We start from the raw sequence: 134,878 nt of genomic DNA, 5'->3' as shown, positions 1-134,878 counted from the left end.
CTGTGGCGGCCGGGAGTGCAAGTTGCCGTGCATAGCACTCTACCGGAGGCACTGATCGTTGCTGTTTCAGAGGCCTCTTAAGTGTCATGTGAAGATGCATCCCATGCAGTGAGCTGTAGCTCGCGAAAGCTTAGGCTCAAATAAATGTGTTAGTCTCCGAGGTGCCGCAAGTCCTCCTTTTCTTTTTGCGAATACAGACTAACGCGGCTGCTTCTCTGAAAGGTGAAGAAGTCGTGTATCTAATAATGTGTTGTCTTATCATCTAGCTGAACAGTATGTGCTCTGGAGTAGGTGCCTGTAGAAGGCCAATGTTGTATTTAATTAATATAAACTTACTGGCTTGCAGCTTTGGGTTTTATCTTGTTTCTGCAAAGCATTGCTGTCCATCTAGGAGATAGGCAGTGAGATGTACACTGTGTTCAACTCCCTTTTATTATGTATTTCTTTGAAGAAGACTACGGATGCAATCTACCCTCTAGGAATTTTTTTCCTGATACAGATAGATTATATATAAAAATGAAAAGCAGTGCCATAATCACAAAGGGCTGTTATCTGACAAGCATCATTTTATAGCTGCTATTTAGAATAATCTACCTTGTCCATCTTTTCTGACAGAACGAATATGCCTTGATGGACTGATATTTGGTAGCAAAGCCGGAGTAGACTCATCCTCTTGCTTTCAGCTTCCCTCTGGAGTACAGATAGCACAGGGTCACCAGGGGATCTTAGGCACCTAACTGCCACTTCTCGGGAGCAGGGGAAATGGAACGTGGGTCTCCCAGCAAAGTGCCCTACTCCTTGAGCTATAGCCTCAGCTTCACTTGCTCTGGCCCCCTGAATATTTAATTGTTTATACACAGTGGAACAGGAGAGACCTGTCCCAGAGCTAGGGCCCTCCTGGGAGACCCTACAAATCCCTTCTCCACATCAGTTGGGGGAAATTGATCACAGGTTTCCCACATCTTGGGTGGGTGCCCTAACTGCTGGGCTAAAAAAAAAGAGAGAATGATGGCACCACTTCCTCCTTCACCATTCATTAACAAGGACTGAATTGGTTTAGGTGCCTAGGGCCAGAAGGTTTGTGGTGGTGGTAAAACTAGAGAGCAGATATGCCACACCCTTTCATACTAACTAATTTGGGTGGGTCTCAACTCAGTGTGCTGCCTTTTATGAATTCAATTCTTACACATCTAACTCTTCCCCTGCATTGTATGGGGAGCTGACACATCACTGAATTCTGCGAGGCAGTAAAGGACCTAAAAGTTAGGTGCCGCGATGCTGAGCATTGCAGCACTTAAGGGTGAGATTTACAAAGGGACTTAAGACTCATTTTCTCTTTTTGAGCCAGGGTGGGATTTGATTTAAATCATGATTTAAATCACTAGTCAGGAAGACTCGATTTAATCCTGGATTTCTACATAAAAGTGAATTCTTGTTGGTTGCTATAACCTTAATACATATTCTTCACAACGCAGAGATAGATGTAGGTTTCACTTTTAGAAGGTACACACTATACATTTTTAAAGTGATTTATTTTGAAAACTTTTCAGATTAGTTTTACAGCTGTATCAGAAAATGAGTGATTGTTTGGTTATTTAATTTACCAAAGGTAGTTGAATCAGATATTTATGAAGTCATTGGGTAATGAGCTATCTCCAATTCAACAGGTTAATCATTAATATTTGGAGGATTTTCTTGCCATGCTGTACTAGGAAGAGAACATCACCAGACAGACATTTAAATTGTTTTTTTAATTAAATAAAACAATGCTATGTATTCTGGATTTTTTTCTTCAACAGCAAACATATTTTAACAAAACAAGCATATGAATTTTTGAATGTAATTAAACATTCAAGTTTTTTAAAATCAGGTTTGTTTTAGCTAAAATTGTTTTTAACTAAAATTAAATATTTTTTTAAAAACAAATAAATCAAATCAACTATGTCAGCCAGATCAATGTGAGAATCTTAAAATATTGGCTTCTGCAGCTAACTCAGTCATCTTCACCTTCATTTTCCTGTTTGTTCATAATCTGGAAAGGAAAAACAAGCTTTCCTGATTTTTCAGGTCCCAAATGATTTCTCAGTTTGGAATGAATTAGTCCAAAGGAAGAAAATATTCTTTCTACACCAGCAGACGAAGCTACTGCTGTTAAAAGTGAGATTATCACTTCAATAGTCTGAATCCAAGTGCTTAAGTGACTTTCTTTAAATCATCAGCAGCAAACATATTTCTTGAATGGTTCGCCCTTAGCTCTGAAGTTTATTATAGTTGGCATTATGGAGGGATGATTGCTGGATGTCCATATCATAGCCAACTCGTCTTCTTCAGCAGTTAAGGTTTGACCCCGGTACTGAGTTTTGAGAATATTTGCAAGAAAATGAGCTGGAGATATCCCCCATTTTTTTAATGCTTGTAATTTAACCCTGTCGTTGCGTATTTCTCTTTTTAAGATCTCACTCAGTTCCTTCCAAATTTCAACAGCTTCAGCAATCAAACAGCTATTTCCCTGCATTTTGTTCAAGGCTACAGAAATAGGCTTCAGGGTACTCAGCATGTGTTCAACATTTCTCTTAAGCCCAATGTTGAGGACTTTTGGCTCTGACAGTGCCATCTATTTTTTCACGACTTTGTTCACAAATTATCAGATTAGGCCAGTTCTTGATATAGTGCTCAAAACAGTCCAGTACTGAATTCCGTCGCACGTCTTGTGGGAGAGTTAGCCTGGTTCCTCCCACTTTTTCTTAGAGCAGCTGCTGCAAAGTGATTGTTATGGAAGTATTTTGCAGTTTCAACAACATTAGCCTTTATTTCTGGAACACCTAAGTCTTTGGCTAGGAGATGCACCAAATGCAACCATATGTTATTAGCTTGGGACTCTCTTCTAAATTTCTTCGCATCTTAGATACATCCACCCATCAAGACTCAGGTTAACAATTTCACCCTCTGCTCAATTTCTCTTTCATACACTTTATCCAGCAAATTGCCTGTGACATCTGCTCTGTTGGGTGGACTTTATCCTGGTTTTAATGACTGAACCATGTTAATGAAGTGTGAGTTATCCATCATACGGAAAGGAGAGTTTGTTGCATAAACAAACGGGGCAATTTTTTCATCGGTTATCTCTTTTTGTAATCTGCTGATTCTTATCACAAATTTATCTATGGTTGTTTCTGGATGATGGAGATTTTTTTTTTCTTTTTTGTGACAGGTGATATACTGTGGCTATGTGATATACATGATGTGACTGAAACACTATCATTGGCAGATAACTCTGAAACTATAGAAAATGATGGTGGATAGTCTTCAGAATCCTATATGTTGAGGATGAATTCTCCTAAACAAAATAAGTCAATGCAGTTATTTAATTATTATTAGCATACTGCTCATTTAGTGTTACTCATTGCATTCAGAAAAGGAGTACTTGTGGCACCTTAGAGACTAACAAATTTATTAGAGCATAAGCTTTCGTGAGCTACAGCTCACTTCATTGGATGCATTTGGTGGAAAAAACCTGTTTTTTTCCACCAAATGCATCCGATGAAGTGAGCTGTAGCTCACGAAAGCTTATGCTCTAAAAAATTTGTTAGTCTCTAAGGTGCCACAAGTACTCCTTTTTCTTTTTGTGAATACAGATTAACACGGCTGCTACTCTGAAACCTGTCATTACATTCACTGACACTCAGTACTACTTTAAAGGTAATTAAATTTTAAAAGGAAGGTCTGCCTATTTCAGCTATTTATTTTTTATCACAACTGCATCTAAAATGATAGTACCATAGAGTAACAACTATATTTTTTGCTCAAACATGAGAATTCAAAAATAGTCTAGAAGGAAGACAGGCAGTCCTTAAGAAAGAAGTACGAAATAAAAAAGTTTACCAACCTGAAGATCCTGCATGTTCAGACATGTTCCTTTCATCATCTTCAACACAGCTTCCTCCTGAGACGGAACACTTCTCATGATATTGTTTCATTCGGGCAATGAGGCTTTGCATTTCTTTGTTGCACTGTATGCATTTTGCACGCATGTCTGTCTTACCCACAGGTAAAGGACTTCATTAAAATATTCCCAAATTGGGTCTCATTTACAACCTGCTGCCTTTATAGGTTTTCCGTTCTAGTGAGAGAATGGTATGGTAGATCTCAAATCAATGAAGGCTACACTCAGAAAGACCTCAAGACTTCTGGAACTGCTCAAACAGTTTCACTTTTGTTTCTAGTGCCTGTCCCTCCCTTCTCACATTTATCTCCAGACTTCTTCTCCTTGTCCAGATCTATTCTGCCCCCAACAATCTTCTATTCATTGAACTTTTTGAAACTTTCACTTTTAGAGAGAGGTAAGGGTTTGACTCTGTGTACACAAATCTCCAGAGGGACAATAGGGTTGAGGTCTGTTATTTCTCACCTCTATATATTATTTAAAAACATTTTTTCTCTTAACAAGCTTGTTATCTCTGGAGACACAAATCCACAGTTTGAGAACTGCAAAACTAAGTATCTCGTATGGTATCTACTAGACTGAGCACTGAGTCCCATTGGGTAGATAGAAAGATTAACCTAAATAATCTATACAGAAGACCCTGGAACCCCATAAGATTGGGTCCCTAATCTATGAACTATTGGAACTCATTTACAAAAAGTTTCTTAAACATTATATGAATATATTGTCTCATACTATAGAATTAGAATTTATAATCTCTATTCCATGATGAGATATCTTTGAACTATAATGTATCTTAATTAAAACGATCTTTAGATCGTTTTTTTCTTCAAAAAGCATTTCATCAAAATGTTTTGATTTTTTTTTAAATCACTGATTTTTATCCACCCTGGTTTGAACACTTTTTAATAATATTGAATTGATACTTTAAAACAACGTACATCCAATACGATAGTAAATAAATGAAGAGTCTAACCTAACTCTTTGTTCAAAATTGTCAATTCTTTTCCTTAAATCCTGGTCTATTATACAGTGCTGTTCATCCATAGAACTCAAAGATCTTAACTATTGACTTAGCATGAGAAATATCTTGCTGAAAGATGAATTCCTTTGCAAGCTGCAACAAATTAATCCATCACCATCAAGTCTGCCAATCAAGATATTGGACCGGATCCTCAGAATATCTACTTTGATGACTATTTAAATTCAAAGATTCTTATAGGAATAAGTTTAAAAGACTATTTTGAGGACTGAAAACTTTTATATTGACACGAAGATTTTTAAAATAATTGGAAACAGAATTTTAATTCTAATTAAATCCTGATGGAACTGAAGGAATCTCTTAGGAAAATGCCTAAGTAGAAGAAAGAGTTAAAACACTAACTGTAAAGATGTTTTAAGAATTTCCCACTCCAGAGAACAGAAACAGTAAAAAGTGTATGGGCTGCATATGCATTAAACAGACATATTCTTGACATGATGATGTTACTGAGGCCAACCCAGGAAGGCATTAAGCCAATGAAAGGATGACAGAGGCAAAGTGTGAGTCTCGCCACATCCCCGAAAGATTTTTCCTCCTTCCATGAAGTTACAGGAAAGAGAAGGGTATAAAGTCTCTGAACTGAGACAGCAAGTCAGCACCATTCTGCTCCCATCCCTCAATTTACAGCATGTATAACAGACAAACCTGCTCATTTCAGCTTTGCAACTAGAGCAGCTTCTAAACTAATAAGTCAGCTAAGAAGAAAACTGCCACCTAGCAGCATCTGCAAGAAGCAACCTTCCAGTTCAGATAGCATCATCAGGACTTCAGCATGGATTGTGAGATGGAAGTTTGCTAAAGCACTACCAAACAATTAAAGTGTAAACTTTTGTGTAGTAATTTTAATGGAATATTGAAATACTATTATAACTTAAGATAGTTTCTCCAGTTAAACACCAGATTGCTTATACTATGTGTTCCTGGAAAGGAGACTTAGGGGTAATATTAGTAACAGAGAGAAATAGTAAGATTTACTTTGGATTTAAGAATGATTCATTAATTTGACTCTCTCAAGACAGCTACTTGAATGGCTTCTTTTAAGTAACTAATTTAAATACATGTTGTTTCACAGGACTAAATTAAGGTTACTCACTTCCCCCCCACCCTATTTATAAACGATTTAGGTTATCCACAAGAAACCAAACAGGACTTACCTGCCCTTTTAGGAAATAATTTTGCCTAACTGTGATATACTGAGACAGGACTCACTAGTTTGGGAGAATAAAATTCTTTGGTCTTCATTTACCAAGGGAAGAGTGCCACCACCAGACGCAGGCACACTCTGAAAGGTATACTCTCTGGACTCATCTATACTTGAAAATTAGATCAACCCAGCTACATCACTCTGGGGTATAAAAAAAAAATCCACACCCCCTGAGTGATGTAGCTAAGCTGCCCTAAGTCCCTGTGTAGACAGAGCTAGGACAGAGATCTAGGTACCACATCTCGGGGAGGTAGATTTACTACAGCAATGGGAGAATAGCTTCTATTAAAAGCTCCCAAAGATTGTAACTGAAGTCCCTATTGTTTGCTTGTGTTCTGTTTAATATTTTATTTTACTTAATAAAAAAAGAAAGTTAATTGTGATTATTTTGCTTATTTTTAGTTGTGGTGTCCCTTAAGGCATGGCAAAGAACCCCAGAAGACAAAAATAATCGGAGCCATGTCCTTGAATTAGCATTAACAAGAGACAGTTGTTGAGATTTGGCCCTACCAATGACCATTTATTGTTTTTTCTAGACTACACGATTTTAGTATAAAATTACATGGTACCCCCCTTGACATTTTATTGACCCTTAAAGAAGCTTTTATACTTAAAACATTCCCTTTCCCCTCTTCCTTTTAGAGGCAAATTCCTCCTCTTCCTCTGCAGTGTGGAGAGTCTTTCATACATCAGAACCAATGCAGTTCTGCTGTGCAAAGGCAGCAGACCAGAGAGGGGCAATGCAGGGAAGCAGACTACCTTATCACATCAAGCCTTGTTCTATAGGATGCCACGAGCAGCCACACACAAGAGGTTTTAGGACCATAGCAAAAAGAGAGGATGCAATGTGAGAACCAGTCATTATGAGGATCCTCCTGCAATTGTCCTCCAGAGATATGTGGGGCAAAGGCAGCGGCGGGGGGTTCTTTGCAACTGTCGTAACAGTAACTATGCAGTTGGGTGAAAAAATTTCTCTTAGCGGTGCAAAGCCTTCCACTCAAACAGAGTGCCAGTTCCCACGATCGCAGGTGTAAGGCTTTTTTTTTTTTAGTGTTTTGCACAAATGTCACTAGTGATATTTGGAACTCAAATGTCAAACATTCAGGCCAAGCACTGTTCCTTTCCCTCTCCTGCAGGACCATAACAGGATCCTCCTGCCCTTCCCGCAGCCCCCATTGGCCTGGAGCGGCGAACCGCAGCCAGTGGGAGCTGCAATCGGCCGAACCTGCGGAAGCAGCAGGTAAATAAACTGGCCCAGCCTGCCAGGGGCTTTCCCTGAACAAGCAGTGCCTCTAGTTTGGGGAACACTGGTCTAAGGGAACTTCTGGGTAAACAGTAAGGTATTATAGAAGCTGTTTTGTGCTGGCTTGGTAAATCTACCTATTGGAATATCCACCAGCTTTGTGGATTGTCTGCGCAATTCTTTGCAGTTTGCTCTAATTGAGTAGCCTCAGTATGGCTCCCCTGGGACTCTGCTTACAGAGGTATATAAAGTGAGTTATTGATCCTTTACCCACTTTTTCCCTTTTATAAAAAAAAAGTCAAAGGATATGCTGCAGGCCAAATTAGAGAGCCATACCCAAAAAGGTTTTTTGTTTGTTTTTTTTTTGTTTTTTTACAAATCCCCATCAAAGACTTTCCTTGGTGTTTCTGATATTAGCACAGCCCCTCCCCAGAGAGGGCTGATGCAAAGCCTCTCTTTTCAATGTATGTTCTGTAGTTAGCATGGTTCTCCCACTCATACTCACTCAGAGGTCCATCTCAGTCCTTTCCTACAGGGAAAGGAACTAGACAACAGTGTGTGGGGGCTGTTTGCTATTTTTTTGCAGGAGAGGTTTCTCAGTTCCTGCAGCTTCCCCCTACCTCTTTGGGAGGGGTGACAGAATTTATACAGTCCCTTCTGTCAGGATGCCTTGCCTACCTTGGGACTGCACCTGGCTGCCAGAGCACTACTGTTACCAGCAACTCCATCACACTGAAGGAAGTGGAAGAGAGTTACAGCTCATCTTACATTGTGATTGAAGTCTACAGGGCCTTAACCGTCAGCCTGCATATCTCCTGCAAATCTTCAATTACCACCTCAAAAACCTCTTGTACTAATGAAGCCCAGGTCCTACAGATGCATCTTTTCCAGAAAACCCTGAAATGGGATAGTGCTGGCCCCAGAGGCTTCCCTCACTAGCCGTGAAGGATTGAGGCACCCCATTACACAGTAATAAAGCACAGGAGGAGGGGGAAATAATAAGCTTGTGGAAAACAGAGTTATAAAGTGGCGTCATCAGTTCACCAACAGCATTGTCGAAAGAACAGAAAACATCTCATGATGACAAGCTACTTTAAAACCTACACAACACCCAAGTGCTAGAAAGATTCTTCTAGCAGGTGGCAAATTTTGTCATGTTTGGCAGAAGTCAATAGGTCTGTTTTGTCTGCGGGTGTGTGAATCATTCCTCATGCACCTTCAGCAGCAATCATAGTGGCTTTATAGAAGACAGAAATCATTCTTCTCCCCTTCCACACCCCTTCAGTTTCTTCTCCACATGAGAGAAAAACATTTTGAATGTTATTAATATTATGGTCCTATGAAATCACTGGCTGGCTCCAAGTCCCTGAAAGTCTAGAATTGTGGCTGAATTTTGTCCACAGCCAGTTACGTACTTGATCTAGTTTATTACAGAAATGTTACAACTTAGTATGTATTTATTTTTGGATATTTTATTAGTAATGCTACTTGGAGTTAAAGTCATGTCTGTTCTCCCAGTTTACAAATAGCTTTCCCTGTGTGATACCTGAAAATAAGACAAACTCGTTTTAAAGTATATATTAATTGTTGCATCTTAAGACTTATATGGGCCAGAAGAAGTGCAATAAGAGCTGAAACTACCAACTATGTTTTTTTAACAACAAGGCAAATAAAGAGTAATGGTCTGATATAATGGAAAGTTTAAAAAATCCTTCTTCAGTCCAAAAGGAAAAATAAATGTTTTTCAAAAAATATTTCATTCAGGTGCTGACATTTTTAGCCAATTTCTCCATAAGCCTGCAAAACACATTATGGCCTGTATTAAAGAAACGGAAAGCATTTATTTGGCAAAAAAACTAAAAATAGTGCCAATATGATTTCAAAGGCACAGCAAACAGAACGCAGCATTAGAAGACACAGCATATTTGTATGCCTCAGTAACCAAGAATTAGAGGCTCAATGGTACATATCAAATACGTATTTGATATTTCAGTCCTAACAGTAAATTATGTGCTAAACATCTCATTTTAAAGGAGTCAGTTTAACTACTGCCATAATTGTACTCCGGTTTCTGAATATAATTTCTTTGATTACCTCCCTTCAATTTTATCTTTAACCTCAATCAGAATTTCTCCTAATTGTTGCCAGACATGATCCTGACAGGTGCTGAGCATCTCCCAAGAGGTGTTGAGCATCCTCATCCGCTACTGAAGTCAAGTCTCATTGAAGGTGGAGGTCCGTGGGAACTGACAGGATCTGGATCTCAGTGTACTTCTTGGACTACATTTATAGCTTCTCTGCAAACCTCCTTATAAGTATTTACTTTCTTTCTCATCGTTATTTGTAATCATAGTTATAACATCCAGTCTTTAGGAACAAAAGATTGATGGTGTTGGCAAGCAATACCAGGATATAATCAGCTATATTAGCCATAATTACTCAAAAGAATGGCTTCCAAAATTACAAGGAGAAAGGATTTTCCCTTACTCCACAGGCTCCAGAATGGAGTAAGATGTTGGTGGCTGTAAGCGTAATGTTAGGTTTTCCTTGATGGTCCTCCCCTGGGTATGACACACATGTCTCTCATCTATAGCCCCAGACCTGCAACACTGAAGTCATAGGAAAGGTTTGCCAGTAACGTCAAAGAGTGAAGGATCAAGCCTGAAAAGGACAAATTCTATTGATCACAGTGCTGTTTTGGCCTGAAGTCAGAACCCCTTACCTCTTTCCTAAGCTAAATCGAGATCCAAATAACCTTCCTTACCCACATCTGTTCAACACAAAAGCCTGAGCACCTTGTTTTGTGCCCATAAGAAACATTCATGCTATTGGCATTTACACATGTGTAGACAGCTGATAATTAAACTGGGGGGGGGGCCTGCTCCTGGAAAGTGCTGAATACCTTCAACTCCACTGTGCTGTAAGAGGTTTTGAGATTCTCAAATACAAGGTATTAAAGCAGATTATTATTAATTCAAAGCTTTTCCTCTGCATAATTTAGGGATGGCAGAAAGGAGTATAGTGGAAAATGAGCAGATTCAGAGAAGAGGATTAAAAACCCAGGTTTCCTGGACTCTTACTGGGGAATTAATAGGAGTTTGTGGGCAAAGCTGTTTACCTAGCAGTCTGAAACTAGGAGTCTGTTTGGTTTTGTATGTCTGTCAATAAATCATCCTAACAAAAAATATTCCTCTGACATAAGTGCATGTTACTAAGCAAACAGAGATGTCACATATATTTAACCAATGGAGAGGAGTGGGTAAATGCAGGGCCACCCGGGGGATGGGTGGGTGGGAGGGGGCAAGTGGGGCAATTTGCCCCAGGTCCCTGGGCCCCGCAGAATACTATAATATTGCACTTTTTTTTTAATGGAAGGGGCCCCTGAAACTGCTTTGCCCCAGGCCCCCTGAATCCTCTGGGCAACATTGGGTAAATGTGATTGTACAGCTGTTCAAGCTCAAGCAAGAGATAATGCCTACTTCTTAGCCATGCCAGAAAGCTGGCAGAGTTGGAGGAAAACCACTGAGAATAGGGAACCTTCCTCCCATAGGCCTTGCCCCAGGACAAGGCATCCTCTTTCACATTCTCTAGCCTTGGAATGTCATGGGCTCCCAGACTAAATTTCTTTTCCTGCCCCAGCTCTAAAATTTTTATAGCCAGATTGCTCATCCATGATGACTTCATTCCCTCCAGTTTATTTAGACAAAACACATCTGAGCTGCTGTCTGACAATTAGGGAATGTGCTAGCTGGTTCTTGCTAGAGCATGAGAAGCTCTAACTTGTTCACAGTGAGGGGGAACTCACACCAGTCCCACTGCCTATTTACACAGTTACCTAAAGAGGCATCCCAGTTTGCCTTTGAACCATCTGTTTCCAGCATTAATGGAGCAAGTAAACCTAGACAAAAGTGAGACACTGTAAGAAGGTTTCTTTTCTACCACACCAAGTCCAGCAAGGCAATTTGAATACACTTTTCTCCAGGCCTCCAGCAAGCATTTTGGATCTCTGTAATAGAAGATGACCATGGAAAAGTTGAGGAAGAGAGACAAGAGCCACTAGTAGTCTAGTTTGATGCCTGTGTGACAGGGTAGAGTCCTGCTCCTGTCTTTTCAAGTTACAAATAGCTCAAAGACTATTTTCTGGTAAGCACCTCATGTGGTTTATTTCACATTGTCCTTCCCCACACACCTTTACAGGCTCGTGCAACTCCTTATTTACACTAGCACACAATCCTTAGCTCCCTTAGCCAATGAGGGGAAGGGGAAAGGGAAAGGGAAGGGAGCTTTCCCCTGGGGGATCTCTGTAAGGTTAGGCTCTGACTCTGAACTTTTGCATTTCTTTCCTGTGTCTTTTCTACCTTCTGCCTGATGGTCTAATTAGCCCCTTACAGTGGGAATGGGCTGAGGAGAGCTATCAGGTAGGCACAGCTCTTCTGAACCAGGTCTACTCTAATTAAAGTTGCAGTGACAAGAGTGCTGGATCAACTACTGTTGCTCAGCACTCTGTCACAGGCTCTGACCCAGGGGGCCAATATTACATCCTGACCAGCCTGTTTTTCCACAAGGAAGTGTTTACAGTGTGGAATTTGGCATCCAAAGCCAATCACAGGGAGTCTAAACTAGGGAGGGAAATGGAGTTAAAATAGATTTTTTAATTATGTTTGCTCAAGGCAATATGAATCTTAGTAAAGGGAACCATGACTGAGATTCAGTCAGCGGTTTTTATGATTGAATCAGTCAGAGAACATGTTTTACCCTTAGGGACTTTAGGAGTTGAACTGCTCCTTTTGTTACCATGGTAAAAAACATACATGAAGCAAACACCACTAGGTTACTATCATGGGGAGAGAACTTTAAAAAAGGTATTATTTTTCACTTGGGCATATGTGAATGCTCAGAACTATAGATCCATTTTAGGTAGGAAGTCTCCTTTGCAAACCAGCCCTCTTAGATCATGTAAATCAATAGTACAGGAGCACTGAAGCCAGTGGAGAAACTTCAGTGTAGGAGTGGGATGAGAGCAGAATCAAGCCTCATAACTTTTACATCTTTGATACCAACCATGTGATATAGCCTGGACAGGGAGTTCTAAACCATTGTAATGGTTTTAGATTTCAGATAGGGCAGTAGCCTCAGCACATCTGGAGACTGTGCAAGTGGAGTTTGTTCACATATCCTGAATGTTTCTTTTCAGTCCCACTTCTAAAGCAGGTGAATAAAAAAATATGAAAAACATTTCCTCCTTCAGGACCAGGTAGGTAGCTTGAACTCTGCTTATTTGGGAGGGGGTACAGATGGTGCAGGGTTTGAACAGAAACCTAGTTCCAATCATGCTGATGCCCACCTAAGTCAGGACAGGAAGGGAGCATTTTAGTGCTTCCCAGACAGTAACTGAGCTTGCCAGCTGCTGCAGTACGTGAGGGGGAAGATTGAGAACTGCAACGAATGCCTGCAAAGTGGCTGCTTTCAGAGGGTTGGAACAGTTGGAGGTGTTGTTTTTTTTGTTTGTTTGTTTTTAAAAAGTCACCCAGCATCAAAGTTTGCTTTACCTTTGCCAGGACACCAAAGCAGGGAAGTAGGCAAGATGAGAGATCAATAACTACGCAGACAGTAGGAATCTGCTTTTCAGCTTGAAATTGAAGGTCTCAGCCACAGACTTCAGGAATCTGCACCCTCTTTCACTTCACCTTTTCAGGAAGGGGAGGTCTCCTGGGTAGATAACTCGGATTGGCTTGTCCAGTTCTGCCAACTGAAGTGCTTAGGCCATTTTAGCAGCATGCCCATTACTGGTGACCTTTCAGCTCACATTCCAAAGCCCTTTTGTCTAGATATCAGAGGGAGCGTGCCAAACAATAATTGCTTGGTGCTATCCCAGACAGCCCAACACTGAGAAAAGTAAGCCAAAGTTGTCAGACACCGGAATTCTGTCACATTGTCCAGGCTTGAAGTGAACCCCTTCCTTTAGATTTCTACTTATATCAAATTCAACAAAAACATCTTCTGGACTGGAGGTATGTAGTCAGGGATCCTCACTACCCCTCTGAGATCTTTCTCATGATGCTCTATTTTAAGATTATGAAGCATAGGAAACAGGAGTTTAAGACGGAGATAGCAGCCTTCCCATTATGTTATATTGGCTCATAACCAATATAGATCTGTAATCAAGGAGACTGTGTAATTTTAGAAGCTCTTTCTCTTCCATTCTCTTAGCGGAAAGCTTTGTGCTCACATTCAGAACCTATCAAATATAGATATGCAATTTCCTTGGGTTTCTTATTAAATAAATTAGAAGATTAAATAAAGGGGTGGGGGAAAGGGCTGGTTTCTGTCACCTGTCATAGCAAATTTCAGCTCTAAGCCTCATTCAGTGGGATAAGTCATCATGAGTATTACCAGTCTCATGAGATTGTTTCAATGAACCTATTAGGATTTGAAAATCAACCTGAGATTTAAAAATATGTATTGATCCCAAGCTCCCTGGATCTGACTTTTTATTTTAGAACTCTGAGCAGAAGTGTTTGCTGACTCCCATTTGCATATGTGAGCATTTCAGGTTGAAAAGACAGAGACAGACAGATATTTCTATCTCCTAACCCTGTTTGTGATAGCCTTTCCTCATCTTCTCCAGCAGTCTCATGATCCTTTTCCCTAGCACAGAAAATAGAGGATTTTACAAACAAGAAGCCCTTATGCTTTCACCCACGTTCAGACTAGTGTTAGCTCTTAAGTCACATTCCTTTCCCCTTCTCCCCCAACAACAGGCTCAAGACCCTGTTCTCAGTCCTCCCACCAAGCAATCTTCTGTAGCTGGATGGGGGAGGAGATATCTCTTTCCCTTGCTCCCTTATTTCCTAAGGTCCTACTTGGATAGCCTCTCTTCTCACACTCTCCTCCTTTCAGGGGAATTGAAATCATTGTTGCCAGGCTCTGTAGGGGATGGGGAGGGGATCCTTGGCATTCTCCCTTCATGGTGCTTTTTCCAAGACTCTCCCAAGCTGCAATTACTGGTGGCACACAGGAACTGCAGGGCAGCAATCAGCTCCAGTAGAGAGAAGAGTAGACCATAGTGGAATTGCAGCCAACCCATCCAGAATTCCCAAGCCACAAGCAAGTACTTGTGAGATCAAAAGCAGACTGAAGTACATGGCCAAAATTATGGCATTCGTGGTACTCCAGTGTTGGTAAACTTGTGTCACAGGGTGGAAGTTGCATGGTATTTCTCCTGTTCCCCTGATTTTTTCAGTTTCTTATGTGGTCAAGAGGATATACTCAGGATGGGGATACTCAAAGTCATTTACATTTTGTTTCTCAGAATAAACAAGTATGCCTAGTGACCACTTTATGCCAACTAGGCTGGCACAAAAGGATCCTCACATAAGCATCCCTGGAGAATAAACCTAGAGTAAGGGTCCCTACTATTGGCCAATTGAAGCAGAGGAAAAATTTGTTAGAGGCAGGAGAAGGCATTACTGGGCAATTTTGTGCCTCAGTGGTGGGCAAATTAAGGTAGCCCCCTGGCCTGTGCATAATTGTTCCCTGTAGCCAAGGAATAAAGACACCATCCACATACCTCAGTACCTGAGCCAACATAAGGATTAATCTTGCCCTGAACAGTGTTATGACTTGGTTAAACCTCATTAAAGACGGTGGGTATAACAGCTGCCCTTCACACAAGATAATTGGTATTTACATTTAAGTTCCTTTATGGAACCAGGTAGCTGGTAGTAGCTTCACCCAAAACACAGGTACATGTCATGGTCCAAAAAAGGCACATGAGAGGCTGCTCAGGAATCTGAACTTATCAGTTAGTGAAAACCCTTTGCCTGCAGACTGATGGAGCTGTGTGTCTGTTGGGTGTCAGAAACAGCAGAAACACCACAGAAGGACTGAGAGAAATGGCAGAAAGCCAAGAACATAACCAGAACAAGCACAAGGAAAATGGCCCTTAGGAAAAAGCCTACAGAGGGAGCTTTTAGGCTAAGTACTGGCTGGAAAGGGGCTTGGAAGTTGGAACTCTGAGCAAAGAAATTGTCTTCTTCTGCGGTGTTCAGGGAAAGAGAACTTTGTACATTCTTTGTAAATAAACTGGACTGTGTCAAAGAAATACCTGACTCCAATATCAGTTTCTCCTCCTAACCAAAACAACCTTCCAGACCAGGGGTGGGCAAACTTTTTGACCTGAGGGCCACATCAGGGTTCTGAAACTGTATGGAGGGCCGGGTAGGGAAGGCTGTGCATCCCCAAACAGCCTGGCCCCCACCCCCATCCGCCCTCTCCCACTTCCCGCCCCCTGACTGCCCCCCTCAGAACCACCGACCCATCCAACCTCCATTGCTCCTTGTCCCCTGACCACCCCCCTCCTGGGACTCCCCGCCCGTAACCGCTGCCCTGGGACCCCACCCTCTCTCCAACCCCTCCTGCTCCCTGACTGTCCTGCCCCCTATCCATATCCCTGCCCACTGACAGGCCCTCCAGGACTCCCACACTTATCCAACCCACCCATTCACCAACCCCTGACTGCCCATCCCCCAGAACCCACGCCCCATCCAACCACCCTCTGCTCCCTGTCTCCTGACTGCCCCCTGGGATGCCCTGCCCCTTATCCAACCCCCCTGCTTCCCGCCCCCTAACCAGCCACGCTGCCCGGCCGAAGCCAGCCACACCGCCACCGCACAGTCTAGAGCGCCGGAGCAAGCAGGCAGCTCTTGCACTTCCCAGAGCACTGGTGGTACAGCAAGCTGAGGCTGCAGGGGTGGGGGGACAACAGGGGAGGGGCTGGGAGCTCAAGGGCCAGGCCAGATGTGGCCTGCAGGCAACTTAATTTTCCCACCTCTATTCTAGACACCTAATTCTGGCCACCTGTTTTGGTAAAAAGGGGTAACACTACACCAGCATTACATTTTAATGGAGTTCTCCAATATACATGGAAATAAGTTAAGGGGAAATTCTTTAGCTCTTATCTGACTCTGGCATGCAGTGGCTTAGTACATCATCACTTCTGTAAATCCCTCAATTATGGGAAAGTCTCTTTATTACATTGTTTCACAGTAAGAAGTTATATCCTAATTTTAAAGGACAATATCCTTGAAATCAGAATTCTTTTGCTGTATTTGAAAGTGTATTCCACTGTGTATTCATGGCAGCGACCAATATGGTAATTCTTCTCCATTTAGAAGGAAATGTAATTTTTTGTGCTATAATTTTGGCTCCCAAAGTGGAAGTTACATATCCCAGGTTAAGGGGGAAAAGTTCCCTGAGACTAGAGCAAGGATAAATATGTATGTTGTATATTGGTCCTCTACTAGTGCTTAAAAAGGTTACTTAGTCCTTAAAACATTTCCTCTAAAGTATTTCTAGCCCTGATAGGTCATGGGACCGCCAACCTTAAAAATGAAAGACAAAAATCAGTTAAGTCTTGAATTATACTCTTGCTATTTTCCCCGATTCTCCCTTCGGTTTTAAGATAATTTTGAAAGCTTGTTATTTCATGAACCACTAGAATAGGGTCCCAATCCTGCAAAGCAGCTAATCACTTAAATACTTTAATGCTTAATTAAATTTACATACAAGGCAATTGAACATACTTAGACATATGTTTAAATGCATTGTCGGATCCAGACCCTTGAGATTAATGCCTACTGAAAGATTTCAAGCCTTCAGATAAGATAAGAGTAATGGTTTCCAGTTCTAGAAATTGTGGCCACTAAAGCCATTTTGGACTCGTAATATGTGGGAGAGACAAGGAAATACCACAGACATCAACACTTCCTAGTCCCAAACCACAACTCTCTAACCTTGTTGTGCAAAACACCATGTAGCACATCAATAATAGTAGTATATATTTAATTCATCATGCACACCACCATGGTATGAGATCCTAAAAATAGATATAGAAAGTAAAATGATAATCTGAATTATGAAATTCTAATGTAAGATATAGTCTGAGCTACCAGGGATCCCAGAATTACAGTGATATAAAGCAGTCATAAAATATTGGAACTTAAATTTGTCACAGGTCACTGATTATAGCAATGACATTTTAGCAGCAATTCAGTAGTCAATGGAGTTCCAAAAGGCCAACCTATACCTCAGTGTCCTGTGCTCTAGAGTAAAGCATCCTGAACTGCAAATATTCTACCCCTTTCTGTCTGTGTGAAGAGACAGCTTTAAATCTGTACTCCCTAATAAGGCCAGTTCCTACTCCTGTTGTCAACAACCCTTCCCTATTTTGCCATCTCAAGGCAGGAATTTGAAAGGAGTGAAACCAATAGACCCAAAGTTACAACACAACAGAACCCCCTAACGGCATGGCACCCACCTCTCACAAACACCCCTTTCTGGTCAGGTGTGTCTGTATTCTTTAAACCCGCCCTGCTATTCAGCCATACCCCCACAGCTTCCTCCCTGGAGGGAATGGTTTCACATTCTTAGTCTGTTCTGACCCCAGCTCTCCAGCTGGACCTCCTGATAGTTCAGTCCCCTTCTAGGGGTGGAGGGTTTACTGTTTTCCAGCTGTAGGCCGTTCCCCAGTGGCCTATGGTGGGTGGGACCCGGAACCCCAAGAAAAGCAGACATGAACTGCTGTGTCCACTTAGAAAAACTGCCTTCAGTTCCCTGGTCCACTTCCCCACAGCTCCAACCTTCACTGATACCTTACCCTTAGCTCAGGGCTCTTCTAAGATGAGGCCCAGCAGCCAGTTAGGAGCTTCTCCTCACTCCCCCAATCCTTACTAGCACTGACCTGCCCCATTATACTGTAATTCCCTTCAGCCAGCCAAGAACACCAGCTGCACTCTTTTAACTCCAACAATGAACTGCCTGTCTCTGGCTTTGCAACTCCTTTTTATAGGCCATCTCCTGGGCCCTGATTGGCTGCTCCCTACAGTCTCTCTGATTGGCTGCTTCCCTTGTAGCCACTCTAGCCTCATTGAGGACCTCATTGCTCCTTTCTTGGGAGAGTGTGGCAGGGGCCTTTGGGACTAGTCCACTCCTCACAAACCCCTAATTGGGCTATGACTCAAGTAATTATGAAATCCAGTCTCAGCACAGTTTTGTGATTTCCAGAGGAAGATAATAATCCCTCTGAAGACAAAACCAATCTACCATAGGAGAAAGTTCTGTCCTGAATCCTAAATATGATGATCAAACGATCCCTGTGCAACCAAACAAAAGTCATACACAATCCAAGCCAACACTCCACAAATGCCGAACCACAGCCTATGGGCCCATTTCATGTCCAGGTGGCAAACCCAAAACTTGTTGATGGGTGATCTTACAAGTTAGGGTGGGAGAATGGGAAGATTCTTATTGGTCTAACAAGGTGAAAGTGATAAGTGCTACTCTTCATTCTTTCATCTCCTTTCCTCATGCCAATCCCATTACATGGTCTTCAAACTATCCAATGGTGGAACCACTTGCATTGCAGTGTACCAAAATAAGCCCATTCTGTTGAGCAATTAGGGGAGGTCCTCCTGTCTTCTTTGGCACCAGGATGGAAGACGTGGTAAATCACATGCCTATGGCAAGTAAGGAGGCAGGATTTTTTGTGGCTAATCAGAATAAGTAAATAAATAAATCAGTCCAGCCAACTAGAAAAATAAATTACAAATACAAAGAACGAGATGTTGATCTTCCAATGTTGTAGGGTTAGACATTTGTCTGTAGAGTTGAATATAAAATTACCATAAACAAATGCTATTCATCTGAACCCTACTGCATGTAGGCCATCCAGACACTTTTTTCCATTTCAACTGCTTCCCCCTGCAGCCAGTTGGGGTTGTCATTCTGGACCAGACTCAGCTTTACATTACTTACATTTTCAGGATCAGAGTGATGAAAAAACTGATGGTTAAGAAGCAAACTTATTTTCAGCCAGGATTCCAGGTATCTCAAAAGGGCATGTTCATTTTTTAAAAAAGAATCTGTACTTCTTGTTTAGCCTTCTGAGTAGGATTCTTTTTAAAATAAGAATGTGCCTTCTCTTCATCTCTTGAAGAGAGTGAACTTTTTGCTACCCTAGTAATTTTATTGGTTCTCTTTAGCAGATTGCTTTTGATGTGGTGTAAGCATGACTTTGCTTTACAATTACCTTTCAAGTTGTTTTTCCTTTTTTCTTTTAGCCCCAGAGAAACCCAAGCTTTGTCCTGTGGAATTTCTTTAGAGAAGGGTCACATGAAACACTTATTGCCCAGTCACTTTCAGGGAAGACAGATTCTGATTTTGTTTATATTTCTAGTAAGCCTTTAGAGTCAGCATATGCCTGGATGACTACATTGGATCATCCCTTCCCTGTTTTTCCCCACCAAGTGGATGAAGCCCCATGTGAATTGTCAGTTTGTTGTTAATAGGAGGGGGATTGAGTGTAGGTCAATCGCCCTCCCTCCAGCTCCACACAAGCCGCAGTCTGTGATATCCAGAGGTTTGGAATGCCATGGCTGGGTAAGAAAGAGGGCTTTGGTACATGGGTGATAAGCAGCTTTGAAACAACTAATGTTGGTAATATAAAGATGAATGGGTAGATAATAATTAGATGGATGCAAGGGTGGGGACAGAGGCTGGGGATGGCCATTTCCCATGGCATCCTCCTCCTCCAAACCCAGAGGGGAATACTTGTTGGAATCAGTGCTGACCCTGCCAACATTAATAAGCTCGGACTGCTCCTCCATATATGCAAACACTCACTGAAGTGGGAGCTTGTGACGCGCCACTTGGTGGAAAAGCCATGCTGGCATAGAGGGCTCTGGAAGTCTTATGAAGGCAACAACTTCTGCACAACTATCCTGGCCTTCAGCAGATGATGGATATTGGGACTTCCATTGGTTAGGAGGGCTACCTTTTGACCACTCCATAGTTGACAGGGTAAGTATATTCTGCCTTTGATGGATGATTCCAAGAAACATTTGGAGTTTCCTTGCCCTTCCACAGGCTTTTTCTAGTTTGAGGCATATGATTTGGCTCTTCCATTGCATACTCCTCAATTCTGAAAAGTGATAGTGCCCCATATCCCCATGGATGCATCCGATGAAGTGAGCTATAGCTCACGAAAGCTTATGCTCAAATAAATTTGTTAGTCTCTAAGGTGCCACAAGTACTCCTTTTCTTTTTTGCCCCATATGTACACTGATCTGTAAACTAGAGAAAGTCTTTTGTTGTTCTTGATATTTGTCTGTTTTCTGACAGTTGCTAACAGAAGCTCATCAAAACCAACATTAGCTTCAGCTTCACACAAACAGGAATCTCCATGAGAACAAAATTTCTATTTTAAATTAATAAAATACCTCAGTTAATTCAGGTATGTTGTTTATATATTGTATGATAAATCAAGAAAAGGAAAAAAACACTTTCACAGATAAAGCTCTAAAAGTTTTTGATTTTATACAATTTAACATCTTCATAACTTGTTTTTTTCCCTTCCGTTTCCTTAGCTTAAATTATCCTCTAAAACATAATGTGCCAATGAATTTTGACCAGTGTGTTAGATAATCAATAAAACGTAACAAAGGATATGGTTATGACACATATCCATATGCCTTGGGGGCATTGTGAGATATATGATCCCCAATGCAGGTTGCCTGCAACCATGTCAGAAGCATGAATATCATGTAATTCAAACTTGCAAAACTCTACTCACCTGGGACAAGTAATTTTTTTTAAATGGGCAAGTTAATTTTAAATTATCATTATGGTGGAAGAGGGACCGGTAGATTTTGTGCCAAAGATGTTAAATTTATGCAAATTTTGCAAAACTGGTGTAATCGGATTGCTTTTGTGATGTACATTTTAACCCTTCTTATCTTGATGCCTAACATACTTGGTTTTAAAAATAAGGGCATACCCATATATATATGAAATTGGTACCTGAGACTTTAGCAGGTAAGACCCAATTCTGTGAGGTGTTGAATGCCACCTGCAAGGTGCTAAGTCTTAATGGTGCTCAAGCACCATTCTGCATCTTACAGGAGGTGCTCAGCCCATTGCAGAATTGGGTCTACAATAAGAGTGTTCATTCATTCCTCCCTCTCCTTCCCCCATCCCCGCTGCAAACAACAGTTTTCCTGGGAACAGGGTTCAGAACAAAAACATTGTTTTAAAAGCCTTCATCCAATTCCCCTTGACTTCAGTGGGCTCTGGATCAGACTCTTAAAGTCAATTATATATTTCATAAACCTTAACTTTATTTTCACCTTTCTGACAGAGCTAGACAAATAATTTTAGTGAAAGATTTGACCAGTTTACCTATTTTTGGTTTGAAACTTGTCCATTAACAAATTATTATTTTTCTCAACTCTACTTGGTATTCAAAATCATTGGTGAATAAACTTATTTTTTAAATAGTTACTGCGTTGTAGGTTCCTGTGCAAGTAGCTTGTTGGAAGAATTAGATATTAACAATTGATTAATTTTGATTGCTCACTTTGGTTACATGGCATTGTTCTGCTCTTGGAGTGAAACATCATAACTCTTATAAGCACATTACTGAGTGAATATGTACATTTATGGTTTCAAAATTTGCTTTTCATTATTTTTCTCCAATATTTGCTTATTGTGTAAACATTCCTCTGTTAAACTTATTGATAAGTATATAATTGGAAGGTGAATGCTAAAATGGAGCACATACAGTACAAACAAATTTAGTGGATTTATGTCAAGGAATATTCTCTCTCTCCACTCACCTCCCGCCCCTTCCAAAAAAATTAACTATTTGATCAACTCATCTCTTCATGGAAAAATAAAAAAACAGAAATCTAAAAGGTGGGCTCTTGTTTATTTCAGCTGCTGGATTCCAGTTCCAGTACTTATACATTTTTATGTTAGTTCTCCACTGCTCTCTGTCTTTCTACAGGTTGTTTACTGGAAAAGGAGGATTGGACACAGTGAGCCCTTGTCTGTGTTCAAAAACTTTGCTAGACTTGCTTTCCCGCATCCCCTCTTCTCTGGTTTGGCAGTCTGCAGAATATGAACATAAACACAATGATTGTAGGCTGAGATTCAGTCTACTGTAAGGCCCACACTTCCATGTATCCACTAATCCTGGATGCTGAAGAGTGAATACTTCTTGGTGAAGCAGGAAAATGTTGCATCTTACTTATTACATAGCATTACTGTGTTTATTACAATAAGAGAAAGGCAATGAGGTAAAGTCTTCCCTGTTATTCTTGTACAACTCCATTTATAATCAGTTCTTAGAAATGGAGCTGGTTGCATGCGTTAACAGAGGCAGAGCTGACTTTAGCTATTAGCTTGCAGTTCTGTTGTGAACTTTCATCAAATTTATAGCATTTAGAATTCACTTTGTTCAAACTCTATAGGGAAAATGCTGCTATTATCTACGCTGGTGTAAATCCAGAATACCCCAGTTGAAATAAATTAGCTATTCCAGATTTACACAAGTGTCACTGATGCCAGAGTTTGACCCAAAAAACTGAGATAAATGAAGTGGAAACAGAGTACAGATTCTGAGCTGAAATCTGTCGTATTGAAGTCAACAGCATTTCAGTGGGACTGTGATTTGTCACAGATAACTGAAGAAAATACAAAAAGATGTCTAGAAAGTGGGCCAGTTTCAGTAGTGATATAGTCAGTATGCAGTTTTCATATTTGGGCATAAATGAGGCAGAAAATAGGCTGGATTCATAAGTAGTAGTGCAAGGTAATACAAGTTTTAAGGCATATAAAAGGTTGGTACACCATTCAAACTGTAAATAGTCACTATATGCAATGTTGCTGTAGCCATGTTGGTCCCAGGATATGAAGGAGACAGGGTGGGTGAGGTATTATCTTTGTTGGTCCAATAAAAGATATTACAGTTCCCAACTTCTCTTTCTCTAAATAATCATGGCTATATAGTGCAGCAGTGTACATCAGAGGTTGAATTGCAATCTGCTGTCTACATGATACACAGATATATATACCCTCATGATACCAGTAAAATACTGATGTAGGGCCATGCCTTAGGACCCTAAAGTAGTTAGTCTCTGCCAATGGCACCAGCGGGTCAGATTATATTTAGGTCATTTAAATTTGTGCACTGCTTTGTTTTTTTCCTAGTTCTCAAGGACAGTTTTAATTGTAGCTTTAAACCATAAACCTCAGCTTCTATAGTTTGTTTGGGAGTTTCCATGTACAGCATTTACCACCCACTGCTTGCTACAGTCCTGTAATGAACATTTGCATGGATGTTATAGCTTTTGTGCATAACATCCTCTCATTTTTATACACCGTGCTATGGCAGTTTAATAGCATTTGCCCACTTACCTATGAAATATGCCTTTTTTGTTGCCCCTTACCCTATGTCTCTGCCCTACAGCCTTCCTGGACAAAGAATAAGGGGGTACAGGGCAATCATCTAGTGACTAGTGGAATGCAGTGGCTCCTGAATTATGAAGTTTTTACATGTTGAAGTAAACTATGATAACACTGCCCCCTATTGTACATTGAATGTACAGACACAGTTTGACTTCAAATGAATGAAATGTTGCCTATGTTGCTTTATAGACACTATCATTATTAGTCACTAATTGCTTTGGTCTCTCTTCCCATTATGGTTTACCCTTGTTTCTGTGCATTTCTCTTTGTTTTAGTATACAATGCTGGAAGAAAAGTAAGTGTAATTGGGATAAAAGTCACCTGTCGAACAAAGACCAAGGCTTTCAAACAGTTAAGCCATGTTTTGGGGCTATATGTATTTGGGGGAGAAGGGTGGCAGAAGACAGCTGTAAAAATGTGACCTCTGTATTGCCTACATGACAGGAAAGAGCTTCTCATACCAACCTCAGCAATCCAGGACAGGAACAAGCCCTGGAAAGGTCATGGGATCTTCATTTACATATATCCAGTAGCCCTAGCCCATGTACAAGTGATACAAAGGCGCCTCAATTGTTTTTGCAGCCCAAAGACTGAAATTATTGATATCAGGTAGGGGAACTGTGCTGCAGAGATATGCCCCAGCTCTGCGTTGGGTGGATGGATTTCCCCATCTCCAATCCTCTCCTCTGTACTGCACCCACATAAAACCTAGGTATTTAGGCTATATGCAAATGAAGTGAAATTCTCCCTCTAATCCAGACAGCCTAAATAAGTGCATCACTGAAGGTTTTTATGAAGGATTTTAGTGGTATTCTAAGGTACCCTGGTGCAGGCCCTCTGCACTGGGATGGATTTCATACTTAGAGTCATTTAGAAGTTAGTTAAAGGTTAACGACAAAATAATCTTCAAACAAAAGAAGACCTCAGTGCATACTATTGTTAAATGTTTTTCCTAAAACTCCACTAATTTATTATTTTTTCTGGTTGTATCTCTTCCAAACAACCTTTTTTATTACATCATAATGAGTTGTGGTAAGTATTAGTTTCATCTCATCACTAGGTCGTGCAGAACCCGTTTGAAGTTAATAGTAGCATAACAAACTCAGAGCATCCACTATCATTTACACTGTCAAAGCAAAAGGAAAAAATAAATGGTGACATTATAGCACCTGCTGCTTTGATGACTGGGAGAAGGTTTTGTATGCAAGTTGTATCTTATATTGATTTGGGGAGACAAAAGCCAAATGCAAAAAAACTGATCAAATACCATTAATGGGAATTTTATTTTCTCATAATGTATTTTATAATTGTATTAATGTGTCTTAGTTGTTCTAAAAAGTGAAGATTAAAAAGACAAGTAACTTATCTCATGATTCTGTAAAAATAAGGGCATTTAGACCTTAATCTGTAATACTTTTGTCCTAAAATAGAATCTGCCTGGATGTAGCTTTTAACAGAGCTTTCGCTACAGTCTGGCCTTTTCTTAGTTATACTAGAACATCAGCACTGTAAGACTGGAATAGCCCAATGCTCTGTCTGTTCCGGTATCTTGTGCCTGATAATGGAATCATATAAAAATCGAGATCCACCAGTGTAGCATTACACAGCTTGGTGTAAGAATTTTTTCTTCATCGCTGCTGGTGGGCAGTTTATGTACGGAAACACGAGAACTGATCACACTGGAAATTTTATCCTGCCAGTATATGTGTAGATGCTAGTCTTGTTTATAAAAATGCCTAGTCACTTCCAAATCTTATTAGTGTATTTGCTTTAGTATCTTCAAGCAGCAAATCATACAGTCTTTCAATATGGTATATTAAAATATATTTAACTTTACCTCTCATACGTTTGTTGTCTAATGTCATTAAGTGCTCTCTGTTAAATATTTCCATTACATTAGTGCCTGTGAGTACCAGTGAGGCTGTGATTCCATAGTATTAGGTGCTGTACAAAGATAGATAATAGTCCCTGCTGTGGTCATTTTACAATTAAGATCTCAATCCTGCAAACACTTACACTCTTACTCAGCTTTAACCACACAAGTAGTCCCATTGAGCTGAGCACCTGAATAAGTTTTTGCAGAATTGGGGACAAAAAGACAAAACACAGACAAAAGGTTGTGAAGACAGCTGGGGAGCAAATGAGTTTCCTGTCCCACAAAACTACGTAAGACTCTGAAAATTTTCCTGTTCTGCATTGGTACGAAACAGACACCTTTTAATTTTTTTAAACTAGGGAGAAAAAGACCCACCCCAGAACAGCTAATTGGTTAGAACACTCACTTGGGAGACCCAGGTTCAAGTCCCTACTCTGCCATTCTCCCAGGTGAATGCCCCAACCACCAGGCAATTGGCTATGCTGGGCTGGGTCTCTCAAGCTTGCCTGTTGAAGCTGTTCCACTTGTAAAATTAAACATTCATTGGAGCAGGAACTTCAGCCTGGGCCTCGGCCTGCCAGGTGAGTGCCCTAACCAGTGGGATATAAAGTGAGTCTCTCTCTGGCCCAGTGCATAGTTAATTATTTTTACAGTGTAACAGCTCCAACAGGCCAACTTAAGGTAAAATCTGACTCAATAGCCTGGTAGGTAGAACACACAGCTAGGAAAGCAAGGTTCAAGTCCCTGCTATGCCCAATTCAGAGCAGAGACCTGAAATTGTGTCTCCCACAGCCCTGCTGAGTATCTTGACCAGTAGGTATTCTGCAGTCCCTCTCTCCTCTTTCCAAGCCCCCCTGTTCCTTTCTTGAGCTGAGGGAACCTTTCCTGACAAGAGTTTTGTTGAAACTGGCACATTCCCAAAAAAGTTTTGGTGTCAATGAATTGGCATTTTCTGACAAGTTTTGTAAAAAACTTCCCAGCTAGGGAACAGAGAATAACATGCAAATCAATGAACCTGGTGACTGGCGTTATGCTATTAGTTATGTGTTTTGTTGTTGTTTTTAAACTGGGGTTAGAGGCAGGGGGAAGCTTCTATAAGGCAAAGGGTATTTCCAGGAGCAGTTAGCCTTCTCAACTGCACCTGTCATTGTTTTAGATCTTTTACGACAAAATTAAGTGGTGGGAGGCAGGGTTTCTCCCCTCCACTGCCGCTGGCTGGGGGAGAATTCCCCATGTGCAGGCATGATGTAGGAACGCTACACCATCCAAGGTTGCCAGGTGAACGCCAAGTCAAAAGGGAAGCTGGCAGCGTCCGATGCCAGAAGTCGGGTTACGTGCAGTAGCCAGTCCTTGCCACTAGGGGGCGGGAAAGAGCAGCTGCTAGAGCCTGGAGAAACGGCTCTGCTTAGCAGCTGCTGCTCTTCCCGCCCCACAGCCTGGCTGAGACCCGGCTGGTTCCCGGACCCGGCTCCGGTTGCGTGCACCCTACCTGCCCCGCGCCGCCCCGCTATACCCTGATTTTCTCCAGCCCCTAGCTCCAAGGACCGACATCCCCCCCCCACCCAACCGCGCTGTACCCCCGTTTCCCCACCTAGCCCTCGCTCTGGGGACCATATTAGTCTTTCTTAGTAGAGCCAGATTTATGTGCAACTTTATGATCTTTAGACGCCTCCAGAAAAACAGAACAAAACCATATCTTTTTTTCCATTCTGGAGAAGGGATCTTTAGAAAATATTTAGGGGAGCAAGTATATTAGGAAATTAAATTGCTGAGCAAAAACCATTTAAAGTTTTGCCCTTTTACATAGACTGAGATTTAAATTTTTCCATCTTCCACTATTAACTCATATCGGTCTAACAGGGATCCAATTGCCTCCAAGTTTGCTGTTTAAACCTGCATTTTACTATATATGAACCACATCCTGGAAGATACTGAGAACCAACAGTTCCCCTTGAGGGCTTGATCCTGCAAAAGCTACTGGCATTAGAGTTTACTACTGTGACTAGTCCATAGAAGTCAACTGTGCTACTTTGTGGTACTAGTTCTACATGCACTGTGAACATTTTGAATTTCTGCCATACAGATAAGGGTATGTATATTAAATTTAGTGCTGGGGTTTACAGGTGTGCATTTTACATGCAAGTGCTCTTGTTGTATATGTTCAAAATTTGAGGATCTTATTCTATGTATATGCCATTAAATTCAATTGGAATTTTGTCTGAGTTAAAGATTGGTTACAAATTAAGTAAGGAACTCAGATTTGACTCTCTATATTGTGCATATTATACTAAGGGTGTAGGGGAGGGGCTTTACTTTTGCAATTGGTGCTCATTCGGATCCTTCCTCTCCTCATCTTAACAGAGAAAAGCTTCAAGTCTGATGCGGGGGTTGAAGGTGTCAGACCATTTCCTCCCCTTTTGTGCAGCCAGGCCCCCACAAATCATACCAGTCCTAGCCTCAGGGTAGCCTTCTTTAAGAGGCCTTCCCTCATATTCAGAGTTGCTGTGTACCAATCACTCCCCTTGAAATCAATGGGAGTTTCAGGCGCTCAATCTATTTGAAAATCTGGCCTTTATTGTTTAGGGATCAAACCTCATTTGTCAGAATCCTGAACTTCACAGTCACCTTCAGCTTTTCAGTTGGCTAATCAAAAGAAAACAGAAATAAGTTCAGTTTTCCAAACCCAAGCAATCAAAAATAATGAGACACCTCCCCCCCCCATCATGATTGGCTTAAAAATAGTGTCGGTTTTTTTAAGATTCATTTTGGGTTCTGTGGTATATTTACCACTTGGGTTTTGCACCTTTAGGTCACACACAGGTCACATTTTGAAGTTTTTCTTCATACTTTTAAAATTTGAGAGTTGAGATACTCATAATTCCAAGAGCTGAGGCTTTAAGAAACACACCCATTGTTACAGTAGTCACAATAAAATCACAAGCATTGGCAACACTGCATGTTCTAGATATTTGTCTACCACTGACAGCGGGATTCTTCTCTCAGACACTTCCTCTCCCCTTGGGCTGAGCATTCATTTCTTGATATCTCTAATGTTTACCAATGACTTGTAGCTGTCTTAAGTGAGTCAGCCTTCACTGGGATCTAGCTGCTTCCTTTCCACTTTCCTAGCCTGACAGAGCAGTTTCTCTGGGTCCACGTTTTCCTTAGATTAGTTTTAATTCTCCAGCTTCTGCTATGACATGATCAGCTTTGGTGAAACTTTCTCTTACTAGGGACATAGAGATAGTGAGTGTCATGGCTACAAGGGTTCCCTCTTGGGGCTAAAAAAAGGGCCTTAGCAGTACGTTTCAAAATTCTCTCACAAGAACTGACATGTTCTTGCTCTTAATAGCTGCCCTCCTGTAATGTACACTACCTAAAAAAGTACCCTTTCCTTCATGCCACCAATCAATTAGCAATAAAGCTGATCTTGCTCAAGCCAAAAAATTAAGGAGGTTTGACCTATTTCCTTATAATGCATTGATTTCTGGAGGGGAAAAATCACATCAGATATGTCTTTCCATGTACTTTACAGAGACTGTGGTTCCATTAAATGATTGTATTTTGGCCTATACAGCTGGAGATAAAAGTTTACACTCATGATACAGCTGGAGAGGTCATTAAAAGCTCTAGAGAAATCCATCTGTGACTCTCACTCTATAAAGATTTTATGTAACAGTTTTATCTACCAAAGATGGAACTGAATAACACATTGCAAGCTGAAAATTTTATAATGCTTTCCAAAGCTTGGATTTATGAACAGGGAAATAAAATGGATTGCTTTATGGTCTGGCTGATAAGAAAGAGAAGAGCTCTTGATTTGCTGGTGATATATTAAAGCTGGATGTGGTTAAGGGTTTTCTCCCCAAATGAAGTTTGCACAGCATGATAATGTGATACCTGGGATGAATTTGACCTATTACTTTCACTGGAGTTATGTCAAAGATGAATTTGGCCCTTTTTGCTACCAAAAGGTTCTGGAAGAATTTAAGGAATGAGTATATTTTAACAAAATTATTGGAAACCAAAGGGTGATTAAGAAATAAGCATTGTAGAGAACTGTTATTTCTGCTTCTGAGAGTCTTCACACAGGGAAAACCCAAATACTGATTTGTCATTTGGCTAAAGAACTGTTCTTTGTCTATTTGCGATATACAGGAAATAAGTAGAGACTCATTTCTTAGGTAATTTAGTAGTCTCTTAGAAAAGCTTTGATTATGCCACTTGCGGTTACACATAGGCTTCAAAGCCATGGCTACTATAATCCAGTTGAAGTCAAGAGAGTTACATCAGAGATAACTTTTACCTCTGATATCTTCCAAGAATGTTGGGGAGTAATAAATGTATCAGTCATTTGTATTATAATGGTATGCATAAATGTATTCCTGTCCATATATTTATGAGTTCAATAAACGTTCTTGATATTATACATATATATAATATAGATACAACAATCTAGCTAAGAACTTGGATATTTGGGCCCTTTATTCTCCTTATATGGAAAAGCCATTGCCTACCTTCTATGTGAGAGGATATTCTGCTGCCAGCTGCATCCCGCATTAGAATAAGGAATATTCTGACAACATAAGCACCCTGAGCAAGTGTTTCTCAGAAGTAGGAGGGCTGCAGAATAGGGTCCTTAGTTTGCTGTTACTTAGGGTCTGATTGTAATGCCCTTATTTATATGGAGTAGCACTTCACTCCAGAAGTACTCCAGTAGGGCTAGTTATGAGGTAAGGTGTTACCCTTACTTGTGTTGACTCTCACAGTCTGATCCTTAGCAAACTGTTATTTAGCAATGTTCTAGCAGGCATAAACAGAGAGAATTCAGGTGAATGGAACTAAGAATATAGTAGCAGAACAAAGTTAGAAGACAGTAAAGGATTTAATTAGATAATGGAGGGGATTTTCAAAGGAGCCTAAGGGAGTTAGGTACCAACCCTTGGTTCCTCTGAAAATCCTAGACCTTGACTACTTTCTTGGGCTATAAAAGGAACTGAAGCAGTTGGATGTGAGCGTCTGTGGGATGTATTTAGCTCATGAATCCCCATAAGTCTGTATGTACATTTCCTTGTTCAGGCTGTCATAGGGATTATGCCTACTTCCACTGAAGCAAGTGGAATTTTTGCCATTAATTTAAATGCAAACAAGATTGAACCTTTAATGTCCTTTTAATTTCCTGTTGCCAATTCATGTAATGCTTACAAAATATAACATCCCCTAAAACCCGTAACTTACAACAGAGTCAAAATTAACCTCCCACAATATTATGTACAGATAAAACTACAGTGTTATAGTACCACACCTGAATTTTCCTCCTACCAAAAAAGTAACTAACTTTAGAAGATATACTTCTCGGGATTTAAAGTTCAAGCTACACAAGATACTCAGCGAGAGACACTTGCCCATAAAATGAGACCCTACGTTTTCATGGTAGTGCATAGGGAGTATGTGTAACTCAGTAACTTTCGCTAATAGTCGTATCACTACATCTCTGTGCATTGCTTTGAAAATGTAACCTATTATAAAATTCAACATCACATCCTTTGTGCCATAATGTTACTTTATCAAAATAGAAGATTTTGTTATTTTATCACCATCTTGGGGTAGATAGCTCACAGCATCCGGTGACTGCAGAGGATAGCTGTATTATTACCAGTCTCAAGAATGTTAAAAAAAACATCATGTCCTAGAAGGAAACATACATTAGAAAGATGCCATTAAATGTGTTTAGATATACACTATAGGTCCTTTCCCTGAACAGTTATATTATCATTTTAGCCATTGCCACATGTTGCTACTCCCAGTTTGATTGGCCATTGTTGGTATGTGTATTTGTAGTGATCATGTTTATTACATAATGTTTGTACTGCTATTAGCCACCATAAGTAAGTGGCAGTGGCATTATGAACTCTCATGCAGGGCACAATTTTGCACATGTTTGTGATTGCAACACAGGCTAGTGGAGATACTAAAGTGTTTGATCCTACATTCAGATACTTTACACCATGGAGGGCAATATATGTCTCAAGATTGGAAAGGCAGAACCAACATAGCATCTGAAATCTTTATTAAATGACTGAGTTCAGATTGTAAGATTTTTGGGGCAGGGACTGCCTTCTGTGATGTTTGTATAGTTCCTAGCATATGGTGCCCCGATGCACAACTGGCATTCTGAGACATTACCACTATATAAATAAATAATAATGGGAGATAATTATTAGGGTGAATTTTCTGATGTAATGGAGTCACTTGCATTGCACTGACAACATAAACCAGCCCTTCCACCAGCTTAACCAACCCAGGGACAATCACCCCACTGTAAGAGCCAACACAGAGCTTCATATACCTCTCAATTTTGCTACTACTAGCATACCAGGAAAAGAGGAGAAAGGCTGGCACTCCCTGTGCTAAACTGAAACTCATTGGCGTTTTGGTTCCTGTGGCTCTTGCAGCCAGCATAAAGTGATGTAGTGGACAGGGCCAGGCAATGCAAAGGTAAGCTTAAAGCCACTTTTGCATACACAACCCATGGCCCTCTATGCAGCTTAGACACACTTCAGCATCGAGCTTTGGTGTTTTGTGTGTGTATGTGTGGGGGGGACGTTCCTTTCTGGTGTTGTCTGGACCGGTGATTGTTGGGTCGCCCTCAAAGTTATACAAGTATGATAGAATTATAATTATGTAGTAGTAGAAATAAAGATAGACAAAAGAGTATATAGGTATTGTAAAAAGGTATGAACACCAGTTCCATGCTGTTGAATTTCACTCTGTAACAAATGCAAGGCCAAAGTGCTAATTATTTCAGGCCGGTATAGGACAAAGAGTCTGTACTGGAAAGTGATAAGAACTTTGAGGAAACAAAGCTGTTCTTTAAAACAACACCCGCCGGGGCCCCTTGTCATGCCTATGTAAATCTTGGTATCCAAAGAGGGAAAAATAGATAGTGGGATAAAACTTGTTAAATGAATCAAGAGTCATAGATTGTGTTGTTAAGTAAAAAAATGAATGATGACTGCATGGAATTGAGAGCCTGAAGCAGGGAAATAATTGGTTAGTAAATGGTGCCAGCCTAATCCTAAGAATTTCAACCTTGATATCGATGGGCCAAAGAATATGCAAAGTGAAGATAACTGGATGACCCCCGGAGGGTGAACCGGAATCCACCCAAAACACATCAAGGAAGAACAAGAAGATAACACCTAGCCATCATGGAGCCGTCATGGATGTATCACCTGCTGACTGAGCTGATGTATGGTGTCAAGGTTCCTTCCCCACTCTGAACTCTAGGGTACAGATGTGGGGACCTGCATGAAAACCTCGTAAGCTTACTTTTACCAGCTTAGGTTAAAACTTCCCCAAGGTACAAACTATTTTACTTTTTGCCCTTGGACTTCCACTGCCACCACCAAACGTCCGGGTTTATTTTTGAGAAAGCGTTGTTTGGAAACATCTTTCCCCCCAAAATCCTCACCAAAACCTTGCACCCCCCCCCACCTGAGGAATGCTTGATAAAAATCCTCACCAATTTGCATAGGTGACCACAGACCCAAACCCCTGGATCTTAAGAACAATGAAAAAAGCATTCAATTTCTTACAAGAAGAATTTTAATACAAGAAAAGGTAAAAAGAATCACCTCTGTAAAATCAGGATGGTAAATACCTTACATGGTAATTAGATTCAAAACATAGAGAATCCCTCTAGGCAAAACCTTAAGTTACAAAAAAGACACAAAGAAAAGAATATCCATTCTATTCAGCACAGCTTAATTTTCTCAGCCATTTAAAAAAATCATAATCCAATGTATATCTAGCTAGATTACTTACTATGTTCTAAGACTCCATTCCTGTTCTGTCCCCGGCAAAAGCATCACACAGACAGACCCAGACCCTTTGTTTCTCCCCCCTCCAGCTTTGAAAGTATCTTGTCTCCTCATTGGTCATTGTGGTCAGGTGCCAGCAAGGTTATCTTAGCTTCTTAACCCTTTACAGGTGAAAGGGTTTTTCCTCTGGCCAGGAGGGATTTTAAAGGTGTTTACCCTTCCCTTTATTTTTATGACACACACCCCAAATCACAGGTAGGGTGAAACACTGGCTGGGATTTCCTCCTGGGGCTCTAGGAAAAAACAGAGTTAATAAGAAACATGCATCTCTAAATATGCTACCAAGTATATAAAGACTAACAATATTTTCCACATCTCAAGGACGATTTTAATCCAGTTGATTCTGGGAAACTTTCACAGGAGAGTGCATCAGCCACTTTGTTAGAAGCTCCGGAGATGTGTTGGATGTCGAAATCAAAATCTTGGAGAGTTAAACTCCACCGAATAAGTTTTTTGTTATTTCCCGTGGCGGTATGAAGCCACCATAGTGCAGCACGGTCAGTTTGCAGGTGGAAACGCCGTCCCCAAACATATGGCGTAGCTTTTCCAGACAATGGTGTAACATTCTTTTTCACTGACTGACCAGTTGCTTTCCCTCTCAGACAGTTTTTTGCTGAGAAACACTACAGAGTGAAATTCTTGATCCGGTCCTTCCTGCATTAAAACTGCTCCCACACCATGCTCGGACGCATCTGTGGTTACTAGGAACGGTTTGTCAAAGTCTAGGGCTCTTAGTACAGGGTCAGACATGAGTGTCGCTTTAAGCTGGTTAAAGGCCTTCTGACACTCTCCGGTCCACTGAATGGCATTTGGCTGTTTCTTTTTGGTTAGGTCTGTCAGTGGGGCGGCGATTTGGCTGTATTGCGGTACAAATCGTCTGTAATAACCGGCCAAGCCTAAGAAGGATTGAACCTGTTTCTTTGACTTTGGGACAGGCCACTTTTGGATAGCATCCACTTTGGCCCGTAGGGGGTTGATAGTTCCTTGGCCCCCCGGTGTCTAAAGTAAATCACTCCGTTTAGGCCTATTTGACACTTCTTAGCCTTAACAGTTAGTCCTGACTCCCTTATGCGCTCGAAGACTTTTTGTAGATGTTCCAGGTGTTCTGCCCAGGAATCCGAAAATATGCCCTCATCGTCAAGGTAGGTGACTTCATATTCTCCTAATCCCGCTAGGAGACCATCTACAAGTCTTTGGAAGGTGGCGGGTGCATTCCGCAGCCCGAAAGGGAGTACATTAAATTCAAACAGCCCGACGTGTGGTGAAGGCTGACCTTTCCTTGGCGGATTCATCTAGCGGTACCTGCCAGTACCCCTTGGTTAAGTCCAAGGTAGAGATGAACTGGGCCCGTTCCAGTTTCTCTAATAGTTCATCTGTGTGTGGCATTGGATAGTTGTCTGGGCGAGTTACAGCATTTAGCTTACAGTAGTCCACGCAAAAACGTATCTCCCCATCTGGTTTGGGAACTAGAACCACTGGAGATGCCCATGCACTGCCAGAGCGGCGGATTACACCCATCTGTAACATATCCTCGATCTCCTGTTCTATAGCAGTTTTAGCTTGAGGAGATACCCGGTAAGGTTGGACTTTAATTGGGTGAGCATTACCTGTGTCAATGGAGTGGTATGCCCATTCAGACAGTCCTGGGGTGGCTGAGAAAGTCAGCGCATAGCTAGTGCACAGCTCCTGGATCTGCTGTCACTGCATACGCCCGAGGGTCATGGAGAGGTTCACCTCTTCCATGCCACCAGCACTTTTCCCTTCGTAGTAGACACCTTCAGGCCACTCAGCATCATCTCCTCCCTGGGCTGTAAACTGGCAAACTTTTAATTCTCTGGAATAAAAGGGCTTTAGAGAATTAATATGGTATACCTTAGGCTTTCAGTTGGACGTGGGGAATGCTATGAGGTAATTAACAGCTCCCAGGTGCTCCTGGACCGTGAATGGCCCTTCCCACGATGCTTCCATTTTATGGGCCTGGAGCGCCTTTAAGACCATAACCTGTCTCCTACTTTGAAGGAACGCTCTCTGGCATGTTTATCATACCAGGCTTTTTGCTCTTTTTGAGCATCCTGTAGGTTTTCTTTAGCAAGGGCTAGAGAGGTTCGGAGGGTGTTTTGTAGGTTGGTTACAAAGTCCAGAATGTTAGTTCCTGGAGAAGGTGTAAATCCCTCCCATTGCTGCTTCACCAACTGTAACGGCCCCTTAACCTCGCGGCCATATACAAGTTGAAATGATGAAAACCCTAAACTAGGATGTGGTGCAGCTCTGTAGGCAAAGAGCAACTGCTGCAACACTAGGTCCCAATCATTGGAGTGCTCATTTACGAATTTACGTATCATGGTCCCCAAAGTTCCATTAAACTTCTCCACCATGCCATTTGTTTGATGGTGGTAAGGAGTGGCAATCAAGTGATTTATCCCATGAGCTTCCGAAAGGTTTTCCATAGTTCCTGCCAGGAAATTAGTTCCTGCATCTGTGAGGATGTTGGAGGGCCAACCTACCCTGGCAAAAATGTCTGCTGGTAGTGCCTGGCACACACTTTTAGCCCTGGTGTTGCTTAGAGCTACTGCTTCTGGCCATCGGGTGGCAAAATCCATGAAAGTCAGTATGTACTGCTTTCCTCTGGGTGTCTTTTTCAGAAAAGGACCCAGAATATCCACAGCTACTTGCTGAAATGGAACTTCAATGATGGGGAGTGGCTGGAGAGGGGCTTTGACCTGGTCTTGGGGTTTTCCCACTCTTTGGCATACTTCACAAGACCGGACATAGGTAGAAACATCCTTGCCCATTCCCTCCCAGTGGAATGACCTCCCCAACCGGTCTTTGATCCTGTTCACCCCAGCATGGCCACTAGGATGATCGTGGGCTAAGCTCAAGAGCTTGACCCGGTACTTAGTTGGAACTACCAACTGTCTCCGAGGATGCCAGTCTTTCTGGTGTCCACCAGAAAGAGTTTCCTTGTATAAAAGTCCTCTTTCTACAACAATCTTGGATCGATTAGAAGAGCTGAGAGGCAGTGGATTGCTCCGTGCTACCGTCCAAGCTCTCTGGAGGCTTTCGTCTACTTCCTGTTCAGTCTGGAACTGTTCCCTTGATGCTGGAGACATCAGTTCCTCATTGGATTGTGGACCTATGCTTGGTCCCTCTGGAAGCGATGTAGGGGTTGGGGCTGTTTCCGTTGACTGTGAACCGCTCTCTGCTGGTGCACTATGTTGGGGTTCAGGCTCCGGCTGAGCCTCGTGTGTAGGGTTATCGGCTGCTGCCGGTTCAGGTTTGGTGGGGTCCTCTGGGGTTGGGGTTGCAAGCACTGGATTCAGTGCTGGCAATGGGTCTGGAGCTGGTTGTTCTGCCGGTTCCGGTTCTGGGACTGGCTCTGTCTGGGTCTCTGGGACTGGATCCACTACTGCTGTTGCAGACATTGGCCTGGTGTCCGGGTCATCACCTCTGACTGGGTCCTGGTAGAAGTTTCCGGAACAGAGCTGGGCATGACAGTTCGTTTAGCCTGGCTGTGGGTGACCATTCCCACCCTCTTGGCTGACTTCACATGATTGGCCAAGTCTTCCCCCAACAGCATGGGGATGGGATAATCATCATAGACTGCAAAAGTCCACGTTCCTGACCAGCCCTTGTAGTGGACAGGCAACTTGGCTGTAGGCAAATTGAAAGAGTTGGACTTGAAGGGTTGAATCATCACTTGGATCTCTGGGTTGATTAAATTGGGGTCCACTAAGGAAGCATGGATAGCCGACACCTGTGCTCCGGTGTCCCTCCACGCGATGACCTTCTTCCCACCCACACTCACAGTTTCCCTCCACTCCAAGGGTATCTGGGAGGTATCTGGCCTGAGGACCTCTGGTGTGATTCCTGTGCAATGAACTGTAATCTGTTGGGGTTCTTGGGGCAGTTGGCCTTTACATGCCCCTAGCTCGTTTAAAACATCGTCCAGCTGACGAGTCACTGGGACGAGGTGGGTTGCTGGAGAACGGTGTGACGGGATGATAAGATGGCTGGAGGGTTCCTTGGGGGGTAGATGGGGCCTTGGGTGGCTCCCGGTAGTAGGGGGTGGTCTGAGGTTGTCCCTTCTGGTATCCGCTCCAACTGCGACCAGTTTTTTTCTTTTCTGCCACCTCCACCCATTTGGCTCCAATCTCCCCCGCCTCGATTACAGTTTTGGGCTTCCCATCTAGGATGTATCTTTCTATTTCCTCAGGACTACCCTCTAAGAACTGTTCCATTTGCATTAGGAAGGGCAAATCTGCTGGAGATTTAACACTTGCTCCTGATATCCAGGCATCCCAATGTTTCACAATGTGGTAGGCATGTCGGGTAAATGACACGTCTGGTTTCCACCTTAGGGCTCTGAATCGCCGATGGGAATGCTCAAGTGTTAGCCCCATTCTGACTCTTGCCTTGGTTTTAAACAGTTCATACTGTTTCATGTGTTCCTTAGGCATTTCAGCCACCACCTCAGCTAAGGGTCCACTGAGCTGTGGCCTCAGCTCTACTATGTATTGGTCTGTAGAGATGCTGTAGCCAAGGCAGGTCCTTTCGAAGTTTTCTAAGAAGGATTCGGTATCATCGCCTGCCTTGTAAGTGGGGAACCTTCTGGGATGGGAAGTGGTACCTGGAGAAGGATTGCTAGGGTTTGTTGGTATATTCTTCTGAACCTTTGCCTTCTCTCTTTTTTCTTCTCCTCCTCCACATGCTTCCTCTCTTTTTCCTTCTCCTCCAGTTCTTTGGCCCTTGCCTCCATTTCTTTGTCCTTGGCCTCCATTGCTCTCCTGTGGGCAGTCGCTTGGTGTTGTTCTGCCTCTTTCGCTGCCTCTCTTTCTTTGTCCTTGGCCTCCATTTCTCTCCTCTGAGCAGCCTCTCAGTGTTGTTCTGCCTCTTTCACTGCCTCCATTTCTTTGTCCTTTGCCTCCATTTCTCTCCTGTGGGCAGCTTCTAGGGCTTTTTCTGCCTCTTTCGCTGCCTCCATTCTGGCCAACTCCAACTTGTGTTGTGTCTTGGTTTCTGTCATCTTTACCTCTCTGTTTTTTACTAACTTTACACCTGAGGGTTAGAAATAAAACAAACAAAACTTGGCTTGTAAAATTTTGCTGTGCTGTAATAGGATACCTATATTCTCTGATATTGATTGTCAGCCTACAGAAAAATCCAAAAAAAAAAATCCCTAACACCTTTGGCTCCAGGCAAATAGGCAGAAAACCCCTCTAGTTGCTCTTAGGAAAAAAAAAAACAACTTCAGGTCTGTGAAGACTGATGAATTTCCCTGCAGGAGGTTAACTATCCTGCCTTTAGGTAGAGAAAACTCCAGCTCACAAAAGACAATTCCCTTTTGTCTCTGCTCTGGCCCCAAAGCAGAGAGAGAGACTCCAACTACTTCCAGTTGGAAACCTGCTTTCCAGCAGGCCAAAGGAAAAAAAAATCCCTTTTAAAATCTGTTTCTGGTTCAAAAAATCTCAAATTTATTTCAAAATGATTTCAAGTTAATCCCACCGCTCTGCCACCATGTCAAGGTTCATTCTTCACTCTGAACTCTAGGGTACAGATGTGGGGACCTACATGAAAACCTCCTAAGCTTACTTTTACCAGCTTAGGTTGAAACTTCCCCAAGGTACAAACTATTTTACTTTTTGCCCTTGGACTTCCACTGCCACCACCAAACGTCCGGGTTTATTTTTGAGAAAGCGTTGTTTGGAAACGTTTCCCCCCAAAATCCTCACCAAAACCATGCACCCCCCTGCCTGGGGAAGGCTTGATAAAAATCCTCACCAATTTGCATAGGTGACCACAGACCCAAACCCTTGGATTTTAAGAACAATGAAAAAAGCATTCAATTTCTTACAAGAAGAATTTTAATATAAGAAAAGGTAAAAAGAATCACCTCTGTAAAATCAGGATAGTAAATACCTTACAGGATAATTAGATTCAAAACATAGAGAATCCCTCTAGGCAAAACCTTAAGTTACAAAAAAGACACAAAGAAAGAAATATCCATTCTATTCAGCACAGCTTAATTTTCTCAGCCATATAAAGAAATCGTAATCTAACGCATATCTAGCTAGTTACTTACTAAATTCTAAGACTCCATTCCTGTTCTGTCCCCGGCAAAAGCATCACACAGACAGACACAGACCCTTTGTTTCTCCCTCCCTCCAGCTTTGAAAGTATCTTGTCTCCTCATTGGTCATTGTGGTCAGGTGCCAGCAAGGTTATCCTAGCTTCTTAACCCTTTACAGGTGAAAGGTTTTTCCTCTGGCCAGGAGGGATTTTAAAGGTGTTTACCCTTCCCTTTATTTTTATGACAGATGGTCATCTCAATTGTAAATTCAGCATGATGAAGCAACTTCCATAGACTTGTATTGAACCAGAGACCTATAAAAATTGGGTCCAGGGACTGTGTTCTTTGAGTCTGGTTCTATGACCACATTCCAGGAGCATCAGATGCGCATCTGACAATGACTTGGCTCCACTCTTGTGTCCAGGCCACTTGGCCAGTGACTTGGCACGAGCAACATCTAGGCTGGTAACTATAACAACCTTTATGTAGAACCTGTGTGTGAATGTCTGTGTGTGTGTAAATGGATCTATATAGAAATTGCATATAGGAATATTTTGTTGTATTTACAATAAACGTGGCAATTTGCCTTGTCCCTCTTACAAGATCCTGTTGGTATCATTTTTATTAGTGTAACATGATCTGCGAGGCCACTCCAATCCTTGACTCTGGGAGCCAGACTTACCCTGCTCTGCTGCGAGAACCCCTACTCCTGGGCTGTTCACGCACAGCCTCTGGCATGTAAGCTGCTCCCAGCTACTTGCAAGCGAATGACAGTAGCCAATATCTACGGTCCCAGAAACAACCCTACGAACCTCCATCTTTCAATGTCCAGTTATGCATACTGGATGCTGCAAGATTATATAAATTCGTCAATTTAACAAAGAAATAGATATGTACCAGGCTTGTTCTCCCAAGGGGAGTCTCTGACACGCTGCAAACCAAATGCACTGCTTCAGGTAAAATAAACAAACAGATTTATTAACTATAAAGGTAGATTTAAGTGATTATAAGTCAAAGCATAACAAGTCAGATTTGGTCAAATGAAATAAGAGCAAAACACATTCTAAGCTGATCTTAACACTTTAAATGTCCTTACAAACTTAGATGCTTCTCACCAGAGGCTGGCTCTTCAGCCAGGCTCTCTCCTTTGATTAGTGGTTCAGTCGCTTGGTGGTAGTAAAAAGAAAAAGAGTACTTGTGGCACCTTAGAGACTAACAAATTTATTAGAGCATAAGCTTTCGTGAGCTACAGCTCACTTCATCGGATGCATTTGGTGGTAGTAGTGTCTGTAGGTGTAGGTGAAAGAGAGAGAGCATGGCAAAATGTCTCTCCCTTTTATCATGTCCTTTCTTTCCTCTTGGCTTTGCCCCCACCCCCACCCTTCAGAGTCAGGTGAGCATTACCTCATCACAGTCCCAAACTGCCCAAAGGAAGGGGGTGACTCTCTGGAAGGTCTAACAGATTCTTTTGTTGCTGCCTAAGCCAGTGTCCTTTGTTCCTGTGAGGCTGGGCTGGGTTTGTCCTATCCATGCTCTGACGAGGTGTGAATTGCCTCTCTGTTCTTGGAGAGTTTTTGCATGGGCTTGCTGTAAGCCATGAGGATACATTTTCAGCCTCATAATTATATACATGAAATTATAACCTATAACCTTACTATAACATTACTGTAACAATTACTATAACAACTATGCTCAGTGCCTTCCAAAGACACCCAACATGACAAACTTTGCGTTGGATACCACACAATCATTTTATAAAGATGAACATGGAGGTGTAGGGTGTTCCCCTGAGGTACAGAGCATCATGGGGGGGGGTTGTTTCCTTTTTTTTTTTTTAAAGTTTAAAGCCAAACAGAAATAGAAAAGTTGGAAATCATGAAAGGGTTATTTAAAAGGGACTAACACTGCTAAAGTAAAAAAAAACCTGAAGCATAAAGGTTGTAAAATCAAGTCAATTATATTGGGATGACAGCTGGCAGAGCTCAATAAAGATGTAATTCAGATTGAAATTGAAAACAATTAACTGGAGTTTGACTTTCATTTAACATAAAACAAATATTTATGAATATGATGATAAAATTGTAAAATTATTTGCTTTGGAGGTGCACTCAACTGGTGCTTCTCCACTTTATTTTATGGGAGAAAGTATCATACCCTTAGTTAAATAAAAAGGAAATAAATACCCTGTTAATTCAGAGAACAAGTGGAGGGAAAACAATACTGCATTCAGTAAGCATTCTTTTCAATATTATAGATAATAGAAGTCATAATCAAGAGAAATAAATACTGCAGTTAACAGAAGAATGTAACAAAAATGGATGAGCTACAGAAGAATATTATGAATAGTCCTACTAGTGAACATGCAATAAAGGCATGATTACAGAACTATCACACTGTAAAACCACCTTTCAGGGCTTGCCAAATAGCTAGTTAATTTTTAAAAAGATATTTAAAAGAAAATTTGCCACACTGATACTGGCACTAAATCAGAGATACATTAGGTTTTTTTCCAGTTTGTTTTCCTCTCTCCCTCCTTCTCCTGAGATAAGCAAAATCATCATTTTTTCTAAAAGCAGGAGAAATCCAGCAGGATCTAAATCCTGTTGCCCATGTCTGTTACTACTGAATAATGAATAAGAACAATTGTAAATAATACAAGCCAGGAACCTGGATCTTGCCTCTATATCCTCTGTGGATGGAGAGTTACATTTCAAGGACAGCTGGGGATGCTTTGATGTAGAGAAAATTCCCAAGTGATGTTGTCAGGGTTCCCTCCCCACTCTGAACTCTGGGGTACAGATGTGGGGACCCGCATGAAAGATCCCCTAAGCTTATTTCTACCAGCTTTGGTTAAAACTTCCCCAAGGCACAAATCCCTTCTTGTCCTTGGACGGTATTTGCTGCCACCACCAAGTGAGTTAGACAAAGATTCAAGGAAAAGAACCAATTGGAGTTTCTGTTCCCCAAAATATTCCCCCCAAACCCCTTCACCCCCTTTCCTGGGGAGGCTTGAGAATAATATCCTCACCAGTTGGTACAGGTGAGCACAGACCAAATCCCTGGGTTTTTAGGACACTAAAACCAATCAGATTCTTAAAAAAAACCCCAGAACTTTATTATAAAGAAAAAAAAGTAAAAGAAGCACCTCTGTAAAATCAGGATGGAAGGTAATTTTACAGGGTAATCAGATTCAAAACACAGAGGAGTCCCCTCTAGGCAAAACTTTAAAGTTACAAAAAACCAGGGATAAACCTCCCTCTAAGCATAAGGATAATTCACAAGCTAAAACAAGAGATACTCTAACGCATTTCCTTGCTATTACTTACTATTCCTGTAATTTTAGATGCATCATTCAGTAGAAGCTGGATTACTTGCTTGATCTCTCTCTTTGTCTCGGAGACAACACACAGAGGACAAAAACAAAGCTTTGCCCCCAGCCCCAGATTTGAAACTATCTTCTTTCCCCATTAGTCCTTCTGGTCAGGTGCCAACTAAGTTAATTGAACTGATTAACCCCTTACAGGTAAGGAGATTCTGTACCTCTGGCCAAGGGGGATTTTATATTACTGCATACATAAAGGTTGTTACCCTTCCTTTTATATTTATGACAGATGTAAAGTTGGTGGTTCCTTCACTCTTGGGAAGAAATGAACTGAGATTCAAAGCAGTGCACTCAGGCAATCCTCACACAGCAGAATGATCCCTAGGGGAACACTCCATATGGAGTGATTTAGAACAGCCCTTAGGCTGCTAAAAATTATGAAGGGGAACATTTTGTCCTCCAGCTAACTCCAGAATTGAGAAAGCTTAAAGCCACATTTTCCCCAAACCTCTGTGGGTTGGCTGGACCCAAGTATCTGGTCCTATGATTTAAGCATCAGAATATATTACCTTGGATAATATAGCAGTCATGCTTTGTTTTGGCAACATCAACAGCAATGCTGAAAGAGGATATTACACGTTTTTAATGTGATGATGTTTGAAGTGATGCTTGTGGAGCATCTTCACGCAAAGAGGAAAAGGCACTAGGGCAAGTTAGGTGTGGCTACCTGTTGGCTGTGTTAATCAGTAATGATTGCAGGGAATATTTTTATAAGTATGCACTCTGGCTCTCATGAAGGAGTTAAAACAAATGTACACTCATCAGATGTAAACATCTGCAAAACTACTTCAAATCTCTTTATCCTACTTCAAAATCCTTCTTGAAACTCTTATCATGAAGCCTACAAAGAATGACTAGGTTATGGATGTGCTGAGATCACAACCTATCATGCTGACAAGCACATTCTCATGGTTTTCTTGTGCTCCCACCTCAGTCTGTCTGCATCCTCTGTGCCTTGTCTTATATGTAGATTGTCAGCTCTTTGGGGTAGGGACTGTCTTTTTGTTTTCTGTTTGTATAGGACCCAGCACACTGGCATCCTGGTCCATGACTGGGACTCCAAGGCACAATGGTAATACAAATAGTAAAAAATAATATGGGCATTATGCAGAGGAGTCCTATGGCTCATCGGCCTTTTGTTATTTCAGCGGAGTCATTGGCACATTTAAAAAGGTTGGATAACTAAACAAAAGGAATGTATTTTGAGAAAAGTGAACAAGTAATTAGAATAGACTTGTCAACAATATCACATAGGAGGCACTCACACAAAAAGGCCACCCTTAGCATGTAATAAATATCTGGGACCGAGAAGCAAGTGTGTGCTTGTGAGAATAGGGGCTGAGAACTGACAAATGTATTCATTTGTTTACCCAGTTCAAATAAAAATGCTTATAATCCATAATCAAAAGGAGAAGACAAAACAGTTGAAAACTGATTATATAAAAATAGCATCATGGGGTCTTATGTCTGTTTCTCCCTATTTCCATACTAATTTGCTAAGTTTACAAATAAATTAACTTACCAAGTCTTCTTATACCTTTGATAGCTAGTGCCTAGACCAGTGGTTGGGAAGAGGAGTGATGATATTGTCAGAGCAAAAAGAGAGGGAAATCATTAACTGTTCTGACTTTTTTCTTTTCTCTCTAAATATGTTTACCTAACTGCCTTGGTTCTACGATCAACTGTAATTATTGAGCAAGTGAAAGAGGATTCACTCTAAGGTACAAGCCGCCATACAGTTATGTTTCCATCATACTACAATCAAAAGTTCATCAAAATAAGATGAGTTAAAGGCCACTATATGATCCAGCTTTTAAAAGAGTTAAAAAGTGGCCTATTAATAATTGTAACAAATTTTAACTCAGAACACCAAAATCTCCCTCATGTTCTAGGTAAGTGGGAAAAGTCTATTTTTAAAAAGGGTTTAGGTATGCTTTAATCTTGCTTGGGTAAACTGTTAATTTTGAAAGACTACCAGCTGTATACAATGTCTTTAGGAATCACTTTTGCCAGTGTCAGTTAGCACATAGTGAATTACAGTGAGGCACTCTACTTCTGTTGGGCAAATTTGCATCTGGATTGTGAGATGAAGAAATAGAGCTTTCATTTACACTTCTGCTCTCATATAATATTTTATTTTTATATATATATATATATATATATATATATATATATATATATATATATAGTTGAAATAGATTATAAACATCAAAATATGAATGCTGATATCTATTTTATCATAATTAAACAAAATATAGGATTACACTGTTTAATATACAATATATAGATATTACAGAGAACTGAATTATATTTAAAATTTTAATTATATTTAAAAATAAAACATTGACAAAGTATTAAAAAAATCTGCCCTTGTTGTAGGATCAACTGTAGTTTTGTGCAAGTGACAGAGGATTACTCCCAGTCTTTCAGTACTATAAAAGATCTTCTACAAAGTGCTCACAAGAATAAAGAAATAATTTTTGCAGTTCAAATTCTAGTCAGGGAAGATTCACAAACATTTCACATTATTTATACAGATCTAATCTATATTTATATCAGAGGTATAGAATTGTATTTACAATATCAAAACCATAAAATAGGGCAATAGAAACCCTAAGTTACAAAAGAAATTAGCAATAAGCAAAAGATCCAGACATGTTCTATATATAGTGGATTTTTGTAATGTATGTTAGAAAAAGAGCACAAAGCCATGTGAAACTTCTCTGTAAGCACGTTTTAAGCCCAACAATAGATTCTACTGCCATATTCCTGTGCGCTGGTTCTTATTCCCAGTTTGCTCAAAGAACATGAAATCCTAAACAGCAAAGAAAATGAACACAGAATTAGATAGTTCTAAGAGGCCATGTATATAGATCAGAGTCATCTTAATGCTTTTAGAGATTATTCTGAGAACTAAAACTTCATGGGGGTTTTAAATTCTATTTTGCAGAAAATACAAAATAATGCTTCTTCCCCATGGGTCATCTGATACAACCTTCAAAGTTTACTTTCTTAAGAACACATGCTGTGTCAGTGATAAAAGTACTAATAAGGATTTCTGAACCAACATAGTTGCTGTGTGCCAAATAAAAGTAGCCAAATATAAAAAAGTTTATTTTTAGTTTACCATTTAAAAAGTGAAATTTGACCATTTTTTGTACTAAGAATAGGAAAAATGATTTGAGCTTACCTGAAAAGTGTACTTTTTTTTTAGGTAATGTCCATATATCTGTTATTTACATACTCCAACCTGCTTGCAGGTTGGGAACAGAGCCAGACCTGTCAGTCATTAGTGGAGGTGGGGAGGGGAATGCCCTACCTCTTAATTTCTTTCTTGTTGAGACAACTGTGTGGTGATGGTGAGTTTCTCCTTGTAACAAGGTGTGTGGAGAGCAGGCAGCCTAGTTGTTGGAGTGCCTGATGTCCGGCCCCTTATTTCCCTGGTTAAGGTGCCTCAGTCTTTCAGGCAGTGGGGATAGGAGGACCTGGGCACCCCCACTCCACCAAGTCCCAGCCCAGGGCCCTGTGTGAGCAGACCACCGAACAGGGGGTTCTTTGAGGAGGTATTCTAAATCCACTGCTCTGGGTTACTTCCTACCAGAATCCATTTAGTTTGGGGCATGGCCCCTATAGTCCAATACGCTAGGGTGGCTTGCCTCCCAGGTCGCTCTCTTGTGGATCTTGGGTGGTGCCTTACTGCAGCTCCAAGCTCTTTCGAGAGGGGCAGCCATCAATTTGGTACTGCCAAACTCCACAATGTCTCTGGGTTGCAGTCAGACAGATACTTCAGTTGTCATTACAGTTACTTCAAAGGCTCCTAGGTCTCCTCCGCTGTCTCTCTTGGCTGGGAGACAGAACATGCTCCCTGTTGGCTGCCTTGGCCGGCAGGCTACTGCTCCTTCCTGTCTTCGCCAGTCAGCCCTGAACTAGGCTAGACTCTCTCCTTTTTTACCCCCTCCAGGCCTGGCATTAGCTGCAGGTATAATAGGGCAGGGCTAGCAGGGCTCAGAGGTTCTCCTTAACTCCTGCTGTGCTGCAAGGCAGTTTCTCTGCATGGTCACATTCCCCCATCCCCATAACCCCATTTGGAATCTGACCTCCCCCATCTGGTCTCCTCCTTGTGAAAAGAAGTCAGCGTTCAGGTGTGCTCTGCCAGCCTGGTGTTGGATGTGGCAAGAAAAGGGCTGGAGGGAGAGGTACTAATGCATAATTCAGGGATAATATCCTTCATAGCCTGTAGTCACTGGAGAGGGGAAAGGTCAGCGACTAGCATGATGGGAGCACCCCGAAGGTAGTAGCAGAGCGAGTTGATAGCCCATTTTATTGCTAATGCTTCCTTTCTGATCATGGAGTAAGCCCTCTCTCTTGAGAACTGCTTCCAGCAGATATATAGGATGGGGTGCTCATCACCTTCCACTACTTGGGATAAAATGGTCCCTATGCCCACATCCAAAGCATTGGTCTGCAGCAGGAACACCTTGGTGAAGTCGAGGCTGTACAAGATGGGTTTTCAGCAGAGCTGGGCTTTCAGGGTTTGAAAAGCCTCCTCACAACCTTTGGTTCTTCTTTGGACTGCCATTCTTGAGAAGATTGGTAAGAGGGGCCACAATGGTTGAGAATTCAGGAATAAAATCAATGGTATCAGCCAGTCCTAAAAGACGGCACACCTGTTTCCTCGAGGAAGGCATAGGGCATGTCTGGAGGGCTTGGATCTTATTGACCAGGGGTTGCACTTTGCCTTTTCCTAAAGTGTATGAAAGGTAGGTTGTCTCATCCTTGCCCAAGTGACATTTCCTTCTCTACCACAATCCAAGAACAATCTAAAGCAAAAGGGAAGGAGGGTGGGTAGTGAAATATATATAGGGATCTCACATCGTGAAGAACCTCTCTTTGTCTTTGAGCGTTGGTCCCTATGTGTACTCCACTGTGGGTGACAGACAAGCAGTACTCACGTAGGAGGAGGGTGCAAGGTTGCAGGTGGCAGAGCTGTCTGAATCCCCAACATCCCAAAGGATGCATCAGTGGAGGAGTCCTGTACTAAAGCATATCACCTCACAAATGTGTGGCTGGAACTCCAAGTAGCTGCTCTGCAAATGTGACACAGAGGTACTTCTAGAAGCAACAGCACCGATGTTACTTGTGCTCTTGTAGAATAAGCCCACACCCCATGAGAAGGATGAATATTAGACAGCTTATAGCAGGGTAAGAAATAGACCAAGATCCATTTAAAGATCCTCTGAGAAGACATAGCTTGACCTTGAACTCTTTCTTCTACAGCAATAAACAAACAATCTGGGAGATATTCTGATTGGTTTTGTCTCTTGTAGGTAAAAGGACAAGGGCTGGTCTACACTGAGACTTTACATCAGCATAACTACTTCTCTCAGGGGTGTAAAAAATTCACACCCTTAAGAGACACAGCTATACCAACCTAACCCCCGGCATAGACAGTGCTAGGTTGACAGAAGAATTCTTCTGTCAATCTAGCTACTGCTTCTCGGGGAGGTGGATCAACTACAGCAATGGGTGAACCCCTCCTGTTGCTCTAGTGAGTGTCTACGCTGAAGTGCTACATAGGTGCAGCTGCATCACTGTAGCATTTTAAGCCTACACATACCCTAAGGCTCATCACGTATCGAGGGAATGAAGTCTCCTCTTTTCTTCAGAGGCATGTGGTTTTTGGGAAAAAACCAACCACAGGTAAGCGAACTGACTAGTTCAGGTGAAACTCTGAAACTACTCTGGGGGTGAACTTGGGATGTAAATGCAATGGGACTTTGTGGGAATATAGTGTAAGGCAGATCTGCCAGCAGTGCTCTGAGCTCAGCCACCCTCCTGGCTGAAGTGTTGGCTACCACAAATGCAATCTTCTTCTATCCATGAGACATGGAACACATATCTAGTGGTTCAAAGGGATAGCAAGCACTGAAAGAACAAGATTTAAAGTCCATTGAGGAGTAAGTTTCCTTACTGGCAGAAAGACTCTGAGTAGACCCTTCCAAAAACTGGTAGTCAATGCGTGAGCAAAAATTGAGTAACCATGTGAAGGTGGGTGGTACACACTGATTGCTGCCAGGTGGTTCGTAAAAAGTTGATGAAAAGACCCACTGTTTTGAAGAGGGGGATGGGGGGAGTCCAAAATAAGGGAATACCTGCAATCTCTGGGGATATACGTTTTTGTTGCTCCCACAAGAGAAATGCTTCCATTTGTCAGTGTAGCATTTTCTAGTGCAATCTTTTTGACTGGTAATAAGAATGCTTTGCATAGCTTCAGAACACAAATGCTGCATTATTTACACCGATCCAAAAACCAAGTCCTGAGATGGAGTGCTTGGGAGATGGGATGCTTGATGTTGCCTTTCCCCGGGTCAGGAGATTGGAAGAAGACTGAATGTTGATCAGCGACAGAGACAACATGCATCAGAGACTTGGGAACCAAAACAGTCTGGGTCACTGGAGACTGATGATGATGACGACTTGTGCCTTGTCTTGACAAAATATTCCATAAGACCTGAGGTATGAGTGGTAAGCGAAGGAAGGCTTGACCATGGAAAGAGGAGAATGTTGCCCTGAGAGAAGAAGACTATGGCTTCTCTGGAGCAGTATGTTGCAATTTTTGTTCATTTGAGAGGCGAACAGGTCCCTTGCAGGGGTTCCCCACAGAGCAAAAATACTGTCTACCATGGAGTCATGTAACTCTCATTTGTGGTTGATAGCAAAGTGTCTGTTGAGGGAGTCCATCGGCGCATCCTGATCCCCTGGAAGGTAAATTGCCAACAGGGTGATTTGATTGCTGATTTCAGAGTAGCAGCCGTGTTAGTCTGTATTCGCAAAAAGAAAAGGAGTACTTGTGGCACCTTTAAGGTGCCACAAGTACTCCTTTTGATTGCTGATGCGATATTTCCATAGGGTGACTGCTTCTGCACACAGGGGAATGGATCTCACTTGTCCTTTCTTGTTGATTGAAAAATCAGTTGTCATATTGTCCAACATGATGAGGATATGGATATCTTGAATGAATGGGAAAAAGGCTTTGCAAGCTTCCTGGACTCTCACTTTCAGATTCTGATGTGAATCCTCGTCTCTTGTGAAGCCCTGCGCTGCAAGCCCCACAGCCTAAAAGAGATGCATCCATAATGATATCCCATCAAGAGAGGGGGAAAGAAATGGCATACTCATGCATACCTGCTGGGGATTCCTCCATCATAGCAGAGATGATGTTACCTTGGTGGACTCAGTTATATGACATTCATGGACTGTTTGTTTGGTGAGTACAGTTTGAAGCCACGCTTGCAAGAGGGATTCTACTTCTTGTTTGAGAATCTCCTTATGAAAATGGCCCCTGAAAAGGGGTGGGGATGGGGGGTTTGGAGGAGGCAGGGAGGTAAATTCGATAGTATAGCCAGAATGGATAATGTTTAGTACCCACTTGCCTGTTGTTTTTGCAATCCAGATGTGTAAAGAGTCCTAGAAAATTCCCACAGTGTGTGAGGGAATTGGCAGGTGTTGGCATCACTGGTTTGCAGCTCTTAAACTCCCATCAAAAATATTGTTTCAATGGAAGCTGGCATTGGACTGATGTTGTTGCCACAGAAGGTCTAGTGAGATGGGATTTCTGAACCTTTTGCTTTTTACAGGTTGGTTCATAAGATTGTTGGTTGCAAAACTGTTGCGCTATTGGTCTAGGCTTGTATGACTGCCTGAGCAACTCTATGGCCTTAAAGTTGAGGCCAGGGAGGCTAGAAATAAGTTAACAGTGGGCCAAGAGGACCCTTACTGCCTGTTTGTTTGTTCACATCTGGACTGTTCTTTCTTTTGTCACTCCACCAACAGCCACAGGGGAAGCGGAAATGGCAGCAGTGGTAGGGTATGGTAACTCAGTGATTGTTGGGAATGACAGCTCAACACTTTCCTAAACTTCTAGGTGTGGCTGAAAGCACTTCTCACATTCTTATGATATCGTCCCAGGAAGTACAAGAAGAGAGAGACAGCTATAATTTGTTTAGAGTAGCCACAGACCTCCTGAGCAGTTTCACAGCACCGTTCCTCAAAGACTGTTAGGATTATTTAACATATATGTTTTGTTACTTTGATCATTTATAGTGTGTATAGAGGAATCTGCTCAGGTCTGCGGCTTGATCTTTATTGGGTTTAATCTGCCATTCTGTACTCCTAAGGTAAGCAGGGGTACCAGATGTAGATTTTATTTATTTCCCCTTTGGAAGATTGTCCCTATGATTCTGCTTCCAAAGGAAGAGTGAAATTGTGCTAAGATAGATTTCAGATTGTCCCAAAAACATTTCACATAATTAGGGCTCTTCCTACCATCAAAGGGAGACACTGTAGCCCTTGAGCACTAGGGCACTTTCTCAGTCTCTCAAAGGAGGGAGTGAGATTTGAGAACGGATTCCCCAGAAGTCAGAAATTTCACCCTTCTCTTCTGCAAAGCAGTCAGAAGAGTCTGCATTCCTCTTGAAGGTGCCAGCTTAGGATATCCACTGGAAAATCTTCAGAGGCTTGTTATAGAGCTGGTAACAAGGGAAGAGGTCTAGGTTTGAAGTCCCCTTACCACAATCCAGCATCAGCAGCATCTATGTTGTGTACAGAGCCCTCCATTTGTGGTCCACGGAGAGGTGGAGTGGGAGAAAGTGGCTGAACTCCACAGACAGGGGTGTGGCTGCTGGTGCAAGTTCTAGAGATCATCCCTTTTATTTGTCTTGGGCCTGCTGATTTGTCCAACCCCTGATACATTGAGTTCTAAAGCGGAAGGGAGGGGCAGCTGCAGCTCTAAAGTACTACTCTGGGTATCCACAGGCCAGAGCTTTTTTGTACCTTTGTCAACTTTTTCAATCTTGCCTCTCTCTTTAGCCTGGGGGATAGAAGCAGAGGGGTCTTCAGCCAGAGTGGGCAGTTGAGACCAGTGCCTTCATTATGTCCAGCATAACCAGGTTCCCTAACCAGGCTCCTCTCCTGCCCAGGTAAATTGCACTGTGACCCCACATATAATGGGGCTAAGGGGAAAATTCACTTCTAGCCACAGATGTGGCTAAACTTCCCAAAGAGAAACTTGATTAAGGAGCACTGGGAGAGAAGAGACTGTGGGTTAAAGCAGGAGACTGACTTTTTTCTTTTTCTTTTTTGCCTTTAAGTTTCCTTAGCCTAGTTTTCTCTCTGGAGCCTGCAGGGGCACCAATCAATATAGCATCTCAGAAGGGGAAGTGAAGCTGAGAGGGAAAATTCACCAAAAGATAGAACAGTCCTAGGACATAGCTTGGAATTTAACTGAATTGTTAAGCAGAAATTTGAAATAAAATGTTGTTGCCATTTTCTCCAGGAAGGAAATCTAGTTAATCTTGCCTGTCACTGAGGAGATAGAGAAAACTGGAGGAACTACAGGGACAGGACATCACAGCTGTCATTTTGCCCGCAAACTAAAGTGCCCACAATGAAGAAAAACAGCTTTTTTTATTGGAGGGGGAAGGTCAGTCTCTGTGTTGGAGGGGAATTTAGTAGCTAAACAATAGCTGAGCAACAACTCTAAGAAGCATATGGCTGAGGTATTGGAGTGGGCACTTCCTTAACTTTCCCTCACTTCACAGAAATCTGAAACCTCGTTCTTTGACGTGGCCTGGAATTTAAACATTGATTCCCATTCTGTAACTTCCACCAACCTTTTTTTTTCCCCACCCACAATCAGAGAAATCAACTAGCTACACACATGCAAAACATAAAAACCCAACAAAAACAAAAACGAAAGATGCAGCAAACACACACACACACACACAAAATTTGTTTGTGCTTTATAATGCCTTGTGCACTTTGGGCCCCATTCAGCAAAACACATAAGCATATGATTAATTCCATCCCTGTACCAATCATTTGCTTAAGTTCCATTGAAATCAATGGGACTTAAAATAATACACGCTTGCGTGCTTTGTCAAATTGTTGTCTCTAAGCAGGGCTGTTTCCAGTATTTTTATCTGCATGACAAAGTCACACGAAACAACATAGCCAAGTAAGAAAAGGCTCTGGTTAATCAATAATGGTCTGAAAAAGATTGCTGCTACAGAGCAAGGTGGATTGTTGACATTTCCATCCCTGAGCTGATGCATATGCCTCTCTCCTTCCTTCTAGTTTTCTTACCCATTTTCAGAAAACTCAAGCTTGACAGTAAACATCTAGCAGAAATGAGAACTTGTCATGGTTACAGTAGTTTTCAAGGGAAGGGACAAGTTGCTCTGCTCTTTGTTTAGTAAATGTCAGCTAATTAATGGAATGGCTCCTACAGCAGCCTCAAAGAAGCCATGCAGTGATAACTGGTACTGTGTCCTTATGGCATAGAAACAGTGTGAAACTTTACAAGAGCGGGCATATCAGCAATAAATAAGTGTATTCCTAAATGTAATTTTATACTTCTAATTGGACCAAATGTAATTCCATTATCTGAAATAATTCATTTGTCATGCCTCCTTGGAACCTGATCCTGCACCCTCAAAGTCAATGGGAGTTTTGTTGTTAACTTCAATAAGCCCAGGATCAAGTCATATCCCAGTACAATTTTAACATACAGATGAACAGAAATGAGCATATATTCATTGTTTAAAATGAGTGGATTGGCAGACTCACGATGAGGAAGCAGGCACCAATCATGACAGCTTTCATCTTAACATCAAGATCCAGTGGAAACTGGATTCCAAAATTATCAGCATCTGTAAATGCCTCTCTCACAAATCCACTCCACTGCTTAGAAATTCTTCCGACTACAGAACTTTCATCCATCGACTTCACCTATTTGAAATAAAACAAAGGAAGTCTGCCACTCATAATTAAAAAGATTTTGTGTGATCATTTTAAATGCTCATTCAAAAACTTCAGGATATTCACATTTATATTGGTTGTTATATGTACTACAGCATGTGGTATTCAATTTTGTGGTAATCTCCACTCTACAAAAGTAAATCATGGGTGCAAGTCCTAGGCTAGAACTTGGGCTCATATCAATGCTAACTACACAGTGCAGCACAGTAATGGAGAAGGTTGCAGGGCTATACTATTAGAATTGCTGTAAATCAAGGTTCCTTCACCCAGTGTCAGGTGTCTACATGGATATTAAAAGATTATATGATAATTTTCCAAAGTAGGGGAGAAGACATATGTCAACATTATGTCTTTTGAAAACTGGTTTCAGTGTTCAAAGCCATGTAAAATGGCTATTCCCAAGAACATAATGGCTACAAAGCTTGCTTAGAATGATCTTGCAAACCTTTGCTTATGATTACTATACATTGTTTTAGAATAAACTAGTATCTGGAATATGAAAATAGGATTAATTAACTCTTCATTAGTTTAAGAATTAATTAATTACAGAATTAAATAATGTACAATAAAATTACACGATCCACTTATGCTGATCCATTTTGATCATTTACATCAAGTACTGAACAATTAAGTCAGTGGCTCTAGAAAGTTGTCATTTAATTAATAATACTTAAATATACAGTACTAAGGGGAAAATTATGTACTGAATCTATTCAAAAGTGTATACTGAATCTATTTTTACTACCTAAAGTAAGATAATGTAATGATATTTTCCACTGTTAATTCAATAAACATTAAAGAGATTTCAACACCACAACAGTGAAACAACTGCAATATATTCAAGATACACTCTAACTGGCGCTAAAAGCTTCACTCCAACAGGAAGAAAGGGAAAAAAAAAGGATGAAATATTATCTAAACAGTCAATATCTCATGGTTTGGTAATCTGAAAGTTGATTTATTATGACAGTGGTTGAAACCTGGGTTATTTACTAAGATAATTGTTTTCAAAGATTTTCATATGCAAACAGTTGGACTATCTAAACACCAAATGTTATTACTGAATGCATTACAACTTAGTTTTGTGGGAAATGGTCCATTAGTAACAATAAGACCAGTTACAGATATTAAACTATTAGGAAAACCAACTAATTAAAAATAGAAGAAAGGAATACAAACACTTTAAACAATGTTACCTACCTCAAAATTAATATCCTCACAACAGCTGCATACAAAGCATGGGCCAATGATTTTAAATACATCCATTTTTGCTTCATTTTGAACAGTAAGTTTAGGCAGACAGGGATGCCAGTTTTGTTTTATGTAGCCAACTGGTGTGCCTGGAGGAGCCTGAACTTCAAGCTTCAAAGGAAAAAAAAACACAACACAGAAGTGGGATAAAAGTTAAGTATCTGCATAATTATTCCAATTTGTTTTAAATGCTTTTAAAATAATCTTCAGCATAGAGAAATACTGTAATGCAGAGAACGGGTTATATATCCTACAGGAACTGTAGTACTTTAAGATGTCAACACAGATTACATTCTTGGTGTGCACGCGCCCCCATGCTCACAAAATCAAATTCTTTTGAATAGCAGTGTCCATTGTGGCAGATAGATTCCAAGTTGGCAAAATCGTAACACTGTTCCTATAAATTTTATGCTCTATCTCAGAGTCAGTGTTGCTTTGTCCTTGTTGATCATGAGTAAGGCTATAATTTAGCCAGAGGTATTTTTAGTAAAAGTCATGGGCTGCCTGAGCAACAGCCAGTGTGGCTGGCCCCAGGGACTGGCTGAGCAGCGGCTGGTACGATTGGCTGCAGGGCCACCCCACTGGCTGGCTGCAGAGCTGCTCCAGCAACAGAGCTGCTCCAACAGCGGCCAGTATGGCTGTCTCCAGGACCACTTGAGCTGCTGTCTCTGGAGCCAGCTGCTTGAGAGGCCCTTGGGTCAGCAACACTGGCTGCTGCGAAGTCATAAAGCTCAAGGAAAGTCATGGAATCCGTGACTCTCATGACCTCCATGACAAACATAGAGCCCTAATCATGAGGCAGAGGGAGGTGAAGTGGTTTAAGGTGTTCTGCCTAGAGTTTCTGACTTGTGGAGAAGAGCCCCGTATCAGCCATATTATCCAAATACAGATACACCAGGACTTCTTGTCTCCTTAGATATATTGTCACCACTACAGTGAGGACTTAGTAAAGCCTTGTGGCTGTGGACAAACCAAAGGATAGGATGTTTCTATTATAAACACCATTAATTTTCTGTATGCTGGGAGTATTGAGATATGGAAGCAAGCATTGTGTAAGTTGAAAGCCATGCACCAGTTCATGGGATCAAATACAGGGATGATGAAAGCTAGGATGACCACCCTGATCTTCTTTGGGATCAAGTAGTAATGGGAGTAGAAGCCCCGCTCTGAATTTGAGGAACCTCCTCTATCACTCCCAATTGCAGCAGGGAGTTGACTTCTTGTTGTAGAAGTATCCTGTGAGAAGGGTACCTGAAGAGGAGTGGGAAGGGAATTAGAACAGCCCCAAACCTTCCTTATGGTCTCAAGGACCCATCAGAGGTGATCCCAGCCCAAGTTTATTTAAAATAATAAAGGTGGTTGTCAAACAGAAAAGTGGATTGATTCAGAGATGGTCCAGGTGGGCTCTTGACTGTCCTGTCAAAGCTACTTCCTTCACACTTGTCCCTCCTGTGGGGACAGCCAGAGTGAGGTTGATGAGCACCACTGGTGGAACTGTAGGCCTTTCCTCAGTGATTCTGATGGACACAGTGGGAACTGTTGCTGGGATCTGTCGCAGGATGAGGATAGAGGCCTCAATTTCTAATGCTGTTTGTGCCTGGGCTCTATCTGTTTTTTTAATCAGTGCAATGCCTTGTTGGTACCAGTGCTGAACATGTCTTTCCACTGAAATGGAAGATATTCAGTGGTCACTTGGACTTCTCGGGGAATGCCTGACATCTGCAGACAGGAGAGTGTCTTATTGTGACCATGGACACCATAGTTCTTGCTACTGTGTCTTACATATCCAGTGCAGCCTGGCGTTCTCACAATGAGCCACCCTTCAGCCAAGGCAGATGTTAGTTTTTCCTGATATATGTTGGGAAGCGTATCCATCAATTAACAGAATCAGTCCCAAAAAGAGAGAATTGTATTTAGAGAGGAGCATCTGGTAGTTCACAACTCTACGTTGTAAATTCACAGATAAATACACTTTGCATCTGCGGAGATCCAGTTTGTTTGGATCCTTTTCTCTCAGAGGGCCACATCGGGGTTGCAAAACTATATAGAGGGCTGGTACGGAAGGCTGTGTTTCCCCAAACAGTCTGGCCCCCACCCCCTATCCGCCCCCTCCCACTTCCCGCCCCCTGACTGCCCCCCTCAGAACCACCGACCCATCCAACCCCCCCTGCTCCTTGTCCCCTGACTGCCCCGCCCCCAGACAGGCCCCCCCAGGACTCCCATGCCTATCCGGCCCCCCCCCATTCCTCATTCCCTGATTGCCCCCTCAGAACCTCTGCCTCATCCAACAGCCCCCTGCTCCCTGTCCCTTGACTGCCCCCTGGATCCCCCACTCACCGCTCCCTTATCATGCCGAAGCCAGCCACGCTGCCATGCTGCCCGGGAGGAGCAGCGGGCCAGAGTGCTGGCAGCTCAGCGTACTGAGGCTGCAGGGGGAGAGGACAGCCAGGGAGGGGCCTGGGGCTAGCCTTCCCAGCCGGGAGCTCAGGGGCCAGGCAGGATGGTCCAGCAGGCCGGATGGGGCCCACAGGCCGTAGTTTGCCCACCTCTGCTTTAGACTCTGTTCTTGTGCAGCTCGGATGATCAAAGATCCCAGAGTGGGATGTTGAAAAGAATACCCTAAAACCCCTTTGTTATTATCTGATACTTTCTGTCCACATGCTAGCCGGTGACAGTGAGCCAAATGATCTCAGCAGGCTCTAGAAATAAGTTATCCTTTCATTAATGGGCAATTTGCCCGACTGAGAGGGCTAAAGAATGCCTGGGAGCTTGTGCTGCTTCTCCTGGATGTTTTTGAGGAGTCTGTCAAGAGCACCTGCCAGCTGCCTCATCAGGTCCTGAAAGACCCTGAGCTCACCTGCGGAGGGAATGGATGGAGAGGTTGATTGCTTCATCTGGAGGCAATGAAGATATGGCCAATAGTTGCTCTCTGAGGAGAGTTCCTCCCTGCTGAACTTTTCCTTTTCCTTTGCTACAGACAGTTGGGGAGTCTATACTGGAGTTATTGTACATGCTGCCTCAGAGATGATTTGAAACTGTCTGGGCAGCTGGCTTTCTGTCATATGGGATGACTCCAAGGGGGCCAATATGTGCAAGGCTTAGATAGGACCATTTCCCCCGGCAAGGAAGATCTAAGTTTTCCCTAGTCCGTGGTATGAGTGTCCTTGTGGACTTTGTCTCACACCAAAGTTGAAGGAGCAAAGGAACAGGATATGTAAGAGAGTGTCCCCAGAGCTCAGGTTGGCACAGCAGTTTACAGGAACACTTGAGGAAAAAGATTGACTGGTGGGAGGTGGCCTCTTAGCTGGCTTGCCTGGGTTGGATAACACACTGAAGTCTCCAAAAGATTCAACTTCAGTCGGCCCTCTTTAGATTTTGTGTGTACTTTGAAAAAGCCTTGCACTCTGAGCAATGCTTAGGCATACGCCCCTCACCTAACCAAAGGAGGCATCTAGCATGACCATTAATGATGGACATTGCCAAGTCTCAGAAAGAACAGATCTTGACTCTTGGAGCTTTGCCTTCAACCAGGTTGGTCTTGTGTACAGAGGGAGAAGTGGGGGGCATTGGGTCCTAGATAAGGAGGTTGGGAGGAAGAAACTATCAATGCCTTGTTTCCACTGGGAAATTACCCCCCGCCCCAAAAAACCAAAAAAAAACCAAACCAAAGTGTATGCTAACATGTTGAAGAGACTTGCAAACCACATAGTCCAGCCTGAAGGAACTGTGATGTGGCTGAGACCACCTTGCCTCTCATACTTTAAGCTACAGTAATTGCAAGGCATCTCGCAACAGACACTGCTATTCAAAAGAATCTAATCGCATGTTCATGCGCACCAAGAGTGGAATCAGTGTGGAAAAAAATCACTTGAAGACTACAACTGTTTCTTAAACGATTCAAGGAGATTTGTCTGAACATTCTGTGAGAACTGTCACAGATGCTATCATAGTTTAATAAGAAAAAAAAACATGTTCCCATCCCCCCAAACCGCCAACCCCCAAAGTTGCTGGACCCATAATACTACAAAAAGCAATGAGTTAAGTTAAGCCAGAGTAAGCGTTAACTGTGTCCTAGTAAGAGATTTAATAGTGTTTTAATTATAGTAATTTCAATATTGTTTTTATCTATCTGAACGTATTAAACGTATTTTGCTTAATATAAAATAATTTTACATTCCAAACTCATCTAGAGTTTAACTGTATTTCACTTTATTTGCATATATAACAATTTGTAGCAGAAATGGAGGGCAGATTGTGATTCTAAACAGAAGACACCATCCTACTGTGTAGCCCATAGAGCTAGCTTAGCTTTTTATTTTACTCATCAGTAACACAAGGAACCTACAGGCCTGTATTCTATAAGACACTGGCTTAAGCAAGTTAGCATAAGTAAAGTAGGCCTTGTGATTCTGTGTATAAGAAAGGTAACCATTTATATCACTGTTACCACTATTACAGAATTTCCATAAGTCTTGTACAAAGTATGTCATGTAAGATACCAAGAGAAAAGTTATGAATTGCTAAGTATGATTATCTTGTTTATATATATGTATCATCTGTGTAGCTGAAGTTCTGAATATTGGGTGAGTACTTATATCTTACACGTGTTGTATTTGTGGGTGACACCCCGCAGATAGATTTGCATCAGACAGCTAGACTAGACAGCTATGTGTTGATGGCCCATTAAGGACACTCAACTCACAATGGGCCATTGAAAAAATTCATCCCATCCAGTAAGCTTTTCTTGTGGACACCTCAGAAAGCATATAAGCAATGTCTGCCCTTGTGAGTCAGCAAAGCATGTAAGGACTTGTGATAAGGACATGTGACCCTGGACTCCATCTTGGGCCAGTAATTTTCCATGAACCTGGACTGTGGCTTTGTTTGGGACAGTAAATTTCCATGCACATGGCAAAAGATATAAAAGACCTCTGAGACACCTCCATTTTGCTTCTTTCCTACTCTAATTCACTGGACTGTGGATTTACAACAAAAGGGAGCATCTTGAACTACGGACTGAGGATCTTCCAATCTTTTGGAAGTTACCAGACTTTACAAGCAAGCAGTCTATTCATTCACTGCTACAGACCTGATATAAGGACTTTGCAATCATTTGTATGCATATGATCTACTAACCATTTATAATTCTCTTTTTTGTTATTATTAAATCTTTAGTTAGTTTACTAAGGATTGACTGACAGCGTGATATTTGGGCAAGATCTGAGATACATATTGACTTGGGGTATGTGTCTGATTCTTTGGGATTAGAAAGAACCTCACATATGGTAAAATGAATTTTTGATAACCTCTCACTATATTAGATTGGGTTGTCTGGATGGGAGCCAAGTGCTGGAATGCCTAAAGGGGACTGTGTTTGGCTTTTGGTTAACCAGTGTGGTACTGGCAGAAGCTCTTGTTACTGGTTTGGTGAATTTGATTACAGACTAAACCAGCAGTTTTGGGGGACTATCTGTCCTATTTCTTGCTGTCTGCCCTGAGTGTGGCATTCTCAGTGTGGTCTATCCCAGGCACCTGATCACAAGTCCATGACCCTTAGTATAGATAAAATGGCCCAACAGTTACCCTAGATTTTTGGGAATTGGAAATAGCTTGCTCAAGAGAAGGAGTTGGTACATAATGATACCAGGTAACCACAGGAACACTGAACAGATACTGGGATTGGGTATTTTAGGACAGAATCATTGGTAGATGTTTAACCACAAACCTGCTTTAGCAATAGGTGACATATATGATAATGAGTTAGAAGGCATTAATATGTTAACCGATATGATAAGGGCACTACAATATTAGGAGGGTAAGGAAGTTAGATTTGGATATGGAAGACTGGGCATCTGAATGAATATTCATGATAGTGCCCAGAGGATATAATAACTAAGCCATCATGTAGCTGGGGTAAGCATTCCATCACTGATAACAGCAAGGAGCTGAAGGGTCAACCACCAACCTTTGGGGTTCTGGACCATCAGATTCATTTGGCATGCCAGGGACAGGGCTGATCCTTTGTCTCTCACCACAAGGTTCTCAAGGAAGGATGAGAATATATATGAAGGATGTACATGAGCAAGTGCAGGGAATGATACCAAAGATATCCCTAATAATGTGTTACTATTACTTGTGTATGTGATTTGGAGCTTTCTTGTCTTTACGGATTGTTTTAATAAAAGTGGCTAAGGCTTTGCCTTGCCTTCATTGTGCTTTGCCATACATCCTGGGGTTCCCTACAAGATACTGAACTTGTTAGTTTTAATTCTGTGGAGCCTAATTGTGGGATGAGAACCCTATGATCTCCAGCTCATTAAATCAGCATCAATTGGCAATCAATACAATTGTTATTAATCATTAAAAAGGATCAGGCCACAACTATACATCTTTCAATTAGTAGTGTCAGATTCCTACAATGAGGGTCAGGTCAAAGGTTCATGAACCTGGTAACTTTTTGTTACCTTTACTTATTACTTTACTTTTTTATTTCCTTTACTTATTATCAATATTCAGAAAGCTAAATTCACTTATAATAATCAAAATTTTGAATTAAGTTGGTTCCTCATTAGGGTCCAGTCCTAAAAAAGTGTTGAACACCCACTTTTCAGGGAAGCCACTGATGTCTTCAGAAATTTAGGTCACTTCCCAAAAGGAAGGATGCACAGCATTAAGTGCATAGCAAAATATCAAGAAATTCCATCAAACAGGAGACAAAAGTCATGAGAGAAATTTTTAAAAACCCTCAAAGAACAAAAATGAAAAAACGAAAAAAATCACAGATCCCCACAAAATTACAGATGAAGTTAACCTTGTTCCACCTGACCTCTTGACACAAAAGAAAATCTCTGAAAACTTTTAAAGGTGCAGGAAAGAGAAAGGAATATCTCACCTCTTGCAAGCAGCAAGGACAACAACAAGCAGAGCATCTGAGAGGTCTCTGCAGTGTTATCACTTCTTGACCCATATTGTCAACGATCCTAATGGTGAAAGGTCGTGATGGTCCACAACAATTTCGAGTACAACAGTTATTTTCCTCTGCTGCAAAATATACTCTTTGCCCCAAGCTGTTTTTGATTTCATATTTGTTGTTAGTTTCAAAACCAGTAAGAACTGAAAATTAACAACATTAAAAAGCTATTCAGTTGATACACCAAATAAAAATATTAATAGAAATAGCAGAGGCTCCAATCAGGGTCAGGAATCCACTATATTAATCCCTACATAAACACATAGGAAAACATGGCCCTTTCCCTGAAGATCTTACAATCTAATAAGATTACTAACATATTGGGTGTGGGGGGGAATCATACAAGAGATACATACGTATTTGCAATGTATTATTTTATTGTATTATTTTTTCATTATGAATAAGTTGCTAACTATTCCCATTTGCCCTTAAACCTAATTAATGTGAACGGTGAGTTCTTTTAGATATTATGGCACAGGTGAGACTTACGGTATCTCAGGATGGAGAAGGCCTTATGATCATTCAGAAAGAGTGTTCCACGGGTGAGATGCAACGGAGGTGTTTGTGTGAGAAGTGACAAATGAGCAGACAAGACAGGCACCACTGTCACAGTGGATGTGGCAGCGGGGAGGAATGCAATAAAAAACAAAAGTAGACAGCTAGGGAGGGATAAAGAAAAAGAAGCTTTAAGTTGATGTGAAACAGTTGGAGCCAGCAGAGGGATCTGGAAAGTAGCAAGATACTGTCAGAGGTGTAAACCAGCAAGATTATTTTAGCAGATGTGATTTGAATGGACTGGAGGGGGAAAATGTGTGTGGAAGGGAGGCCAGTGAGTAGGCGGTTACAATAATTGAGAAAGAAAATGATGAGGGCCTGAACAAAAAACAACAACAACAACAGATGGATCTTAGAAATGTTATGGGATTAAAAAGCAGCAAGATTTGGGTGTAGCCTAGTTTAGAGGGTAAGAGAGAAGGTGTCAACAACATCATCAATATTAAGGGCCTGAGTAACATCAGGATCATGATGTTGCCAAACATGGCAAAGAACAAGCAGAGTGGAAGGGATTTGGGAGAAAAGATCAGTTAGCTAGCAGCGAGACTTCCAGGAAGAGATGTCAGAGAGATAGGCTGAGATATAGGATTAGATTGAATTAGACAGGTCAGAATTAGAGAAGGAGATCTGTAAAAATAATAGTTTGAAATCACATGAATGAGTGAGATTAGATGTAAAAATTACATTTTTAAATTAGAAATTGTCACTTTTTTAATATTTCAATTTGTATTTTTTTAAAAGTTCAAATAAATTATATTTTAAGTTTGAGATATTGAAAGTAACCAATATTTTAAGAATCAGTGCCATGCCGTCTCTCCTCCCCAAAATGTACTATGGTAGACAATTAATTAAAGATATAAAAGACAAAAAACAAATCAGTAAAGACCCCATCTTTAAAAGGCAATGAATAAATGAAGAATTTCTATCATTAAATAAGACTAGTGTTTAACAGTCATGTATAATTACTCGATATAGGACCGAAGTCATTTAAAATATCTCCAGCATAATGATCTTCCATTTAGCAGTATAGCAAGGTACATACCTTCCAAAAGCTCAATCTGCTGATGAACTAATATCTGGTCAATCTGTTACAGTGGTTAAAAAACAGTTTAGAATAGAAGTTAATAAATGAAAGTTATAATTAAATTTAAAAATAAAATCTACAAGTATGTCGGTTTTTATTTTTCAAAAATTAGATTTCAGGATACAAAATTATGGATCAATTAATAATTTTAACATTAGATCATCTACATTAATTGTGCTTTAGTAATGGTCTCTCTCTCACACATATAGATGATCAAAAAGATCATTCAGACACTAACATTCCAATTTTGCAAGCTGCTCTGTTGTGCACTACATCTATTTGAAGATACTTAGAGATGGAGAAGGGGAATGAAAACTAGTGCTCAGAAAAAGTACCACATTGAAAGTCATGACGTCTGATGTGCTACTATTGACCATACTGTCATATAAGCTTTTGCCACACCATACTAGCCTTACCTAGGATCACTATTTCTGATACAACAATCTACAATAGAACAATACCCATTCTCATTTAATCTTAAATTCTTGGCTAAAATTGCCAAATTGGGTTTCAATTAATGGTGGACACTTGTCTGCTAAAACTGGAACTATGCGGTGTTGTTGCAGCCGTGTCGGTCCCAGGATATTAGAGAGACAAGATGGGTGAGGTAATGCTTGTCTCTCTACCCAACAGAAGCTGGTCCAATAAAAGACATTATCTCAGCCACCTTGCCTCTGTAAAACTGGGACTGACAGTACTTTTTCAAAATGGGCCGCTGAGCAGCCATAAAATGGTAATATGCTTCAATTATGATGGTCCTGAGATAGATTTTTAACCTCTAACCTAAATGTAAATGGCTCTGTATCCCAAATACCAATCATGTAAGCCACTTGATTTCCTAAAGAAGATAAAAAGGTACTTAAATGCACAGGTATCTATTAGCTTTGTATTTTCATGGGAGTTTAAAACGGAGAAGAATATAGGTACCTGACTTAGGTATTCTAATCCGGGTGAACAGTTGAGAGCAGGCGGAGGTGCTGGAATCCAAGCTGCCCCACTGGGCCCAGAAGGCTGATTTTGGACTGGAAGGACCCCAGGTCCATATGGAGCTCCTGCTGGGTAACCCTGGAAGGCATAATTATCTTGTCGTGGAGCATCTAGTTTGTGGGAAGAAAAACAAAACACACACAATTCTGAAATTAGATATTAAAAACATAGTTTCAACACATCAACAAATACACTTCTGAAGTTCTAGTATTTTTAACTATTGAGAGCCTCATACTGCAACTACATTACATAATTAGGCTTGGCAGAAATTAACTTATTTTATAATTTCAACAATATTGACATTTATTTTAAGCATTTTTCAATTATTAATAATTTACATTTTCACAGTTGTGCAAAATTATGGGTTGTAAGCTTTTTTTAATTTTTATCTATTTAAATTTTTGGCAGTTGTGGAAAGTTATGGGGAGGTTAGATACTTACTTAAATGACAGTAATTGTTGAGATTCAAAAGTTAAAGCTTTATAACCATTAAAACATAAATTGAAAAACTCGTGTCAAAATATACAGAATAAATATCCTTAAATCAAACTCCAATTAAGTTCTCAAGGAGCATTTTTCTTATTCTGCCTATCTGCGCATTTCTATTATTATAGATGGAAATATTTTGTCATAAGTTTGTGTGCATAGGGTGAAATTGATGTTTTATAATAAAAATCTAATTCTTCCAAGCTCACCCATAATTCAGTTCAGTGATCCTCAACCTCTGAAAGCTGGAGAGCCATTACAACAGCAAACTGAGTAGCCAGGAATCACAAAGCTGCAAACTGATGCCGTCACTCTGTTGTAACTTTCACATCATGATAATGAATCACATCAACAGGTCATTATTTACCACTGCAACTCCAGGGCTCAAACTTCACAGTAATGTCGAAGACATTGCTTAACTATTTTTTTGTGGCTCTTTGACTGACACAGTAGCTCCCCTCTCCCTAACTTCCTTCTGGCTGTTTGCAGCATAGATAGGTCACTATTCTCTCTCCTTTCTAAAAATCTGCTTCTCTCACTCCCTGTCTTCCAGCACAGCAACAACCTGTATCGGTATAACTACATCTGTACAAGGATCATTGGATGGCTTCAACTATATTGGTATACTTAAAGCAATATACCTTACGTGTAAACAAGGTCATATAGTAAACAGGACTTTCAGGGAAGCCACCAGAGGATAGAACACTGACAGGGACTCAACAGACCTAGCTTCTATTCCCAGCTCTGCCACTGGCCTGCCTGGGTGACCTTAGACAAGTCACTTCACCTCCCTGTGCCTTAGTTTCCCCATCATTAAAATGGGGATGATACTGACCGTCTTTGTAAAACACTTTGACATCTACTGACGTAAAGTGCTACACAAGAGCTAGATATTTTTATTATAATAAGACAAAATATCTGGAACCAGATATTTTACACCCTTCACACTAATATGAAAAGAAACCCCTCTCCCACATATACAAATTTCATATAGTAAGACATGTATAAATAATCTACAAATTAAATGTAATAAAAATGAAACTGCTCATTTGATCTCATCATTACAATTTAAAAGTAATATAGAGCAAATGAAAATAGAGTATATTTGAACGTGGAAAAGTATTTGATAAATGACTAAGACTGCCATGTTGTGAAGAGCAATTTGAGAACTTTTAGAAAAAGATTTTCAATAGTTACTTATTTTCACTTATTTTAGAGATGGTGTGTCTCTAGAAAAGTCAGTCTGCAGCTTTCAAGCACGTACTATACTCCTATATATTTAATTAATTTTGTCTAAATAAAGAGTGTCAAAAAGTTTGTCATACTGTAAATGCATACACAGAAATAATTAAATAACTGCATATTAATTTTAGCTATATTAAATGAACAATCTCCCATTTATTTTATTTGCCCACACAGAACTCAGTATAAAATCAGATTCAAGTCATACCGTTTAACACTTAACATTGTGATAGGCCCACTAGATGGCGCACACAGTATATATTTATGTTCATGGATTAAGATCTCTCTAAAAAAAAGGAGGACTTGTGGCACTTTAGAGACCAACAAATTTATTTGAGCATAAGCTTTCGTGAGCTACAGCTCACTTCATAGGATGCATTCAGTGTATTTTCCACTTTTGCGGATACAGACTAACACAGCTGCTACTCTGAAACCTAAGAAGTGAGCTGTAGCTCACGAAAGCTTATGCTCTAATAAATTTGTTAGTCTCTAAGGTGCCACAAGTACTCCTTTTCTTTCTAAGATCTCTCTGTATCTGTAATATAAATTCTACACTACCAGAGGAATGTGTTATCTATAGCAGTGCTGGTAGTATATACAATTTATTTATAAAGATAAAATTGAACAAATGTGTACAATGTTCATGAAAGTTATATGTAAGAACTAAACAAGATTCAAATTTAGCATGAATTCAACACCAAGCTGGTACAAGTTTCTCCATCTACAGAAAGTAAAAAGTTTAAGCTTCCTCCTCTACAATGAAGCAAGCATTATACTGAAACTATAAAGGATGTTCATGCAGAGTTATTCATGCATTCTAGCATTTGCAAGAGATATTACCACAAACACAGCCTTAGTAATGGCTGGTCCACCCAAATGTTTTGCACAGCTTTTTATAGGACTTGAAAAGGGCACCTTTTCCAGTGAAACTGGATTACACTACAGCGAATAGCAAATAATTACAGTCTATAGAGAAGATTCTTAGCTGTTGTGACTATGACAACGTGTGTTTGTACTTAATATCAGGCTCAAACAGTGAAAGTGCAAACTACTTTGATCTCAAAATTTAATCTTTCTTGTTCTGAAAAGAACAAGCTTTTTTCATTCTCCACAATGCATAATCATTATTATTTGCCAAGTACTGACAGTGTTTACAGAATGTGAGAGTAGGGTTGCTCTGCCACAAAGTGCATAAAATCCAAAAGACAAGCAGGACAGGCCAATTCAGAACAAACATAACTCAATACTTAAGACATACAAGATATCACTGAGTGTGAAGGTTCAAGTCAGAGGCTTTCTTACATTTAAAAAAGCTAAATAAAAATGTCAAACATTCATATTTCAGCCAATTATTACTTAAAGGGTTATTTGAAGTGGTGTGTTCTGGAGGAAAGGCCTGAATGTAGAGAGGGAGGTCACTCAGCAAAGAGGGAGAGATAACAAGTTTTAAGTTTCTGTGACAGTGTGGAAGAAGGGGCAACAAAGTGGGAAAAATCATGAGGCTATTTAGATAGGAGGCAGGTAAGACAGAAACAGTAACAGAGATGGAGAATATACCTTCTCCAGTTTTAACTCCAGTTCTAAATTGCTACAGAAAATTAGTAAAATATTTTTATTTTAAAAGAGACTATTGACTGAGATGAAGAGTTCAAAAGCAAAGAGCTGCCATGCATGAGCTACTTCTGCAACTGCACCATCTTCCTTGTCATCGCCCCTACAACAGGGTTTTCCTGCAGACAGGAGATTTTCTGACTATTTAATTTTTCTCTATAGGTAGCATGTTACCACAGTAATACCAAATAAAGGAAAGAACAACCAGTCTTTCCTACAAGAAAAAGTCTAAACATTTCATCCTGGAAAATTAATAGCTGGGGAATTAGTTCACAGGTGGCTTCCATCTTGGAACCCAAACTATTTTTTCGGGGGACAAAACAGATCAGTTAATTTGTATGTCATATCATAATCAAATAACTTACTTTGGAAAATTTGAGGTGCGTACTGAGGATATCCATAAGGAACTTGATTTCCTGCATAACCTGGAGGGTCAGTGGGATTTGGAAATTCAGCTGCTTTATTTGCTGGAAGAAAGAAACAAATATTCATTTTTTTTGTTTTGTCAAATTAAAAAACAAATCTATAAAATGAACTTATTTCATTGTAGACAAGATCTATATGAAAATTAGACATTATGATAAGTTTGCTGTATTTAAACAATATGAAATGCCCTTAAAAACAGAAGGCTTGTTTTAAAAAATGCTAATGGGAAATTTTACATTATGAAAGAATCAGAACAATTTAGATGCATTCAAATCCCAAAAGTGCTGAAAGTAAACAGGTACTGTAAACTGTATCTAATTAGGAGGTTAGTTCATTCTTATTCCACACCAGCACCTTCCTTATCTATTTCTCTTGTAATACTCAAAATAGAAAGTTCTTGGTACCATTCTAATTCAAATAATTACTTGTCAACACAAGTCAACATTCTCCTCCACAGAGAAGGAGAATTAAATGATTCTCCTAATTAATTTTGGTATAATTTTTTCTCACTTAATTAACAAGCAGCTTTACAGGTTCAAGATCCTTGAGATATTTTTTAAATAGTTCCTGCTCCTACATTGTATCATTTCACTCACAAGGGACCAATTCTCTGCATTTAAATCCCTATTAGCTCATCCAGATAATTTAGGCCTGGTTACTACTTATACTGATCAATGCAGTTGACATGTGGTGACATGTCAAAAGGATATTAAGAGGGATTTAAACATCTGTGTTGAAGCACATTTATTCTAAGAAGCCCTCCCACTACTGTAGCAATACATATTACTAATTTAGCTGTTTAGTTTAGACTCCTGAAAATGATCCACATATTAGAAGACATTTAACCAATGTTAATGAAATATTTTACTCACGTATTTCCATGGTCCCGTTTACAAGTGTGTCTGCAAAATAAAACATTTGTTTCATGCTTTGAAAACAAAAAAAGCCCTCCCTTACACAAAACTCACATTTATGGTTTTCTATTTATAAGTAATTAGTCAAGAATACCTTAAGACAATGTACTGAAAGAGAAAGGATAAAATTTTTTCCATTTTCTTAGCTTAATCGATTTAAGTATTAAGAGGGCTTTTCAATCATGTTAAGACACAGACTGCATGGCTGAAGCAGTGATAGCTGGCTATTTTGTAGCAAGAAGTCAGCCTAAGTTACAACACAGCCAGCTAGCGTGGCTTCAAATGTGTTACCCTGAATCTTATGCGATGCCTTCACTCAAGTTACCCTTGCGACACTGCAAAATAACAGCTCAAGACAGCACAACTTGTCAACTGCAGCCCACATCCGTCGACAGGCCAACCAACTTGAGTTAAAAACACCATCACGCTTGACTGAAGGATGTGGGGGGAGGGAGCAGGACTCAAACTAGGAGCAACACTCAATTTATACTTTGGATTAACCCTGCAGTGAAGGCAAGCCCTTAAAAAGGTATGTTTTCACCAGAATTAGCTGAGCCTAGCCAAGTATAGCCCCTAAACCTTTCTCCATTCACATGGAAAGACCTCTAACCTGGGCTCGAGGATGCTTGACGCTCAAACTAGCAGGCACAGATGAAGTAGAGGCTTGAGGTCATGTTTGCTTTAGCCTGGGCTGGCAACCCACACTTCCCACACTTCGCAGTGAGAACGCATCCTAATCAAACCCAGGCACTGCTAGTTCTCCAGTGCTATCCCACAATTCCACCCTGGGCTGTATTTTCTTGTTATCTTTGGACTTTTCTCATTATAGCTGATCCCTATAGAACCTTAGGGAATGTCTACCCTACACTCTAAACCCAGCTCTGTGGGACCCACACTTGTGGACTGTGTGTGTCCAAGCTCACACTTGAGCACTCACGCTGCATTGTAAACCTGGGTTTACAATTGCTAGAGTTCAATCACACAACCATGATAAAACATCCACACTGAACTATGCAAACCTTCTGACTCAGGACTAGGTTGAGCTGTGTCCACACTGCAAAGTAACAGGGTTTGGACCTGAATTTCAGCAGGACCCAGATTGGTCCTATGACCCAGTCCTGAGTGCTTGCTGACCCAAGTTAGATTGGGGGGGAGGGAAGGGGAGGGTAAGGGTCTGGGCTCAAATCTGAGTCTGAGCCTGTGTTTACAGAGCAGTGTAGGCATACCCTGAGAGGGTGGAGGCAGAAATATCATTAATGTAAGGTTGGTATTTGACTGATCCAAAAATAAGTGGTCAATTGATGAGTCAAATATTGTCAAATAATGTAAAAAATGGTCAAATATATTAAAGCACTAACGTATTAGAACAGTAAGAAAAAAAGAGTAAGGCTATATTGTCTCCATAAAGGCTTATCCTTAGATAGGTATTTATACTCAACCAGAAAAACCAAGTTACTTAACTGAGTTAAAATAACTCAGAAAAATGTGAAACACAAGGAAATGAAGTGCTAAAAAAAAATGAAAGAATGGCACCATGAGCCAATCAAAAAAGTAGGCTGCCACTTACATCAGGGAATTCTTGCTGGAATATTTGACTGTAGTCAAATAATAGGCAGTCAACTGAATGGTCAATTGGTCAGCTGGACAACCCCAGTTTAATCTTCATGGGTTTAGCTGGTGGAGAAGCATGTAAAGTGCAAGCGCACACACTCCTCATCCACCTTCCTGAATCTGATACAGTGTTTTGAGAGGTGACTTAGCATTGTAAGATGCACAGTGTAGAAAAACTAAAAATAAATAAATAAATAAATACATAAATAAATAAAAAGCAACTAACTGGGATGTGTCCATTTTACAGAGTTTGACTGCCACTCACTCCTAGAATATGAACAGAGTGATACCACTAAAAGGAGCAGAGGTAGGCTCCCTTTGTTTTGATACAAAGTGAAACACAAACAAGTACAAGTTCTGAGGGATTGGGGTGGAGGAAGAAAAAAGCAGAGAGTGAAGAAAGAAAGAAAGAAAGATGAAATCCAGACATCTGTATCACCCTGCTGCTCCTATGACCAAATTTCAATAAAATTGCTAATGAGGAGGAGAGACTGGGAAATGAAGTATGTTTGAAGTATGAATAAAATGGGAAAAACCCCATTTATATTTGGTCCTGCCTCAGCATAGTGGGATGGACTAGTTGACCTCTCAAGGTCCCTTCCAGCCCTATATTTCTATGATTCTGTCTTTTTCAGATAATATACTATAAAGGAGGAAATTCCTGCCTGGTTGAATCCACAGTTAAAGAATCCATTCTAGAAAAAAGGGTGGAGACTTGCAGGTAATTTGTAAAACCCTTCTACTATTAGATAAGATATTACTGAATTTAATGATAGTCCCTTTCATAAGTATAGGGAATACATACTCAAACAGGCAATAATTTACCTTCCTGTGAAGGACAATGAAAACTTTAATTACACCCACTGTAACTTGAAAGGGAGATAAATATTATTTTTTGTAAAAAAGGAATTCCTTCAACAGAATTAATATAACAAAAAAGTTTCAGCAAATAGGATTCCACTAGTATGAATGAACCTGGCCCCCACAAACACTTCACAATTTGTAATAGTACTGATACTAATCTTTCTATTACATAAGCCACTTCATGAACTTTGGACTTGTGATGTAAACTGTAATAGTGACTTTATTCCAGTATTCATATGTCTCTTATCATTTTAGTTTCCAAAATCCTAAGAGTAAATAGCATTATATAATCTTGATATCTTGGCACTGAAGTTTCCCAGGTAAGTGGAGGCTGGTGGAGCAGGGTGGGTATTAGAATATAGATATTCAGATCTGCCTGTTAAGGTCTATACTTTAAGAACGTAGGTGTATTTTTATCACTTAGCTAGTTACCGGGTGTAGCAGGGTGCTGTGCAAAAGCACCTAATTAGCCCCTGCCCAGTCAGCTCTATCAGGGGAAGCCGATTGATGGAAAAGACCTGTTGCTCCTGGCCTGACAGGGAGGGAGGGAGCCAGAAGGCTGGGGGGAAGCCAGGGAGAAGTCAAGTCAGGGAGGGAACTAGCTGAAGGCTGACTCTGCTTGTAAAGGAGGTGACTAATCCCATCAAGCTTGTATATAGATAGACACTGGTGGTGGGATAACCTTAAGTAAATAAAGGCATGGGTGTTGCACAACCCTGAAGCCTCTCTGAGCCTTATCGGAAGAGGGGCAGATCGTGAACCCTGTTACACGTGGGGGCTTGTCCAGGATACATTGCCAGAGACACAGTTTGGTGATCCAGAGATGGAGGGCACTCTGCAGTGGCTCACGGAGCAGCACTGGGAGATGCAAAAGACACTACAGGTCTTTCAGCAGTCCCCCCAGCTGGAGAGGCAAGCTTTACTGGCTTGGCAGGCTGAGCAACAAGGGACTTTGCAGGACTTTATCAAAGATCAGGCGACAGTGCAGCAGCAGCTCCTGCAGAGGCTGTTAAGTCCTACGGGGGGAGATGGCACCTGGCCCCTGGGCCTTAGCCTCTGTAAGCCCGATGGATGACACTGATGCCTTTTTGGGTACCTTTGAGTGGGTGGCCCTGGGCGTGGGATGGGACCGGGCAACCTGGGCTCTGCGGCTAGCCCCATATCTTGCTGGGGAGGCGCAAACAGCATACATGGCCCTGACGGATGCCCAGGCTAGGGACTATAACACAGTGAAGGCAGCCATCTTGGACCGCCTGGCGCTTTCATCAGGGAAATACCAGGAAAAGTTTCAGGCAGTCCAATGGGCAGGGGGTGTGCAGCCCCAGGCCTTCGTCCAGAGATTGACAGACTGGGTGATGCAGTGGTTGAGGCCCGATGCCCAAACAGTGGGGCAGATTATGGATCAGGTGATCCTCAAACAGTTTGTGCAGTGCCTCCCCGATAGCATACGGGCCTGGATGCGGCGACACCAGCCTGGCACTATAGAAGCCACTGCCAAAAGGACAGAGGAATATGCAAAGGCAGACTTCCCCCTGAGGGAGCATTGGACCCTGCGAGATACAGAGGGAGGCAAGAAACACTGTGAGCACCCCACTGGGAAGCCGGTAGACAAGCGACGGGAGGAGCACAAGGGAACCGCTAGCCATCTGGGACGGCTTGTATGCTGGCGCTGTGGACAGCTGGGGCATAAGAGCCATGACTGCCCAGTGATGGACTGTGGGGTTGCTGAATTCTGTGGTTGGACCAAGGTTGGGGGGCCGAAGAAGAGGCATGGAATAGCCACCATCCCCGTGTGGGTGGGGAGAAACTAACTAGACTCCTTCAAGAAAAACTCTGTTACTGAAGGAGGGGGTTTGTGACAATGCATCTCTCCCTCTTTCTCTCCAGGGTTCCATTTTGCTCAAAGAAGCAGTACCCATTCATTCAGACAAAGCACCAAGTGTTACTGTGTGAGCTGGAATCCAGGCAGAGGGCTTGAGTCCTCAATGCCTTGCACAGCGTGTAATCTTTGACACTTGTATAAAACAAGTGTAAAAGTGCTATCACTTTGCACAGGTGTAAAGGACTAGGCAACATGGAAGGCAGAGATTCAGAGCAAGCAGAGTGCTACTCAGTGAGATTCCCCATAGTCCTGGTGACAGCAAGCACCAGATGAATAATTAGATGTTCCCCTCCTCCCCCCCCCCCGTCATTTCAGAAGTCCCTCTGGTCTTTGTAGTTAACCACACTACCACTTACTTCACTGACATAATACTATTGTTGCTGTTAGCGTTGAACCATCGATTAAGCAGATGATATAGATCCATGTAGTAACTTAGAACTACACGTACATCTTGGGAAATTTTATAGCTAGTTTGTTTCATCTCCTCCAAAAATTAAATATCTCTAGACAGTCTGCACCTGGATGAAACTGAACCCAGGCAAAAAAGATAGTATTGCTAGAAAGACGCCATTTTGCATAGTATTAGGCATGTGTCACCACTGTTCTTGTGAGAAAAGAGTTTACGTGCCTGACTCCAGGAGACGGTTCCTGAATGTGGACCCCAAGCAGAGACAGGATGCCTCCCTTCAACCTAGACTTAGGCACCTAATTCTGGGAGAGGAGTGGGACTTAGGTGATACCCCTCCAGTCAGCATCCACTATTGGCAAGCTTAGGTGGCTTTCATTCTTAGATGCCTATCTCTCCCCATGCATTGTATAGGGAGCTAGATGCCTAACTCAGGATTTGTAGATTCCACTGGGTGGCTACACACCATGACTGAGAAAAATGCTAACTTCCAACTGAAACTGTCTGGAAGACTATGTCCAATCCTATCACAGACAAATTTGGCTATAGAACCCTATACTTTTGTGACCTCCAGGCTGAACATTGTAATTCACTTTAATAAAACAACCAACCAAATAAGAATATTCAAAAAGCTTTAACTGGTACAAAGTGCAACACACCATTTCCTTAAAAAACAAAAGAAAACAAAAACAGGTCACCATGAACACATGACCTATTTCCTACACTGGCTCCCAACAAAAGAGAGTCCTCCCCATCATCTTAATATTCAAATCTCTCCGTAGGATCTCCCTCTCCATATCCAGGGCCTCCATCAACAGCTGTTCACTTCCAGAGATGTAACTGTTTTGTGACTAGAGTAAGTCAATTCATGGCTACTAAACATGTCAGATTTTGGATTTTATTTTGCCACTGCCAGTTTATTAAGGATCCTGCAAAACTAATCTGGAACAGGTGAGTTAATCATAAATAACTATCCCATTTTCTTTGAATCTTAACATACTGCTTTGAGTCAACTAAGAGGATTGATACTATTTTCTAGATATTGAATGAGAGATTAGTATACATATTTGAAAAAAAAAATTATTTGAAGTGCAGTAAATATTGTAACATGAATGACACAGATAAATATGAAGCCAGTAACCTAGAATATGACCCCTCTTCTGTCCAAAGATACGAATCTTCTTAGTCAGGCTCATGTGGGCTTCGCATTCAAAATTAAAACAAGATAAGTCTGATGCACAAGTGTTTAAATTCCACTGTCCAATAAAGTTCCCTGGTTAGCCTCCAGCTGTGAATTTCTGCTTTCTACCATTATCCAGCTTGTCAGAAAGGTATTAGCAAATGTCCTCCTCTCCCTTAAGGTGTGTGTTGTAGTTAGGGAGGCCGTTGCTAAGAAACAGAGTGGCTCTAATCAAATCCTGCCTCACAAACTGAACTGGCAGAACAACATGCCCTTCTGTTTCCCAATGCACATTAAAATCTCAAGGCACCTGTTTAGTTCCATTGTCTTACTCAAGCAGAAACATTATTGATGTTACGGTCAGTATCAATTAGTACCAATATTGTTCTGCTACCACTGGAGGGATCCACACTTCCAGTACTAAACTATATTTCCAATAGACAGATTAGCCCAAATGCCTCGGGGACATTCAAAACATTTGTAAGAACAGTCCAAGAAACAACTGCTTTAAGAGAAATCAGAAGAATGGGATGGTGTTATTTTTAGTGTATTATGAAATTTATTAAACAGGGAAATAACACCCCCACATTCTTTTCCCCATTTCCTACTCATGAACTGCACTTGGGAAAAAAAAAAAACTTTGAGCAAAACATTTTCCTCATATGTTTCCTCAGACCATTGTTTTATGATTATTATGTAGACAGATTCTGATTTCAGTTATCCTGATGTAAGTCAGGAGATGCACTCTCTAGGTTGACAATAGCAAACATAGGATCAGAATCTAACCCTAGATGTATGCAGTCAGGTGCACTACAGATTTTCCCATGGGCAGCTTGTCTAATAGGCAGGGGAAGGCTGTGCGTCCCCAAACAGCTCTGTGTGGCCCCGCCCATGCACCATCCAGAGGCCCCCTTCCGTCTTGCTGCTAGTTGGTCCCAGGTCCCAGCCCACCAGGCAGGTTGCTCCTCTTTCAGGAAGTCTCTACGTAAAAGAATAAATGGACGCAAATCAGACGTCAAGAATTATAACATTCAAAAACCAGTTGGAGAACACTTCAATCTCTCCAGTCACTCGATTACAGACCTGAGGGTGGCTATCCTTCAACAAAAAAAACTTCAAAAAACACACTCCAACGAGAGACTGCTGAATTGGAATTAATTTGCAAACTGGATACAATTAACTTAGGCTTGAATAGAGACTGGGAATGGATGAGTCATTACACAAAGTAAAACTTTCCCCATGGTATTTCTCCCGCCCCCCCCCCGACTGTTCCTCAATTGTTCTTAAAAAGAAAAGGAGTACTTGTGGCACCTTAGAGACTAACAAATTTATTAGAGCATAAGCTTTCGTGAGCTACAGCTAGCTCACGAAAGCTTATGCTCTAATAAATTAGTTAGTCTCTAAGGTGCCACAAGTACTCCTTTTCTTTTTGCGAATACAGACTAACACGGCTGCTACTCTGAAACCTGTCAATTGTTCTTGTTAACTACTGGAAATAGCCTACCTTGCTTGTCACCATCAAAGGTTTTCCTCCTTCCCCCGCCCCCCCCCCCCGGCTGATGGTGATGGCTCATCTTAAGTGATCACTCTCCTTACAGTGTGTATGATAAAATCCATTGTTTCATGTTCTCTGTGCGTGTATATAAATCTCTCCTCTGTATTTTCCACCAAATGCATCCGATGAAGTGAACTGTAGCTCACGAAAGCTTATGCTCAAATAAATTTGTTAGTCTCTAAGGTGCCACAAGTACTCCTTTTCTTTCTGGAAGGGAAGTCTGCTGGGGCTGGGGCTGGGTCTAGTGCAGCTGGGATTTGAGGTAGCTGGGGCTGCCCAGTGCTGGCGGGACCCCGGCACTGGGACCGTACTGCCCAGTGCTCCAGGGCTGGGGGTGGCTGGGTGGGGAGCTGTGCGCCTCCTGCCACTCCGAGGCTGGGGCATGGCTGCTTGCCTGGTTCTCCAATGGGGGAACAGACTATCGGAATATGGAGATAAGCCCGACTGGTCTGAAGGGCTTTGGAATATGCTTGCTTGGAAATTAACCCCAATAAAAATGGCATTGTCTGCACTTCTGACTTCTGGTCTTTTGCCGCTTGTTGTCTGCGCCATGAGGACCAGGGAAGTGGGAGGGTGAAGGGAAATCCCTCTAACAGTGTGTATGGAAGAAAAGGAGTCCCACAAGCATCTATTCACTAAGCAGACTCCTTCAAGAAAGGTTTCAGAGTAGCAGCCGTGTTAGTCTGTATTCGCAAAAAGAACAGGCGTCCTTGTGGCACCTTAGAGACTAACACATGTATTGGAGCATAAGCTTTCGTGAGCTACAGCTCACTTCATCCGATGCATTTCAGATTTCCACTCTGTACGGCTATTATGCAGTGCCTTGCATAATGACAGGGTTTCAGAGTAGCAGCCGTGTTAGTCTGTATTCGCAAAAAAGAAAAGGCGTCCTTGTGGCACCCTACAGACTAACACATTTATTGGAGCATAAGCTTTCGTGAGCTACAGCTCACTTCATCGGACGCACTGAAGGAGGGGGTTTGTGGCAACGCATCTCTCGCTCTTTCGCTCCAGGCTTCCACTTTGCTCAGAGAAGCGGTACCCACCCGTTCGCAGGGGGGGAAGCAGACTCCAGACCCCAGTCCACGGCCAAGCCGGGGCGCGAAGCCGGAAGCCGGGTCTACAGCGACGACGAGACTCACCCGCATCCCTTTCAGGCGCAGAAGAAATGAAAGTGAAAGCGGTCGGGCCCCAGCATTGCTGCGGAGGGGAGGGGGGGGGAGGGGAGGCAAGCCGCGCCATCGCCATCCCCCGCGGGGGGCACCGGCCCCCTGCAGCCGCCCCGGGGGTGAGGAGGACCCCGCTCCGAGCACCATGGGGGGGGGGCAGCTCCCCCCCCCCATTTGCCCTTGAGGGCGGGACAGTCCCCTCTGGCAGCGCCGCGGGCTGGGCAGCCGGCTCCCCTGTCACCCCCTCACCTTCAGGTCCCGGGTCCGGATCGGTGGAGCGGCGCAGCGCGGGCACCCCGATGTCCGTCTCCCTTCTGGCTGCACCGCCCCGCGACGGGCTGGTCTGGGAGGGAGCAGAGAGCGGCCGCTGAGACCTGCCCCTTCCTGCGCCTGCCTCGTGGGCAGGGGACCGGGGTGGGGCCGGTGAAGCGGAGAGGGAAACGTGGAGCGAAGCTCTGCCCCGAGAGAGAAGAGGAAATGGGGGGGACGGTCTATGCGCCGGGGACCCCTGCCGAGCCTGCCTAATTAGTATAAAGCAGCCAGCTCCACTGCAGCTGCCCCAGAGGTATGCAAATATCCGTTAATACGTGCATTGGTGACCTCGGACCTTGAAGGTCCCGTATAAGCCAGTCTCCTTGGATTGCCTGCCCCAGCCTCTCACCCGTCTTGACCCCCAAGAGCCTGCCCCACAGGACAGCCAGTGTGGGCTCCTCAGTCCTACCCCCTTCTGAACCAGGCCTCAAATTGTAAGCCCTTGGGGGAAAGACTCTCTCTCATTCTGCCGCTTTGTGTTTGTACAACAGCTAACACCCTGGGATTGCAGTCCTGATTATGATCTTTAAAAGAGCCAGTGAATCCAGGAAGTCCTCTAGAGATTTTGTTATTGCTATGAATTTGGGGTGGCATGTGCTGGCATACTATGGTGATGGACAGCAACACAAACTCTAAAATAGGTACTGTAATATACATATTGGATAATTGCGTAACAACATTGTCGAGGTAGCCAATCCCTTTCTTGTTTCTGGGTGAGAGGACAGTTGGTGTAGAGTAAACCAGAATTTGCTACCATACCATGCAAAGACAGGAAATTCTAAGGGCAGGAAAACACTAGGTACTACCTGTTATAACTTGGGAATTGAGGAAGGTAGGGGAAATGTGGCACTTCCTTCTGCCTCTGTAACAGGGAGGGTGGACTTTGTTTCTATTTTAAGGTGCAGCAAAACAAGTCCTCAAAGATACTGTACAAATTATATACACCATATATGCATAATTTCTTTCTGACTTGTTCAGTTAGGAGCGTCGATGCAAATGGCTGTTCTTCAGAAATATCACCTGATGGGAGTACACCTGGCTGAGTTAAAGAGTAATATTTTAAAACTGATAGATTGGTAATCAGCATCTCACTACTCAAATGCTTATTGATGTTTGTTTTCCAGTTTTCAGAGTGGCGTTAGCAACTCACTTTGACCATTGATATGAATTATATGCCAAATAATTTTTAAACATCATAAAACTGTATAGATAAAATATACTTCACAACATAAAGTGTAAATATTTCATTTGAAACCATGCAATTAAGTCAGCTTGTCTGTTGTTTTACTTTTCAGTAACTCCCATCTCTTCCACATTATCAAGTTCAGTTTTGACTTTATATTGGAATTAGGAAGCACTGAGTTGTCTATCTTAATATGACAGGTTTCAGAGTAGCAGCCATGTTAGTCTGTATTCGCAAAAAGAAAAGGAGTCCTTGTGGCACCTTAGAGACTAACAAATTTATTAGAGCATAAGCTTTCCTGAGCTACAGCTCACTTCATCGGATGCATTTGGTGGAAAAAACAGAGGAGAGATTTATATACACACACACAGAGAACATGAAACAATGGGTTTATCATACACACTGTAAGGAGAGTGATCACTTAAGATAAGCCATCACGAGCAGCGGGGGGGGGGGGGGAAAGGAGGAAAACCTTTCATGGTGACAAGCAAGGTAGGCTAATTCCAGCAGTTAACAAGAATATCTGAGGAACAGTGGGGGGTGGGGTGGGGTGGGGGGGAGAAATACCATGGGGAAATAGTTTTACTTTGTGTAATGACTCCTCCATTCCCAGTCTCTATTCAAGCCTAAGTTAATTGTATCCAGTTTGCAAATTAATTCCAATTCAGCAGTCTCTCGTTGGAGTCTGTTTTTGAAGCTTTTTTGTTGAAGGATAGCCACTCGTAGGTCTGTGATCGAGTGACCAGAGAGATTGAAGTGTTCTCCAACTGGTTTTTGAATGTTATAATTCTTGACGTCTGATTTGTGTCCATTCATTCTTTTACGTAGAGACTGTCCAGTTTGGCCAATGTACATGGCAGAGGGGCATTGCTGGCACATGATGGCATACATCACATTGGTAGATGTGCAGGTGAACGAGCCTCTGATAGTGTGGCTGATGTGATTAGGCCCTAAAATGGTGTCCCCTGAATAGATATGTGGACAGCGTTGGCAACGGGCTTTGTTGCAAGGATAGGTTCCTGGGTTAGTGGTTCTGTTGTGTGGTTGCTGGTGAGTATTTGCTTCAGATTGGGGGGCTGTCTGTAAGCAAGGACTGGCCTGTCTCCCAAGATCTGTGAGAGTGATGGATCGTCCTTCAGGATAGGTTGTAGATCCTTGATGATGCGTTGGAGAACAAACAACAACAAACAACAAAGAATATAACAGAACGCCACTAGCCATCACCTTCAGCCCCCAACTAAAACCTCTCCAACGCATCATCAAGGATCTACAACCTATCCTGAAGGACGATCCATCACTCTCACAGATCTTGGGAGACAGGCCAGTCCTTGCTTACAGACAGCCCCCCAATCTGAAGCAAATACTCACCAGCAACCACACACCACGAAGTAACCATGAAGAAAGTCATTGACAGTATTTTAGGTGCTTTCTCTGAAGCCTTTCTAGCAATGAGAACAGTTATCAACTTGTTGCTTAAACTGATGGAATTTTTATGCAAGATTTCCCTGGAAAGCTAGGGCAATTGAGGAAGTAATTGCTCCACCTTTTTTTAAACTATAACTTCTGATATCATATAATATTTACTAGGTCATAAATCAGCCTTCTTTGGGAGAAGGCTCAAGCATTTTTATGAACTACATGAGCTGGCAACTCAGATTGAGACTGCTCAGGATTCTGGAAACATCTGATTCTCATTGGGCATAATTAAAAGCATAGCAGAGGTGTCAGCACAGTTATTCTCATAAGTGTTGCATAATCTTATTTGCAGAGTGACGCTGTAGTTGGAATAGGATACAATTTGAAAGAACAAGTTCTTACAAACTGTTATCTCTAAGTATTGCTTAATTTAGTAATTTCTAACATTGCTGTTTTACAGAGTGGCTTTTTTGATATGTGAAACATTTTTCATATTGATGGTCAAACCACTATAGATAAGGATGAGAAGGTCTTTCATTTCTAGAACACTTTTTGAGTGACTTATCTAAATACAATTATTATTGTTTATATTATACATTTTTTCATGAACCTTCTTTTATACTTGGGTAATGTACTGTGGCAGCATTCATATCAACAGTGGTATCTATAGCAGTAAAAGCACAGGTCTTTCCTTGTCACAGGGCAGTTCCGTTGTGACCCAGTGAACCACGCTGCCTACTCAGTTCAGGTGGTATCACAATCACAACCACACACCAGGCTATTTATCTCTCACCAAGGTGTGTATTGATTCTTCTCTTATGCACTAGTACTGTACAATGCAGGTTTACAGCAAGGGTAGGCTCTCCCCACAGCTCTCTCTCCTCAGCACAGGCTCACCCTCTGAGCTGCCCTTGGTTCCTGTTTCCTCCCCTGATATTCTCCCAGTTATCTCATTAGCCCAGAACAGAAAGTGTATAATTGCCCTCAGCTGGGCCAGCAGTCTTCCCCAGGCTGCAGCAATATCAGTGATCAGGGTGCTGCTGATAGCACCCTGTCAGACTCTTGCTTGAGCTAAACAAGGTAAAAATATATTGTGGGGAGAGACAAGGGACAGACCCCTTTTCTTTCTGCCCCCTGAGGTATCTTTTTTGTCCCTCCCCTTCCACTGCAATCAAATTGTCTAGATTTTAATAGCCATTTGGTAGAAAGAGCTGTTATTCCCAAATGGAAAGACTTGTTGTTTACTGAGCTTCAATTTATCACTTTCCCCATTTTCTTTCTTTCTTTCTATGATGTTTAAAATTAATACAACAGCAGGTTGTTTGAATAATTTGTTAATTGTGCTGTATAAATAAACCTTTGATCTTCCACTTTGAGTAGAGGAAGAAGTATGGCACGTTTTAACTGCCAACAAAGCAGAAGGCTAGCCTTGACACGCTTAGTGTCTTTGCACCAAAATCAAAATCACACACAGTAAAATGAGGATCTAAAGGCTTTCTTTCTCCATAGTCCATTAAGTCACTATTATCCTCCAGTTAGAAAGGCTGAGCGATAAAAATAGAGCATAGCCCTGCTTCCATATTATTCCACATTGAAAGGTTTACTGAGGAGCACTGTACTTTGGACATCCTATGAGAATATCCCTTCAATGGGAGCTGCAAGTGCTCAGCACCTCTGAAACTCAGACCCTATATTAATAAAAAGAGGAAAAGATTTTGTTGTTGAATGGTTCATGTCCTTTCCAGGTTACACACATATTTCTAGGAAGGGCTGAATTGCAATCAAGGGATAGGAGAGAATGTCCTGTGTGGAATATATCCACGAGCCAGAAGCAAAGCAGCAGCATGTGTATGGGATTTTGTCATTTCAGCAATATAGAGTGGGGGAAATAATTTAAAACATTCCTTCTAGCTAGGAGACGGAATGGGAGAAAAGCTAAGAATAGAAAAACCTCTTACAAACAGTATTGTGTAGTCAGGTTTTCCTTGTTTAAACAGTAGACAACTACGATTTTACTGGTATGTGATGGATGAGAAGGGCAAACAAGTGTAACTATATTTTCTGAAGATATAGCCTGTTGACCTGGCATTTAGATTAGAAAAGTATATATTGTAGACGGAGAGGAGAGTGTTAGGAGGAGAAGCAGGGATGGTCATTACTACTCATAGTAGCTCTTAGAGGGAAAAAAAGGGAAAAAAAAACCACCCCCAACACTAAAATACTTGAAGTAGTTTGTGAATTTCACTAATGCACCTGACTAATGGAGGAAGGAAAATGCAAAGAAATCTCACTATCAGCAAATCAAAGACAATCATCAGGAAAGTGAACCTGACAATGCTGGCTTCCAGATAGGCTATCTGGGTGTCCACAACCTCTCTTTTGATTTTATGAAATCATTTATTGCAAAAATTTAGGCATTAGGTATATCCCTTTTTATGCTACAATGCCTCCACCCCTCAGTAAAATAAACAACACTTCTGTTTGAAACAAACAAAATATTCTGGATGTTAGAAACTCATGATGATTGCAGTTAAGAAACCCAACCTTAATTTTGCCCCTTTCCATCTCTACATGTAAGGTGAAGACCACATCAACTGCCTCGAAAGAAAGAAAGAAAGTTGTTAGTTTTGAGTTCAATGCACTGTACTGCAACTCAGAAGACCTGGATTCTATTCTGGTCTTTGCTACAGACTTCCTGTAGACACTGGGAAGTAATTCCAAATCTCATCCAAACTGGTCAGAAGGCAGTGAATTACTCTGTACTGCTTTCAGAGTAGTAGCTGTGTTAGTCTGTATTCGCAAAAAGAAAAGGAATACTTGTGGGACCTTAGAGACTAACCAATTTATTTGAGCATAAGCTTTCGTGAGCTACAGTTCACTTCATCGGATGCATTCAGTGGAAAATACACTGTAGCTCACGAAAGCTTGTGCTCAAATAAATTGGTTAGTCTCTAAGGTGCCACAAGTACTCCTTTTCTTTCTGTACTGCTTGTGCAACATGCAGGACCCATACTAAGTAGGCACAGAAATGGAAGATGCACTGGTTGAATTGGAGTCCCTCAGTTTGTGTCATAAGACATAAGGAGTGCACTGAGGAGGTTGCCAAGCACAGCTTACTTAATCCCGGATCTCAATAGGTGACAGAATTTGTAATATCTATGGTTTTGGTTCTTGGGGGACTGGGTGTTACCAGTATGAACAGAGTCTTATCTGAGGCCTCAAGAAAGCTCCAGGATTTGCCAGTAAAAACATTGGAAACAATATGAAACTCACTTTTCAAATTTCACTGAGGTTATGAACACCACCAGCATACTCCATGGGGCTCTTGGCAGTTACAGGACCCACCGATGTGCTGCTGACAATACTTAGAACTTTCTGGAAGAGTTCAGGTTTTAAAAGACTTCATATAATTCAGAATTTAGAAACCCCTATCGGAACCACTTGGATATATCCTATTCTCACTCCGCACTGCCCAGTGTATCCTGAACATTTGATTCTAAGGGCAGAGGGAGGCTTTGAATGCAGATAGGCAAATGGTGGAATAGAATTTTTGTTGAAAAGTATTCTGTGTAAGATCAGGGCACTGCCATTTTGCTAATCATTGTACATATCTAAAGAAACTGTCTAAATCTAAATTAAGACAATCTAAATAGACAAGACAAAGGATGAAAAAGGAATTATTCCTTTTATTGTTATTATTATTATTTTATTTTATTATTAGAGAAACTGAGGAACAGAGATGTGATCATACTGGAAATCTGTGTGATCACCAAGATCTCCTGAGTCACAGTCAAGTGCACAAGACTAACTTCCATTTTTCAGTAAAAGTATCCGGTCTTTGTCACTATGATAATCAAAACACTTATTCATGGTATTTAATCAGTTCTATATTTATAAAACATTTGCATCTCTGGTAACAAGGAATAACTTGCTTTGTTTCATTCACAATGTCAAGTCACTCACCTAGCCTGCAGACAACAGATCAATTACCTGGTATAAGTATTTTTAAAAATGCTCTTTTGAAAAAAAAATAGATAAAGCAGAGGTTTAGTTTTGTATGTCACTTTGTAAAAGCACCTGGATAATAGAAATGTACAGCTTTGAATTCCAAACAACAAAACACAGAAGCCCTTAGTTTTAAACATACACTGATCTTAAATGCCCCTTCACAAACTGCTACTAAGCAACTAGCAGGAAAAAGGGGGTTTGACAATAATCACGTAAATTGGAGAAGTAATCACAGCTGCAAACCTCAACCCAACTTCAATCTTTTTTCAATGTACAGAATCATTGAATAACCACAAGGAAAAACAACTAAACAAAGCATCTTTGAATGTTTTCCAGCAACAAAGTTTTTGCACAAAGTTGATTTCAAGCTTTGACTTGAAAAGGGGGGTGGGGGGAGGGAGAGAGAGAATGTTGTTGCCAATCAGAATCTATTTTAAAATGTCAGCAGTGCAAATAAACCAGAATAAGCTGCTTATTGGAGGGGAGGGAAAGAAAGAGGAACAACCCAACATAAATAATAAGGAACATTACAATTTAAAGCATTTAGGATTAACACATATTTGGCACCACGACTTGAAAATGTAGCTTGTGCAAATCCAGTTTTCTACTAACTGGCTATTGATGTTACAAATAAATATGCAAAGGGTAACCTATTGTACTGGAGTATTTGAATAAAGTATTTCCTTTCCCTCTTTTCTTATTTTGACAGCATTTTTTGCTTTTTTTGGTCTTCTATCCAATATGTACACAACTTATATCAGAAACAGGAGAGGTTGTGATAAGAATGCAGCTGTCAGAATAACTAGGAAAGACAGGAACATTCTATTATGTTAAGAGCTACTAAAGACCTGGGTCCCAGGTTTGCCTATAGAGGGACACTGAGGAAAACTAAGACAACTCAACTAAAGGTATGATGTCAATACACATAAATTAAAGCACATTAGTTCTCCCCTAACATTGTTATTAACAATATCCCTTATTTTTTCCCCTTAACTGTGGAGAGCTGGGGTGGAAGGGGGGAGAAAGACTACCATCTTTTTGATGGTATTAAAGATAGTAATAACTGTCCTTTGTGGAAAAAGAGAAAAAGTTAGTTCAGAGGGGCTAAAGCTGCTGTTGTTGCTGCTGTTGTGAAAATCTTACCCCGTTTCCTAGAAAACATTAGGCATGCATAAGCTTTAGCTGAGAAATGAATGTGCATTCGTTTCCTTCTCTTTCCACCCATTATCATTATGTATTTCCATGCATGTGGAGGACTGAAAGCAATACACATCACGCTTAAAGGACTCCTTGCTATATACCTTTTTGACTAGGAATCACAGACATGCTTCACCATCTCTTCTTCCAGAGTGAAAGCTGGTTCACCTTTTGAGTTGATCTCTGTGAAATTCCCTAACTTTACAATAAAACCACAATGGTTGCACTAAAACAGGGCTTATTAAGAACAGAGAGACAGAAACTAAATAAACAATAGGCATAATGGGCCAGATCCTCAGTACCTCAGTGGGTACTTGTGTGTTTAAAAATTGGTCTAGTTATCTTCTAGATCAATGTAATCAATTTATCTCCATAACGTAGATGGAAGTTGCCTGGACTACTTCACCTATGAAACTGGTTCCTTTATGCACTTAGCCATAGGCTGAGTTTGTCAGATTTCAGGTCAAAATGAAGATGTATTTACTGTGATCTTTTAGTTCTTAACTAGAAATTTTATTTATTACAGAAGAGAAGGGATGATAGATCAAAACAGCTATTCCCCATAGGAATATTTTTTTGGCCTGCCTAAAGGCGGCTTTATTGTTTATACATTTGTTTATGTTTGAATTACTATCTAATTGTTGTAATGCCTCGGAGCCTTAGTTATGGACCAGGACCCGATTGTTCTTGGCACTGTACAAATGCAGAACAAAAAGATGGTCCCTACCCCAAGAAACTTACAATCTAGGGCTACGCTAGAAAGTTTTATCAGTAGCATTTCCGCTGACATTTAACAGCTAACAATGCAATTTTTTTAGTGCATGTGAGCATTTGAATGCCTTTGCTGGTACAGCACGTCCTCACAGCAAGAGGATGTATTGGCAATGGACATCCTGCATTATGGATGGGCATAGCAGGGTATCCCACACCACTGTCCAGCGCACTACCTTCTGGGATATTTTGAAAGTGCATTGTGGGGTACTAGCACTCCTTTTGGGGAATTTAGAGAGCCTGGGGTCAGTTTTCCACAATTCCCTCTCTTCCATCCCTTGATCTTTTCCTTTCACATGGAGTGCAAGGCCATTAAGCCTATACTGTTGCACAAGATTGTGACTCTGGGGCACTGGCAGGAACAAGTTGATGGATTCAATTAAATGGGTTTCCCTCACTGTGGTGGAGTGACGGATGGGATGAATATGGGAAGGTGTATGATGCTTGTATTTTTAGGAACACAGGACTTCTTGAAAAGCTTCATGCTGGGACATTTTTCCTGACTGGTACATTCATATTAGTGAGAATGCAATGCCAGTTATGATTCTTGAGGCTCAGCCTACCCTTTGCTTCTCTGACTCATGAAGCCATACACCAGATATGTAGCAAGGGGAGATTTAACTATCACCTAAGCAGGTGCAGGATGACTGTTGAAGGTGCATTTGGTAGATTGAAACGATGCTGGAGATATCTCATGACTAGGTTGGATCTCAGTGAGCCAAACATTTCTACTGTTATTTCTGCATGTTGTTCCCCCTTTGATTTGCAAATATGCAAAACACATTACTGCCAGGATGGAGGGGGGAAGTGGAAAGACTGGTTTTTGATTATGAACAAACAAACTCAAGAACAGTTATAAAAGGAAGGCACTGTACAGCTGTAGGAGATCTTGAGAGCCCACTGTGACAGTATACAGTAGTCAATGTACTGCTCTGTGTTAATTTGTGTCACTTCATGATTAAACTGCAGGTGGCTTGGTATGAATGAATTGTTAATGTATTTTATTAATCTAGTGACATATCATGGACCCAGCCTTCCACCCACCCCACCTTAGGGTGAGACAAGTACAACTCTGTACTCATGGAAGATCAGTAGTACAGTTCAAAGCGCGGATGTCTCATGAATTTACTCCTTCTGAGGTTATTAAAGGTCCTCCAGAAAGGAGGGGGGAAACCAGATAAAACAGCCATCCCTTGAAGGAGGCTGTAGTCTCATTCAATGCCCTTTGTCAAATCAGTAGAAAGGGTTCCAAGGTAATTGATCAGAGTCCTGTCCACCTTCCTGTTTGGGGTCTCAGACTGGCTGTGGTCAGGCAACCAGTCCCTATCCTGAACCACATTCCTCCACCAGAAATGAGGTCTATTCCCCACCCAGGGTTGCTGCTAACTGAACTGGGCTTCTCCTGTTTAAGGTCCTTCCTCCAGACCTGATATGTCTTGCAGTTGTGGCAGGGTGGAACTGCTTGAGCCCAGAGCAGCTCCTTACCCCTTACACGTTCAGGGCAGGGTTTGTATACCCCATCATAGGACGTCACATGGCTTTCTTGCAAGACAAAATAAATAAATCTTGATTTTCACAAAACAAATCTTTACTGAGGAGTAATAACAACAAAAATATTTCTACAAGACGTTTAAAGCCAATTAAGAAGGTACAAGGTGTTGACTGTTCCTGCATGACTCACAGCTCAGTGTAAGTATAGTCAGAGCTATTCTCCTTATTTCCCATGGGATTGTCAGGGATCGAATACTATGCTCTTCTGGTGATGTGGCGGGGTGAGGGCTGGAGTGTGAATGGGCCAAGCCACAGAAACACAGAATTGTCCATGTAGTGCAATGGCTGCCGGGGTGCAATGTTTTGCATCTATGTTTGCCAGCTCAAGAGCTGTATAATGTCTTGGTGGCTTTCCCTATGCACCGTCTGGTCCTTTTATCTCTCCTTCAGCCCTTACTCTCTTGTTTCATGGGCCCTGGACTCTAAGCTCTTGAGGAGAGCTGAGAAAATATTTTTGTCTGTTTCTTCTTCCTCCTGATCAAGGTGAGTCTTTCAGCAGCTGCATATGAGCAGATCTACCCAAGCTGAGGCCACTGACAGACAATAAGACAGACAGGCATTGTTAGATTTAAAGATGGACAGGAAAAGATAAATGAGGAAAGTCCCTAAAAATATACTATAAGGATATTCATAAAAGTATGAACTGGGTTAGACTTGCTTCAGGGCAGCTTGCTTTTGGACAGTTCAATTGCTCTTAGCATGGTTAATCGATATGGGTCATTTTTCAAAACCTGTAGCCATGAGGAATGGGTGGTGGTTTTCCCTGTGTCCCAGATAAGTGGAATGATTAACAATGTTTCCTGCACTAACTTATTACATCAGTGGTGATTCATAAGGGTGGCAAAGGCCCAGAGAAAGTAACTGTTCCATGCGGCTGGAGGCTGCATTTCCCCATATGTGGCAACTCTCTTTACAGTGATAGTACTGTCGGACCTCGTTGTGGAGTGGTGTGGGAAAGTTTCCTACCATGGCGGAAGAAACAAAACAGCCCTCCTGAGAAATGTTCAGGCAAAAATTAAAGAAAATCTGCTGACAGACCTTATCAAGATTATGGCAGATGACAAATGGGAGCGTTGTGCCAAGATCAACTCTGAAAGAGAAGGGGGCTGCTCACCACTGCCAAGCCTTGCAAGCTAGTTCAAATCCAATCCCCTCGTTCAAATAAATCAGCTACTTCAAAAGGCAATTCCTTTATTCCCTGCCCATTTGCATTCAGACACCATTCTGAGAAATGTGGAAGAGGGATAGGGAGGGAGAAGTTTCAAAACCCATAAAAAAAATTAAAAAAGCATTAATACACATATCTGATCACCCTTCTTCCTCAATGGGTTCCTACTCTGGGTTCATCTGTGGCAGGTTTGGCTGGCTTTTGATGAACTCCTGGCTCTCTGCAGGGTCTGCATCCTCCATATCCCCATCCCCATGAGCTTTTTGTCAATGTGCATTTCTGGGGTTCCTTCCTCTGGGTTTCATGAGGTGTCCACAATTACTCACAGGATGGTTGGGGGGTCACTACTAGTACGGCATCCAGTTCCACAAAGATGCAGCAGGTCTGAGGGGGTAGCTCCAGATTTTCTGTAGGCCTCCCTTGCCTTTTGGTACAACTGCTGCAGTTCCTTCCGCTTGGCTGGCATTGCTACTTGTCAGAGTCATGCTTCCGCTTCTGAATTCCCTCTACAATCTCTGAATAGACAACTTTATTTCTGCAATTAGTCTGAAGCTCAGCTTGCACAATTCCTTCTCCTGACAGGCTGAGGAAATCCAGGACTTCTTTCCTGGAGCAGGAAGCCGCATGAGGTTTAGCTATAGCTTTATGTGGATCCATACTTATGGTTGCAAAGGAAGACTTGCCAAGGAGGGATAGCAAAAAGTGAGACATTTCAAAAACACACTGGGTATTTTAAAGTGGGGATGGGCTTCATTCACCTTATTTTCTCCAGGATGATATTTTGTTAGATTGGGGCCTACTCCAGAAACTCCTCATGGCAATGGGACTAACCACCTACGTGACTGAAGAATCTGAGTGTTCATCTAAATTTCAGCACTGAAATTCTGGCTTTTTTTTTAAAAAAAAGCAATAATGAATGGCTTGTACTTGATTTCCTTAGTACAACACAGTCCCGGTGGCATGGTGCAACTTTTTCTTTCTTCTGCAGGAAGTCCAGAATTTGATGAGTCATTATGATGTTCTGTAGCACATCATAAACCTGCCATCCTATGTATGTGTTTCAAAATCTATAGTTTCTTTAGTGCCTTTATGGTTTTAATCTCTTGTGAAATTCCCTTCCCATCCATATGAGTTCCTGACAACTGAAACCTAACACTACAATTATGTCATGAATGTATGATAAAGCTTAGTTAACTCATTTAGTGTAATACATGTTTTTTTGGTCTTAAATTCCTGTAAAGGAGTGTTTGTGTCTTGACAAAAACAGTACTTTTTCTGGTAAAATCTTAGTGCCCAGTATTAATAATGAGTCCATCCAAATCATAAAACATATGACCCACCTCCCAAACTGGCAGTTCAATGTTTTGATGAAGATGACATGGCAGCCACAAGGAAAGAAACACTGGGCTAATGTATGTTAGGAGGATACAGTAGCACAATATTCTCTTTGCAGTCATACTGAACTGCCATATAATAGGTTACTGTTTTTCCTCTGATTTAGTTATTTTTAAATCATTCTATTAGATTAAAAAAAGATCCAGGCTATTATTACATTTCCAGAACCTACAGTAATTAAAATATAATTTATTTAAGACAAATGGAATAAAATGCGAATCTAATGTGCAATATGCCAGTTTCAATATGACTATAAAGAAAACACTATGTGCTTGAGACCTCAGCCATAATCACATTATTCATATGCTCAGCTAATGTAAAAATTCCTCTCCCTCCCCCCACCTAGTTCATCCATTATCCATTAAAACATGTCCATTTATAATCAGGTATGATGTAATTAGAGAGCAACAGAGAGACGTTGCCAGGAAAGCTGCTCCTACTCTTATGACCATCAAAATGAGAAAACCTCTTAGGTAAGATAGAATCATAGAAGGGATCTCCAGAGGTCTTCTAGTCCAGTCCCCGGCACTTGGGGCAGGACTAAGTATTATCTAGATCATCCCTGACAGGTGTTTGTCTTGGGGATGCTTGCTCTTAAAGATCTCCACTAATGGAGATTCCACAACCTCCCTAAGCAATTTATTCCAGTGCTAAACCATCCTGACACTTAGGAAGTAACAGTAAAAGTTGCTGCAGTGATGCTTTTTCTCTTTCTGAGGAAGAGCACCCCAACAACGCTTATGGCCTATGACATATCTCAGTGCAATACACATCAAGTCAGATACTCCTGCCCTTTTACATTACACTGGTGGCATTAAGAAACTGGAAAACCTACTGAAATATCCCCTGGGAAATACCCCTGGTGTAAGGAGGATGCTGCATGGTGTAGAGCTGCGGGAATAGCTTCACAGTACCTCCTCCTTCACAGCCCTCGGATAGGGGACTAAGGAAGTATGACCAGGATGCTGCTGGGAACGGCTTCTTTCTGTTCCTGTGGCAGTCGTTGCTCCGGAGGAATGGAGACTCAAGACCAACTTCTTTGGGATTTTCCAAATACATGCTACTCTGTACATATGGTACGTTCTGTTGCTCTGATTCTGTCATGTGGCCCTTGAGTTTTTGGTATGCCATGTCTATTATTTATTTATTTGTTTCACCCAGGAGCCCAGACCAAGACTGAGATCCCATTGTGTTGGAAACTGTATGAATTACCAGTAAAAGATTCGCAAAAAGAAAAGGAGTACCCGTGGCACCTTAGAGACTAACAAATTTATTAGAGCATAAGCTTTCGTGAGTTACAGCTCACTTCATCGGATGCATTTGGTGGAAAAAGCAGAGGAGAGATTTATATACACACACAAATGTTCTCTGTGAGAACACAGAGAACATTTGTGTGTGTGTGTGTGTGTATATAAATCTCTCCTCTGCTTTTTCCACCAAATGCATCCGATGAAGTGAGCTGTAACTCACGAAAGCTTATGCTCTAATAAATTTGTTAGTCTCTAAGGTGCCACGGGTACTCCTTTTCTTTTTGCGAATACAGACTAACACGGCTGCTACTCTGAAACCAGTAAAAGATTGTTCATTCTTACTGTCTAATTCATGACATGATGTGACACATAACAGAGGAATGGGGGAAGTTCTGTTGCTGAAGACACACTCCCTGACTGCAGTGATAGAGTTCACATGGGAGCTATGTAACCCCATTTAAATATGGCACACAGAATGTGGTACTTGTAGGTATGTAGCTGACATTATGACTTTGTTTTTCTGCTTACTGCACCATTATATTTTCAAAGAGTCTGTCTGTCTGCAGAGTCAGCTGCCATTATGTGAGGCAGAGCTGATGCAGCATGTTACAAAGGGGAGACGTGCTCTGCTTTCCAATGGAGACTTTACTTTTGTTCTTTCTTGCTTCATTGCTCACTCTTGCAGGGATCTTTTTCTTCATTCAGGAGTAGCAAACTTCAAGCCCCCTCTTTTTCTCTCTTTTTGACACTATATTTCATGCTGTCTCTATTACATGTTTACACTGATAATAACTAGTCACTCTTGCAACAAGTCTATTCATCCATTTTATCTATGAGTTTCAAATGCCTCCATCACTATATAACCTAATCCATGTCTCTGGTTGTCTTCTGTCGCTTAAAATAGACCTCTAGTAGTATAGCCACTTCAGCATTTTACAGTACCAGTCCCAAATGTTATAACTATGCTACAGTTTTGGGAATGTAGAATACTTTAGCGATTTTTTTTTAAATGCAAGACCCATACCAGCTACTATCAACAGTAATTCTAGTGCTGGTCAAATTGTTTTGCACTAACTGTTTTTCTTTTTTTAAAGAAAGAAAAAAGAACTTTTTCACAATTTTTCACCTTTGAATTTTTTTCAGTTTCTCTCTGAAATTGAAGCAAACAATTTAGCTTAGTTGTTTTCAAGTTTTCTGTTTTTCTCCCTTTCTGTTGCCCTTAAGGCTTTTTCTTTCAGAATCCTACTTTTATTTGCCAGTATTTTGTCTAAAATCATATTTTAGTTTCTTGAAAACATAAGGAATTTTTTTGAAATTTTTTTCAAGAAACTTTTTTGGGGAAAAAAATATATGTAGGGGTCTGTTTTGAACCTCATAAAATGAAGACCATGTACCAATTTTGAAATTTTTCACAAAACTTTTTTTTAACTAGCTCTAACTATTTCCATGTGTATTCATGAAAATTAAGCTATCTTTATTTCAGAATAGTAATCTTTGTTTTAGGGTGAAACCAGATTTTAGGGGTGCCTCTAAAACATGACCTTTATGCTCTCGAAAGATAAGTATACTAGCACAGGGTTCTGTGTACTCATTGGTATGTTAAATTATTAACTTTTACACTGATATTATATAATAATCTATTATGGAAAACTGATTACAACATGTTTCAGAGTAACAGCTGTGTTAGTCTGTATCCGCAAAAGAAAGGAGTACTTGTGGCACTTTAGAGACTAACAAATTTATTTGAGCATAAGCTTTCATGAGCTACAGCTCACTTCATCGGATGCATGCAGTAGAAAATACAGTAGGGAGATTTTACATACACAGAGAACATGAAACAATGGGTGTTACCATACACACTGTAACAAGAATGATCAGGTAAGGTGAGCTATTACCAGCGGGGGGTGGGGGCGGTGACTTTTGTAGTGATAATCAAGGTGGGCCATTTTCAGCAGTTGACAAAAACGTGTGAGGAGCAGTAGGGGGGTGGGAAATAAACATGGGGAAATAGTTTTACTTTGTATAATGACACATCCACTCCCAGTCTTTATTCAGTCCTAAGTTAATTGTGTCCAGTTTGCAAATTAATTCCAATTCAGCAGTCTCTCATTGGAGTCTGTTTTTGAAGTTTTTTTGTTGAAGAATTGCCACTTTTAGGTCTGTAATTGAGTGTCCAGGGAGACTGAAGTGTTCTCCTACTGGCTTTTGTATGTTACCATTCCTGATGTCTGATATGTGTACATTTATCCTTTTACGTAGAGACTGTCCGGTTTGGCCAGTGTACATGGCAGAGGGGCATTGCTGGCACATGATGACATATATCACATGGGTAGATGTGCAGGTGAACGAGCCTCTGATGGTGTGCCTGGTATGGGTGGGTCCTATGATGGTGTCACTAGAGTAGATATCGGGACAGAGAAGGCAACGGGGTTGTTGCAGGGATTTGTTCCTGGGTTAGTGTTTTTGTGGTGTGGTCTGTAGTTGCTGGTGAGTATTTGCTTCAGCTTAGGGGGCTGTTTTAAGCTGGGATTGGCCTGTCTCCCAAGGCCTGTGAGAGTCGGGGATCGTTTTCCATGGTAAATTAGTCTTTAAGGTGCCACCAGATTCCTTGTTTTTGTGGATACAGACTAACACTGCTACCCTCTGATACTTGATAGCAATGACAGGAATGCCAGCATAGACCAGACCCGACTAGCTGCTAGCGTATTAACCAAGTTCTGAGACCTGATTTGAGCAGGCTTAGATGACACCATAGATAAAATATCAGCAGCTGCTGCACTAGTAGAAATCTTTCAGAAAAAAATAATCTAATGTAGAAACAGGCAAAAGTTTCAAAGAACTGATTAACTTTGGAGAAGTATCCAGTAACCTCAATGTATATGCACAGAACCACTGGCAATGTAGAACAAAGAGCCTTTCATGTAGCACTTGGCACATCTGGTTCTGGATCAGTGGTTTTCAATCATTTTTTCATTTGCAGATCCCTAAAAATATTTTAATGGAGGCTTGGACCCCTTTGGAAATCTTGGCCATAGTCTGTGGACCCCCTGACGGTCCATGGACTATAGGTTGAAAACCACTGTTCTAGATGAAACCCAGTGGGAAAGAAACTTATCCAAATGTTTCAAAAGGTTCAGTTTGAGTTCTGTCTATAAATGGGTGAAGGCTTTATGTCATGTATGCTAGGGATTCAGATATTTTTTCCCAAGCTGACTTCCTCATTCTTGTGTACAGTTGACATTTAGAAGGACAATTATCAAGGCTTCAGAGTAGCAGCCGTGTTAGTCTGTATTCGCAAAAAGAAAAGGAGTACTTGTGGCACCTTAGAGACTAACAAATTTATTTGAGCATAAGCTTTCATGAGCTACAGCTCACTTCATCAGATGCATTTGCTGGAAAATACAGTGGGGAGATTTATATACACACACAGAGAACATGAAACAATGGGTTTTATCATACACACTGAAAGCAGAGTGATCACTTAAGATGAGCTGTATGGAGTGGAAATCTATCAACTTCATGAAAAAACTCGTACAGATACAGACAGACATCATCTTCCTCTCCAAATGCAAACAGATGGACATCATACCAAAAGGACTGAAGGTAAAAAATCCATTACAATCTACATACCCCACACACTATGCTGACAGCTTGTGCCACACACGCTCAAAGAAACTGCGGAACCACCTGATCAACATCCTCTACAGCAAACAGGGAAAGATTAAGAATGAGCTCTCAAAACTGGATACTCTCATAAAGAACCAACCTTCCACACAAACTTCCTCGTGGCTGGACTTTACAAAAACTAGACAAGCCATCTACAACACACACTTTGCTTCTCTACAAAAGAAAAAGGACACTAAACTATCTAAACTACTACATGCCACAAGGGGCCACAACAGTCGTTCCTTTAACCCACCCATCAATATTGTTAATCTATCCATAATCTATCCATCTATACTCTTAGCCCAGCAGAGGAATCTGTCCTATCTCGGGGCCTCTCCTTTTGCCCCTCCACCCCATGAACATGCTACAGTTCTGTGGTGACCTAGAATCCTATTTTCGATGTCTCCGACTCAAGGAATATTTCCAACAAACCTCTGACCAACATATTAACCCACAGAGACCTTCCTACCAACGCTACAAAAAGAAGGATTCTGGGTGGACTCCTCCTGAAGGTCGAAACAACAGACTGGACTTCTACATAGAGTGCTTCCGCCGACGTGCACAGGCTGAAATTGTGGAAAAGCAGCATCACTTGCCCCATAACCTCAGCCGTGCAGAACACAGTGCCATCCACAGCCTCAGAAACAACTCTGACATCATAATCAAAAAGGCTGACAAAGGAGGTGCTGTCGTCATCATGAATAGGTCGGAATATGAACAAGAGGCTACTAGGCAGCTCTCCAACACCACTTTCTACAGGCCATTACCCTCTGATCCCATTGAGGGTTACCAAAAGAAACTACACCATTTGCTCAAGAAACTCTCTGAAAAACCACAAGAACAAATCCGCACAGACACACCCCTGGAACCCCGACCTGGGTATTCTATCTGCTACCCAAGATCCACAAACCTGGAAATCCTGGATGCCCCATCATCTCATGCATTGGCACCCTGACAGCAGGATTGTCTGGCTATGTAGACTCCTTCCTCAGGCCCTACACTACCAGCACTCCCAGCTATCTTTGAGATACCACTGACTTCCTGAGGAAACTACAATCCATCGGTGATCTTCCTAAAAACACCATCCTAGCCACTATGGATGTAAAAGCCCTCTACACCAACATTCCACACAAAGATGGACTACAAGCCATCAGGAACAGTATCCCTGATAATGTCATGGCTAACCTGGTGGCTGAACTTTGTGACTTTGTCCTCACCCATAACTATTTCACATTTGGGGATAATGTATACCTTCAAATCAGCAGCACTGCGATGGGTACCCACATGGCCCCACAGTATGCCAACATTTTTATGGCTGACTTAGAATAACGCTTCCTCAGCTCTCATCCCTAATGCCCCTACTCTACTTGCGCTACATTGATGACATCTTCATCATCTGGACCCATGGAAAAGAAGCCCTTGAGGAATTCCACCATGATTTCAACAATTTCCATCCCACCATCAACCTCAGCCTGGACCAGTCCACACAAGAGATCCACCTCCTGGACACTACGGTGCTAATAAGCGATGGTCACGTAAACACCACCCTATATCGGAAACCTACTGACCGCTATTCCTACCTACATGCCTCTAGCTTTCATCCAGATCACACCACACGATCCATTGTCTACAGCCAAGCTCTACAATATAACCGCATTTGCTCCAACCCCTCAGACAGAGACAAACACCTACAAGATCTCTATCATGCATTCTTACAACAACAATACCCACCTGCTGAAGTGAAGAAACAGATTGACAGAGGCAGAAGAGTACCCAGAAGTCACCTACTACAGGACAGGCCCAACAAAGAAAATAACAGAACGCCACAAGCCATCACCTTCAGCCCCCAACTAAAACCTCTCCAACGCATCATCAAGGATCTACAACCTATCCTGAAGGACAACCCATCACTCTCACAGATCTTGGGAGACAGGCCAGTCCATGCTTACAGACAGCCCCCCAACCGGAAGCAAATACTCACCAGCAACCACACACCACACAACAGAACCACTAACCCAGGAACCTATCCTTGCAACAAAGCCCGTTGCCAACTCTATCCACATGTCTATTCAGAGGACACCATCATAGGGCCTAATCACATCAGCCACACTATCGGAGGCTCATTCACCTGTGCATCTACCAATGTGATATATGCCAGCATGTGCCAGCAATGCCCCTCTGCCATGTACATTGGTCATGAAAGCTTATGCTCAATTAAATTTGTTAGTCTCTAAGGTGCCACAAGTACTCCTTTTCTTTCTGCGAATTATCAAGGCTGTTTGGTACAAATTTTGACCCAATGTTTTTCTCATATCTGTTTGCAAAGTCAATGTAATTCTTCATGTCTGAGATAAGCATCAAATGACAGTAACAAAATAATAATCATTGTAATCATTAACTTATTTTTTTTCTTTCTTTACATATAGCTGTGCCAGTGGCTCATGAGCAAATCCTATGATGGAAGAAAGAAATTCAGGAATCAATACTGCAGATGGAATTTCCACTATATTTGCTAATTTGAAAGTAGAATGAAACTACTGAATAGAAAGTAGAATGAAAAGTAGAATTTCCAAGGATCATTTGGAGGTACAAGCAAGGAGCAGTAGTCACTGCAGAGTCCATTTAGGAACGTGAGAATAATTTAATGCAACTACAAAGTACATAGCCAGTGTACTTTGTGAAAAACTAAACAGGAACTAAAATAACTGTAGAGTAATTTCCATTTTAAACAAATAAAGATATGGAAGCCAGATACTACTATCAGGAAGAGCCTTCCATAATTCTGTCTTGAAAACATAAGCATTCGGTGCATTTCCCGTTGTTTAAGTTCTGGGAACTAATACATACCATAGATGAGAGACAAAAAGTTCAGATACATTGATAGATGCACTGTGTTATACATAAAGTGTGTGTGTGTGTAAGGGAGAGTGTTTATAACCTTTTAACCAATAGAGCTATGATTAGGGCCCTATCTAATTCACGGTCCATTTTGGTCAATTTCACAGTCATAGGATTTTTTAAATAATAAATTTCATGGTTTCAGATATTTAAATCTGAAATGTCATGGTGTTGGAACCACGGGTCCTGATCCAAAAGGGGGTCATGGGGAAGATTTGCAAGGCTATTGTAGAGGGTCATGGTATTTCCCCCTTACTTCTGTTCTGCAGCTGGTGGCAGTGCTGCCTTCAGAGCTGGGGCAGCTGCAGAGCAGTGGCTACTGGCCAGGCACCCAACTATAAAGGCAGCACCACCACCAGCAGCAGTGCTGAAGTGAGGGTGGCATGGTATGGTATTGTCATCCTCACTTGTGCACTGCTACTGGTGGGGGCACACAAGTGAGGGTGGCAATACCATACCATGCACCCGTACTTCTATGCTGTTGCTGGCAGCAGCGCTACTTTCAGAGCAGGGCTCCCAGCCAACAGCCGCTGAGCTTCCTGCTGCTGGGGAAGGTTTCCAGAGGTGGATCTGAACCGTCCCCAGGAGTAGCCCCTGCAGAGGAAGAGGAAGTCCCATCGCTTTCCAGCCTGGCCGGGACTAGCAGCTGGACCCTGGCATATGGTAGGAGTATCCTCCCTTGCCCCTCCCCCACACTAGCCAGATTTTATGGGGGAGACCTGGTTTTCCAGGGGAGATCAGATTTCACGGTCCATGTAGTGTTTTTCATGGCTGTGAATTTGTTAGGGCCCTAGCTATGAACCTACTATTTGAACTGTTTATAAAAACAGTAATATTCTCACAATATGCCACCTTGTGGTATGCTAAGATTATTTCTCATTACCCATTTTTCTGTGGTACTCCCACCGCCCTCAGATTGAGCCTGATCTTTAAACCTTTAATCAAGTGTGGAATCTCACATAAGCAGTGTTCATGAAGGCAATAGGACTGCTCAGTGAACCAGGACTGTCCACTTGATTAAGGTTTTGCAGGATCAGTTGATGAGTTCCTGTTGGCATAGCTCCTCTTCTCGATCACTTGGTTGCTCAGGGCTCAATTCTGCAAGTTGTTGAGCTTTCTGGCCTTGATACACTTATGTATATTCTGAACTTTAAGCATATGAATAACCTCAATTCTGACATGCTTAAAATTAATCAGATGTTTAAGAGCTAAGCTTCAGGGCCAAAGTGCTAAGCAAAGTTCAGGACTGATCTCCCAAACTCCAACTATGAATAGATTTCTACAGGAGTGGGAGATGTGGGAGCTGGCACATGGAGCTGGCACTTTTTCTCTTTCCTGCTGGTCAGAACCTCAGACTCAATCTGAACTGGATATCCTCCCACTTACGGAATCAGTACTGATAGTCAGGGGCCAGGCTAGGTATTTCCAGGCTTGATCAGAAAAGCTCACCCTATGGTATGCTGAATTTTCCCTAATGGATGTGAAGGCAAGCAGCTACAAGTTTCCGTTAGAACTTCCCCAATTACTGAGAGTTCAGTGGCAACTTGCAAACAGTAAAACAGTCCCAACATCTTGTGTCAAAGGTTTAATATCAAACAGCAAACAAAGTAAAACTGTTCTCTTCAAAAGGCTAGAAATCAATTGCACGTTGAAGCTGTCTCTGGTGAAGATCATGCTCTGTGGAAAATAAATATTGAATGATGAAATGTTGCTGCCACCTACCGAACATATATAGCACATAGTTTTACTATTTGTATAGTGGTTGGTAATGAAACTAGTCATCCTACTAGATAATCTAAAAGATGTGCTAGCTATTTGCCAGCATTCACTGCCCATTTCATGCAAGCAAATCTCAGTCAATGGATGTTTTGTACATGGTTCACTCAGACTGAGCACTCTGTTATTCTTTGTGTGTTATTTGTCACTTATATTACATGGCATTGTTTCTGTCACTTGAATTCATCACTGAAATTTTTAAGCAAGAGAATTATGTATAACAATTGACAAATAGCAAATAATGTTGGGAGAGATAGCTCAGTGGTTTGAACATTGGCCTGCTAAACCCATGGTTGTGAGTTCAATCCTTGAGGGGGCCATTTAGGGATCTGGGGCAAAAATTGGGGATTGGTCCTGCTTTGAGCAGCGGGTTGGACTAGATGACCTCCTGAGGTCCCTTCCAACCCTGATATTCTATGTTCAGTGAATGTTCTTTTTTTTTTTGCACAACTACTCTTGATCACATATAAATATACCTATATATAAATATGGGTATTTCAGCAAGGCTGGACATTCCCCAAACAATTGTATAAGCAAAAGCCTGAGAATATGAATGTTCATGAACAGTAAGTAGTAATGTATATGAACATGGTACAAATGAACTGCCATTAAAAATCTGAAAAAGTAGTGTTAACACTCTTAGCAGGATGTGACTACCTCCAGCCTTAAGGTATATTTCTATATTGCAATTTACATCTGTGTCTGAAGTGCAGCTAGAAAGCTTCTATTGCACAGTAATATCACAGAAAATATCTGAGTCTGCCTGTTCCCAAAGGGGAGGTATAAAAGGCTGACGCTTTGGTTCAGTTGGTTGGTGTTTGGTTTATGTTGGCTTCAGAAAAGTGCAGGCTTGAATTAAAAAGTTAACTGTATTAGGATATGATGTGGATTAAAGCAAAGGATCTTTTCCACAACAACAAGGTGGGAGTAAACTTCTTGAGCACTTTAAGGCATTGCATACTTGAAAGTGTTAGTTTTTTCCTCTCTCTCTTTCTCTTTTTCTCTCTGTAATGTGGCCAAGAAACTAAAAAATGCTTGCCTGATTTCAGTGAAAACTCTGGATGCTCCAAACTTTTGAAAATAGGTCACTTATTTATGTGACTAATTATGGACTTAGAAATATAATTTGGGCTCCTATTTTTGAAAAATCTTTGCCATAACATCACATGATTTATAAACCTTAGCTGTGTTAAGTATCTGTTAAACCCAAGCAGGTAGTTTCATCACCTCCACTGTCCCCAGACAAATATATACCCATCTTCAAGTTCCCCATTGGGCAATGCCAGTACATTGTTACTGTTATATTCAGTTTGTTACTGTTAATTAATAGTAGATCTGAAAGCTACTTCAGAAATAATGGAAAGTCCCACCTTATTAGGTTAATAACTAGCATCAGCCCTTGCAAAACTTCAAAGGGTTCTCTAAACATAGACTTTTCATCAGTGATGCTGCAAGCCTTAGTTCTAATCTTTCATGCTTTACATGCAAAAACATCAAAAGGGAAAAAAGAGAATAGCAGTTTCCAAAGCAACATTGCTCTGTCGAAAACTGTATGTTTAGCAATACATACAATTCAAATGGGAAAATTATTATTTATATAAGAAATATTTTAATAAATACTATCATTAATTTTTTCCTTAAAAAAAAGATTTGTGCAGTAAAATATAATGTCCAAAGCTCAAGGGATTTGTAGAAGAAAATGAAAAAGAATCAGAAAGTGTCGAATGTAGAAGCCTTGAAAGCAAGAAGATCAATTTATATTCTCTCTTACTTACTGAAACACATTCTGCATATTTTATTGTTTCTGTCATCTTGCTTGTTATAATCCATCCAATGAGTTCTCAAAGAACATTAAATCCTACAAATAAATAAACTGTGAATGTTAAGGAAGATACAAAAAGGCAACAATTAATATCAAAAGCCAGATTTGAAGGCTCTTATTAAATAAAATAAGTATATTAGGCAATGACTCTCTGCCACTGAGCAGTGAGAGTTATGTAGGAGGAAATCTGAAATCTTAAGTGTCATGAGAATTGTATTTCTAAGCTTGTTGCAGCCAAAAACTAGAATAAAATATCAGAATCACTGTTGTGGGTTTTTTTTCCAGAAGTACAGTTAAAATAGCTCTGCCTGTCTTCCTGTCTCCTCTGATCAGAGAATCCAAACAGTTTTTTGAAATCATTATGTGGCCATCATTTCTGTACTGATGTGTAGCATATTAGATGTAATGCATAGGGAGAAATAAATCAAGCAAGAACAGGCAAAGATGTTGATTTGTCATGATAGTGGTGTACCTCAAATCTATGCACACCCGTTTTTGCCCCTGTTCTTGAATGTTTTAAGATTCAGTGTTTTACAATAGAATCTGTAAAGGAAGAAGAATATGGGCTAGGGAAAACATGACCCATTCGGCAGAAATATAGATAATGCTGAATAAAATGAGGAGCTGTGGATAAGGAAAAGAGAGAATAGAGAGAGAGGCTTTTCAGAGCCCTATTCTGCTCCTCAGGATACACATAAAACTCTCCTGTGAAATCAATGGGAGTTATTTATATCCTGCAAGGGGCAAATCAGGCCCAGGATCTTGAAACACCAATAAAGAATCAGTGTAATTGCTCTTCTCTCTTGGTTCACAGACATGGTAACACATCCAAATTCAATAGTTTTTCTCATTGCCTCAGATTATCCAGAGTTCTGTTAGGTTCTGCGAGGATTAAAATATTTGATCGCATCTTTTGTGACACAGGACAACACATGAAAATATCATTTAAACTGACAGGATGTTGGCTGTGGTGTAACTTTATGATAAAGTGAAGCAAATTTTAAAGAATTCCATATCACTAAATGATAAAAGAAAAACCCATTAAAGTTACACGTTTCCCAACTAATAATCTTTTAGGTATTGACAATTTTAGGTTGGGTCCCAATGCTGCAACAAGATCTGAACATACCCAAGGGTACAGTCATGTGGATCCTGCTGTAGGACTGAGGTCTTACCACAGATTGTGGGTGCTTTGGCTCCACTTTATTTTTCCCTCTGGTTTTGTGTACTTACTATGAGGAAACAAGCTCCAATCATTATAGCCTTGATTTTCACGTCAAGATCTACAGGAACCTGGATCCCAAAGTTAGCAGCATTGGTAAAGACATTGTTTACAAACCCAGACCAATATTTGGAAATCTTGCCAATTGTTGACATTTCATTAACAGTTTTTACCTACACAAGAGAAAAGAGGGATTAAAAAATAGCCACACTAACATATCACTCCCTCCAATATAGCTCTCCCCAAACAATAATTTATTGGATTTGTTATAATCAGTGCCCTGTAACAGACAAGAAAGTATTCTATTCTTAGTGGGCCAGATCTCAGTTGGTATAATTGAGAATAGTTAATTGATTCCATTGGCGCTTTTCCAGTTTACACAAGCTGAGGATTTGGCCCAGAAGGTGAAATGAAATTCACCCCCATGTAGATAACCTGAACCATTTATGTCCATGCTTAGTAGAATGTATTATTATAATCAAAAGACAAAAATGTTTGCTATTTTGAATAGTTTTACAGCCTCTGCATTTCACTTTTCTGGGAGATTTTGGTAGCCTCCTCTCCCTCCCCCAGGGAAGGGTTGTTCAAAACAGGAGAATATGGAATACACCATGCTATTGTTTTTATTGTTACCCCATCTCTCCCATCTTCACCTTGACTTCCTTGTCTCATGCAGTTATGTCTTGTCTTTCAGACTTTAAGCTCTTTGGGGCAGGAACTGTCATCTTCTATGTTGGCACAGTGCCTAGCACAATGGGTCCTAGCCTTTGAAGACCTCATGGTGCGATCACAATATAAACAAGCAAATAAAGAATAAAGCCACCTTTCCTTGACCCTTCCTGCCTATGAAATTTCAAGTTGTCACAGAGAGAGGATCCATGTTCTATCTGAGGTGTTTTAAATGGAATTCCAGAAAAAAGTCAGTTTCTGACATGTGAAAAGCAGGCTACGTGGCCAACATCATCACCATGTAGCACATGCGCCCCATTGTCTGAGATTATGATCCCACAGGACAGAGAGAGGAGCTGGTCAATCATTCCCATCATCTCACCTCCCTCCACTTGTACAATGAACTATTGTGCAGTTTCTAATTGTGGAAACTGCACATGCACAGCATGTCACTCTAATGTTGCCTCTGCAGAATGGATACACTTCTCTCCATCTAAGTGACCCTCCCAAAAGCTGTCCCAATGGCCTTTCACAAGCAGGATGGTTCATTCCTATTAGTAATCAGGGGCAAAATCCCCATTAACTTCAGTGGGACTGGTTCCATTGTTCCAGTGAATTGACAACTGGCACAGGTCCTCATGTGATTAGAGCTGGGGCCAAAGCAAAACAGCACATCTGAACATCCACAAATGTTGGATGCGAATTCAAATTTTGTGGCTTAGACTCATCTTTCATTTTGTTTGGAGGAAAATTATTTCCCCAGACTTTTCCCATGATCAGCAAATGAGAATCTCAGCATTTTTGTCAGTTTGGCATTAAACAATAGCTTTGTGGGGCATGTGGTGAAATGCAGTTTATGGCAGGCATTCTGGACATGCATCTGCAGTATCACACCACAACAAAGACCTGCAGCAGCTGCAAAATCAGAAAAGCAGACAAAATTCAACTGAAAAATATATGTGCAATTGCACACACAGAGCAGCTGCTGCCACAGCATCAGATACCATGGCAGCAGTTAGACACCTTCTTTTCATACCCCTATCCTCAAGCAGATTCTCACAAGATCATTGAATCTGGCCTATTCTCTGAACACAAAGAGTCATAGGACTCTTGCTTCATCCATGCTGCTGCTGAAAAGTATTGTGTCATCAGCGATGATGAAACAATGGAAAGAAAAGAGACAGCGACAGCAGCTACAGTAAATTCCGCAACAATAGCTTAGATGCATATGATGCTGATGCAGCTGCCTTTGACCAATGGAGTTACTTACTCTGACACAGAATACTGAGAAATTAGATGGATTCCCTTCTATCTCTTAGCTTCCCCTAGCCACTGACTTTGGATTGCCACTAATCAGTACCCTCATGTTTGTCATCACTTACATGCTCTGGGGCATCATGCTTATCTGTATCCATGTGAAATGACACACCAGAAAGATACTCTTTTAGAGATTTGGGATCAGCAGCAGCATTGGAGCTCGTTGGAAACCAGGGAAAAGAAATTGTGGAAATGTCACAATTCTCCCCTTCTTTGACTAGATCTAAATAGTAGTAGCATCCAATGCACCCCTAACTTCTAGCTCAGACAAATATTTCCCTGATTCCTTGATCATTCCAGTTATTTGCTAAATTAAATCTACATTTGTGGGCAGAATCTCACTGAAATCTTTTGGTGTCGCTGTTTAGGAGGTAGCCAGTGTAGAAGATTACTATGATCCCTTAGTGTTTTGGATTTCTCACTTTCTCTCTGTTTTAGGAAGATTGTGATTGTCATAGCAAATTTTGTGCATGTTTTGCTCTCCCCCTCCCCCCCCACAAATCTACTGCTTCTCAGACTTAACTGTCCTGTAGAAGCAGCGGTTAAGTGACTGTTCAATGGCAATACTACTTTTAGGTCTAAGGGTATTGAAGTCAGTGGAAAGAGTCCCACTGAATTCAGTAGACCTTGGATCAGAGCTGTACTGAAGGAGACTTGGATGTGATCCTGGCCCTATTGAAGTAGATGGCAACACTCTCATTGATTTCAGGGTGTTCCAGGATTTCACCCCAGCACAATGTTTTTTCCTGCATCTCTTGTCACTGCTATCCAGGAAATGCATGTGGTAGACTCAACTTCCAGCCTAAGGTCTAAGGTTAGAACCATGAACTCTGATTTGTCACTCTGTGCACTGTTGACCTCTGGTTCCTAAATTACAGTAGTTCATTGTTTTTTTAAGTTTAAAACCTTCATTGAATGTGTCAGTCAAAATATTATATTACCTTTAAACAATGGATATTCTCTAGTGTATGAAACATACCTCAAAGTCTACATCTCCAAAACAGCTGCACGTTGCATAGGGGCCAATTATTTTCAATACATCTTCTTTGCTCTCATTCAGTATAGTGAATTTAGGTAGCAGAGGGTCCCAGTTCTGGACAACGTAGCCGACTATTGTACCGGGAGGGGACTGAACTTCTAACTATTAGACGAAAGTATTGTATTATTATACAATAATAACACATGTAAATTTACAAGATTAATTGCCCTATTTTTAAATGCAAAATTTTGAACTATAAACATGGAATGAAAAGACTTCATAGGATAGTTTTAAATACATTGAATAATATTAACTTAATAACTGCTGCTAAAGAATAAAGTTTTGTATAACATGAAAAACCATATGTATACAGAAGCTAATTAATTTTAGGAACCAGTAATTAGTTAATATACAAAGGTCTATTTATATAGAGATGTTGATACTTCTGTACATTGATCTGCATCTCTAATGCAAATCGTAATGCACCACTTGAAAAGTACATGGGCGAGTATATAAAGCACTTGAATAAAATGAAGAAATCAACATGCTGGAGTAGAATATTCACCTTTCATAGTCAATGCATCTCAGAGTGAGAGTGCTTAATAGTAATGAGTGGTCCAATACAGAAAGAAAGTATCTGTGTTCTCATTCAGAGAGAGTATTTCTAACAGCAGAGCAAGCTCTTAACACAAGACTGTGGATACTATGAAACTGTATAGGGGCGGTATTAGGACTTTCTGTGGCACATGTAGCTCATAGGACTTATCAGGACTAATATGGACATTTTTGTACTAAACATAGCAAATAGCAAGCAAACTGCCACCAAACAGGGGTGAAATCTTGACCCTATTTGAAGTCACTTATTGCCACTGATTTCACGATTTCATGATGTTTAATTTCTCATAAATATCAAAATGAGTGTTATGTAATCTGTAAGAAACGACAGTACTTTTACTTTTCAGCTTGAAATTATGATACAATGTCTTGCATCAAACTGAAGAGTGGAAACTGAAACATACTACAAAAACACATGCACTTCAAATAAAGCACGGCTCACATGCTCCAGTCATATAAATTATCGCCCCAATCTTGCACTGAGGACTGACCTCTACATGGGCTCATTGCAGCATTAGGGCTTATCTGAGCAGTGCTGAATGCAAGTTCTCTAATCATTTGTGGGTCTGAACTTTCAGACTTCAATCATATCACTCAAACCCTCTATGTTAATATGGCAAAAACCCTATGGAACTAGACATGCAGCTAGTCTGCATCATACCCATAATCTGAATAAAGGCCAAAGTCAGACCTTCCTTGCCTGCCATAGGCTACCTGTAATTAATGGTTTCATTCATCATTAAGGAAGTATGTTCCTTGCCAGTTATGTGTCTTGACAATTATTATTTTTAGGGATTTTTTTTAAAAAAGAGAAAATATGGTCTAGCAGCCAGAGCCCAGCCTTCTGGTCTCTATGTTTCACCCCATGAAGATGGACAAAACACATAGTCCTTTCTGTGCATTTTATCAATCTGGTCTCGTGAGGCTTAATGAAAATTGGTAAATAATTTGAGATACATAAATGAAAGGTGCTGTTGTTATTATTCACTGACCTCTTGCATGTAGCAAGGGAACCAGCAGCTGTTACATCTCAAGGGTCTATTCACTGTGATCACCTCTTTACCGGTGTTATCAGTTATCCTTATGGTGAAAGACCGTATAGGTGAACAGAAGTTACGATCAAAGCAACCGTTTTCTTCCATTGCAAAGTAAACTCTTTGTCCCAAATGGTTTTTTATCTCATATTTGCTGTGAGTCTCCGTACCAAGTATGACTAATAAAGTAAAACAGTTAGCAAGTTATTTTATATAATAAATTAGAATTAAAGGTGGTCCAAAAACACCTGAAACAAGTTTGGATCCAAGTTCACAGTCCAACCTCTCTCGCTAATGTATATTATAAGCTCTTTGGAACAGGGACCATTTAAAATCCCTTTAAAGTAATGAAACTATGCAATTATGCAACAATAATCAGACATTGGATTGAATCTGAACACCATGGAATCTGGTAAAATTCAGATCTATATTTTAAACCAAATTAGAGAGTGCTCAGATCAGACTTTGGTTTGGCCCTATAGAATTATGAAGTTCAGATCTGGATCCAGACTTGATATCCAGAGTTGTGGTTTGGACTCATCACTAACTTAAATAGGTGAAAAGTAATGACATGATCCTGTTCAGTTTTGCTCAGTGACAAAACTGCTATTCATATCAATGAAGTAGGATCAGGCCCTATGCCGATCTGCAGTGAAAAAAAAAATATCAAGAAACATGACATTTCATTTTCAGCAGGTAATGTTTCTAGAGTGCTTTGCAATATTAAAGCACTATATACATGCAAACTGTTATGCATTATTGTATCACTTACAGATATCTTTTGTTTCTTTAACTCATCTGATCAGAGAGCATTACATTATTTAGTAGCATGTGAATAATTGCTAAAGAAAACAACATCTTCCCAATTCCAGAAACACTTATAAACATAAGTAGCTTTACGCATGTGAGCAATCGCACTGAACTCATTGATGAAGAAATGTTTACAGTTGGAGTAGAGACTCATTAATGACTTTTTCCTCTCCTTTTATTGCAATAGAACTGCCATAAACAAAATGAACTTTCAGCATTAAACCTATCAGTGCCTGGAGGACCTGATTAAATGCCCATTAAGGTCAATGGAAGTGTTTTCATGGACTTCAATGGGTGAAGATTAGGGCATAATTTATGTTACATTTACAAAGATATCTACATGCTGGCATTGTAAAGATGAAACTCATACATATGGTACCTTCAAGAAGCTCCACCTGCTGGTGAATGATTATCTGGTCCAGCTGTTAAAAAAATGAAAATAAATGAAAGTACATGGTGGCACTCTAATAATTTTGAAGAGATTTGGAGTTGCCACAGTAATTATTCTCATATACCTGTCAAGGATACCATATGTTCCAGCAGACCTACATTTCTTTGCTCCCAGGCCAGCAGGGGCTGGATACACTGGGGAGCATCCTGTGTCACTGTAGTCATCTTCTTGTTAATTCAGAAGGGTCCTGACCTGCTCAAGAAGGAGCTGGTTCTACTCCATGCCAGCTGGAGGGACATGATATAAGTTGTGATGGTTATGTATTGTATACATCCATTTGAAAGCAGTGACCAAATGAGTTCCACTGGGATCATGATGAGGCCAGATGTAACTGAGGGAAATGTACAAAAGATGCAGAACCTGATTCTCTCTCCCACTCTGTCTCCTTTGTGCTGTTCTGATTATGCAAAGGTATCTGGCCCTTTCTCCCCTGTTGAAGATTCACCTGATATGAGTGAGTCCCCAGAAGGCACAGACAAGGACTTGTTGGGAACAGGGAGGAGGCATGGCCAGTGCACACTGGGTTTAAGGTTATACTGTAAAAAATCTGGAGATTCAGAAATGGTGGCCATCACATGGCATTTTAGGATGCCAAAATGAGCACACACAAAAATAAAAATAAAAAAATAGACTTCTCTGTAAAGCCAACTTGTTGACCAAGGAGAAATTATCATATGATTGATAGATTATAAACCCAGTGACAAACAGTGAGTATTTCCCATGTATTGCTGAATCTCTTCCCCAGAGCTGCTGTAATGGTTTATTATTGTCTCTCAGATATTCTGTTTTAAGAAGGGGGTGCTAATGCTGTAAAACTGACTAGCTATCACTTCAATGTCATTTTGACCATAGGTCAACATATGAACAATTTAATCTTTGATCATTTCTTTTCCTTAAATTTCTGATGGCCATCAAATATTTAATACAAGATATTCTCATTACTCATGGCTAAAGAAAGAAAATATCTGATGACCATATGGGATCATCATGCCACAGCCCTCCACTATATATCACTTCTATATTTGGCAAACCTTGTGTAATACATATTCAAAGCAACCTGCAGCCATTTGGTTCGAGTCACTCTTGCAGCTCATCCAGTTTGCAAACAGAAGCTGGTGAGATAGCCTCCATGGCCTGACACTTATCTCTGAAGTACACATGCAAATAAGTGATTTCTGAATAAGTCCTTTGTACTTACAACGTTTTCCTAAGCACTTATGCTACTTGCAGCTTAAACGTCAGGAGGCATAACATCTGAAGGGAGTTTAGAATAGAGCTTTGCTACCAATAAAAGGGACAAATACTTTATGCAGAAATGTCGCAATGTTTGAATATTGGTTTTATACCCCAATTTGGTCTTTCACAGGACAAAACGTATTGAGTGATGTCAAGCTGGTAAAGCCTGGAGCTATTTTAACTGTATAAATTAATTTATTATCAAATAAAAATATGTCTAAGTTTGGAGAATGCAGTAAGGATAGCAACATGTTATGTGCTTTTTTGTTTTATTAGATTCTGTAAGAAGTCTGTCCTGATCCATCATTTATCAGTGCACTCAAGGAGCAAAGAGATTTCTCATATTGCATTTCAAAGTATCTTAGACCCTAAGATTTATAAGGGTCTATGCAACCCGCTTGACCTTAGTCCTTTTAGCAGGTTAATTATCTTTTTTTTTAAAAGACGGCAGTTTTGGCTGTATAACCTAAACATATCTAGGCTATAAAGGCACTGGCCCAACTTTTAAAGGTATAAATGTTTGCAAGACACACTCTTTTCCTATATTTTCTTCTCTTTTTGGTACTGCCCTGTATATCTCCATAGGCAAAGCTCTCTTTGACTTCAAATACAGTTCCAGGAATGGTCCCCACATTCACTTTTTGGGACTGTGAACAATGTATAAGGCTATGATATGGAAGACAATAATGACCTGCATGCAATCTGTAACTATAGAAAACTAAGAGATCCACTTTTCCTGAATCTTTTAAATATATGGATATAGAAAGGATGATACCTATCTACTAAGGTGAAAAGCTGGCAAAGAAAAAGGAAAATATTTTCTTCCTACATCTTAGAAACAATTTCTGATTCCCCTTATGCATGCAGAGTAATAGATTATTCCTCAGCTACTTCCATTGATTTCAGAGGGTCTGCTTGCAGACTAAACCTCTACTCAGTGTCCTTTAGACATACAAAGCAGATTGGAGGGGAGGAATGTCACTTCAGAGCAAGGCCAGGAGATTGGGTGCAGGGCATCTGATTGGCTCTGGGCCAACTGGCTGGCACAGGGCTGTGGCTAGAAAAGGAACACATACAGAGGCCTGAGCACACATTGCCATTTGCTGCTACTGCTGCTGAAGCTGGAAGGAGCAGGCCCAATTGCAGGCCAAACCTAGAGCTCGGGGATCAGCCGAGGGAGTAGGCCTGGGGCATGGCAGAGGAGTTCTGATTAGTATGACCACCATGGGGATGGATGACAAGCAATGCAGCAGAAATCAGGGCTCAGCATTCTGAGCTCGCACCAGGCCAAGCACGAGTGACCAGCATATGGGGCAGAATATGCCCTGTTTGGGTCTGAGGTGCTGGAACTGGGTGCTGTTTGGACTCAATTGCCTTATAGAGTATTAGCTTGTATAGCTCAGCATCAGGATTGCATACAATGTACAAAAGCTAATATGTGTGACTCCCCACAGGGTCTTCCCTGAACTGTCCCTGGAACTGATGGAGGATTTGTCTCTGCTCATAGAAAAGTATGGTTTCATTGCTGAATGCAGCACTTGTTTCTGGAGTTAGTTCCTGATCCTCAGAAGGTCTGGGAGTGAACCAAAGGATTGCGGCCTAGTCAGACACAAGTGGGGTTTTCTCAGGCACATGGCTTGGGATTTGGGACTCCCTTAACGAAGGCTGGGTTGCCCTCACCACAAATATGCCATTGGGCAGACTGTAACCTGAAGTGATCCAGCATAGTTCATATTCTACATTGCATTGGCTTCCTGAAGTCACATGTCCTCATTATACAAAAGAATAGAAGGAGGTGATAAATACACTGATGAGAGGAGACATCTGAAAGACTCAGCATGGTCAGAATAAGCAATGGAAAGTTTGGACACCTCTCTGAAGTTTATCCAAATAATCTGAGAAACTGGCATGCCAAACCTGCCCCTGTAGCCTTCCACCTTCTCCCACAAACCACCCCCACTCAATATGCTGAATAGCTATCTCTATTCAATACCCCCAGTGAACTCTATATTTTGCCTACCTCCCAGGAGAAAATGTCAGCTTGCTACAAATCTTGTACATCAGGAAAAGATATAGGGCCTACTCTCTCTGCAGATGTGAGGGCCTCTTCTTCTGGGAAGATAGCTCTCCCACATCCAATTAGGTCACATTCTGAATTCCACTTGCTCCACCACTTATCATGTTTGTGTTGTTAATCTTGCAAGAACTGGGGGAAGCAGGGATTTCAAATCATTGCAGAACACTGTGGTGTGTAAACTCCAGTAATTCTAATCTGCAAATAAGGTGGATTAAGTGGAAATGTAAATAGATCCCATAGTATCAATGTAGGGAATTGAGCTACTCCCAAAAGGTGGATTTCAGAGTAGCAGCCGTGTTAGTCTGTATTCGCAAAAAGAAAAGGAGTACTTGTGGCACCTTAGAGACTAACAAATTTATTAGAGCATAAACTTTCGTGAGTTACAGCTCACTTCATCGGATGCATCCGATGAAGTGAGCTGTAACTCACGAAAGTTTATGCTCTAATAAATTTGTTAGTCTCTAAGGTGCCACAAGTACTCCTTTTCTTTTTCCCCAAAAGGTGATTACCCAACTACATGGTAGGAAACTAAAGTGCTAGAAGAAACCAACCACTAGAACAGAGGTATCTCTGAATAGAAGACTACAAGGATTTTGGAGGCAGCAGCTCCTCAGCAGTTCCCCTGAATGGGAAAGGTTGCACTGGGTAAAAGTCTGCCAGCCTCTTTCCATGAACACAACACCAGAGGTAAGGAATGCAGTGAAGATTGTAGAGGATCTGGGGGTCATTCTAGAACCTCTCTTATTTCAGTCCCTGGGTTCAGTTTGATTCTCTTCAATGGCAAGCAAATGTTCTGGGGATCAGGGATCCTTAATTTAACAGAACAAAAGTTCATAGGTATTTCTTTGCTATCCTTTAATATAAGCAGCTACTTCATTTAATTTTCTGCTACTGGAACAGATTTGAAGATTTAAAGAAACAAGCTTTGAGATGCTCTCAAAAGCAAAACTTTGATTTATAGCTGGACCTAATACTGGTGAAATCAAACCTAAATGATGACCCCTTAAAACTCCTGCCATACCTTCAGCGCACTTGGATCTAAGGGTTCTGCCTTAGAACATCAGATCTGATCAAATGTTTCCAAATATACAGTGAAAGTGGCTAATAGAAAACCTACAGTTGTTCAGTGGCAAGTGCACAATTGTTCCAGAGAGGTAGAAAAGGTCTTCTCTTTTATTTCTCTAGACTGGGGAGAAACTTAAGGATAATCAGAGAGGTGATATACCCATTATCTGAGGAGGCCATGATGGTTACATCACTCAGAGAAGCAATCTGATTATTGGACTAAGCCTGGGCATGAAGTCCAGGAAGCTCAGAGCTCTAATAATGGTTCTGACAGTCATTTGCCGTTTGCCCATGTGTCAGATTGAAAATTTCTTTAAAATAGGGATCATATAATTTACTGTCTTACCTCACTGGGTGAGTTGAGGAATAATTAGTTAATGTTTGTACAGAAATCTAAACACATAATATGCTAAGTATTTATTATTACCATCACTTTTAGTCCTTGACTGAAACTGCTTGCTCCACCATCCTTGAACTAATGCTCATGGAATTGGCAGTGTATGTCATTTCAGGCATGTGTACCATGGACTCACCATCATGGTTCTGAAGTAAAGAACAGTTTCTGAATGGGGTGAGAAACAATTACTATTCCCTTTAAGTGCCCAGTTTCATTAGCTATCTAATACTGACAGTTTTCAGTAACAAATAGACACTACACGGTATTTTAGGCTGCAAATGTAAAATACATCATTTTTCCTATCAAATCCTAATGTGGATAGAAATATTCTCATGTATTTTTTTCAGTTAAAGCCTTTATGGATTGAAACATTCCTTAGCCCTGTTAGAATGTTGGGAGCCAAACTCAACATCTGTCTAGTGCATGAGAATCAGAGCCACACATTCTAAATTATCAGACAAGTTTCAGTGTCAAAACAGAGGGCCTGGTTCTTTCCCCCTCCCACATGCTGATCAGTGGGAGTAACTGTGGAGTAAAGTACTACACAGTTTGCATAATGGTGGCAAAAGCAGGCCTTAAGTGAAGTGCAGACAGGACTCAACAGCATGTGTGGCAAGATGATCAGACTTTAAAATGTTTTCATTCTGAATAGTTTCAAGTGTTCATGGGAACACAGCTGAGAATGTTTTTTGTCATATAAACTCTTTAGTTTGAACTGGCCTCTTGGCTATGAAGCTTAAAAGATAAAAAACAATTCATTGAAGTCTATTATACCAATCATTTTACAAACCACAATTTGCTAGAGGCAAGGATGGCTTTGGACACAGTCTGTATAGATGGCCATCTAAGATGCCAGGATACAGGGATACCTATGGCCCTGGGAGAAGTACAACTATGGGCAGAAGTCATCTGGCTAAAAGACCTTCATGCGCCTCAAAATGTGGGCTCCATATTTCCATGGGAGTGGGCCCGAGCTCCTAATGAGCTGGAGGGAAATTGGGGAAAAGAAAAGAAAGGTAAGACATGACAAGGGGACGGGAAAGAGACCCACTTTATTGAGTCATGGAGGAATGAAAGTGAAGGCAGAAGTAATCATCCTGCCCTTCCTGCAAGTCTAAATTAATTTCAAAGATTTGTTTCATTTCAACACAAACATAAGCTATTGAGGAAACAAAATGTTATTAAAGTTGAGAGACAACAGGACCTGGCTCAGGTATTCCAGACCAGGAGGCAAGCTGTGAGGAGGTGGTGCATGTTTCCAGGCTTTTGTAGGTTCAACAGGTTTACTTTGACTAGGAAGGTCTGGAGAACCCGGGAGATAATTCTGAAAGATTTTGTTTATTTTTCCTTGAGTATCTGCAGCAAGGAAAAAAAAGACTTAATTAAGATTTAGCTTATACAATTAGGATATGATATTGTTGCCTAGGTAACTTAACTGCTTACTTTTTCTATCATTTTTATGTAGCTGTGTCTATCAATGAGCGTGTCAGAATTTTTCAGGAATGGGATTTCTATCAACTTTGTGGTAGAATGTGAACACGATACACAGAGACACAAAGAGAGCAAGAACATGCACATGTATATTGTATTATGCTGGGAGCGGAGTGATACCTCACTGGTGGGGCAATAGCCCCTCATTCTGGATAAATGTAACACACACACACAACTGGTCAGAAATCTGAGCTATGTGGGCAGAAGAGTTTCACTGAGGGCTGAATGCAAAGGCAGGGAAATGGCTACTGTTTGAGAGCTTTGTGTCAGAGAGAGGAGCAGAAACACCAAAGCCAAAGAAGACAGCATCAGAGACAGTCTGAGAAGTGCTTGTCATGTGACCTTGTGAGAAAGATATGAGAGAGCACTTTTGAGTAGAGTGCTGGTTGGAAAGGGGCTTGAGCAGAGAAACTATCTCCTGATCTTTGATTCCTGTGTGCAGGGAATCTGAACTTCATAGTCATTTTTTCTGTAAACCAACAGGATTGCATCAAAGAAATACCTAACTCTATCATTAATTTCTCCTCCTAATGGAAACAACCCCACAAGACTGCTTGGGTCAAATGGGGTAACCGTTTATATACTGAGAGTGCCTGTGCAGATCCTCTTTAAGGTTTCATTAGTGCATGATAGGCTTAATCTGAGAGAAACCTTCTCTAGAAAGTAAATGACTTGTCTGGGATCTGAGGTTCCCAAAGCTGGCTTTTTTTGAAAGGATATCAATGGCTGCATTCCTGCTACCATGACTGGGCCTGATTCTCCACACTGACAAAATGGTTTTAACCAATATAATGCCATTGATTTAAATGGTGTTACACCAGGGTGAAATTAGAGTATTAGAAGATCAGGCTTTATCAGTCTGTGTACTTAGGGCTTGATCCTGAAAACACTCACTATTAAACACAGTGTTTGTTATCTTGGGTAGTCCTATTTAAGGTAATGAGACTACTTATACTTGTAAGTGGTTGTACGATTAGGCCCTATCTTACACCACCAAAGTCATGTAGATAACAGAAAGAAAAATCATCTTATGAGCCCAATTCTGATCTCACACTGGTTTTACAGCTAAATTAATTATACTGGCATAAATGAAAGCAACTCTAGGCACATTGTGTTTAAATAAAAAAGCATTTCATTAAACTGAGCCTCCATAGTTAGATACAGTGAGTGTCCCCAAACAGATTGTTTCTATCAAGTGTGCTACAATACTTAGGCAGAATGGGGTTTTAGCACCAAAGGAGCTGTGGTTTTAAAGTTTTCCTTTGGTGTTATGGGTTTAAATGAGATCCTTTAGCATTATTTGGACATAGTGTGGCTCATTCATCATTTAATCATATTTTGATCTTAATTTATCTTTGCAGCTACCGCTTTCTTTCAAAGTCTGAGACCACAGGAAAAAGAAGGAAGCCCTTTGAATTACTATCTGGCTTTTAAAAATGTATAACTGGGTTATGAATATTTTATAGGTGCTTCTGCATCATTTCACCTCACAAGGTACGGTTGTTGCTCTAACTCATTACATGAAATGCCATGAAGTCTTATTGGCCAAGTGCTAGTGTCATTCTTGAATAGTAATAAGAAATAAAATGACAAACTGCAGTTTTGTCCATTGCATTTATCAAAAAATCAAACAGCAAATACATTAAATATTGATGAAATCTAAGATACTTTGAAGCTTTGTCTATTTTTGTACATATTTTGTGAAGGTATTTTTCTATTTCACTTATGGTAAGTGAACATTTAAGATAAACAAACAGATTGCACAGTATAATCATAATTTGTAGAATTATTAGCCACTATCTAGACATGTATTACCATGTTTCTTTACTGTGGAAACTCTATGCTAGAAGGCTACATTATTCAGCTGTTTCTGCTAACTACTGTAGATTAAAAATATACATGACAAATTCCCCATGATAACTTCAATAGAAATATGCAAGTATTCACACTCCAAAAGAAGGATATTTCAAAGCATGCAGCAATAATGCTATAAAAACTACTTGGTACTCAAGAACATCCTTAGTGTTAATCAGCATTGCATTTACAAAGTTCTAGCAAAAAGATAGACGAAAACTGGCAATCCTATATAGCAAATTGTTGGAAAGCTGCTAGACCCCCAAATTCTACTTCCACTGCACCTGCACAGCTTAATGGGGTATCTTCAGTGGAGTTGTATCTACATAAAGGAAATCTGAATTTTGTCTCTTTCTGTTCAGTTATATCATTTGATAGCATGTGCAAATGAACTTAGAAGGATTTTATGATTAACTGACTGCAACTTTCATTTGCAGTTCTGAGGAGCCAACTGGCTCCAGCGAAAGACAATACATGTCAAGAATGAACCCAAATATAGCTAATCTGACTAAATGCAATTAATCTTCAAAGATTTCCTTTGTTACTTGGTAGCAGGATTGTGACACATCTTGAAAATGAGCATCATCTGCTGACACACTATTTTCAAAGTAGACTATGGAAGAAGTGTGTGCAAAATATGTTAATCTTGGATCAGTGCATACCCTTTCCACATATTCAGTGCCAACTATACAGGCAATGGTACGCATAGAAATATGAACAAACACCTCACAAGTTAAATGCAAATGCTACTTTTTATTTAATATATTTTATTCAATTGACATTTTATTATCGATTTACTCTTCTCAGGAGCATCTCATATTCTGAAAAACATAAAAGGTCAAATAACCATGGATATAATATATGGATATAATAACTTTGGATGATGTGGCTTTAGTCTGAACCCCTCACATTTAATTAAATTGCTGAAAATTTAAAAGACTGTAGTTTTCTGTAAACATGATATAAAAATACAGGCTATATATGCACTTACCTTGAGAGGCCATGAAGCTGCCTGAGTCACTTCTTCAAAGGAAGCCAGGTTAAAAGAAAAGGCTTTTCTTGCTGCAGCAAGGGAGGTGTGGGGGGAAGAAGCACAGCATGTACAAAACTTCAGAAGGGTCTGTCTACTTCATGTCAGCTTACAAAAGAACTGGAAGGAAACATATCACCTTTCTTATGTTCCAGGACTATGCATTTTATGTGGATGGACAACAGGGGGAGATGGTGCTAGCAAACCAGAAAAATATTACTCATTTTAAAGTCATTTTGCATCAATGAAAACAGGAAAGGGGAAACATTGCATCACCTGTACAAAGAAGTAAACTTTAAGTGCCTGCTGGTTAGTTTAAACACATGGATAAGACCTAAGATTCTCTCTTATACTGTACTGTGTCTGTTTAGGTATTTGTATGCTAAGACTAGACAAATTCTGTCTTTATAGTTCTGTATTAATGTTTCTATTTTCCCAGGTCATCTACTAAGGACAAAGGAGCTGGTCATTTCCTCACAATGAAAGTTTCTATAGTTCAGAGAAGGAAGACCTACATAGGATTTTTCATTTTATTTATTTTTCTTGTAGCAACAATTTCCTCTAACCAAGGATGCTGGCTTTTCTACCAAATGAGGTCCAGAAAAGCATACCACCTGCTCTCCGTGTCTGGATCTAGGATCTGTGGTCCACAGTGCATTGTTCAAACTACATTTATGCAGTTAAAAAAATGGCAAATTTTGCTCCAGATGAAGCCTACTTTATGTCAGAATGTCATGCTAATAATTACCTGCTTTGCACTGACAGAGAAAGGGAGAGAGGGAAACACAGTAACCTTGACTTGCCAGCTCATATTTCTACCTCAAGTGACCAAGTCACCATGGAGATCATACCCATGTGATCTGTAGACAGATAAGATTCATAACTGCTGAAATGGTGGAGACTATACGTAGTGTCAGAAGAATTAGAATAAAGTATGTTGGGCCAAATTCTGCTCTCATATATACTCATTCAAATCCCACTGAGTTGAGAGGGTTTGCTCAGGTGTAAATAAGAAGAATTTGGTCCACTGTTTACAATTCATGCAAGTTTCTCAGAAGCCTCTTTTAAAAAATTAATAAGCTCTAGCTGATTTTTACTGACAGGAATTCTAATCAGAGTACTACACACAAAGACTCCAATCCTCCACTGTAATGTGGCAGATCTGGGCTTTGTGAAACTGTGTTGGAGCTTACTTACCCAGTGTGAGGAATCTCAGATAACATAGAGTTATTGTAGGGGCTCCTATGATGCCCCCCCAGCCTTCCTCCAACTATGATGAGAAGTAGGGGAGAAGAAGGTGTAGCCAGGGCATCCCTGCACCCCAGAAATTCTGGGTTGCCGAGACTGACAAGGCTATATAAATTCTACCTTGAAAATGGCTCAAAGCCTTGCCCACCCAGAATCAGGGGTTGGATAGGAGACAAACATTGCTTAAAGCCACATTGTGACTTCCCTCCCTTTCCCCCTCCCACCCAAGTTGGTCCAGTGCAGAATGTAGAGGCCCAAGGATCTGACCCAAGGAGTAAACACAAATAAAACTTAGGAAACAACCTGAAGTAAACAGAGACGGGCAACCTCACTTCAAGGAGTTGGCTGCCCAACTCCCACTGACACCTTTAAAAATGGTTAAAAAGGGTTAATTTACACCAATAAAAATCACTTTTGCCTGTATGCAAAACCAGCTTTATTTCATCAACCAAATGTGCATAAATCTATTAGGATTTTTTTTCTACAAAAGCTTTTGGAAACTCACCTAGTAAAGAAAGAGAAGATTTCCTTAAACTCCCTCCTCCCTCCCCAAATGAAAAAACAAAAACCTTGAATCTAAAGCAAGAGGAAAGAAATGGCATGGACAGTTGTTTCAAGCAGCTAAAATGCATTTAAGAAGAAGTAAAAATACACAATGTTTTTGGATTAAAATGTTAACAAAACAATCTCTATTAAAATGTAATAATCCACAATGTGGTCAAAGGGAAAGCTGACTAGGAACTGAAGGAGCAGCTAGAACTACAATGAAGAAACATGAGCTGTCAGAACAGCTCACTTTCCAGCCACAGGTTTCAGAGTAGCAGCCGTGTTAGTCTGTATTCGCAAAAAAAGAAAAGGAGTACTTGTGGCACCTTAGAGTAGCTCACGAAAGCTTAAGCTCAAATAAATTTGTTAGTCTTTAAGGAGCCAGAAGTACTCCTTTTCTTTTTTCCAGCCACAGCAGTACCTAACCCAAGTACAGCATGCCTGTAATGTGCGCTGGAATCTCACTGTAACTTATCTGCTTGGGTGTATGAGTGAGTGATGATGATCTCTAGCAGCTGGCCCCTAGAGTGGATATGGGACTGTTAGCACTACTAGCTAAAGAAACTTTTCAGCTTGAGACCAGTGTTTTAAGAGCTCTAGATCAGCTCTCCATATATGCTTTTTGTAGTGATTGTTTCTGTCTGCAACACATGAACATTAGAAAGACACGGTGGGTGATGTAATATCTTTTATTGGACCAACTTCTATTGGTGAGAGAGACAAGTTTTTGAGCTACAGAGAGCTCTTCTTCAGATCTGGGAAAGGAATTTTGAGCGTTCCAGTTAAATGCAAGGTGGAACAATTGTTTAGCATAAGTTTTTAGCACATATTCTAAGCTGTGTGTGACTTGAAAGTTTCTCTGTCTCATGAACAGAATTTATTGGTCCAATAAAAGATACTACCTTGCCTGGTTTGTCTCTCTAATATCCTGGGACAGACGTGGCTACAACGATATACAACACATGGCATGTCACAGTGAAACTCTATAGTGTGCACAAATAGTCCAACTGGGCCAATTTTACTCCCTGCCCAATCATCCATATGCGATTGTGGCAGTGTACAGGTGGCCATTCAGGACTCTGAGGGTCTGTGAGATAATTACTTGGTGCAGGAGCATCCTGGAGCAAATGTATGTTTCCTAGATTCTCCCCAACACCTCCTCCTCTGCAAGGCCTTGGAGGAGACATGCCAGGAGGAAGCTGGGGGCAGAAGACTAGGGGACATGCTTGTAGTTCTCTGCAAGATTCTCCGGTGAGTCTGGGCTGCTGAGCAGCCCACAGGCAGAGCTGTGAAGGCTGTCATTAATTGAAGCTCCCCAGGAGTTCCTCTAACTTGTGCAGAAGGCTGTTTCAACACCTGAGGCAGCCCAAAATCCAACCAGCACAAAGGTGGTGTAAAGTCACCTTTGCCTGTATTCCCCACTCCGCCTGGTACTTCAAGTTTTGTGCAGGTGCAGCACAGAATCCAGCTCATTAACTCCAAGTGCAATGATTTTACTCCAATGTTTATAGAAACAGGTCTCTGGATCACTATGTATTTATTTCTCTTTCAATCATTTTGTATGAGGATTAGCTAAAGTAGTGCCCTCCTCAATGGTTATTTATGGGACCACTAGTCTTTATCTGTTCTGCATCTCTTCCAGAAGAGGAGCCAAGAAATAAGAAGTATAGACACTATCAGGCAATAATGGTCTTGACTTGCATTAAAAATGGTTCAGTTGCACACATACAATCTACAGAAATCATAAGGGAGGAGTCGTTTTCATTACTGTTGTTTCTAACGTACTGTTGGTGTGGATGGTGCCTTAAAGAGTCATAAAATGGTATGTCCTTGCCACAGAGAGCTTGCAATCTACACTTCTTCTTCTGGCATAATTTCTAAATATTTACCTCTTAGCATTTTCTAAAAGTTCAAAAACTGGGTGCTTTGTTGGTTTAAAGTAGATCTTATTTGTTTGCTCTTTTCTTTCACAAATTTACCCATTTTCTATGCCCACCCTTTGTCCTGTTTTGTTTCCTGTTGTTTTATTCCGCTGCCAGCATTCTAGTAAGTTTGGCTACTTGTTTTCTGAAAAGTCTTGTATTCACATAGGGGTTATTTTTGTTTATATAGTTCCTTTCATCCCAAATTTTAATTTTTTTTCCAGACGCTAGGTAGGATTTTCAAAAGCACTCAGGTATTGGTCTGAATCTGCTCCTACTGAAAATAAGATTTTTACTATTAACTTCAGTAGCAGCAAACTGAAGGCAATGCTAAGTGCTTTTGAAACCCCCCTCCATATATATATAGGAACTGTTTTACCCAGTCATGAAATGCAGCCATTTCTGGGTGGAATGAGGCAACTATTTAACAGCTGACAGCAGAACTACTCAAGAATGTAGGACAAGAAGTGACAAATACCAGCTGTGACATTATTGACATGAACTGTCACTGTATAGATCATTGTTGCAACCAGGGTCCTATGGTTGCATCAGGTCTTGTACAGTGGAGATCAAGTGGGGTGTCTATGGAAAGGTTGTAGTTTGCTGATTATGATTATGCTGTCTGTATGTGTGTATCATTTTGTATCTGAAGTTATGAATATTGGCTATGTACTTGTATCTCAGTGTGGTTGATTCTAAGTAGCCCCAGTGAAGCATTTGGTCAGCTTCTTGAGAAGGGACTATTCTCAATAAGTGCCCAATCAGGAAACACTTAACTGACAATGGACTTTGGGAGATGCCAATCCACATCTGAGCTTTCCTGGGAATGTTCAAACTAATATGTAAATAATGGTATTGGCCTGCAAAAAGCTGAATCATTCATAGACACGTGACTTGTCCAGGTGGTTACAAACTCCATCTTGTTGCTGTGACTTTGCACAAATGAAAAAAGGGGTTTCTGCCCACAAGAGAGAGAATATAAAAGGCCCTGGAAGCCTCTCCATTTTGTCTTCAGCTGGTTTGAGAGATGGCCTCTCCATCCCCAAAAGATGCCTGAAAGAAACTGAAACAAAGGACAGTAACTATGGGGGTGTGAGGGATTGCTGGATCCAGACTAGGAAGGAGTCCAGTCTGTGAAAGAAGCTTATTGGAACATCTCTGAGGGTGGGATTCTATCTGAAATCAGTTTCTTAATGTATTAGGCTTAGACTTGCGCATTTTGCTTTATTTTGCATGGTAACTTACTTTGTTCTGTCTGTTATTACTTCAAACCACTTAAATCCTACTTTTTATACTTAATAAAATCACTTTTGTTTATAATTGAGCCCAGAGTAAGTAATTAGTACCTGGGGAGCAAACAGCTGTGCATATCTTTCCGTCAGTGTTATAGAGGGTGAACAATTTGAGTTTACCCTGTATAAGCTTTATACAGAGTAAAACGGATTTATTTGGGGTTTGGATCCCATTGGGAACTGGGTATCTGGGTGCTGGAGACAGGAATACCTGCTAAGTGGTTTTCAGTTAAAGCCTGCAGCTTTGGGGATGTGGTTCAGACCTGGGTCTGTGTTTGCTTCAGGCTAGCGTGTCTGGCTCAACAAGGCAGGGTTCTGAAGTCCCAAGCTGCCAGGGAAAATGGGCTCAGGGATAGTTTCAGCACATCAGGTGACAGTCCCAAGGGGGCCTCTGTGACCGAACCCATCACACCAGCATTTAAATTGAATTTATAGGGGAATTTAGGCAATCAGAATGTAATAATCCAAAATGGAATTTTGCCAGGACACTAAAGTTAATACCTCTACATTTTGTGGAAGCTGCCATTGGATCTTTAGTGAACATAACAGGTCAGGTGTTTGGTTTTATATCTCACCTAAAAGGATAATATCTCTAGTACCACTTTCTGCCTACCTACAATCTCCTTGCAGTGTAGTTTGGAGAAATTACTCTTCCCATTCCCTTATCCCAAAGCTCAACTGGCTAATATTTCATGCTGCTGGTGCATAATGACCACTATGTTTCATACTAGAGGTGGCTGTATTTCAGTTGTGGGCAAGTGGTTCCTATGAAGTACACTTTTCATCCCTCTACATTTTGAAATCCTTCTGGATGGCAGGTGTTATATAAATTATTATTACAATCTCAAATGAATTGATGCCATCTTCTTCTTCCTACTCTCCTGGGCTTATTCCCTCTTTTCTGTTCTTAGACCACAAGATATTTTAGGAAGACGATGAATCTATTACTAACTATGGGTCAAACTCACCCTTGTGCAAACAGCCAGCATGAGGCCTATGCACCATTTAAGTTCCACATAAGTTCTCAAGTGGTGCAAAAGGTTTCTGCTGGTCCTCTGCAGAGGGGTGAATTTTGCCCTCTGGAAAGTGGCTAGCATATTTCAGGTACTATATGCAAAGTATATTTTATACTGCTAGCTCCTCATACTGTAGAGTTTATAAAAATTGAGGACCAGATCCTCAGGTGGTATCAATCACCACAGTTTCAATTTAAATCAGTGAAGCTAGGCTATTTTATACTAGGGCCCTGATCCAAAGCCTACTGAAGTCAACAGGAGTCTACTCTACTTTAACTTAAATGAGCTTTGAGTCAAGCTCATAAGGCTCTGGCCCTGATTATATTTTGCAGACTGCCACTGAGATTGGTAAGCTTTGCTGTTGGGGTATTTCTTGTATTGCAGCAGTTCAGTTATCAAGCAGTTTTGTTGACAGAGCATAATGATATTTGAGGGCTTTGCAGTTGAAATATTTTGCCATTAGAATGATTTGCTATTGAAGTATTTGCTATAGTGTCAATATAATTTGCTATCATAGTGGTTAGTGTTTGATCAGATAAGTTAATTGTTTAGAATTGTCACTCATTTTTCCCTTTAAAATGGAAAATAATGTAAAATTGAAATCTAGGCTGGAAGCTAAGCAGATTTTAAAGACTTTAATTTTTTCACTTTTTAACCTTTGATTGTTTTGTATTCATTTTAATGGAGCAAGGTATCAGAGTCACATATCTATTCTTTCTACATCATCATTTTTCTGTTTCACATCCACATGCCTCAATGTCACATATTTTTGGCTGGAGCATGGGAAAAGAGTGACTATAATGTTATATGGTTTGAACAGCAAAGGGCATTATGGCTACAAAGAAATCTCCCCATGGGAGCCCACTTATAGCTTGAATATTTCTACTAAATTTTACCCAGTTTTCTTTGTCCAAGGGCACTGATTATCTGTATTCTAATCAAAAACTGTATAACTCACTGTACAACTACCTCCAACGTGGAAAGACAAAGTCTTCTACTAACTACTTGTCACAGTCTTCACCTACAGCTAGACAGTGCATTAAAAGGTCCAGATCTTCATTGTGCATATGTGGTGGCTGCCTTGTTGGCTGACACACCAGGGATTCAACCAGGGACCTTCAGAGCTAAAAGCATGAGTTGCTACAACTTGAGCTAAAATTCCAAGGCTTCCTAACTGAGGCTGTACCTGACTCATGTCCTCTGAGAATCGGTCACAGAAGGGAACCCGTACTGCATTCACCAATAGATTACATGTGAACATGCACAGGTTCTGCAACAGAAGCCTGTGGTGGAATTCTGGCAGATTCATATTCTCCGATACAGAGGGACGCTGTTTATAGGAAAGTAAAACGTAAATACTGATTTGTTTCAGTGTCTCTCACTGTCCTAATTGTAATTTCACTTACAGTGAAACTTTGCTTAGACTAAATGTCTGAAAAAAATTGTTTCTTTTGAAAAATCAGGCCCTGTTATCAATGGGATGTGAAGGTTTGAAGCTACAGGCCAGAAGCAGCTTTGTGGAGCTAGGACTTCTTTAGTGTTGTTGTTTTCTATGAAGGAAGAATGTTTTGGGATCATACATTTAACAAGCACTTAGAGTAGTCACTTTCTGTGCTCCATCTTACATTGCTCCCCTTCAAGGGAATACAATAATTATAAAACCATGACAAATATACACAGCTTGTATAGATCAGATCAGCTGATATACAGGCTTTGTTTGAAAAATTATGGTCTCTGAACGTGATCCCACATTCCTGATGTAAGCACACGTCTCATTAACCACACAGGAAGTTTATCTGACTAGTAAGTGCACAACTGGATAAATTGTAGATAGCTATGACGAAACTCCCTTGCTTAGAAACACCAATACAGTCCACAGTATCGTTTAGAATCACAGCTATGTCTTCTTACCACATTTCTGCCTGGAATTACTCATGTTCAAAGTACAACCATGTTAATATGTTAAAATCTACAGAAAAGATTTTTTAAAATTATTAATTCTGTAAGAAATTATATCTTGTGTTTGTTTATTGTGACACCCTGTTCTGCTCTAATCCCCAAGATGTCAACAACAAATCAAACCTAAATTTAAAAAATCCACAGTAATACAACATTAAAACATGATCTATAAAAAGCTTATATGACCCTATAAGAAACTAGCTGATCTCCTCAAATGTTGAAGTTAAGGGACAAAGGGATTATGGATGCTGGAAAGAAGCATAGAATCATAGAATTGGAAGAGATCTTGAGATGTCATCTAGTCCAGTGCCCTGCACTCAAGGCAGGACTAAGTATCACCTAGACCATCCCAGACAGGTGTTTGTCCAACCTGCTCTTAAAAATCCCCAATGATGGAGATTACACAACCTCCCCAGGTAATTTATTCCAGTGCTTAATCCTCTGACAGTTAGGAAGTTTTTTCTAAGGTCCAGCCTAAACTGCCCTTGCTGCAAATTAAGCCCACTGTTTCTTGTCCTATCCTTAGAGGTTAAGGAGAACAATTTTTCTCGTTCCTCCTTGTAATCACCTTTTATGTACTTGAAAACTGTTATCATGTCCCTGCTCAGTCTTCTCTTCTCCAGACTAAACAAACCCAATTTTTTTCAATCTTCCTTCATAAGTCATGTTTTCTAGATCTTTAATCATTTTTGTTGCTCTTCTCTGGACTTTCTCCAATTTTTTCACATCTTTCCTGAAATGTGGCACTCAGAACTCGACACAATACTCCAGTTGAGGCCTAATCAGAGCAGAGTAGAATGGAAGAATTACTTCTCGTGTCTTGCTTACAATACTCCTGCTAATACATCCCAGAATTATGTTTGCTTTATTTGCAATAACATTGACTCATTTAGCTTGTGATCCACTATGATCCCCAGATCTCTTTCCGCAGTACTCCTTCCTAGGCAGTCATTTCCCATTTTGTATGTATGCAACTGATTGTTCTTTCCTAAGTGGAGTACTTGAGTACTTTGCATTTGTCCTTATTGAATTTCATCCTATTTACTTCAGACCATTTCTCCAGTTTGTCCAGATCATTTTGAATTTTAATCCTATCCTTCAAAGCACTTGCAACCCCTCCCAGCTTGGTATTGTCTGCAAACTTTATAAGTGTACTCTTTATGCCATTATCTAAATAATTGATGAAGATATTGAACAGAACTGGATCCAGAACCGATCTCTGTGGGACCCCACTCATTATGCCCTTCCAGAATGACTGTGAACCACGGATAACTACTCTCTGGGAATGATTTTCCAACCAGTTATGCACCCAACTTATAGGAGCTCCATTTAGGTTGTATTTTCCTAGTTTGTTTATGAGAAGGTCATGTGAGACAGTATCAAAAGCCTTACTAAAGTCAAGATATACCACATCTACCACTTCCCCCCATCTACAAGGCTTGTTACCCTGTCAAAGAAAGCATCCCAAAAGCACAAGTTTTTTCAATTGAGATAAAGGAGTAACTCCTTTAGATGTGAGAAAAGTAGTAAATTATTACCATTGCTGCGGCCAGCCGCTTGAGGGAGACATGATCACACTGACTAACCCCATGTACTATTCAACAGTACATGCAGTATTGCTTGAAAAAATCTTCTTTGGCAGTGATAAGCTTACCATTAGCCATCTTACATGAAATAAGAAAACATCACAGACTCTTTTATAGCTAAGTGAATGAGGAAAACAAATCCAGCTATATCAAATGGAGGACAAGAGGTTTAGCTGATCTAATGCATACAAAACCAGGATATGTATGCAACATATTTTGTACACTGTTAATGATGGATGAACTTCAAAAGGTTTGTGGTTCAGTTTATAAGGCCAGGTTGGGCCCTGTCTCAGCACAGGTACACAAGAATGGAAGGGCTCAGTGGGCCCTGTCAGAAAGGCTGAGTACTATTAATGTCCTTACACACATTAATTAGAGACCAGCCACCCGTCCATAATGCATTTGGTCAATTACCCAATTTGGTTTCAAAGAAGTAGAGTTTTTCTTGATCCAATCTGTTAATCAGTGTATGAACTGAAGTATGAGGACCAACAACCTTTATCATTTTTATACTGGCTAGCAGAGGCTCACTTTGAATGGGTGGATGAGGGAGAAGACAGAGGTGCACAGTGAAACCCAAACATGCTAAGCACTACACTAAGTGTGAGGAGTGGGGAGTCTGGGGAAGTGGGAGGAAGTTGGGGTGAGTGCTCTGCTTGGGGAGTGGACGGAGTCAAGGGCAGTGGGGGGATTGTGGTATCAGAGATAGGAAGGGGAATCAGGATGGATGCTTTGCATGGGGTGACTTGGCCCAATCACCCCAGTTCCTACTAGCTCCCCAGCCTGACCCAAGGTACCTCAGTGGCCACTCCAGCCTATCCAGGTCCTGCTACCATCTCTCCTCCCACAACCTAATATACCTACAAACCACAAAGTAAGGGATCAATCCTGTGATGTCTTGGGTGCCCTTGGGTATCCTTAGTTACCGTTCAAGTCAACAGGAGCTGAAGAAACTCAATGCCTTGAAGACCTGGACCCTAAGGGCTAGATGGTGCCTTTGTGACTGCCCTGTGCTTAGCTGCCCTGAGCTAGCAGAAGAGTAGGGACTAGAGTGTAATTGTGAGAGCCAAAGTCTGATTTTTGGGTCTCCCGCCTTGTTTTACGGAGGGGAAGGGGAGTAATATGCACCATCCCATACCGGTGCAGGGTATTTTGCCCTTCTGTGCTGGATTCAGGGGGGAGAGTCAAGGCTCCTGGTTTCCCCACCCCTGATTGCCCACTGACTGACTACATGCATGAGAGTGGAAGGTAGCAGCCTCACAGAAGCTGCTCTCCCCTTTACTTTGTGATCTGTAATAAGAGTACCTGATGTAAGGGAATATGGTGTTGCCCCTGTATTCCCCTGCACAGGCCCATACAGTGGCTCACACATGACATGTTGTGATGTGCCAGCCAAAGAACCCTTGAAAACAGTAGGTTATTTCAAGTAAGTGCTGTGAAACACAATTGAATCCTCACCAAGCAGATTATAATCAGGTTTGCAAGGATTAGATTTTTATTGGTAAATGTTGATTTCACAGGTACACGCACAAACCAACAAAAATATTTCTACCAATAATAATCAAAATTTACAGCTAGGCAAAGAAAGAAAGACTGTCTTCAAACTTACTAGAGTTAGGTTTAAAGCTAAATACTTTGTATATTTTGATACGATGTTGACAATTTTGGTTTAAATTGTTTTAAAGCTTTAATTTTGAATCTCAATGCCTACTGTCATTAAATAATGATTATCTGATGCTCCCATTGTCTGACCCAACATAATTTCCTATAACTATGAACATTTAAATCAATAAAAATGTTTAAAAATGCTTAAACTAAATATTGATATTATTAATCAAAATTATAAACAAATAAAAATTGAATTCTGCCAAGCCTAATTGTAAGAAGCAGAGGAGAGCAGCAGTACCCTGGATTACATGCAACTAGAGGAGGAGGATCAAATAAGCCTCATTGCCATTTTATGTTCTATTTTCTTAACATATCAGTCCAGTTATTACCATCACCATCCTTAGGAGCATTTCACAATGTTCTCCTCTCTTGTTCATAGGAACCTATGTAACTTCTCTCCCTTTCCAAGGATAGGGAAAGCCGATGAGCATTAAAGTAAGACTCAGACTGTGGCTGTGTAATGAAGAGCTTCATTTTCAAGTTCCAGATTTTTACCCTTTCTATCCCTATCAGTCTTGGTTTTCTGAAATGGAAAAATCAATCGCTTAAATCATTAATCATCTCAGATGGGTCTCACCTTGAACATTGAGGGGGTCTAGCTTCTGCGTGGGTCTACAGCAACTCCATCCCACTGAACATGCCTGCAGTTATGCTGACATACTGCAACAAGCACACCAGCATCTGCAGCACCAGTGGAGCAGCTCTCTTCAATAAACTGACAGCATACCCATTCCACTCTGCACTGTGCAGCAGTTTTCAGTAGTCATCCTTTGACCATGGTGCCTGTAGTTTAGCATTGCTATTCTTTGAAGCTAAATGCTGTGCATTTGTTTAAATAAAGAGGAAGAAAACCTTTAAAGTAACATTTAACTATTCAGTAACTATTCCACTGTTTATTTTGACATTTAACTGAATTAGAAAGGAGTAGGTCAGGATAATTTAACCTTAAAATGTCCATGCCAGAAGAGACCAGGAAAACCTTTAAAATCCTGTAGTTAATAATGATATTTGTATACTGAAAATTTATTGGATCTTTTAGGGTTATCTTCAGAAATGATTTTATAGGTTAGAATCTGAAAATACATTGGATGTGGAAGCAAGCTCCCAAACTAACACAGGAATCAATTGGTCAAAACCTAAAATGGCTTCCTCATTCCCCTACTGCAGAAACATCATATTTCTGTTACACCAGAGGGGACAACAGAGGAGGCTCTTTACACTGCCACACGAAGTGGGAAAAAGGAGATTGTGGTGCAGGTATGGAAAATCTATATGGATCACCCCCACGTAGGTAGCTCTGTCTTCTATTCTTCCCCATTTCCTGGAGTAGCCAACCACAGTCCCGAAATACAGCAGTGAAGGCCATGAAGAACCTCATGGTGCTGAGAATTCTCTCTCTCAGCACCACTGCACATTTTCTTCAGAACCTAGCCCTTAACTCACTTTTCAGAATTCGGTCCAAAGGGCAGATATGGAGAGGGATGTTTGGCTGAGGAGAGGAAACAGAAAAGTGTTTTGCCCATGAATTGCCAAAACTCTTCCATGCACCTCTTCCTTCCTTAACAAAAATATCCCTGTGCCTCTCACTCTCTCCACCTTACAAATACAGTGCTAGAGGCTGTTCTAATGTAACTTCCGGGCTGACTGGAACCAGAAAGTACCAGAAACCTTTCAAGAAAGCCTGTTCTTGTAAAATGTTCAGGCCATTTTAATCCACTGAAGATCTCTGAATACTTCAAATAAGCATCTTATAAGTAATCAGACTTCTCAGAATTTATCTGAACCAAGGGAAAACAATAAGGGTCTGCTTTTCAGAGGTATTCAGTATCCACAAGTCTAGCTGAGTTTTCGGTGCGCTGCACCTCTGAAAATCAGTCCCAAGATTCTGTTGGGGGTTTGTCCAGCATTAATAGAAAATTATTATACCAGTATTTCAGTGCTGTGGAAAAATAATGGGGGAAATCATACTGCACTAATGTACAATGACTCTCTAAAAGGATATATTGAACCTCCCACTATGAACTTATATTCAATTAACAAGTCAAATCAGTATTTTGTACACCTTCCAATATAATAATCTCATCCTGAAAGCCAAACTGTTTCCTTTTTTGCTTTCTACATGGTTACAGGGTATTGACTCCTGAAGGCCAACACACAGTAATGGTCGATTTCTCTGTGGCTGTTTCTGGAACATATTTTGTTTTTTATGGGACAGGGTTGTTAGCCCTGTGCCTAACCCCCAACCTGGAGGACCAGGGTGTCTGTTTTCTCTGGCCCGTCCCGCACAGACCAATTCGGCATGATTGAACCTCCCAGGAGCAAAATGCCCCCACTGACACAGACTCTGGGGATTGTTAGTGCACGTCCCGCCATGACAAGGCACAGACACCAGAGAAACTGTCTTCATTCCATACGACCTGCCTCAGAAAAATCCTCTGTATCTTTTGGCCCAGAACAATCTCAAACCAAGATCTATTGTCACAGTGCAGCCAAGAGGATCTGAGCACCATCATTGCCAGGAGGCATTGGAGATGGATCGGTCATGTGCTTTGGATGAAAACTGATTTCATCACCAGAGTAGCAATAAGATGGACACCTGAAGGCAAGTGAAAACGAGGTTGCCCGAAAACAACATGGCGAAGAGCTGTGAAAGCCGAGTTGAAAAACCTGGGGCACAGCTGGGGAACCATTGAAAGACTTGCCAGAAACAGACAGGAGTGGAGGAGATTTGGCACTGCCCTAAATGCCAGAGGCATAATAGGAACATGATGATGATGATGACATAGTTACAGCCATAAAAGTTCTGGTACCAGAATGAAGGTGACTTTTTTGGTGAGAAGGCACAGAACAAAATATGACTCTTTTCTGAAGCTTGCTCTGTCTTTGAAAAACCTTTTACTCAGGTTAGACCAACTGTGGTTCCTCCCCTAGCCAGAGAGAAGATTAATATTTAGGCAGAATCTATACCCCACTAAATTGGAATATATCTCAGTTCTTTTTGTGTCTCTTTGAAGATGAAATTAGTGTTCATGTAAGTTGTTGTAACAGCCCTGGGCACTGCATCTTTACCAAGGCAATAGGAAAACATGAACAGGTACTGGCAATGTATGTTTCCTCCACATTACCCTAGTAATGTATCCCATCCTGAGAGGATAGTTCAATTTTAAAATGCATTCTGTCTTCAGCCTCTGGCAAGACTGCTCACAAGAAGGCCAGTGGTTGTGGTAGTTGTGGTATGGTCACCTGTTTCCTTGGAGGAAATGAACATAGAACAACAACTTATTTCAATCAGCTATTAGAGTTAAAGTTTGCAAATTAATCTCTACTGGCGTGGCTCTCAACTCATTAGCCTTCCAAAACCTGGTAAAGACCCAAACCAGGCATCAAGCTACTGCCTGATATCGCTGCATTCTGTGTGTCTCAAGGTTCTAGAGTGCCTAATTTTACAGTTAATAACACCAGAGGTGGAGAACATCTTGAATGTTGAAGCAGGCTTTCAACAAGGTCAAAGCACATGTGCTAACCCCATTAATCAAAAACAGTTTTCAAAGAAACCTGAAAACAGATGCTATTTTCCTTAACCTCATTGGAGCGTTTGATATGGTATGGCACACAGGTCTACTTTTTAAAATATCAAGAGTCTTTCCACCATGCATTACTGATGCCATCCACCATGCATAACTGCTACTCTGAGACAGATGGTTCATAGATTCATAGATACTAAGGTCAGAAGGGACCATTCTGATCATCTAGTCCGACCTCCTGCACAGCGCAGGCCACAGAATCTCACCCACCCACTCCTATGAAAAACCTCACCCATGTTTCAGCTATTGAAGTCCTTAAATCATGGTTCAAAGACTTCAAGAAGCAGAGAAGCCTCCCTCCAGTCAACCATGCCCCATGCTACAGAGGAAGGCAAAAAACCTCCAGGGCCTCTCCAATCTGCCCTGGAGGAAAATTCCTTCCCGACCCCAAATATGGCAATCAGCTAAACCCTGAGCATATGGGCAAGATTCACCAGCCAGATACCCAGGAAAGAATTTTCTATAGTAACTCAGATCCCATCCATCTAATATCCCATCTCAGGGGATTTGGTCTATTTACCCTGAATATTTAAAGATCAATTACTTACCAAAATCCCATTATCCCATCATACCATCTCCTCCATAAACTTATCGAGTAGAATCTTAAAACCAGATAGATCTTTTGCCCCCACTGCTTCCCTTGGAAGGTTATTCCAAAACTTCACTCCTCTGATGGTTAAAAACCTTCATCTGATTTCAAATCTAAACTTCCTGGTGGCCAGTTTATACCCATTTGTTCTTGTGTCCACATTGGTGCTGAGCTTAAATAATTCCTCTCCCTCTCCTATATTTATCCCTCTGATATATTTATAGAGAGCAATCATATCTCCCCTCAACCTTCTTTTAGTTAGGCTAAACAAGCCCAGCTCCTTAAGTCTCCTTTCATAAGACAAGTTTTCCATTCCTCGGATCATCCTAGTAGCCCTTCTCTGTACCTGCTCCAGTTTGAATTCATTCTTTTTAAACATGGGAGACCAGAACTGCAGTATTCTAGGTGAGGTCTCACCAGTGCCTTGTATAATGGTACTAAAACCTCCTTATCCCTACTGGAAATGCCTCTCCTGATGCATCCCAAAACGCATTAGCTTTTTTCACAGCCATATCACATTGGCAGCTCATAGTCATCCTATGATCAACCAATACTCCAAGGTCCTTCTCCTCTTCCGTTACTTCTAATTGATGCGTCCCCAACTTATAACTAAACTTCTTGTTATTAATCCCTAAATGCATAACCTTACACTTCTCACTATTAAATTTCATCCTATTACTATTACTCCAGTTTACAAGGTCATCCAGATCCTCCTGTAGAATATCCCGATCCTTCTCCGAATTGGCAATACCTCCCAGCTTTGTATCGTCTGCAAACTTTATTAGCACACTCCCACTTTTTGTGCCAAGGTCAGTAATAAAAAGATTAAATAAGATTGGTCCCAAAACCGAT

At 41.0% G+C, this 134,878-nt stretch overlaps 2 protein-coding genes and 1 long non-coding RNA gene across 8 annotated transcripts; 1 reads left to right on the top strand and 2 right to left on the bottom strand.

Annotated features, from left to right (window-relative positions):
* Positions 1-30,765: 30,765 nt before the first annotated feature.
* Positions 30,766-78,350, bottom strand: LOC119860970 (phospholipid scramblase 1-like). Of its 6 annotated transcripts, none has more exons than XM_043491794.1 (9): positions 78,206-78,350; positions 69,248-69,277; positions 68,315-68,416; positions 64,551-64,720; positions 63,582-63,624; positions 61,907-62,127; positions 54,964-55,125; positions 53,572-53,733; positions 30,766-31,302 (listed from the first exon to the last, which is right to left on the bottom strand). In XM_043491794.1, exons 2-9 carry the CDS (start codon positions 69,255-69,257, stop codon positions 31,207-31,209), a joined length of 966 nt encoding a protein of 321 aa, XP_043347729.1. In that variant the 5' UTR covers positions 69,258-69,277; positions 78,206-78,350; the 3' UTR covers positions 30,766-31,206. The 6 variants fall into 6 exon arrangements, with proteins under 6 accessions (XP_043347729.1, XP_043347727.1, XP_043347725.1 ...); XM_043491792.1 differs by lacking the exon at positions 78,206-78,350 and adding an exon at positions 77,865-77,943; XM_043491790.1 differs by lacking the exon at positions 78,206-78,350 and adding an exon at positions 77,865-77,937 and having other exon boundaries at positions 69,248-69,303.
* Positions 78,351-78,383: 33 nt separating this feature from the next.
* Positions 78,384-98,630, top strand: LOC119860972. Its single transcript, XR_005294714.2, has 3 exons — positions 78,384-78,521; positions 91,886-92,033; positions 98,300-98,630. It is a non-coding gene; the product is annotated as an uncharacterized LOC119860972 (long non-coding RNA).
* A 4,942-nt stretch (positions 98,631-103,572) lies between these two features.
* PLSCR5 (phospholipid scramblase family member 5) lies at positions 103,573-118,723 on the bottom strand. The gene is made up of 6 exons (XM_038415219.2): positions 118,578-118,723; positions 115,446-115,597; positions 109,395-109,437; positions 108,164-108,384; positions 106,557-106,718; positions 103,573-103,764 (listed from the first exon to the last, which is right to left on the bottom strand). The coding sequence occupies exons 1-6, from the start codon at positions 118,588-118,590 to the stop codon at positions 103,573-103,575; spliced, it is 783 nt and encodes a 260-aa protein (XP_038271147.2). The 5' UTR covers positions 118,591-118,723.
* Between the last annotated feature and the right edge of the window lie 16,155 nt (positions 118,724-134,878).

Source organism: Dermochelys coriacea, chromosome 9, assembly GCF_009764565.3.
Source record: "Dermochelys coriacea isolate rDerCor1 chromosome 9, rDerCor1.pri.v4, whole genome shotgun sequence".
NCBI classification, from domain to species: Eukaryota; Metazoa; Chordata; order Testudines; family Dermochelyidae; genus Dermochelys; species Dermochelys coriacea.
This window is presented reverse-complemented; position numbering and strand designations above follow the sequence as displayed.

Coding starts and splice junctions, on each gene's coding strand:
- LOC119860970 (XM_043491790.1), bottom strand. CDS start 77,935: ATGCGGGTGAGTCTCGTCGTCGCTGTAGACCCGGCTTCCGGCTTCGCG. Junction 62,128..63,581: donor GCAGATTGAGCTTTTGGAAG/GTATGTACCTTG, acceptor GTTAATTTTCAG/TTCTTACTGGTTTTGAAACT. Junction 53,734..54,963: donor GTGAGGATATTAATTTTGAG/GTAGGTAACATT, acceptor TATTTCAAATAG/GTGAAGTCGATGGATGAAAG.
- PLSCR5 (XM_038415219.2), bottom strand. Junction 108,385..109,394: donor GCAGGTGGAGCTTCTTGAAG/GTACCATATGTA, acceptor TTACTTTATTAG/TCATACTTGGTACGGAGACT. Junction 106,719..108,163: donor TCCCTTGCTACATGCAAGAG/GTCAGTGAATAA, acceptor TTCGTCTAATAG/TTAGAAGTTCAGTCCCCTCC.